We start from the raw sequence: 144,179 nt of genomic DNA, 5'->3' as shown, positions 1-144,179 counted from the left end.
ACATAGGACTCTGTTAACTGTGTGTGTGTGTGTGTGTGTGTGTGTGTGTGTGTGTGTGTGTGTGTGTGTTGTGCGTGTGTGTGTGTGTGTGTGTGTGTCTTACCCACGATATTCCAGTGAGCATAGAAAGCTTCCACTGAAACCTTCCAAACCCAATGGCCTCCACAGCATCCTCCACGGTGAAGGAATCTGTGAGGACAGATTAAGATTTAAGGAAGTGTTTTGGGTTTCATTTAAACTCAGTTTCTGAACTGAAAGCCCTTTATATCTCCTTGCAAGTTTAGAGATGACATTTCCAACACAAGGGGGCAGGCCATCCTTACAAAGAATGTAAATAAATCAAAGTTTGTAAGGCAAATATCTCTAACAGTTATATGGTAAACATGCTATAAAAGCAAATACAAACAAGATTTAGCTACCATATACCCATACATTCAACGGAAACAGACTTAACACAGCATACGTGGGTCAAACTAAACAACTATTTTAAACTATGTAGATACATCGACTTATTTCACTAATTTAAAAGAGCCCTTTTCAGGTGGTGAAATCTCAATTCATGCCATCAACTGAATTTGATTATATTATATTCTATCAATTTAATATCATTATTGGCAGAGCAGAGAGTAAATCATCCACTTACCCATTTCAAAATATCTGACCAAACCAACCCAAGATTAAGGGCTAATGACTATCAGCTGTGTGAAATGCCTGATCCTATTTTCCCAGTATCTCCTTAGTGATAGCTGGATTTTACCCATTTTAACGCACATTTCATATGCAGGTCTAAATATTCTTTCTTTTAATACAATATCAACCTGATGTTTTTAAAGGCTGGTGTCTCGGAACCATTGATACTGACATCTGAGGTAGTGAAATGGCCAATTTGATTGTTGACTCTTAATTTTAAAAGAACATTTGTAAAGGTAAATTATTGAGGCCTTGATGGCTCCCCTGCCAGAATCAGTCTACTTATAACCAACCATATAATAAATTATGAAACTAAATTTGTTAAAAAAGGTAGGCCATGACTGTCAGATAAATACTGCTGCCACCTACTGGATATTACAAAAAATGTCACCCCCTGCTTTTATAATGTTTAACCATCACTAACAAACACATTTACATTCCATGTGCAGTCAGCTTGTGATTGGGTTGATCATCAGTAGCAGCAGACCTTTAATTTTACATGTGTGGTAATGACAGACCATACCTGCTAAAGTTCAAAATTAATTCTTTACCTTCTTTGTCACATAACCCCGAGGTGAGCTCTCAAATAACGCTGTTGGGTGGTTTGGAGTTTGTTCTTGTTTTTGTTCACATTATTTTGTCCTAATTGGCTGTTGCTTACCAATTGTGTCATTGTCTTGTCTCCTGGTCACAGGTTGTCGTCCATCCCCGAGTTCTACCTGCTCCAGGACTGTCGGCACACCTTGAACATAAAGCTCGTCATCTCCACAATTTTCCTCTGTGGTGGAGGACAGCCTGCTTCTTCCAGGCCTAAATAGCACACTGAAACCATACCGTAGGAAACCTGTGACAACTGGATTCTTTTGGTTCTGAGAGCTTTCAGATCTTCTCACTGACACAAGCACAGATGTGCACACACAAACACAAAACACACACACAAATATATATATACATACATATATACATATATCTATCTATCTATTTATATCTATCTATCTATCTATCTATCTATCTATCTATTTATATATCTATATATATATGACTATGTGTATATATAATACACACACACAGAGACCATCACATTTTTCTATAACATAATGTCACACAGTGAACAGAGTGCCTAGCAGAAGTTGTTAGTCTTCTGCACTTCAGTGTCGCGTATGACACACTTTTATGCTGACAAAGCCTGACTTTAAATGTCATTAAAGGCTCTGTTAGAATGTACATGTAAGTATAACTTACAGTTGTATTTGTATCTAATATTTTTTTTGGAAGAGTACAAAAAAGAATCATCACTTAATTGCAAATGTCAAATTGAAATGCTATCTTATTGTTCTGTTTGTAGCTTGTTTTGGACATGTTCACAGGATTGTGTATGCACTAAGAATGGCACAAAGCAATGCTAGAACAACTATTGAATCAAAGAATGCATGTAGCATTGATGCTTAGGAATGCATGAAATGGTGACTTGACGTCAACCCTTGTATCCAGAGTAAGTGGCACTCCGTCTTAGTTCCATATGCCACTAATGGAGCAGGCTTCTAGCAACCAGTGTGAACGCGACAAAAAATCCAATCTTCCAAAAATCTTCCTTTTAAACTTTTACTGACAAAAACGTAACATACAAACAAAACATGAATTCTTTAGGTCTTAATAACAGTAAATCGATACATTGGTATTGTCGATCAGAAAAACTGTGTTGCTCCTTAACCTGACCATCTCAAACTAAACAAGCACAAGTTGGTCACATGACCACCGTTCTCTCCTGATTCTAAAACATTCTTTTAACCAATCAAGTTACTTTACAGCTATGAATTAACTAATATTTCTCCATACATGAAATTATGAATTTACAGATTTAAATAAACAATATTCTAAATAATAATATTTTTATACAACAAAAACTCTTCTTCAAATTGGCTCTTACATCCAGTATTAAAACAATGTGGCAGCCTGTTGTGGCAGCCTTACTCACATTACCACCCATCACCCAAAAGAAAAAGAAAAACCACAAGAGAAATCTCTGTCCAGGCATGCTGTGTCACGTTCCCCATTTTCAAGAAGAGGGTGGCCAACCACTGTTTTACCCAGTTCGCCAGAAGCAAAACATCATCAACGTACCTGTCTGTGTCTCTCCATCGCTGGTAGCCAATGTTTGAAGGGGTACCCCAGTCTGTCATTTCACTGCAGGCATGAGTGACCAGAAGTCCTAAAATAGTAGTAACAGTAAGTGGACTAGGTTAAGATTGGTTTGGACGCAGCAACAGGTTAAACCAGTTTGTCAAATGCTCTCCTGTTTCAGTAAGGAGGAAGTAAGTAACACAGTTGGCTGAGACTGCGTGGTGAGGAGAAGGAGGGTTCTCTGTTCCTGACACACCCCTACCTGTATCCTGGTGATTGTTTAAGTCTCCTGAGGGTGACACACCAAAGACACACATAAACGGGGACAGCTGTCGGTAGAGCACATGCCCATGCTGTGCATATCATTTTATCATATCAAATATAAAATGTAATATTTGATGCCTTGAAAAAGTCCCTGTATTAGTTTTCAAACAGCTAACAGGTCTAACAGGCCTACCACAGGCTGATGTAAAAATCAAGTGATATTAGGAATGCTTGTTCTTTTGTACCAAAGCAAAAAGAACACTTCTGCAAAGCTGTGAAGCCTGTCATCATTTGGCTCATCAAGCTGCCTATTTTGCGTACAGCTGTTCATGCATCCTGCAAGTTTGCATCAAAGTGTCGATTCCAGTTTCATTTTCACTCATCCAAGGCAGAAGCCCCACTTTACCCGCACCATCCTCATGATGACATCTTATTTGTAATCACATGCAACGACATTATTTTAGGTTTAAACTAAATCTCTTGGAGGAGTCACAACCGATACTCGTTATACTCGTTCATACCAGGTAAGATTTGTGGGTGATGCGAACCTGCTGTTTCTTAAGAGAGTACAGTCGAAATACAGCCCGAAGGAAACATAACGTTGTTATTTAAAATGTGGAGGGAAGGTAGCCAACCATTGCGTGTTTCAGTGGGACTTTTTGGATAGACCGTAGAACAAGACCCACTGTTTAGTATCAATCTTTATTTTGAAAGTGTAAGTAGTGAAAGTCCATGTCAGGGATCATCCAACATTGATTAAACTTTAGACACACAGAGGCCGTATGCTAAATTCAACAGGATTCACCTCGGTATTTGTTTTGCCTAACAATCAAATGCTATCACATTACAGTTACAACTAAATATAATCACTTGAGTCCAAGCTTGTTCATTGCTACTTTATTGCTCCCAGGCAACTGACTGTAATGTTGGATCTGACTCCAGAGCAACTTCTTCTCATAGAACAGAAACGCCAGGCAGCCTTGCAGAGGTTAGCGACACGCAATGTATTTGTACCCATCGGGGAGACCTGGCGACGAGAGATTGGTGCAGAATTTTCCAAACCGTATTTTACAAAGGTATCAGGCACTTTCTATTTAAGCCAATTAATGAAGTATTTCGTTTTAAATAGAAGATATTTAATCAATAATTTGTTTTACGAACAATGTAGGCCTAATCTAATCTCGGGGACTGTGTGGAGAAGGTCCACACCTTCAAATTCCTAGGAGCCAATTTATCAGATGACCTCTCATGGTCAGCGACTACACTTCCTGAGAGTACTCAGGAAAAACAACCTGGAGTGTAAACTGATGGTGGCCTTCTACCGCACCACTATCGAAAGTGTACTAACCTACTGCATCTCGCCGTGGTACTCCGGTTGCACTGCAGCAGACAAGAGAGCCCTCCAAAGGGTCATCAACACAGCACAAAAAATCACTGGCTGCTCACTGCCCTCCCTGGAATCCATTGCCCGCTCCCGCTAGCTTAGCAGGGCCAATAACATCTTAAAAGACTCCTCTCACCCAGGCCACCACCTGTTTAGTCTCCTGCCCTCAGGCAACGGTACAGATCCTTTAGAGCAAGGACCAGGCGTCTTAAGAACAGTTTTTTCCCGATGGCCATCAGAACTCTAAATACCGACATGCACTAAACACTAAGCACTTTATTGACTACAAGTCACATACCATCTCAGTCACCTTACATGTGCATAAACAAAGCTGTCTGTGTTTATTGTAAAGCACCTCAGGGAAGTACTGTTGATCTATTTATTGAAGTACTTTAGTCTATGCCACCGCACTTTGTTCTACTCTTAATGTATATATATATATATTTTTGGGCTGTTCCTACTGTTTTTGGATAGTTGTAGTATTGTTATGTTATATGTTGTTGTTGTGTTATATGTTGTCCCTCGTCACACCAACAGGAGAAGCACTCAAAATTTCGTTGTATAAATACAATGACAATAAAGGCTTTTCTATTCTATTCTATTTTCTAATTTATTTTCAAATTCCAGTTAGCATCGTTCATTGCGCAGGAGAGAGAACGTTTCACAGTGTATCCCGCGCCAGAGCAAGCCTTCTATTGGACCCATATGTGTGCCATTGAAGAGGTGAGTAACTTCTGAAAATTCCTCGTAGGCCTACAAAAGACTTCAATGCTGAAATGTGGATTTCCTTTCACGTTTATAGTGCTCAAAACACATATACGTATACACATATATACATGATGTGGCCCAGACAACTGCTGACTGCAAAAGATCTGGTGAGCTGACTCAGAGTTTGCTGCTAACTTAGATAGCAGATAGACAGCATTATGTCTCAGATGTATTTTGATGTCTTTAAGACCCACAGCACTTCACTGCATGTTTCATCCATGTTTGTTTTGTTGAAGGTGAAGGTTGTCATCTTTGGCTAGGACCCATACCACCACCCTGGTCAGGCCCATGGTCTATGCTTCAGTGTGGAAGAGCCCTGTCTGCCTCCTCCCAGGTATGGCTGATGTTAATCTGAGGGTGAATCTGCCTAGGTATTAATGAAGCGAGTATAGGAGTTATGTTATGGAGAAGCACATACATTATGTCTCACTTTGAAACAGGAGATGTCACTTTTTTGCTCACATTTTGACTTCAGCCTGGAGAATGTCTATGCAGAACTGGCCGCTGATATAGATGACTTCCAGCATCCTGGCCATGGTGACCTTACTGGATGGGCTGTCATGTGCTGATTTTCTTTAACATATCTGCCAGGAAAAAAGAGGTAGCTAATGAACGGGGTGAAATGATAAACGATTATGCAAGATTAGGTAAAATGCTAAAAGTGTCACAATCATTGTGTTGATTCCTAAGAAACACACTGAGTAGTAAGCCACATGCATTACCCATGCTATGACTTTCTTCCGTATAAAAGTATAATCCAATAATATACATATGAAAGTTAAAAGTATATAAGAGTTCACTTTAATTGACTAGTATCATTTATCATTTGACTATAGGGAATTCAGTATTTATAAACACTGACATGTCCATAGATGGCAACAGATACTTGCAATGATCAAGTCCAGATCAGCCCCAGATCTTTTCCATAGTAAGCTGCTCTATGTGTATCCAATCCAGTTTGACATGGTATGGAATGGTATAGTCAAATGCACCAGGTTAATCCAAAACTGACATGACCGAGTTTAATCCTATATACCTGCATAGCTCATTTAGGTCATTAAAGCCTATTTCCACTCAGGCAAAGTTTATGCTCCTGATCTTCCTGAGTCTAACTCTCAGTACAGGAGCTGATTTTTATTTCCACTAGTGGGTTCCCCTCACTAACGGATGAAATACTGCCCTCTCCTGGTACAGTTGGTACCTGCAGCTGCTTGTCAAGTTAATGCCTCACTTTTTTGACCTGTTACACACTGAAGAAGATCTGTGTCCAGAATGTGTTGATGTGTTTGGTCCATTCTGCATTAAGCAATGGTATCTGTTAATATCAAATATAAATAATATTAATTATATCTTTCAGAGAGGGCAGTTTTTTTCTCTTCTTTCTTCCTTTAATGCTGGCAGGTGTTCTGCTCCTAAATGCCGTGCTGACGGTGCACGCACACAAGCCCAGCTCTCATGCTGGGCAAGGCTGGGAGACCTTCACTGATGCAGTGGTGCACTGGCTCAGCAGGAGCCTCAGAGGCCTGGTGTTCCTGCTGTGGGGTGCCTACGCTCACAGGAAAGGCTCCATCATAGACAGGGTGAGTGAGTGAGTGAGTGAGTGACTGAGTGAGTGAGTCATTTTTAAAAATAAAGCACATTTAAAAGTAACAGAAGTAATTATATATAAAAAGTCTGGGTCATAACTTAACATACACAAAATATATATATAAAATATATATAATGTGTTTAAGTATTTTTTACAACAGTGGTGTAATATATATTTATGAGTAGGAAGGTAAAGTAATAATGCCGGACACATGGTTTCCAGTAAAGTGATTTTGAAACTGAGTAAGCGTGAAAAAGACCATACACATTCGAAAAACCTACCAGATTAACCAGATGGTAAAATAAGTCTCTATTGTGATATATTGAGTTCTGAAGATTGCACCTCTCTTCACGTTTCTGTCACATATACAATAGAATCATGAATGCCATATAAATACGTTTTGGTTCTTAGAGTGTAACCTCGCCCCCAGCCAAACTTCATGCATGCAAAATTTAGAAAAATGCCAAAAAGTAGGCAAGGTGTTGAGGAGTGGAATGTTGAGGGGGTGGTCTTAAACTTCTGTGAATGATGAGTCCCGATCAGCAAATGAAAATGAGACCCACACTCCTGGGTGGGGGCGGGAGGAGGTCAGCCCATTTCATGACCTAGATAAGCCCCAACCGGTTAACTCTTGGTCTGCATCGGCCCTGCAAGGTTCAGGATGATTTTAAACAGTAGGTGGCGTGTTGAGCCATTTTCAATCCACAAAAATGTGAATTAACAGTAAGTGCTGTTTTGTAGAGATACCATCATGTCCTCCAGACCTCCCATCCATCGCCATACTCTGCTGATCGTGGTTTCTTGGGATGCAAACACTTCTCCAAGACCAACACGCTGCTCAGGAGGTCAGGGAAGACACCTCTGGACTGGAGTGCTCTCTGAAACCCTGCTTAGAAATAAGAGTACCACCATTTCATAAAACTTTTATATTCCAAATTGTTTTATACTAGTGCTGTCAGTTTAACGCGTTATTAACGGCGTTAACGCAAACCCATTTTAACGCTGTTAATTTTCTTATCGCCGGATACATAATTTTTTTTTAGATTAACGTTCTTTTTGGCCTCGCAAACTGTGTGGTAGGCTAACGTTACGGTTTGAGTGAATGGTGAGCGCGATACGGCGAAATGGATGATAAAAAGCTTCTGAATGGAAAGTTTACTTTTAAAAGTTGTGTTGTGCAAAAGAAGCGAGCTTCACTGTTGTCTGAAAATGTCAACAGGCAGCTGGCTGAAAGCAAAGAAGTAGTAGGCTTACCTTTTATTGGTAACCTAACTGTTACAGTTCATTGTTTCTGAAATAAGAGGCCTGACTGCTATGTTCCCAGCAAACTTGAAAAAAAGAAAATCTTAAGCCATGGTTTAACTGCACTATAGGCTGTCCTTGTTTACCTGAAATGCGCACTTTATAATTTTATTTTGTACCGCCCTGTTTGGCAATGTTGGTTTTCAATAAAATAAAACATTTGCATAAAGCAAGCCAATCCACTTTTCCATGTTGATAAGGGCATTCAAATAAAATGATGGAAAAAATCAATAAACGAAGGGACATTTAGAATAGAAGAAAAATTGCGATTAATCGCAATTAATTTTGAGTTAACTATGACATAAATGCGATTAATCGCGATTAAATATTGTAATCGTTTGACAGCACTATTTTATACACATCTTGTTATAGAATAATGTAAGTATGTTAGGGAATATCATTCAAACTATAGCCTCAAATCGTGATGCATTGCGACAACATGTACAGTACATATTTTAAACATTGCTTGATGCTAAATAAGTCCCATCTAAGAGTAAATTAGACTGAATACTTACTGTGAAAGATAACTTGGAATTGCCAATAGAGGGAGCAGTTGTGACGTCTGCAATAACCATGATGAAAGCAATTGATGTGAGTCCATCAGATATGGTACATGGTTGGTGTCTTGTTACTGTAGACAGTTGCAGCATAGAGTATTATATCCTTGTTTTCGTTGTGTCTGGATTGAAGTTTAATTAAGTAAAATGTTCTTTCAGACAAACTTAGTAGCTTTCACAATCATTTCTGCAAATCTTGTATGACGTGTCTATTATCGTCGTCATCAGAGATCAGAGATAATCCAGACTATATTATCAGGTTTATTATGTATATCTATCTATCTATCAATCAATCTCTCTCTCTCTCTCTCTCTCTCTCTACATATTTAAATGTTAAATTATATGAGATTAGTTATTGACAGAAGATATTGGCAAGGTAAAACCAAAATCCATAGTTACAAATTCTGGGTGAATGTGACCAAAACTGTGTTGCAAAAGACATGTATCTATCTGTCAAATGGCTAGTGGAAGGAAGAAAGGACTTCAAAGCAGAAATTGTATTTAATTTGATATAAATTAAACCACAGATCCTGAAATATATATTGTTTAGATTTTAACAGATACGAAATTATATTATATAAAAAATATATCTAAAATGTTTTTTCTAAAATTGTAGCAAATCACATACTTTACAACCAAGTGGACAGTTGCTTTTGTATGGTAATCTAGAAGTATTTAATTACAAGCTTAAAGTTTCCTGGTCATATCCACAGAGCTCTCATGTTTCTTTTCATCGAGAGTGATAACTCAACTCATGTTACCCAGTCAGTGTGAGGTAAATACAGGTACAGGCCTGTAGTCTTTCCTTTTATCAGGGGCAGAGTCAACAAGTGTGCTTTGGTTCTTTCCAGGCCCAAACCGGTGATGAAACAGTTTGAAGCCAGGAAGTCATACTAGGCAGTTAAAGGTTAGGGTGGCGATTTGTGCAGAATATTGGCTCAACAGCCAATCAAATCACACCCCTCTCTTCCATGCTCCTGAGGCAACATTTTTATTGGCTGGAATTGTTTATGGCTCGGTACGAGCCACTATCTTTGTTTCCCATTCACAGAGTCAGGACTGTGTACGAACACCAGTGTTTGTTTTCGAGCGCACACACAAAAAAACGAGCAATTAGAGGACTGTGAAGAGCAATTAACTGAATTTGACTGTCACAGACTGCACCTTTAAATAGCCATGACCACGAGCCTGATATACTTTAACAGGTCCATGTATTACTCCTGCTCCTCCCTGACTAGCTTGCCTCAGTGTACACATCCCATGACACACATAGCTGTTCACTGGCTGAAGCAGTGCCGGGTGTGTTCTTGTAAGTGTTCTTGGGAAGAGGATGCCCTGCTTGTGTCCAAATTTGGTTCAAATGAAGCACAGAGGTGAAGGTTGGAGAGAGGCTGCTGGAGAAATGAAGACTGCTTGAATGAAAGGTCGAAGCGTGACATTGTGAGAGAGGAGACATTGAAGTTCTCAGGTTTAACTGTCTTGTCTCATTTCCCAAATTTCCTGTAAGTTTATTGGCAATAATTGAAAATAAGCTCATAATACATCAAAGAAAACATTGCAGGCTTCTATTACTACAATAACTTTATAATAACTGCATGTTTTCTGTCTGATTCTCCATGTAAGCTTATATCAACTAAAAGGTTTATTCATCCAGTCTGACTGAAACTAGCATGCACTCATTTCTTCTTCTGTCTGTCTTCACTTAAATGTTTGTAATTCAGATGTTGTTAGGTGTAGTCCGCTCTGCCTTAAGCATGCAAGAATGAGGCCAACGAGAGGAGGGAGGAACAGAGAGAGAGAGAGGGAGCAAGAAAGAGAGAGAGAGGGGAGAGTAATAGAGAGAGAGAGAGAGAGAAAGAGGTAGAGAAGGAGAGAGAGTGTATGCGAGGCTGAGCGAGAGGAAAAGAGAGAGAGAGAGAGAGAGAGAGAGTTGGTGGGTGAAGAAAATTAGGACACTATGACACCAATGCAACAGAGGCTATTGCATTGTGGGATACCCATAAATCCAGGTGATATAGGTAAAGTGAGTGCTGTCCCAGTTCAGCATTTTTAGGTCTGCTCTTCCTCTGCCTGGACTCACAGAGCCACCGCTACTCCCACAATCTTCTCTTTCTGCAACAAGGGTGACCCCCCGTCCTACAACTGCCACCACCCAGGAGTCCACCAGAACTGGATAATTCACAGCAGCCTGTCCACACGGCTAATGGGAAGATGAATTCGAAGGTAACTCACCGACTGGGCTGGACGATAAAATACATTTACAGGTTACACTTATCAAATGCCTTAGCCATCTGGCTACTTATAGCTGTTGCTGATGTGTAGTATCTGCCTAATCCACCTACTGCTCATGCTATGAATGACCTCTGACTATTCACCAAAGGCACTCTGACCCTGATTCACATATTTAGTTAATGATATTTGAGACCTCTGTGTAACTGATAAAATAATACAATCCAAAAGCTCTACGGTCCTGTTCCTGCTGTCTTGCAACACCACAGATAAACTCTGGTTGATAGCATGGTAGCACAGTCTTGCGGTGTCTGTAGGTGCTTGGCAGTTGTATCTATTTGCGTGCATAAATAAAGGATCAGTTGGATGTTGGTCTCTGTAAGGTTAAGTGGACTGCTGAATATTGATGTGGCTATCCTGTGAGTCTTTGGCCTCTGTGGCCTTCTGGCCAGCGACCTGGTTGTTGGTCAGGTCACGTTAGCCTTCACCCTCTTCAAGACTTTGTTGGGGGGCAGCAAAGCCAACTCTGAAGTGAACAGTATTGGGTGGTTGGCTGTAATGTACATTTACATTTAGATTCAGACATTTAAAAAAACTACTTTAAAATAACACACAGTGCAGTGAAAGCACACAGAGAAGGTCAAAATGTTTTTGGAATGTGAGTAGTTAGATGTGTGGCACTATGATTGTTTACCTGCAGGTTTCATCTCCATGTCTCTACTTGGCATGGTGTAAATCTCCTACTTGAATGGATAAATTAATCATTATTTAAATAGTTTTGACAAAGGAAAGTGATAATCATTTTGTATGTGAGTCATTACATTGTCTAGAATTTGTGGCTGCATTTACCTTTTCAACTGGAATTTTGAACGTTCATTTACTGGTTTTGCAGTCATTCATTTCCTGATCACACAGGCCAGGTCAGAGGACTCGCTATGCCCAGCCTTTGCTTCCTGTTGCTCTTGTCGTTAAAAGTCAAATTGACAGACCTAATTGGCAGACAGATGGACAGTCATACAGACAGACTGTTCTGTTGGAAAATGTAAGCAAAACGTAAAAGAGAGACAGCGACATCAAAGAGAGCTAAATAATGTCCACTTGTCCTTGCAACGTTACTCAGCATAAAGTTTATAATGGAAAACCAACCCCTGTGACTCCTGTGTAATTGGATTTGGTGGGCTCTGTGCTAAATCAGAGAGTAGAAGGAAATGCTGGGATAGTTAAGGCTGGACAAGACTCAGGTAGCTCTGAAAAAGAATGAATGTTGAAGTATTCACTCCATGGAACGTCGGAATGAACTTGAGGTGACCCACAAATATTCTGTCCCATGAAAAGACAACAAAGCTGCTAATTTGATCCTGTCTCATTTTTCTTGGCTAGTGTTGGTCTTGAGCATAATCAGTACCTTAGATTGGAATGTTTTGGAATAGTTTATAGTGATACATTGAAACAAAATTGTTTTGGTTATGCCACCACCATCACTTTTGCATTTTCACAAAATGTAATCTTCCTTCTGTAAGCTTTAGCCACCGTAAGGGGAAACCACCCCCTTTAAATGTGCTACACACAGACAATATAACTGGTGGACAGGGATGCCCATCTCTCCGGAACTGATTTATTAATACTCTTAACACTGATTTGACATGGCAGCAAGACTATATTGAAAATAAACACATTGTTTCACAGGGCATCCAGTTTTGCAATAGCTATCACATAGTAGTGTCAGTTCAGCTTAAAGTGTAAGTGCACCCTATAATGTAATTGTTTGAGCTGTAAACTAAATGATATGACTGAACTGTGATGAAACACATCAATACTGGTGTTAATATTGACAAATTCCCATTTCTATAAAAATCTGCATTTTATGGGTAGAAAATGGCTCAACACACCTCCCACACTCTCACCCATGAGTGTGAGTATGATTTTTATCTGATTTTCATCGAGACTCACCCATGAGTGTGAGCCTCATTTTCATTTGCTGATCGAGACTCATCATTCACAGGAGTTAACACCATCTACTTTTAATAGTCAAAAATAACATACCCAACACAGACTTTACTATCGTTTGTGTTTTATCATCCTATTCAGACTAAGAGGTGTCTCTCAACTCAGGTAAATAGAGGCACTCCTGTTATAATGCTGCCCCAAGGAAGGTGACTCACACAACAGTGACAGCGCATCACTCTCTTTCTGTTTAGTTTGGGTCAATGCAACTCAGTACTGTAGAGTGAGACATCAGTTTTAATGACAGCTTCCAGCGTGTCTAGAAATGTGCCATTTACAAACCCACCTCTCCATGCCATGAAGACTCTGAGTAACGTAACCACACATCCTTAATTTAGTGAGCTGATTCCAATTAAAAAGCAATGATCGTTAAAGACCCACAGGTTACCCCGAGGTTACAGGTTACCCCGACTGTGTCATTTGTGGCTAGGGGCATTCAGGCGTCATTGGAAATATGATCTTTGATGGTGTTTACAGGGTGCTCAGGTTTAACATTTAATAAGAGTAAATTGGTCAGATATGTTACATGCTAGAACCTGCTGCTCCACCGCAACTTAACCTAACTGAATTCTGCACCAGTGACAGCAATCTACTGCAGTCTCAACAGACTGAATTATCTAGCTGATAAAAAAACTAAAACATTGAGAACTCTACCTAATTCTATTAAAGACAATTTTTGTGATTGCCGTGCACTTCCTAACCTTAATATTTAACCATTAGAGCTCTACAACATTGTCAACCTTTGTGTCTGCCTGTATCCAGGATGATGCATATCAGATTGTCACAGGCAAGGGTGCTATTCCAGACAATGTGTAAATGACAGTACTACCACATGTTCTACTTTTACTACAATGACTATTACTGGTACCAGATACAGTGTTCAGACCCCTTCACTTTTTAAAATGTTTTTTTTTTTAATTTAAAAAAAAAAAAAATGTTTTTATGTTGCAGCCTTGCAGCTTCTTGAAACCATTTAAATTCATTTTTTCCTTTATCAATTTACACCCAGAACCCCATAATGACAAAGCGAAAAAGGGATTTTAGAATTCTTTGTACATTTATTAAAAAGGAAAAACTGAAAGTATTTAGACGGTTTACTCAGTACTTAGATGAAGAACTTTTTGGCAGCGATTACAGCCGTTTGGCTCAGTACTTAGATGAAGCATGATTTGGCAGTCTTCTTAGGTATGACAAGACAAGCTTTGCACATTTTGGCGATTTACTGCCATTCATCTCTGAAGATCCTCTCAAGCTCTGTCAAGCTGAAACGTAACAAAATGTTGAAAACATGAACGTGTCTGAATACTACCTGATGCACTCTACCTCTACTGCAATGAATGATAATGTGTTTGTACTGACACAGTGTATGCGGGTTGTGAACCTCCACGAGATGTGCAGCATCTGCAGGGCCCATTCAGGAATTGGAAATGAGCTGCCATCTGCATCAGGCATTGATGAGTGGTTAGTAATTAGCTGAAAACGAATCGGCCTAATCAAAGATCAGTAACTGGACTCCAGCCCTGCCTGTAATTTTGTGTATGCAGGAAGGAGAAGAGGGGGGTGCTGGTGGAGGGGTGAGGGAAAGACTCACGACAGGCGGAGGATAGGGTTTCAGGAGCCTTGTGTTACACGCGGTGGGGTTGCAATGGAAGTGGCGGAGGTGGTGGAGGTGGCTTAGGAGTTAATGCCGAATGGGGGATCTTTCCTGCCTGTCCCCCCGATAAATGATTCAGCAGGCTGGAGCGTAGAGCCAGAGTCATTAGGCTGAATGGGCCAGGCAGGGCAGGAAGCCACTGCCCGCACGAGAGGCACCACCTCTGGGCTACGGCCCTCTTAACGGGGTACCTCAGCGGAGGAGGCCAGTGGGAGAACTACAAGCAGAGAGCGACACGCAAACAGACCACGCGGGCAGTCGTAATTAGGGTTACCTCTACCCCGACAAACCCCCGATCAAAATCGAACCTTCAATCGTTTTTGGTCAATGCTCTAGTCATGGGTGCCAGCGAAAAGGTTAGTTGGAAATGGACCGCCAAGGCACACTAGCTGGATTGTTTGTTCACTGAATGAGACGAGACAAGGAAATGGATCTTCAGGTTCTCTGCTCTAAAGAGTATTGTAGTCTGTGTGAAGTGGCTCTGTGTGAGGCTGTTGTATTTCCATGTTAAATGTATGCAATTTTACTTCATCACTCAAGGCTGTCCTTTTGCATGCTGTCTGAAGATTTACCGCATGGTAGTACTGTATAGTCTATGATTTGCTATGGTCATAGTAAGAATTGAAAGAGAGATAAAAAAAAGTGTTGGAAAACTAAAGCATGGCCTGTACCATCAAGAGATCACTCTCACTTTGAACAAAATCCCACTTCTTCTGCTTTATGTCTGATGAATTAAACTTCTTTACTTCTTTTGGAGGATCTATCACCAGGTGGAGCAAAATTCTATGGCAACACATCATGGCGAATTTAATCACTCCCACAATACTATCAAGTGGTTAAAGCCGTTAGTCTCTCTCTGATAGGATAAAGAAGGTTCACACTGGACAAAACACTGTTAAAAAACGTTTCCAGACAGAACGCTCAGGTAACGGAATTACGTACAGCTAACCTTCTACCCTACCCCCCTGTGGTTTAATACATTTTTAAGCATGCTTGCATCGTGGATATTTAGCTGGGCAGTTGCAGACTCATTAGCGCACCACAGCTGGGTGATAGGTGACGGAAACAAAGCCGGACTCTTGAGTTTCTGCGGTAATATAGGCCATCGGGTGTTGCCCTAGGTGACTCTGTGTCAGTCACTGACCCTAAAAACGGACGTCGTGCCTTTCAGGAGCGGCCGGCCACTTTGAGCGAGGAGTAACCAGATCCGGCCCAGAGGCCAGTGGGGTGACAGAGACAATGGGCCGGCCTCTCTGGTGATGCCGAGAGATGGCCGCACAGCCTCTCCTGTTCCCTCTGATGGCGGCCATTATTTGGGTGTCTTGTTGCTCTCTAGCTCCCACTCTGTCCTCCTTGTCATGCTGTCATTCTCTCTTTCTCTCCGTCGCTGGATTCATCTCGGTCTGTCCATCTTTTCCCCTTAGTTACCCAATCATACAAATTTGGTACGTTTTGTTGAATCCAAATCCAATATAGAGCATTTGGCTCTGACATTTAAAACTGTTTTCACTTTGGCCAGTAACATTTACTACTCTTTCTCTTGTCTCTCCCTCTCTGTGTCCTTTCCTCCTTTGTTCTCTCTGCCTCTTTTTTCTGTGAATCTTGATTATACTAATTTGGAAAGTTGTAATGAATCCAACCTTGTGCCATTTGGGTTTGTGACACTCTTTCCATCTTAGCCAATAACATTTAGCCTTTTCTCTCTCTCTCTCTCACACTCTCTCACACACACACACACACACACACACACACACACACACACACACACACACACACACACACACACACACACACACACACACACACACACACACACACACACACACACACACACACACACACACACACACACACACACACACACACACACCCTCTTACCTCATCTCAGCCTTGGTGTCAGATTTTCATCCGTTGAGTGTTGTTGCCCCAGTCATGCACTTCCGTAATCTCTGCCTTGGCCTGTGAAGGCATGCCATCACAGGGTCATCAACATCCCATCACCTCAAAGTATCCCACATGGCCCTTTCGCTTTTACAGAGATGACTCTTTCTAGCCACATGAAACCTGTGAGATGGCCCTTTGATGTCTTTGTTTCTGTAGTTTTACAGGTCTCGTGGTTATAATTCATAGTTCCACAGTTCTCAGTTCTGTGGTTGTGAAGTTCTTCAACAAGCTATATATCAGGGACATTGCTGAGAAGCATGATTGCTGGACAGTGAGAGTTCCACTGGTGGTGTGAAGTTCAGGAACCATATATAAGTTAAAAACATCCACATCCTATTACTTCTAGTTACTCATATTACGTTGTACATAACAATCTAATTTCACTGTTCCAATGGCTGTTTATGACAAATTGAGACTGAAGTACTGGCAGTGCTTTATCTTGTGAAGGATCCTGTTTTTCAGGCATTATCAGATAGGACAGGAATTGTACCACTCCTCCCTGAACGACATAACAAACTCACACAGTCCAAAAATAACTTACTGTATTTCATCATAGGCCATTTGTTGATTAAGTCGATTATCTGTTTATGATGCCAAGATATATAAAAATGCAGAATGTAATGCTTCAAACTGTCACTCTCAAAATAGATTCAATGAATTAGTTTTTCTTTTTAACATAGTAAAAGTGGTTCACCCTGTCCCCCTTAGAATTTGATAAAATGGGGGTAATGAATGCCTTACAGCTTTTGGTCATCTCATTAGGTTAGGCCTATTGTGGAGAGTTAGCTCTAATCTTGCCAATGTTGCTGCGCCACCTGCTCTCTATCCATTAATATTTAAGATGGTACATGAAGAGAACACCTGTGTCTGCATGTGTATGTTTGCGCGGATGTTAAAGAGGACGTATGATGCTCATTTTCAATGTTTATCATTTTTATTTTTGGGGTCTACTAGAATAGATTCACATGCTTCAGTTCTCCAAAAACACATTCTTTTTCTCATACTGTATATCTCTATCCACCCTCTGTCTGGAACGGTCTTTAGAGAGTACCTTCCTAGTGAGCTCTGATTGGTCAGCTAGGTGGGCAATAAGGATTGTGTAACAAGATTGCATTATCTTGTAACAAAGGAAAAGGGCTGGAATTCCAACGATGTGTTTCAGGCAGCTGAGAAAAGTAGTTTCTGTGGTGTGTACTTTGTAATTTTTGACATAGCAGAGCGTTTACATGTACAAAATGTGATATAACACACTAAAGGGAAGGGAAAAAGTAGAAAAGCATAAAGGTCCTCTTTAATCTATGTGCATATACAGTGGCTCCCTGAAAGTCATCACTATTTTCACAATTATAAAAGCTACTTGCACATAATGAACCCCAAACAGCTTTTTTTATTGCACACAATAAGTTATTTGTCTGCTAACATTACAAATAAATACATGTAAAAATATATGAAAAGTATTAAAACTTGAGTTCCAGTTTAAGGCAGATGGCAAATGATTCATAAATGATACAGAGGTGCTACTTATTTGACCATTACTGATCATACTTACATACTAACTATGAGTGGTTAAAGTAAAGATCTCTTTCTGGATGTAAAAATTACAGCCTGAGGGTTATCAGCCAGGTTGTGAAATAACAGAGCGACTGAAGAATACTTAAATGAGGAAGACACCAAGAAAATATCTGTGTTCTGATTGGATCCATACGAATAAAGTGGAAGTTGCACACAGATGCTTTGTAGAAGAGGTTGTCCCCCAAACCAGGCATCCGAGGAAGATATTAACTGGTGAGGGAGGCCACCACAGTCCATACATCACCCCAAGAAATCTACAGAGCTCAGTGGCTGTAAGAGTCCACAAAATACCATCCATAATACTGAACACTGGAGGACTGCCATCCCATCAACCTAGATGTTCTACATAAATTCTCCCGAAAAGAATGAATAATCCTCACGATACAACATTGTGCAAAGCTGGTACAGTCTCACTTCAAAAGACTTAAGGCTCTTATTGCAGCAAAGGAGTTCTCTACCAAGTATTAATGTCTAGGGGTTGAAAACTTATACAAGTAAAATATTTTAGTTTTAAATGTATTTCGTTTTCATGTTAGTAGACAAATAACTTATTTAACCTTAAGAAATATATTACAGCATAAGTGTTCGCAATGACAATACTATTTGGAGAAATTTGTGTAAGTATCTTTGTAAACCAGAAAATGGAGATGACTTTCAGGGGGGTTGAATACTTTTGCAAGTCACTTTATGTACACTGTATAGGCTGCCTATTTGTGTGTGTGTGTGTGTGTGTGTGTGTGTGTGTGTGTGTGTGTGTGAGTGTGTGTGTGAGCACGGATGTAGTTCTATAGGGAGTGTATTTCCATGTGTTTGTCATATCTCTCATGGGAAACATGAAGATAATTGGGTTTATCAGGCTATGTTTTGCTCTGTGTGTGAAAGTGTGTGTGTGTGTATGTTTAGATATGTGTGTGTGTGTATGTGATTAATTATATGCATGTGTTTGGGTCTGTACATGCGAGTGCATGCGTGTGTGTGTGTGTGTGTCTGTGTGTGTGTGTGTGTGTGTGTGTGTGTGTGTGTGTGTGTGTGTGTGTGTGTGTGTGTGTGTACACACTTGTCCTATCTCTCTGAGGGAAACAGTACCAGGAAAGCAAGAGAGAACAATAAAGACATGATGAATTACTGCATGTGCTGATGCCCTTGGCCTATATTACACCCCATGACTGGGACCAGATGAGGTTTCCTGTGGTTTGGGACGAAAATAGCCTTGTTTTTCCCCCAAAATAACTTTCAGAAACGTACAAGTGATACAAGAAACATCTTTTCTAGTCCGTAGGATGTAGACTTAATCTTATTTATATCGCCTAATAATAATATTATGTGGACTGTTATTTTGTTTTTCTCCGAATAGGTGCACCTATGACAACAGTCACAAATGTCTACCACTGCTTCCTTTTCTGCTTACTTTAATATTATTAATGGGCCCCTATTGGTGGAAATCGTAGGAGTGTGTGAGTGGTGGAGGAGGTGGTGGGGTCAAGAGGTCACTATTTCCCGTCACTTTCCCCATTATATAATCCCTGATGTGCTATTGAAAAAGATATGGGAAGATACACACACTCATAACAATAGAGGATTCAATCTCATTCAAGGTAGGGACTGAGCTTTCACTATGTATGCAAGGCTAATTAAACATAGCAGTCACACTGCACCGGCATATACATTTTGAGTAAGCCTTCTGATACGTTTGCACATTTAATGAAAGTTTACTGTTCTAAAAGATTTTAGGCTATATTTAAAAAAAAAAATAGGTTATTAGTTTTATAACTGATTTGCTGTCTTGAGAATATGATGTTGTCTGTTTTTAAAATATGCAGTCTGAAAAAGTCTGCTCTCTAGCCTTAATCCAATGGTGTTTGCCTCCTCAAGATATTTAATTAATGGTGATGGTCATATAGTCAGTGGCTTCATATAGCTAATATATATAACAGTAATAAAAAAAATTCCTGGCTGTAAACGATAAATGTCAGTTGAGTTGATTATCAGAGCAATACTGTTTTTAAATGAAATGACAATCAAGTTAATCAAATCAGTTGACAATTATCACTCTAGTTTTCAATTCACGTACATTTTTACCCCTCTTTTTTCAATTCAGATGCATTTTCCTCATCTCTCATCAATACATTTGTGTTACTTCTACCCTTGAGGCTACTTTTCTTAAATGATAAATGGAAATTTGTTGTGAATGATGAATGATGAATGAAAATGATGGCTCTGTTTTTATCATATCATGGCCGATTTAGTTACATTACCTTTAAATTAATCAAATCATTTGATAATTTATCACTGTATTTTTCAATTCATTTTCACCACCTTCATTTTTGTTGATACCATCCACTCATTAGGACTTAATGGTTCTTAATTCTGTCACTTCTTCTTCTTCTTTCACTGAAGCATTTCTTTTGTCCCTTCAAATTAAATGCTTGAAATAATCTAATCAGAAGACACGCCACACATCATTCCTCGTACCGAAGGTGTATTTGTGGCACACGAGTCCAGTTCTCTGCGTGTCACGGTGGTTCCTCTAGTGCCTTGCATCCGCTGGTGATGACACTGTCGGGTGACGGATCACCCTGCTGAGACGGAAATCAGCCTGGAAGCAGATTAGATAGTTGCCCTCCCAAACGCAAATCTTTCACAGAGGGACAGATCCGTTCAAGGCCATTTCCTATTTTGTGTGGCGTCTGGACATCGAAAACCGGCGGACGAAAAAAAACACAGATGAGGAGAAGCTGAGCTGTCAGAGTCGGCACCTACAGTAGAAGCGTGACGTTTGCGATGGCCATATATGAGAATGTACTGACAGAGGGGCCTTACGATAAGAGTGCATAGCCGGAAGAGGATAGGAGGGATGTCCTTTGGCCAGGGCACAGCCTTGACTTGTAGAGGGGTGGTGGGGAGGTTGAGGAATTGACACCTGGCTAAACAGCAGACGGAAAAATATCCACTTATTACTTTTTTTCTTTTTTCACGATTTCTCTGAAATTCTTTATTTCTCTGAAGCAGTGCTGAAATGTTTCACAATGTATGTTCCTGTAGCTCAGCTGGGAAAGCAAAGTGCTAAGGTCAAAACCAAGGTCATAGATTAATTATAGGAAGACTACATACAGATGCTCGGATTATAAACAAACTATCTGTTGGAACTCTGTTAACTACATTTTATGGTTAAAGTTAGGGTTAGAAATTGGGGTTGGTTAAGGTGATGTTCAGTGAACAATTGGAAAGACTGAACTTTCAACAAACCATCTGTAAAGTCTCTGTAAGAAGACTATCCAAATATATCACGCTTTACATGGTTGGAAAGAGAATATCTTTCTAGTATCATTTTAGTAAGTGCTAAGCCCTTACTTCTTAACTAGACTTTAATTGAGTTTGAATGTCTAACAATTCCACCTAGGAAAGCATTCCCTAGAAGTCTGATATTTATTCATTAGGATTTTCGGTAGCACACATGATATATTTTTCCTGTGCTCTTTGAGAATTGAACCTATGACTTTGGGCTCTGCCTTGGCCATCTTCCATCCATTAAGCCACAAGGGCATCAAGTGTCATTTTTATGACCAGGTGAATCCATCTGAGACCAATTACTTCCTTTCCTCTTACTGGGTAGGCTACTGACTCTCTTTGACGCTGTGATTGGTTAAGATCATAAACTACTTCCCTCCTCTGCCTGGATTGGCTACTGTCTTTCATTGATGCTGTCATTGGCTTAGACCATAAACTTCTTCCCTTCCTGTGTCTGGATTGGCTACTGACTCTCATTGATGTGTGTGAATGAGAGCATAAACTCTCTACTCTCTACTGACTGTCATTGATACTGTGATTGGCTAAGAGCATAACCTACTTCCCATCCTCTCTCTGGGCTGGCGACTGACTCTCATTGATGCTGTGATTGGCCACAGAGCTTGGAGGAACGCTACGATCGCATCCTGCGGGACATGGAGGGCTCGCTGACGGCACGGGACCGGGTGGGCATCCAGGACTTTGTGCTACTGGACAACTACACCAGTGAGAGCGCCTTCCTCGACAACCTGAGGAAACGCTTCCACGAGAACCTAATTTATGTGAGTCTATGGGACAGAAATAGAGTACCTTGTCTAAGATAATCTGTAGGTCCACAGTATCTTTACAGTTTACAGTTTTGTGGGGAAAAAAGATTGCTGTTTTGTATGTTATACAAAAACAATCAGATGTACCCTTCCTGAGTGTTACAGTGAGAGAGTAAGTTAGTGAGTTTGGTGCCTAAAGACCTTACCTGGTATTGAGACAGTGTCTGTGTTAAAGGCTTGCATTCAATCAAGTGCTTTAGAATTGAAATGCCATTGCTGCAGACTGGCCACATTGCTTGATTAAATGTTCAATTTAAACCCCCTCCTGGTGCTCTCAAGCTGACGTTGCAATCGGGGCAGTAGAATAGTCTCTTAGGGTCAAGAAAGGCACTTCAAACATAGATCCTCAGGAACAGTACTTATGAGACGGCTAGCCTGGCAATGACTTGATTTCCTTTGATTGTGTTTTGCTTAACTGAACCAGTTTAATCTCACCACATTTACACATGCAGCAGTTTTTATTATGGTACAATCTCTCTTAAGCTGAATGAAGTGTTCTTGGTAATCTTTTATGGGAACATTTTCTCATGGGAATGGGGTGAAATTCCTATAAAAAAAAAAAAACGAAGTCATCTCATTCACTTGGATGTACAGTAGATCATACTGAACTCAATGTCAAGTTAACCAAAATGTGTTAAAAAAAATTGTAGGTCACACATACAGAGTCTGTTTACTTTCAGACTGCAATGTTTATTCTGCGTCTTCAAACTGTCAGGATATTGAACATTTCTTTCTTCATCGTCTTACCGCATTCTGTAAACGTACCTAATGTTGCAAAATAGAGTGGACGTCTGTAATTCCCTCTTCACCTACAGACCTACATTGGGACTCTCCTGGTGTCAGTCAACCCTTATAAAGAACTGGGCATCTACACGAAAAAGCAGATGGACTTGTACATGGGAGTTAACTTCTTTGAACTGCCACCACACATGTAAGTCTATACTAAACGTCTTGAAACATGGACTATATATGCGTCTGAGCATCTGTTCTTGGTGACATATTCAACATTCAAGGAAATATTCTGAGTCACGTACACATATACTGTCAGTGTGTCTGTGTTCGTTTGTCTTCATGTAGATGTTATTGTAAATTTGACCGTAACTACATTTTAGTACGACCCATGATTGTCATTTCAGCTTTGCACTAGCAGACAATGTTTACCGCACAATGCTCAGTGAGACGAACAACCACTTCATCCTGATCTCCGGGGAGAGTGGCGCTGGAAAGACAGAGGCCTGCAAAAAGGTCCTGCAGTTCTATGCTGTGAGCTGCCCCAGCACCAGGGTACTGGACGATGTTAGAGACAGACTCCTCCTCTCCAATCCTGTTTTAGAGGTAAGCGTCCTCGCTGCTTGAAACTGCTCAGGGATGTGTTTCCTGACAGTGTTGTTGGACAACTACCTTTGTTAAATGATAGCGAAACTATAATTTCGAAAACACTTTCTCTCTCTCTCTCGGTGCCAACGGGGTATCTCTACGATGCTTTTGACAAAGGAGTGGGCGATGATACTTTCTAGCAACTTTAAAACAGTAACATGTTAAGTGTTGTGATGAATTCGCTTTAGGTCAGATTGAAAGATACTCACATATGAGATGTTGCATAAGAATGTGTCAAAACATTTGTCTTTTAGGCTTTTGGAAATGCAAAAACACTGAAGAATGACAATTCAAGCCGCTTTGGGAAGTACATGGATATACAGTTTGATCACAAGGTAAAGGTCAAGCACAGGTTAAAAAATATTAATATAATAATAATTAATAACAGACTAGTGATTAGAAAAGGCTAGACAACTATACCGTTTACAACTGGCTAATGGAGATTTACAATGGCAGTATCTGATAGGAATGTTCTCTTCTTCAGAACAGAACTTACTCTGGCTCCATTAATGGTATCATAAGGAATTTGCTATGATGACTTATGTAATAACTCTGGGTAATTTGTATCTGCTACCTGTTGTATGAATTTTTTTTTTTACTTCTTGTATAGAGCAGACAGAGAGACAGACAGCCTCCTTCAAACCACCATGATAAATATGACTTTCAAATCCATAGGGGGGAGCCGTTGGGGGCCATATTCTCAGCTACCTGCTGGAGAAGTCCAGGGTTGTCCACCAGAACCATGGCGAGAGGAACTTCCACATATTTTACCAGCTGGTGGAAGGTGGTGAGGATGACCTGCTGAGGTGGCTAGGTCTGGAGAGAAACTGTCAGAAGTATAGTTGCCTCGTTCGGGTGAGAATCAGTGTTTGCAATGTATTTGTGGTCATATACAGTATGTAGTCAGTGTTTGCAATGTATTAGTAGTCATATTAGTAGTCAGTGTTTGCAATGTGTTAGTAGTCATATTAGTAGTTAGTTGAGGCCACTCAAAAGGGTGACAAGGGGTGACAGTTCTTGAAGCCTTCAGCTAAAATAGTTGGAGGGGGGTGTATATAAATGAATTAAATATATACAGCAAGATCAAATTATCAGCAGAGAATTGAAGTTTAAAAATGTATCAGATATTACATAGTTACCAGCAAAACTAAGAATGTAAAACATTAGACATTAGGTAATTAGATAATTTAGGTGGCAAATGTCTGCCTCTTGAAGATAAACATACATCACTGGATTCTTAGAAATACCACAACATAATACCATAACACCTGACTATTGATACCATAATAAGGCCATAATACCTTCCCTTTGTGCTTCATGCTTAGGGTGAATGTGCCAAGGTGAGCTCCATCAATGATAAGAGTGACTGGAAGACTGTCCAGAAAGCCTTCACTGTGATTGATTTCAGTGAGAGGGATGTGGAGGTGAGCCTAAAACTGTGTCCTCATTTTCTTTTTGTCTCCAATGACTCCTCTTCCCTTTCCTGGCGATTCCCAGTATGCTGGAATCAACATGTTCCCAATCTGTCTGTGGTTAAAAAAAAAAAAAAAAAACAGTGTACACTTGAGTGTGTGTGTGTGTGGGTACGTGTGTGTATGCATGTGAGTGTGAGTGTGTGTGTGCATTCGCGTCTGCCCCTGTGTATGCTGGTCGAGTTCTTCTGTTGACTGCATTTTCTCATGACATGCTGCAGCACCTGCTGGCGATCATTGCCAGTGTTCTTCATCTGGGAAATGTCCAGTTTGAGAAGAGTGTGAGAGGCTACGCCACTCTTAACAGCAGCCCTGAGGTGCACTGGCTTTCGAAGGTACATTTCAACCCCAAACACCCAAGCACATTCAACCGTACACAGTTGAATAGAGCCGTCAGTTAATGAGGAGAGTAGTCGTGAGGGCAGAACTTGAGAGCGTGCACCATCTGAGACTAACAATGAATATATTTTTGAGATTAATATCAAATATATTAATGGTGTTCCCAACAAAGGTCTGAGAGAGAGTTTTGAATGGGCGAAAAGCTGTCGCGCTTCCAGTCTCAATTTCCTAGAGACCCGGTCAAACATGCTTTTTGTGTTAGAATAATCCTTGTTGTTGTGAAACACTGGAAGTGAATAATCTCTGTCCTTCCCAGCTGCTTGGGATCCCGCCACAGATTCTGCAGCAGGGTTTAACTCACAGGAAGATTGAAGCCAAATCTGAAGAGGTATTTATAACAAGATGTTATGTATCTTTTGCATGCTGCTATTGATAATGCTGTATATGTTGTGGCTGTTTTAGCAAGGTTTTAACTCATGTGCTTTAATCTCTTTTTATAAATGGCTCTAAAGTGGTCAAAACATAGACCAAAACATAGAATATCTGTCAATACAAGTCTACTGGACAATGTGTGTTACTTGTGATAGCTCCCCAATTGACTTTATCTTCCTTGCTGTTAGGTTGTAGGAGATCTACTTCTAATTTGGTCTCTCTTACTCCAGGTTCTCAGTCCTTTCACCAAAGAACATGCGAAATACGCCAGGGACGCACTCGCCAAAGCCATCTATGGCCGCACATTCAACTGGCTGGTGGGCAAGATCAACGAGTCTTTGGTTAACAAGGTGCAGTTATGTGAAGTTAAGGCCCCTAAATATGTACCGTATGTCAGTAAACATCACAACATGAATATTAGTATCATAGGTAGTTAAGCATTAAGAAATAATAACTCCACACGACTTTCAGGTCCATGTTCTTTCCCTTATGTCTTTATGTCTCCATAGGATTCAACAAGGAAGACTGTCATTGGCTTGATTGACATCTATGGATTTGAAGTCTTCCAAGTGAACAGGTCTGAAGCCAGTAGGCTCTTGAGTTGATACTATCCACAACTCTTCCTCAATGTTCACAAAATGACTTATGCTCCTGTGGTGTGTAAGGACCAAATTTGATGAATTTTACAATGAGGCTAGCCGTAACCACTGCTTTCTGTTGTTGTTGTTGTTCTTGTTTAAAATGGTGGTGTACGCTGCAGTTTTGAACAGTTCTGCATAAACTACTGTAATGAGAAGCTACAGCAGCTCTTCATACAGCTGACACTGAAATCAGAGCAGGAAGAATATGAAACTGAGGGGATTGAGGTAAGTGGATGTCATAATTTTTTAAAGGTTCATCCATTATTCCAATGTTTAGTTCAATACATTAAAAGCCCATGCTTTGATCTATGATCTTTGATCTTTCGCCCTTATAGTCACATTTTGTAAGAAACATAAAAAGTGTCAAAGCATTTTCTGTGCACAGTTCGTTTTATGCTGATTGCATGAGTTAGAGAGTAGGTTCTGAGAAGTTAGAATGGTTAAACTCTGTTAGCTTAAAATAGACTTTTTTTGTTGTATTTGGCTGTGAAACACATTGAGGTGACGCTTTCATGCTCACCTGACTTGCTTGTTTCAGTGGGAACCAGTGCCATACTTCAACAACAAGATAATCTGCGACCTAGTGGAGGAGAAACACAGATGCATCATCTCTGTGCTGGTAAGAGCGAGGCATTTTCAGGCAGCTTGTCAAGATTATTGGAGTAATTCCTCTCAAACTCCTATTCACACACACTCACGCACCTCGACACACGTGGGGAATGGGGTGAAAAAAACGAGGACATTCCATATTTGTCAATTTAGCAAAAACCTGGAATAAGTCGTGTTCATTTTCTTAGCTTGTGCTATTTTTTCTAGTTTGTAAAAGAGTGCTTTTAGAAAAGCAAACAACGTGTCATTACCTGGTGTAACATGTGCAGGATGAGGAGTGCTTGCGCCCTGGCGAGGCCACAGATCTTACCTTCCTGGAGAAGCTGGAGGAAACGCTGAGTGGCCATCCTCACCTCATCACGTGAGTCTACTACAAATCAAAAGAAGTCTTTTGTTTACATCACATTTATATACACTTCATGTTCAGAGACTATACAAAACAACCCAATTATTTTCATGTTGTCAGTGTTATGGTTAAATAGTTATTGTCATATGCTACTTCACATAGTGTATTTTAATCCAACAGGCATAAACTGGCAGACCAAAAAACCAGGAAGACCCTTGATCGAGGAGACTTTCGTTTGATTCATTATGCTGGGGAGGTCACATACTCTGTCTCAGGTGAGGTGAATATAGCATATTTGTAACAAACGCATCTACATAGCTTTGGATCATGACACAGGGCAACTTTCTCTTTGTGTACCTTCACTTGGTGTGGTTTGCCAATAGACTGTACTTTTCATGCCCTGGCTAAATCTTTTAGTTTATTGTTAAATTAACTGGGTTGACTTTCTACAATACATGCAAGTTTTTTCCTCCCAGATAAAATATGTGTGTTAGTTGTCTATTGGGGAGAATCATTTGATTTACGGTAAGGGATGGGAGCCATGATGGAATTTAAATATTGTCACTTGAAGGTAAAGGGGATATTCCTAATGTAATGCAACATGTTCTCACAAGCGATTTCTTCTTCAGGATTTCTGGATAAGAACAATGATCTCCTGTACAGGAACATAAAAGAAGTAGGTACATTTGTTTCCTTAAAGCAACAATATTTGATTTTAAATACTATTTAATCCACTAGTAAATAAATGGAAATATTGGACTGGTGCGTATGTATACATGGAACAAATACATTCCTTCATGAATGTATATTTACACAATGTAATAATGAATAGTAGTTTATGCATCTATGTAATTAAACGTGACGTGTCTTTAAAATGTCAATTTCTGTCTTTAAAAAAAAGAAAAATACTATTGTAATGTATCAGAACTGACCTTTGAACTTTTGAGTTTTCATTCTATGATTCTATAACTTGGGGATAATTTGGTTCATTTCAGGTGATGCGTCAGTCCCAAAATAATATAATCAAACACTGCTTTCCAGCTAGTGAACCTGACAGCAAAAGGAGACCAGAAACGGTACATTTCTTGGTACATTTAGAAAGTATGTGACATATCAATCTCCCCTAATAGAGTGGCCATATTCAGAAGTAACGTTGTTTTTTCTGCTGTGACAACATGGTCTGGGTCATACAGACTTATATCATGAACTGGTAGTTAGATAGTCACACATTTGTTTGTCTTCCTAATGTGGACACTACAAGCTGAAAAAGACACCATGACTGTTGGGTTTTGATTCCACAGGTAGCCACACAGTTCAAGACTAGCCTGGCAGGCTTGGCGGAGATCCTGATGTCAAAGGAGCCCTGGTATGTGCGCTGCGTGAAACCCAACGATGGCAAACAGCCAGGTGAGCGATCGAGCAGGTTGGCCGATCAACTTGACTCGCCGCGCACACCAATCTCACAACGTATCTTGCTTCAATTACAGCCTGTAATTGTTCAGGAGTGTGATGTGTGTGTGTGGTGTGTGGCTACTTGGTCCTGAATGTTTTATGAAGTGGCCCGCCACTGCTTTGACCTCTCCCCCACTGCAGGACGATTCGATGATGTAATCGTTAGACACCAGGTGAAGTACCTAGGACTGATGGAACATCTCCGGGTCAGGCGGGCAGGGTTCGCTTACAGGAGGAGATATGAGGTTTTCCTACAGAGGTACACAAGCTGCATGTTTCAGGGCCATAACTTATAGCCTTTCTCCAACTCAGGAGGGCAGGGTTTACTTGCAGGAGGAGATAGGAGGTTTTGCTGAGGTACGCAACTTGCGTGGGTCAGAGCCTGGACACATCTATAGCCTTTCGTTTCAAGCAGAAAAATTAATTGACTAACACTTATTGTGAAAGTGCAGTACTACTGTCATATTAGTGTTGTTCAGCTATTTTTCTAACCTCAGACATACTGTGTAAGGACACAGATTTTATCATTGGGTGAAGGTTATTCATATAAATTCAAAGACTTTACAAACCCAAATGATCTGAAAACAGTAATAATATTACTGTTGCTTTTCTGGAAGTGTGATTATTTTGTTCATGTTCAAGGTATAAGCCCCTGTGTCCAGACACATGGCCAAACTGGAAAGGAACTGCAGCACAAGGCGTGGAAACGCTGGTTAAACACCTGGGATACAAGAGAGAGGAATACAAGATGGGCAGGTGAAACAGACGTCCACAATGAGACAGACCTTTGTTTTACATTATAAATGAAAATTAGTTTGGTAGTCTAATGAGGCCAGATTAATACAATTTCATTTTGGTTTACTAAAACACTGAAATGAACTGCCTAAAGCTAATTTTACTTTATATTGCATGCCTAAAGGACAAAAATCTTCATACGTCATCCGAAAACCTTATTTGCCACTGAAGATGCGTTTGATCTTTGCAAACACCAACTGGGTGAGAATTCATGACAGAGTTGATTTTATATTAATGCATACATTTTTCTTGTATGTATATTGCTCTTGGACCCATTTTCGATGGAATGGTTCTCACCCTGATCAGGGTACACTATTATTAGGGTATAAAGCTATAGTAAGTTTTAATCTTACAGTGCAACTGGTAGCCATTAAACATCAGTCACACAAGCTCTGTTTAACCAAAATAGATCATACTATGCCTGATCTTGTAACATAATAGTAATCATGCCAGAGAGACGTACAGAGTGAGATTTAACACAGTTCCAGCTTCATGGAGGGAGTAATTCAAATGTCCCAGAATCCTTTAGAGGAAAGTAAAGCACGTGAAGATTACAGCAGGGTCCCAGGTTTTAACAACCCCTGTCTTATTGTCGCCCTGATCTGTGAAGAGTCTAGTGCCAGCATGATAACTCTTTCCCCACTACATCTTTTCATATCTTTTCTACACAGCCACCAGGATCCAGGCGAAGTATAAAGGATATAGAGTGAAAGGGGACTTCCTCAGGCAGAAGGAAGCTGGTGAGTGGTGACCCAAAAACACTGGCTCCTTAGGCCTGCCGTGTGCCCCAGAATCTTTCAGCTGGAATATGGGGCAACACAGTTTTAGAGGAGTCGTCTAGAGATAGTTTATTGGACACCCCACCATGAGCTTCAAAACCCCTTCATATGAATTTGTTTAAAAGACTGTGTGTGTGTGTGTGTGTGTGTGTGTGTGTGTGGGTGTGGGTTTGTATTTGTTTCCTGATACTTGGATGGCAGAACATATAGGTATATTTTTGTATTTGTTTCCTCTGTCCAAATAGATATTCTTACTGACAGAACAAAGACAGATACTATTTAATGAATTACATTAATCTGGGAGGAAACAGCAATTGAATGTGAGGCTTGGGCGGTCAGCGGAAGGTTTCTGATAAGTGAGCAATAAAAGGAAACATTTGATCCTCAGCTGGCAATGAACACTGAAAGCTTTATAATTGATTCTGGTCACTAAACGGGAATTTCGTTGTCTGGTCTGTTTTTTGTCTTTGACACCGCTCTGCCTGGTGTACGTGTGCCAGCCACAAAGATAGAGACCTGCTGGAGGGGACTAATGGCTAGAAAGGAGAAGGAAAGGAGAGGCTGGGCTGTCAAAGTCATTAAGAAGTAAGCCACCTTATAACATTGTTTATGTTGTATAACGACATGGAGCATTATAGCATTGTTTAATATTAAAATGCTGTCTAGAAGTGAATGTGCCCATTTAAATGAAACTGCATGGGTAGTGAATTTAGACCCTTTCACGTCACTCACACAGTTCCCTTACAGCAGAAATAATTCATGTTTAAGGTTTATCAAAGGCTTCATGACCAGAAACCAGCCAGTGTGCAAGGACAACTCTGAGTACTTGGCCTTTGTGCGCCACAACTACCTCATGAGACTCAAAGACAATCTGCCCAAAAGTGTTCTGGATAGACACACCTGGCTCACCCCTCCCCCCATCATGAAGGAGGTAGTTGGCTGAAGGATGTCTGCTACAGCGAATGCTTTATCATTTAATATACAGCATGAATAATATGAAACGGTGTAATTGTGGATAGTGAAATGTCTGGATGTTATTGTTGTTATTGTTATGTTGTATTATTGACGATTACCACAGTAAATAACTTATAAAAAAAGTTGACAGTATAATGCCCATTTTAGTACACATTTACTCTAAATAAACTCAAAGAACTGTTTTTAACAGCAGTCAAGAAACATTAATTTGAGACCACAGAGAAAAAGTACATGTATACATATGTGACTGAGAACATAAGTGAGATGAGTTAGTGTGTTTTATAGTCTTGTTTCCCATTGGGATATTAGAGAAGAAGTGTTTTTTCTTCTCCAGGCCTCCCACTTACTACGCAAGCTCTATATTCGTCACATGGTGCAGAAGTATGTGAAAGGGATGACAGCGCAGAGGAAAGCACAGGTGATCCTTGACCTTTGTCACATGTTTGGCGTTATTATTCCCACCTCATCCTGTACACAACCAGTTAAGGCTCAATGGTGTATTCTGTGTACACTACAGTATATGGTACTGGCAAAAATTGTATTATGATTAATTTTACATCCAGGTTTGATACAATTTACAGGAATGTGCCGAAGACAACAAATGACCCACAGGATATCCCTACATGGATGATTCCTTCCCTTTTAGCAAAGATCCAGGGACCTCCAACCCTAATGCCTGCTGTTTACTAGTATTTCTTCTGTATTGACTTGCTAAATGTCATCCATGTACACATTCATTTTCAAATTGTATGGATTGTATGTGATTCTGTTTACAGCTTCAGCTGAAGGGATTGACCAGTGGCCTTTTCAGAGGCAAGAAAGAAAACTACCCCAGCAGCGTGGGACGCCCATTCGTTGACACCAGGATAAGTACGACTATTTGTGACTCTTTGTGAAATAAGTGAAATACAGCATTTATTTTGAAAACTACATATCACATGTCCTTTGTAATTTTTGTAACTTTAACTCAGAAATTCATATAGTATTCAAATAAACAAATTGCAGAACTGTGTCATTGTCTTGATGTCATTGTCTTGTATGCAGGTGAACAAGACCTCAACATCAAAGTCTTGCAGACACTTTGCCAGGAGGGTGTAAAGGTATAACACTCTCCATAAAGCGCTTAAGATTTTCTTATGTGTATTTACTGTTTCATTCAGAAATCTGATACAGGATCTAATGACTGCAGGAAAATGAACTTTGATAGTCTCTGTATAACACAAAATGTTACACTGAAATATCCTCTATTATGTTATTTGTCATATTCGAATTTTGTGACTGAGGACTGCAAATCCAACTTCGATAGTTATTACCAGTAAAACCTTTAATTAGGTTTATTTGTCACCGTAAGGTTGTGAACAACAGAATTAAGAACGTCTATCCTTCTCTATCAGCTGACAGTCTGGTGTTCAGGTCAGTAAAGGTACACTGGTCTTTGTTTATCTGCCCCCAGTACAGCGTTCCTGTCATCAAGTACGACCGCAACGGCTTCAGGCCCCGCTTCAGGCAGCTCATCTTCACACAGGTGGCTGCCTACCTGGTGGAGGAAGGCAAGGTCAAGCAAAGGATGGAGTACACCTCACTGAAAGGTTACTGCTGCAGTTATATCTAAGGCTACGCATTTATTAGGCTAGGGTTATTTATTTTATTTTAAAACTAGGGTGTCGGATACTGTCGGGATTAGAATTAGGGTGTTTATTATGAGATTAAACATTTAGAATAGTGTCCTGTTTTTAACTATATGGTTATCGTTAGAGTTTTGTTATATGATGGCTAGGAGATTATTAGTGTTTACTTGTATGTGTGTAAAAAACAAACAACAAACAAACAGCTGATCTATCTTTTCTCAGGTGTGTCTGTGAGCAACCTAAGTGACAACTTCCTGATTTTCCATGTCACGTGTGATTCCAAGCAGAAGGTAGGAGAAAATACAAACCCCCCCCAAAGACAAATTGAAGAGTCAAAACAAGAGAAAAAACAAACGAACAAACAAAACATATTTACAAACTGTTGCCACATTTAGTATTGCTACTCAAGTCAAGTTAAAATGATTTTTTCTTGTGTGACTATGTAGCGTGTCTGTTTGCAGGGGGATGTAGTTCTGCAGTGTGATTTCCTGTTTGAGGTCCTCACCAAACTGTGTGTATTAATGAATAGGAAAAGCATCATCAGCATCGTCCAGGGAAGGTGAGAAAAATCAATCTAAGCTACTATTAATTTCCGTCACCCTAGTTTATGGAAAAATACCTAATAAGCAAGTATATACTTACAACTAAATGCTATATGTTGCTTAAACTACTTGCAGTGTAAGATTTGATATCCATCATGGGAGAGAAGGCTTTGTGGACTTTAAGAGTGGTTCAGAGTCCATGGTATACCGGGCCAAGAATGGGCATCTAATGGTGGTGAGTATTCAAGTGTCTGGGAAATGGTGGCAGAGAAACAAAGAGCTCAAGTCATTGCAAACACTGAATACCACAAATTATTTCAATTTTTCCAGGAGTCAACAAAGACAAAATCCCGATGACCCTGAGTACTGGATATCATGGATAAATCCAGAAAGCACTTACAGTTTCCCCAAAACTCTGGTCATCTAATTTTAGACTGCAACCAAGTTATGAACTCTAAGATGGCTGCCTTGCCCTGTCCATCATGTAGACTTGGATTTTTTTTTAAACAAAAGAGTGGAAAAGGCCGTGATTTCATGATGCAAGATGCTCACAGGAAGAGCTCTATAGTTCCACAAAGAACAAATAAACCCACTGCTGTCATCATGTAATGATTAAAATACATGTTCCATAATGCAAGATTGTTGTTAAAGCCACATTCTGCTTGTTTAGAGGCATAAGACTGAGCAATGACCCCACACACTTCTGCATGCTATGTAGTTTCTTAGTGTATTCCGGCACAATCCACAATATCAGAGTAATGTTAAATCCAATAATAAGTTTTGTTCTGGCAGTCTGAAATCTGTCTTTCGGGTTTTTTTCTGCCTTAAGATTTGAAAGAATATGGTTAGTGAACATGCTGATGTAAATCTGTGTTTTAAGTGTATTTAAAAGTGTAATACTTTGTGTTGTATAGGTTTGGAGGATGCTATTTATCTGACTGCATAGCAATGTTCTATTTGTGTAGATGTACAGTAGCCTACATGGTAAACCAGTGTCACTTCTGCAAAAGCCACACGTTAGTCTGCTACAAGTCCTTCCATGTCACCAATTAAGAGGTATTATTGGCCAAATGCCATTGTAACATAGTAGCTAGTCTCACAAAGCCAGCCGTACATTGCAAATACATCTGGAGTCAACCAGGTAGGAATTTGGTCTGTTTTGGGTGCATTTGAAACTTTACAAACCGATTAGGCATGTTGTGACAGTGGTATGATGTGGAAGTGGTGCGGATTCAGAAAACAAAGGTTTTGGTGAGGACTTTAGGGGGAAACCAACCTTAAACCTGTCTGTTCGGGACATTATTTAACACCACAATTGCAATTACACTGTGGAATCTAAACACGTTTAGCCCTGCAGGACTAAACGATGGAATTGGACAGAATTCTTTACCGGCCTCGTCACAGAAAAGAGGACATGTTCATTTCCAAAAGATGTCAAAATACTGTACAGGTTGTAAGACATAACTATGTTATTTTGTGAACTAGCCATGTGTATCATAATTTTATACTTCCACCAAGAACCTGCTTTACAATAAAGACAAGACCAAAAGTCGCATGTGTAAACATCTTTAATGTATTTATTAACATACAAAATACAAACTAATTTTAGTTAATACAATCTTGTGCAAATACAAATCTCACATGAAATGATTGTTTTACTGCATAAATGTAACTAAAATATTTTTGTTCTTAATTTAAAACCACTTAGGAAAGGGAATGCCTCACAGTACAAATGAACCTCAATCTGTTCACTTCAATTCAGCATCATAGATAATCACAGGACTATGTCTCATTTTGGTTACTAGTTCCCTCAGATGTGATTCAACACATAGCATATATGGATTCAGGCACTAAGAAGGATCCTAATGGCTTGAACATTATGCCACTTGTGCTTCAATGACATTTGACATGTTTCCAAGACAACATCCTACCTGGCCCCTGCAAGTTGGGCCCAATTGTCTTTACTGTTACACTGTGACTACTTGTGCAAGTGTAACGAATTAAAACGTGATTCTGTGGCATTAGGCTACTTCACAGGCAGCACGCGTAGACAGCATTGATTTTCTGGTCACTGTGCCCTCTAGTGTATGTTGGGAATTTTTCAAAAAATGAAATATTTCAGTGCAAACTTTAATGGTAAGCCCATTAAGCTTAGTGCCTACAGAACTCAGGATTTAATTTGAGACAGACCCCAGGTCTTTGGTCAGAATTTACACTACATTCTATGTTCAACCGTTCCAAACTCCAACAGTAAAATATTGTCAGCAAACAGGATTTATGTCAGATTATGATCCTAGTCTTCCTTTAGCCCTTAATTAGAGAAATTGTCTCCAAGAGTCAATTCTCACATGGATAAGTGATACGCTATAACTAAACACCTACTACAATTAAACTTAAACAATTAATTTTATTTTAGTAAAAATTTTTTACTGATGGTAAAATGATGGGAAACGTTTTCACTTGTTTTAAATGAAAACTAGAGTCTTAAATATATAGTGATAATATTTAGAATACATGATTTAGGGTTGAACAAGATTGACTAATACAGGCTGTGTAACAAAATCTCTGCTGGCAAAAAATGCACATCAAGGAGTAAGGCACTAAATCTTCAATAAAGCTTTTTGTAATTCTAGCATATTCTTTCATACTTGGTTGCCGGGATTTTTTTGAGTCAATATAAAATGCAAATATGTTCAGACAGTGAAAGAAGATGGAGTCACATAGCAATGATTAGAACTGAAGGGAAGTTCTGACATAAACTGGGCGAGTGCAGCTGCTCAGAAAGTGATGTGCCTTCACAAAAACAAAAAAAGAAGAAAAAGAAAATAAGACTAACCTCAATATTCATCTTATATCCTGAAAGATCAGTGTTAAGTACTAGTTTTTTTTTTTCTCAAAATAGAATCCAGCATCTGAACAACTTGCTTGATTCCTAACCTTGGTCGAAGGGGTGTAGAACAGCCGACTTTAAATGTTCAGGTATGTAACTTGTGCACCACTGTAGCGCACACACACTTGGTTGAGCAAATGCTTTTCATATGACTAACGCAAGACCAAAGAGTTGCTGATCATGCCAATTGACAATTTAATACCAAATACCAAATTGAAATTCCATGGCATGAAAATTAGTGTCCATATATTTTGAGCACTTAAGCAGACTTAAGTTTAAAATAGCAGCTGAAATAGTGCTGAACCAAAAGGGAATATCAGACTCTTTCAAATATGGGATCTTAAGGATACTGGGCTGCATTTTCCAAAAGCATTATTGTGCTATGACCATGGTCACAAAGACTGTTTAAAATGTGTCTTTCCATTTGAACATGGTCGTAGCACAACACCACTTTTGGGGAACACACCTACTCATTTGTTCATGTAGAGCTCCTCTTTGGTCTAATTCTTCATAATAAGGACTCCTTCAATAACCATCTGGCCAGTAGTGAACTCTTTGCAACAGTTCAGTGTTAAAATAATGTAAAATCCTACATACAATCTTTATCCAAAAGGACTCCATGTGAAGGACCCTATGCTGGTATATAGGGTTGTAAATGAAACTTGGTAGTGAACGTGGATGTGAGGTAATTTGTGATTACAGATTTGACTGGCCGGTGATCTCACAGGTAAGTGTGTGTGACTGCCAGTGATCTCACAGGTAAGTGTGTGACAGCCAGTGATCTCACAGGTAAGTGTGTGTGACGGCCAGTGATCTCACAGGTAAGTGTGTGACAGCCAGTGATCTCACAGGTAAGTGTGTGTGACGGCCAGTGATCTCACAGGTAAGTGCGTGTGACTGTCAGTGGTGGTAGGCGTGGTGTGAGCTTAGACCTCATTTGCAGCAGTGAAGGTGTGGCGACCTCAGGTGACCTCACTGATGGTGGTGGGTGCGGTCGTCGGGACGCTTGATGTGGATCCGCCGGATCCTCTCGATGCGCTCCCGCTCCTCGTCCTCGTCCAGGTGGTGCGATCGCCCGGCTGCGCCACCCGTTGCCTCCAGCAGGGCGTTGTCGGGACCCCGGCCGTCTTGCGACTCGTACAGGAGGATGTTCAGGGTCTCCTCATAGATTCGGGCCTCGGGGAACTCAACCTGAGGAGACAGGAACAACCCTCCAAGTCTGTGTGCTTCAATACAATAACATCTCAGAACATTACAAGCTCCTTTAAATAAATGTACATTCAAAGTCTCAGTTTTAAAAACTGTGGTTATAGATTTGCAGAGAATGTAGTCATCACCTGCCCTACCTATGAGTTATTCAGGCAGTTTTCTATCCCTAAAGTGTTCAGTTTGCCATGGATCTGACATTATTATAAGAACATAGTGTTTATAACCTTCCCTGCCAATGCGCTAAATTGGTATTCTCTGGATATTTCTTTCAGTCAAGCTCAGTTTGTGTTTGTACGTGTATGTCAGTGGTATTGCATGGAAAGTACAAATAGTAACACTGTTTCAATATTTCTCAGAGTCCGTTCCTACCTTTGTCTGCTTCTTCTCAGTGGCGTAGACAATGGATGTGCAGCACACTTCTGCAATCTTACGGCCCTGGCCATAGAAAGACCAGCAGCAGATCTCATCGCCAATCACGTCCTTGATGAAGAGCACTCGGCCGTTGAACCGCAGTGACAGCTTGTCAAACAACTCTATGTTCTTCAGCAAGTTGTCATCAGAATTGCTACAGCAAACAGAACGAGGTTAGACGTTGTTGAGCTCTACAAATACCACCTTTGCACCACTTCACATTAATCAACATAACCTTACAGCTTTAGAAATAACACATCTTCCTTACCTGGTGTAGGAATATTTGTTGTTGCTTCTGTTGTATAAAAGTTTCACAGTGGGCTGGGGTAGAAAATAAAGGTAAAGCATTGTGAGCACATTCTAACAAAAGCTCTCTTCACAACACAAATGTTTTACTGACAAAATTAAACGTTAAGGTTTCCACAGGGAGCTACAAAGCAAACAAAAAGCTGGAAAAAAGGAGGAAATTACTTTTATGTATTACAATTATGAGGAACAAGCAAAATCATCTTTTTTACTTCTATTAATGGTTATTACAGGTTTCATAATAAAACACAAGTTTAATGTCTGACACGGCCTGTGAAATAATACACTTCTGAAATGGAAGACTAGTGTTAACTCCACTGTATCAAGACAATTAAACTAAGGCAGCATCCAACGTGTAACAGTAGCCAGGGGATACAGTGCTGTGCACTCCCAACACGAGATACATGCTAGTGACAGACCCTAGCAGCACCCATAGGTTTTAGGCTCCTTGCTGGCACACCCACGTCCAATGCTCGAGGTTGCGAGTTTGAGTCCTGTGTGGGACTGTGCTAACTCCAGGACTCAAGCTTACCTTGTTAGCAGTGGTAATTAGCCTCTGTTCCTCCTTGGATGAGGTCACCAGGGGGACTTTGCAGAATGGTTCATATGTGTCTTTGTTCTGAGAATGACAGATTGCTCTTGTGATGCGTTCAAAGGACTGAATGAAATACCTCAGTGACTGGCACACAGAAGCTAAACAGTTGAACAACCCTACACCTCCCAGATAGAGATAGTACAGTTCTTAAGGACTGACAACCCTCTATTGTAGAGACACATGCTTTGTAAATAGTGAGCAATATTCATATAAGGCTATGCACATCAGTTGGCGCACACTTGCCATACCATCAGTATCAGTTCACACATTAAAAAAAATCCATGCATTCACTGGAAATCACTTTGCACCTGATTACACACTGTGCACATTGTGTGTGTGTGTGTGTGTGTGTGTGTACATGTTTCTGCTTAAACCATACCTGTAGAGCAGCGAGACACTCATCCGCCAGCCCCTGAACCAGGTAGTACTTGGCCTCAGCCAGTAGCTCCTCTGTCTCTCGGCGACTGTCTGGAAGTGGGACGGCCCCGTCTCTGAGGTAGTTCAGGATAGTGCCAAAGTGCTTCCCACACCGGTCAATTAAGATCCAGCCTGGGGGAAGGAGAGATCCCTCCCTGTCAGTGAGCAACAACTGTGTCTACTGGTGTGTTGAGCTGGATATTTTCAGCAGCTGAAGTTTAATATACACATTTTTACCAAACTAATTACCCATTGTAATCATTTTCAGTTGCATTACTTGTAATGATTATCAATTTTAAAACACACAGGCAGGCTAGTTGACAAGAAACATTTCCACACCATCTGACATAGCAGCTTTTAGTTACCTTCACTGTCTGTAAGAACTTCCATCCTTCCACTGAACATGGCTTTGAGCATGGTGTCTTGCTTCGTTAGGGTCTGCATGGTAGTGTAGTACAGGGCGCCACCCACGTTCAGTTTCACATACTTGGAACCTGGACAGGAACCTTTGAAGGAGGTGGTGCGGGTGGTAGCCGCAGGCACTGCTGTGCTGACCGCACTCACTCCCGACATCTCTTCCTGTGAGGAAACGTAAAGATAAATGATGGCAATAATATGCAAAAATGACGCTTAAAAAACGCTTTTTTTTTTTTTTTTTAATTAGCAACTACTTTTGGCATCATCTTAAAATTTGTTTTGATTGAATATAGTCATAGGAAGGCCAGATAAACACACCTATCATTCCCACTAGCCGTCCAGACTATGCACTTCTGTGGTTCGTGTGGGAACACCCCACGAAAATGTGAGAAAAGCCTTCACAGCACGACATCGCCAAAAGAGGCCAGATAACATGTTCTCAAACTGTGCCAACTGGGCTGTTGGTGGTGTCTGCAAGGTGTTTGCATACTTTTAATTTAGGTGGCTTGCTAGTGCTAGATCAAAAATCCATCATGCTCCTTTACCATGTCAGCAACATTGTGACCACAGAAATAACTTCCTAACACCAGTTTTACAAGGGCGACTGGAAAACCATGGTCAGACAACTATTGCACAAGTTTGTTAAACTCACAACCTGATAAACTCACCTACAGCACACCAGCTAACGTCACCTGAAATGCTACGTTATCAAATTTCCGACTAAATTTGCCAACATTAACTGTTTTCGTTTTTTTGGACTAAAGAAAACAGGATATCGGTAATGACTTTAAGAATTTAGGGAATAATAGCTAGCTGCCAATCCTGTAAATTTCCCTAAGTTACCTAAGCATTTAAAGTACCGTTAGTGCACTTAGGATAGCGAGCTAAGGCTAACAAATTGACCAATAAGTGAATCAGTAAGTTTACATGCTTTTCTTATAGGTCAGTGTCATTAAATGATACATTTTAATGCTGATGGTCAGGCATTTGGATTAATATCTCCAAGTTACAGAATGAACATAAAGCACAATCGCACAAGTTCTTACCATAGAATCCCTGGACAATCCGTCCGTTCAAGTTAGCCAAGGGAAACAAATTTCGTGAGGAAAACAATTGTGTCACTCCTCCCTTCCTGTTTCCGGTTCAGCGATGACGTTATCTTATGGGAATTTCTACACGTAAGGGTTTTTCTCAGTTGCTTTTAACATTTCTTAAAATTGAATTGTAATGTTCTGTTTGCCTCCACATAATGACATCATAGACTATTAAGCCAGAGTATACGTGCAAGGCAAGCATGAGGGAAAATAGAGTAAGTGTGACACTTTTCTTTTTTGTGTATGCAGGAAAAGTTGCCAAATTCCTTTGGGAATGGGTTGGGGATTCCCACAGCAGCTAATCCTCTCACTGTCACATGTAAGTACTCATACCCAACAACCTAGCCTACGACCACAGGGTGCACTACAACCATAATTTCACCAAAACATTTCAAAGCCAAATTTGCAAATGAATATCTGTGTATAATGATGTTATCTTGTAATGGTGTTACTTGAAAGCATTTTCATTTATTTTTAATATAGCTAGCTAATGTTTCAAATAACTTTAGCTTAATTATCATGCATCATACTGCAGACCTATGTATTTTGATGATATTTAATTATTTTGAATTCATAATACATGTTATTCAGTTCAATCCAGTTTAGATGGTGTACATTACAAGTAGAATACACATTTTCTCGTAAATATCAACAGTTGAAAGTGACTGGTCAGTGTCCTTCAGCTAGTTTAGGGGTGGTGGTGGTGGGGTTCAGATGGTTTGCAGTCTATCCATAATAAGTTCAGTAGATGAAAAAAAACAAAACAAAACAAAACTGTTATGGTAATTACTGTTGTAAAGTACTGAGTAGTAGCGAACTCCAGTAACGTTAACGCAACAAGAAACTCAAACGCTTCATCACTGGAATTGAAGATTATTCCCTTCAACTATTCCCTTCAACTATTCCCTTTTAACATACAGTAGCTTTACTGTAAATAGTTTCTATTTCAACGCAAGTTCATAAAACCTAGAGAGATGAGAGAGAGAGATGAGAGAGATGAAAAGTACAGTATGAGGATGTGGAATTATATTTCATAATAAATTATATGCCAAGATCAAATCAATTTGATGTTTGGAAGGCACAACAATTGCATTGGCAATGAAGATTAGGTTAGAATGTATTACATTTGCCTGGTTTAACATGGCATCCGGTAGAATCCATGCCCACGTCCGGTCTTGTATCCGAATACCGATACAGGCACAGATAATTTTGTTGGTTGAACAGGAACAGATACAGGCACAGATCATTTTGTTGGTTCAACAGATACAGGTAATGACGTCCCTGTGCAACTCTCTAAAAGACCACGAGAAAAGGAATTGCATTTTGGTTGCACTGACATATTCAATGATGTAATCTTGTAATCAGCATTTTGAGTGAGAGTGAGTAATTCAACTGAGAAAATCTGTGGGCCTACTGATATGTTGTAAGACCAACCTCCATAGATATAATTCACCAATGATGCAATTGATCACAAGAATTGCAATTTACTTTAAGGCAAAGTTCTGGTTTTGTTTTCTTTATAATTGTTAATACTCTTATGATGAAAATGGAAGGTAAGCAATCACTATCACAGATGCTTGACATCAATATCAGATATCAGATTCTTGAAACTTCAAGATTCTGTTCCTTATGAAAGGTGTTAGGAGGCCCAGCCAACTATTGTCTTCACTGGTAATAAACAGCCAATAGCCTACTACAATCAAATCAGTAAGATGTAACCTTCAAAGGGAATTTTTGACAACGTAGTAACAGTAAAGAGCTTGCTGACCTCTGAATAAAATGTCAGTATCTGAGATGTGACAAAAAAAGAAAACCTTTTCTCTGTCACTCAGTGTCACCAGTGAGAAAGGCCCTCTCTGGTTCATGCGCTTTGCATATTAACCGTGACACTGCAGGCATGCAGCCTCCTTAGCCTACTTCTGTCTTCCACACACCAGTAAAACAGCATCGCATGAAAATGTAGAAGAAGTAGATCTTCCACCTTCAGCTGAACCTGGCCAAAACGGAACTGATGGTCTTTCCAGCCAAACAGGCCATCCACCACAACATCAGCATCAATATTGACTCCTTGTCTCTTGTTCCATCCAAAACAGCAAGAAACCTCGGGGTCATTATTGATGACCAACTGACTTTCACGGACCACATTGCCTCTGTCTCTAGGTCCTGCCGCTTTGCGCTATTCAACATCCGCAAAATCAGGCCGTACCTAACCCAGTATGCCACCCAGCTGCTGGTGCAAACCTTGGTGAATTCACGCCTTGATTACGGCAACGCCCTCCTAACGGGCCTGCCGGCTTGCGTGGTGAAACCACTACAAATGATCCAGAACGCGGCGGCGCGTCTGGTGTTCAACCAACCGAAGAGGGCACACGTCACCCCGCTACTCATTGAGCTCCACTGGCTGCCGGTAGCTGCTCGCACTAAGTTCAAGTCACTTATGCTTGCCTACAGAGTGCTTGATGGTTCTGCTCCCACCTACCTAAATGCTCTTGTAAGGGCAAATGTTACACCCAGGATGCTGCGCTCTTCTAGTGAGCGTCGTTTGGCACTGCCGTCTGTGCAAGTACGGCAGTCCAGACTATTCTCATTTGTAGTTCCACGTTGGTGGAATGAACTACCCAGCACTACCAGAGCAGGGGCGTCCCTCTCTACCTTTAAGAAGCTTTTGAAGACCCAACTCTTCAGAGAGCACTTCCCGTCCTAACTGGCACTTCGACTAGTGCGTAACTTGCAATTACAGCAGTTACACTTCTGCACTCTTTCTTTCTTTTTATTTCATTTTGTTATATTTCTAATGTAAAGTAGTATTTATTTATTGTTACACCAGGTTCTATTGCTCGTAGCTTGAATATTCTCTCCCTTGTACGTCGCTTTGGACAAAAGCGTCTGCTAAATGACTAAATGTAAATGTAAATGTAAATCTTGGCATTATGCCAGTTGTGGTGTATTTATAGCATTCCCATGGAATAGCAAGATTCCAGACTAAACTATGGTGCAAGAAAACTCACAGCAAAACTCTCAAATCATATCTCTTCCTTTCTCCCTCTCATAGTTTAAAAAAATATATTTTTTGAGGTAGCTTGATTTTACTTTGGTTTTACATTTCTCTGGAACGATTTTACATCAGCAATTTCTTTTTTTTAAATACACAACTTTTTCTCTTAACATTTGCATGTGTCTAGCTAGCTATGTACAAACACATCTTGTATTTTCAGTCTTTGTTGTGTTTTTCATGATCTAATTCTCATTCTTTGGCCAAGACAAGGGGGACATGTGTTGTGGTGTTTCTTAATTTGAACCACCATAAAAAAAAAAAAGTTTCCACAAAGGAATTCACAGAAGCATCAAGCTCATGGGACCTGTGTTATCAGAGAGACCTTTGTCGTTATTGAGCTATAAACAACAGAAGTACCTAAGGCAGAGGATTAAATATTTTACTGTTACTCGAACAGGACTACAACAACCTCAGACACATCACCTCAGGGACAGACTTTGAGCCTTTAGTGTAAGACTCGTCGTAAGAGTGTGCAGTGGTCACAGGCGGGGGCCTCTGAGGATATTGTGCACCCTAATGGAAAAAATACTCCGCTGTGGTTTGACAGCAGTGTTTTTGTTTTCATATTTTTATGGAATCACTGGTAAGTGGCCATTTTTTGTCACCATAAAATAATCAGCATTGGTTTAGCTATTGTTTTTCCCATTTAACAGCGTTACATTTGTCAATCAGAGATTTCATGCATTGAGCTTTTTCTATGGACTTTTTTTTTTCACTACATTTACTGTATAATGTAGATGAAGATGAAGATGATGAAGTAGGTGTAGTTTTGTACTTTAGATTTTCTGTCAATTTATACCAAAAGGCAATTTCAAGGGTACATTAAACACAAAGACAGTTCTAAAGGTGTACACTGTGGAATGAGACTTCAGACATTCATGGAATGAGATAATATAACATACAACAATGCATTGTCTTATGGTGCTATTTGAGAACTCAGATGCATGAAAATCTTTGATGCCTCTCTACTATTTTTCTTCCAAACAGGTCAAACATGTGAAGGACAGTGTGGCAAAAAACTCGACACATGTTCTTGCCATGTGACATGTATTTCCTTAGAAAACTGCTGTGACAACTTTAAGGAGTTCTGTGTTGATACCTTTCCATACTCTGGATCTATATTTGGAGGAACAGATTTTGTGATCCTCAATGCAACTTTCAATCAAAACTCCAGCGTAACCTGTCGGTACGATCTGATTAATCATTGCTTAAAGGCCAGTATTAGTTGTCTTTTGCATGCTATGCATTTTTATGTTGCCCTCATGAACTGATACATTCAGGGAATCCCAAGGACATTGATCTCCTATGACACAGAATTCCCTCTTTTAGTTTATTTGTGTAGATGTATATATTTCATAATGTGAATTTTATGACAATATACTTGGTGTGTATTATTATGTACTTTGTGTCTTTCCTTGTTTGTTAACTAATACGTAATGCTATTTTGGCACTGTAGAGTAGTCACACATCACAAGTTTTTGTGGTGGTTAATTAGTTCCAGCCTTTGTGAGTTTGTTTGTGTCTTCTTCCTGTAGGTTTAACAGAGGGATAGTAACTGAGGGCTATGTGGACGCAGAGAGTCGGGGCCACTGCATATCGCCTCTTCTTTATCAGACAGGATGGATTCTATTGGAGATTTCCACTGATGGAACAACGTACAACCGACAGGGATCCTGGCTGTCAGGTTTGTTGATTTCTTAATGTTTGAGTAACCAGTTTTGCACAGGACTTACTTAAACATTTGTATTTGAGAGTTAAGTGTAGTAGCCTCACACACAAAAATCACATTCTAGCCATTCTAGTCTAGTTAAGTCATATGTTCCATTAATTTACAAAAGGTTGAATCTTAATAAATTATATTATATTATAAATGCTATATCATGATGCAGTTTGTTTTTCATAGGCCATACAATATATATATCATATCATATTGTGGTTTGTGACCAATTCAGTAGATATTAAAGAGTTGTTTCAATGTTATATTATTTGTTCACCTCATTAGTTCATCCAGGAAAATTGGACCCACGCTTCAAGGTGACACTGGTGAATTCCACACAGTGGCAGTACTACGGTACTCCCAACGTAGGAGGAACCCTTCGCATGACGTGGAACACCTCACTGGTCAGGGCTGAAAATGTCAACTTGGAACTGTGGGGCTACAGAGAGGAAGGTTAGACTGACATCACACTAGTCTACACTTAGACAGCTAGTGATTCTGAAAGAGATCTTGCACAGATCCAGCCCAGATCTAGCACAGAGCCAGCCCAGATCTAACACAGTTCCAGACCAGATCTTACACAGAGCCAGACCAGATCTTACACAGTTCCAGACCAGATCTTACACAGAGTCAGACCTGTTCCAGAGTTTGCTGCTGTGTGGTAATACACAACAGGGTTCATAGCTGTGTGCAGTGGCGCCCCCACATGTCCACAACATACGCACTGCCGGCAGTTGTTTTGATTAACATATTGAATGGCAGTGAACGAAGCATAATTGGTGGTAAAAGTAAATACAAATAACAGTGAAATGTTTAAAATACATAAAAGAAAGCAATGTAGTTTAATTGAACAAACAAACAAACAAACAAAAAAGACAAGCAGGTGGTGGAGCCTAACTGAGTTAGCATAGTGATGCCCCAGTCTGGACTTGGCAGAGGTGGAGCTGAAACTTGAGCTGGCACAACACAACAATACTGCAAGGAACTGATTCTGATCTGTACACCATCCTAAGACAGACAGCGGACATATGCCCAAACATTCACAATATAATTTAAGCTTTGGCGAAAAGGTGGTTCAGCTGTTTGACATTTAAAGACATACCTGACATACTGCTTAAATCGATACAGAGAGAGTTTTGAGGGAGTTTGACACAACAATCATTGCAGGATTGGCTGAGTGTCATTCTTTTAATGAGATTGTGTAAAACTAGGGTTGGGTTACTGTTGGTGCATGCAATGAACTAGCGACCAAGAAACACATTTGCTTCAGTATTTATCTGATCAACGTTCATTCTTTCTTTCAAATGCATTTAAAATCTGTGGAAGCTAGCCAGGATAATATTGTTTGACTTAAATTATTCCAAATGAGTTACATTCAAGTGTGTTTTTCTAGGAGAGGCTTATTCAGAATCCTGGACAGCTGAATGGAAGTACCTGTACTCCCTGGTCAGAGGATACCCCAACAATGGCAACTTCACCTTTGTTCCCAGTGTGGCAGACAAGCCCTTCTTAGACTGGGAGCTGGGCTGCGTCCGGGTCAGCCCTAGTGCTTACCCTGATGGGAAACGGTATGCAGTCTATACTAATGACAAATTCCTGCTCAGCAATGCTAACAAACCTTTTGATGAATATCACCTCAGCAAAAAAAAAAATCCTAATTTAGCATTTCTGATAGATTATAACCAGCCCATGACCATAACATTTTAAACCATATTCAGTCAATTTTTTGACAGATTGAGACTTTCTGTAAGGAACTTGACTTCCAAAGTAACATTTTCACTGCTTCTCTATTACAATACCTTGAAGGATGACATGGATAAATAAGGATAAATACCTATTTTGTTGTAGTGATGTCCATGCTGTCTGGAGTGAAGACCATGCCCTGGCTTGGCACCTGGAGGAGAAGTTCAGAGAGAACTCTGCAGCGTGGGCGCTGGACAAATGCATACAGTGGGACCAGCTGGAGAAAAGCTTGCCCAGTTTCCTGGATGAGACCATTGACTGTCCGTGCACACTGGCACAAGCAAGAGCAGACACGGGCCGGTTTCATGTAAGGATGCCAAATACGGGCAAACAATCACATCCTCATGTCTTTATGCTAATAGCCCTGTATAATAACTCATTTGAAGAAATATTCATATTGACATTGTATGAAAGTAGTCTTTAGATTCTATTGGTTGTAAAATATCATATCAACATACCTCTTTTAAAATTGAAAGAAGAGGATGTACTGGCATGGCCATGATAGGGCAGTTAACATAAGAGGGATTGTGCTATTTGTGTATTTCATCCCCTTCTTTAGACTGACTACGGATGTGACATAGAGAAAGGGAGTGTGTGCACATATCATCCTGGGAGTGTCCACTGTGTGAGAGCCATACAGGCCAGGTAATGTGTGTCAAAATATGAAGGGTTGGACTAGAGAAAAGGATTCCTAGTCTATTGTGTAACTACCTATGCTAACAAACCGCACCCAAAGACAGAAACATGAGTGCCAGCTCAAGAGAGACTGGGATTGGGTGATATTTGTCAATGGAATAGATGCCCAGCTCAAACACAAATTATATATAAAATAAAAATTAAATATTAAATAAAAATTCAAATTAAATGTACCCTTTTCGATTTCAAGGGTTGATGGGTATATTGGCAGTGTAAATGCGGCCTAAGTACTCCAGATCTCCAACTAAGTACTCAGGATACTCAACTGCACCACTTCATTTTCCCTGGACAGACAGTTTAAGTACATAAGTTATAGGGTTGAAATAGGGGACGAGAGTATGTAGAGAGAAAGTATTGAGATTGAGTTGATGTACCTCTCATTCCGCTCTAATACTCCAACATCATTCAAAGGATGCCACTTCACACTATGTCATCTCACTACTTAAAGGTTAAAAGTGCATCCTCAGTGAGTATTTATGTAATGCATTTACCCATCACTCCAATTTCATGTCCAGGGACCGCTAAATGTAAGTGTCAAAGCTGTCTGCCAAATGTACCACTCTCTTACAAATGCTAAACAGCGGCACTATGGATGCTATGTTATGTAGCCCTCTTAGCAAGATTTATTAAATACATAACTGAGTGTAATGTGTCTGCCAAGAAAGTTATGTTACGTCTGTCTGAAAAAATACCAGGGATACAGCTAATTTTAATAACCAAGCGTTGTTCAAAGCTTCCAGCAAATAATTGGTTTTAAATTTCCAGTGGACGTGCTGTGGTGCCAAATCCCTGGCATAAATGTTGTGGTTCAAAATCCCTGGCATGAGCAATGGTGCTAAATCAGTGGCATAACTTTTGTGTTTACCTCATGTTGCCTGACTGCTTCACTCACAGCCCCAAGTATGCGGCGGGACAGCAATGTTGCTATGACAGCACGGGGGCCCAGGTTCTGACCTCGGATTCCATCGGGGGGAGCACCCCAGATCGGGGACATGATTGGGGATCACCCCCATACCGAAACCCCCCCAGGATTCCTGGAGCATCCCACTGGGTTTACGATGTGCTCAGCTTCTACTACTGCTGCCTGTGGTCAGACAACTGTCACTACTATTTCACACACCGGCCCTCCAGTGACTGCAGGACATACACGCCTCCGAAAGCAGGTTAGACCGTGTGGGTTTACCATGGCATCAGAGCCAGTAGACTACATCATCTCAAACAGTGGGTGGTGCAAATACAGAAAAATTGATTTTTTTAAATGCAGGTCGTCATCCTGACAGTGCTGATTTCTCATCCACTTTTATCATAAATGTAATCCATGCATAAGTATGCCAGGAGTATAGCTAGGGTGTCCAAATAATTCCACTAATTTTGAATTGAGTGGAACTCATTTTGTTGAGCTTATGAACTGTCACAGTACATAATGTTGTTCACAGCCCTGTAATTATGGATGTCTCGAATAATTAGTAGTAATCATTTCTGTGGCCCCTTAGGTGCAGTGTTTGGAGATCCCCACCTTATCACCTTTGATGGCACGAGATACACCTTCAATGGAAAGGGGGAGTATTCACTAGTTGTTTCTGAGGCAAAGCATTTTGTGGTTCAGGGAAGAACAGAGCAACTGACAGATCCACAGAGTGGTAAGTTTGGCATAATGGCAATCATTTATATTTACATTTATTTAGTTTTTATAGAAACGTATATCATTTATATGTAATAAATATACAAATACATTTTCATCAGTATGACTTGTAGTGCTGTAAACACCTTGCTCTAATAGTTGAGCTACAGGAATATCATCATCCAGACCCAACTGAACTGTTCTCTTACATTATGACAAAAAGCAATTTATGTCCTTTTTTATAACAGTCGTAACTAATTATGTCTGCCTACTTGAGCAGGAGCGTTGGTCAGTGCCACCAAGCTTTCCGCTGTTGCCATGAGAGAAGGGGAGTCTGATGTCATTGAGGTGCGACTCGACCAGCTGAAAGACAGTTTGCAGGTTCTCAGGAAACAGATGCCCCTCTCCTTCACAGAACAAACCTGGATGGACCTCAAAGGTGAGATCTATAGCCGGCCACTGTGTGACAACAATTACTTTAAAAATACATTTGAAACTACGTTTGTCAGTATTCACATGCACAAATTACATGGTTTTTTTTCTTTGTCACGGGTGTTCTTTTGTATTTGTAGTCTTTTTATGCTACATTCGCATATATTTAGTAGTACAGTGTACTATATCGTTTGAGCATTATTTGTGATGCGTCATAACTGCACTCGTGACCTTGCTGATGCTAACATCATGCCAGCGGAACCATAAATGCGAGGTGACTGATCAGACGATAAGATGAAAGGGGGGATTAGTGTTTAGGCGGCAGATTCAGAGATAAAAGACGAAGCTCGTAAAGTCACATGGCTATAACATTGGTGTGCTTTGCAATAAGTTGGCTAAACTCTCATTTTTTTCTGTACACTCATGTAGAATCAAGCGTACTAATGAAAAGTCTGAATCTAATATGATCTAATGAATGAATATGTCATTCATGTTCAGTCAATACACATTGCACTAATGAGTGCAATTTGGAATATCTGTAACATTAAATTGTTTTCCTTTTTTTTTCACAGGTGTCTTTGTATTCTCCCCAGTACCACACAACGTGACAGTCATGTTCCCCTCTGGGGCCGGGGTAGAGGTGCGGAGGAGAGAAGGAACTATGGCAGCCACAGTCCTGCTTCCTGAAGAGTTCAGAGACACTACCCAAGGGCTGCTTGGAAAGATGAATGATGATCCAAAGGATGACCTTGTCTCCAGCAGCGGGAACACTGTGCCAGATGCAAGCAATGCTGAGGAAGTGTACACATTTGGAGCAAGCTGTAAGTTATAGCCAGGTGATTTGTTTTCCCACAACATGAAAAATATGACAAATAGTTATGTCATCCCCTTGGTGAAAGTGTCTATAGTTTAGTTAATGTTTCACATTGGCAAACATTTAATTGAGAGTGCACCCATATGATCCACAAAATGCAATCAGAATATAGTCTAACTCTTTGTGATAGCACTGACCCATACAAGTTGGTTTTGTGTATGTGCATCCAAAAAACTTTGAATATGTGTATGCTCAAAGTGGTGAATGAAGGAACAAGGTAAGACATGGCATACAGTTGAATGTCCTGAGGTGGTTGAATCTCCTGAGCTGGACATTCAACTGTGTTGCTCCATACCTTGACGCTTCATAGCACTGACATGCTGAATGACACACGGCCATTATTGAGCGAGTTAGTTTGTAGCTATTATTTAACCATCAACGCGCATTATCAGCTGTGGCACTTGAAATGTGTCCTTGGCCAGTTCACTGTTTAAAGACTCTGTTTATCTTTCGTCTACTTGGTGTTTATCAGTTCATCTTTACCACTTTAACCTACTGCAAACTCTAAATTTGACCACATTTTTTTCAAATACCCTTTTCCCCATTGGCCAACAAGAAACTGGAATTCAATCAGTAAAGTTGGTATCAGACAGCCAGAGGGGGTTTTGTACAGTGGTATTAAAAAATGAGAAATCCTGCTTTATGGCTTTCCAAAGTAATGAACAAAGACTCCAATGCAGGAACATAGCTGGATTGCTGTATGATGATGAGACAATGTCCTCCTTAGGGGCGATCCTGAACGAGTCATCCCTCTTTACCTATGACTCCAAGTACCTGCTGGACTCATACCTGTTTGCCCCCAAGCACGATCCAGCTTTCTCTCCAGCGTTCGCTATCCCCGACAATCCAGACGACCCCCTGCTGAACGAGGCATCCAAGCTGTGCACTGGCGGCGGCTCTAAGTTCTGCAGATATGACACCCTGGTGGCACGCAGCCTCAGTGTGGGAAATGCCACCCGCGTGTCTTTCAATAGCCACGCTACTATTGCTGAGGACCTTAGCGCAGGTAGCATTATGATTCTCAGAGAGCATTGTGTTGAAGATTGCCATTGTACATTGCCATTGTAGTTTCACATTGCCATAATCATAATGTTTATGTAACATAATATATTTTCTGTTCCATTCAGTCCACCAGTTTAATTCCGTCTGCCAATTTTTGTATTTTCCTCAGTGGTGTCCTGTGGTTGGATTACTTCACCGAGTAATGGCGAGAAGGACGGCACAACATATTTGCAGGGATTCACAGTAAAGTTCACTTGCAATACTGGCTATGTCCTGCAGGGGCCAAAAGAGCGCACGTGTCAAAGCAATGGCCAGTGGACAGGGGAGCTCACGCAGTGCACTGCTGAGAGCGGTAAGCACTAGACATGATGAATGCACCAGACGCACACTCAAGCAATCAGAGTCAGAGTCTTGAAGGCGTTATCATGCCTTCATACTGCTATCATGTGCCCCATTTATATGGTTCACTGTGCATGTCATTTCTTCATGCACGTAATTTCTTTGCTGTTAAGCACTTTGAGCTGCATTGTTTCATATGAAAGGTGCTACACAAATAAAGTTTATTATTATTATTATTATTATTATTAATAATAATAAACTTAATCGAACAACTGACAAAGATAATCTGTTGTCACTCTTGAGTCTTTGATCGGTAAATGCATTGACTGAGTAGAGTTTGATAGGAAAGTCCTTACAAATAAATCACTATCTGGAGGGCTCAGAGGATTATATAATATATGTTGTGTTCCAAACTACCCTCTATGAATATCCACAGACTGGAGTTTCATGCAATCTACACGTAAGTAAATCCAATTGCTCTTTCAATGGATAAAATCTTCTGTCTATTTCAGGGGCAGGGAACAACACTCTTGGCATTGTTCTGGGCATCGTCATTGGGGCTATTGCTCTTGCGACCATATTGACTGTAATAATTCTCCACAGCAGGAAACACAAGAGGTACGTGATTTATAATATGATGTTATTGTTACACTAGGTCTCTATTGGTCGTAGCTTGATTGTTCTCTCCTTTGTACATCGCTTTGGAAAAAAGCATCTAATAAATGTAAATGTAAATGTTATGTGGAACTAATCATTTCAAATGACCCATTTAAAAAGCATACTATAAGATAAAATGAACAATTTAGGCAATGATATTAAAAAAGCATTTCTCCAACCTTTTATTTTCAGAGCAACCCAAAAACAGGAAGAAGATGAGGCTTTCTGATCCTAGTATCACACGATGGCACTTCAGATTCTGTGTGTCACTGATATTCTTTCATGATGTGAGTGTATCATGTCAGAAACTCACCAAATACAGTATACCATTAGGTGCATCAGAGACAACTCTTTCTATTTTACCCCAATTGTCAATCCCTATGTTAATAATAGGCCGTACTTTGTTTGTGAATATTTGTATGAAAATTACTGAATAGATTTTTGGCCTTTTTTGTATTTTCTGTGATATGTATACTTCAGCAAATAATAAAATCATGGCAATCAATGGCTTTAATTTTGCTTCTGAGCAATGAAATATAATGGAAAGTTATTTATTACCAGTAAAACATTTTGCAGCAAGTAAAGACATTCATTTCATTACTAATACCATAGTTTTTTGCATCACAAAAAGGGAGCTATTGAACTCAAACTATTAACAGTTCTGCATCACTAATGCCCTCTGTTTTGTGCCTCTCTGCCTTTTGGCCAAGATCAAGTGTACTAAGAATGTCCCCTGGTTTTGTTAGCATTGGTTGTTCCTGCTGGCTCAGGGAGGGTAGCGGAGGGTGGCCTGCCTTTGTGTGGTGTGACATGCCTCACTTTGATTTATGTTGCTGTGGTCTGACATGGCTGAATCAAAGGCCAAACTCATCTGGGTAAACACACGTTGTCCTGTAACACAAACAAAATGGCCTATGCAGTAGTAGTCATGTTCTATAGAATATTCTGGAAGAAGGAAAAACAAATACATATGTAATGAAATTACATCAATAACAATTTAAAAGACAGAACCGATAGTAAGTTTGTTGAAGACTGGGCACATCAGCCAGCTCTCCGTCTCAACTTCAAGTGCAGGAGACAATAGATGTCTTATCCAAAAGAATGTCAAACGTAATAGATGTTCCATTTTACATTAGTTGAAACACTAGGGGCACATTGTTTTCACACAAAGACCAATAGGTCAGTCTTTCCAGAGGCCTATAAACATTCTGTTCCAGCCCCCGTTCCATCCCCTACTGCTGAGGGGTGGTTACCATGGCGAGACAAAGAGCACTAGGATGTGACAGGACTGCAGAGGTCATCAACAAACAACACTGTCACTACTGTGACTGCAGTCACCCACCAACTATTTGCCATTTCCCCCTCAAGACTATTTATATAAATGATTAGCGTCATTTTGCCCGGGTAACAGTGAAGTGAAAGCTCTGCCTGAGCTGTAAGGGAATTGTCAGCTAATAATTCTTTTCTGCTTGATAAGCTCTGGAATGAACTGAGGCCCCTATAAAGGCTGTGCAAGCTGTATTGCAGTTGCATCAAGCTTTCATGCACTGAATACTTCTTATTATCAGTCTGGTGATGTGGCTTGTGTAAAGAAAATTTACCACCTTTGCTGGCTCTCTCAGACAGTTACCAGTAGTGCTATTTCAGCTCAAGACAGTGGGGAAAAACAAGGACACATTTCACTGTTTCACACCAAGTTGAGCTATGGATGAAGAAAACAAAATGATGCAGCGTCCTCTTTTTCAACGTGGGGACCCCTTCCATGACTGGGAGATGCCAAGTCGTCTTTTTAACAGAGAAATTGAGTTTCCAGCTTTCCTGGACGAGAGAGATGTAAACTGGCTTGACTGGGCAAGGAAGAGGCTGGCTGCTACCTCCTGGCCGGGGTACACACACGTTCCTGTTATCTCTCCTCTTGGATCGCAGGCAAGCCCTAGGGCCCATTCACAAGTCACTGAGGGAACATCAGAAGTGAGGTTTGGGCAAGGGAGCTGGAAGCTGTCTATGGACGTCAATCAGTTTACCCCTGAGGACATCACAGCCAGAACAAAGGAAGGCTACCTAGAAATAACAGGTACTGGAAATGTTCTGACAGTATGGGTAATGTTCTACATTCTGGACCTTTTTACTTACTTGTTCTTCACCTAATACAAACATTTGACTGATATTGAAGGTAAACACGAGGAGAGGCAAGATGCACATGGACTGGTCTCACGGAGCTTCACTAGGAAATACAGGTCAGAGTTGATTGTACCAGCTAACTTTTTATGATATCACAGAATTACTGGATTAGGTTTTTTTCAGTATTCACTTATGATACTTTTGACACAAATGATGTGACTGTAACAATGGCTCACTATGTTTGTGCAAGCTGATCAAGCATGGAGCAAGCAGTTGCGTGTGGAAAAAGCAATAGTATGTGTGTGTGTGTGTGTGTGTGTGTGTGTGTGTGTGTGTGTGTGTGTGTGTTATGTTTCCCACAACATTCATATAAAATATATTTTCCTTCCTTTGTTTAGCTAGATAGATAGGTAGACAGACAGACAGACAGACAGGCAGACAGGCAGACAGGCTCATGTGCATGAAACAAGGATGTAATAATACGTTATGTAAGGAACATTCAGCTTAATGACTGGTAGCACAGTATTGTTTCATATGCTCTTTCTGATGTATATTGTCAGAATGCCAGCAGAGGTGGACACAGAGCACATTGGCTGCTCCCTGTCAGCAGATGGCGTCCTCTCCGTGGAAGCACCACTGCCTGCCTCAGGCACCAGACGCACAGAAGAAATCGTCATTCCTATTCAGATTCAACAACAGCAATAGAGCACACATCTACATACACTCTCCCCCTGTCTCTCTCATTCACACACAGACACACACACCGCCTACCCCCCTGATACTACATTCACATAAAGTTTTATATGTGTAGTATTTTGAATAAATGCTTTGAATATCTCACTAAATGTCCATATTTTACAACAAAACTCTCACAGTTCAACTATGCCAACATTGGGATTCTGCTACCAGAATCGTTTTATGCAGTTTCTCCAAATGTTGACTTTAAACAGTTTTACAGTCAACAGTTATGGTAGCATTCTCCAAAAGTTTCCAGTATCTTGAATTTATACTAGAAGGTTTAGCCTAACAAGGGAAGAGTTTAATAGACAAGAAACTCATAGTGACTAAACCACTCACTCTGACTCACTAAGAACAACCATCACTGCTAAACACTAGTACACCAGGGGGCCCTAAAGGGCCAGGGAGAGACAGCTGATCAAGCCAATCTCACGCAGACACTCCTCACCAAAGCTTTGACCTGGGAGAAAAGGGTTGTGTGACCAAAGGGTGTCGGATTCTTCACACAAAAATAAATAAATAGAGCTGCTGAACACCTGCTGAGAAGAGAGAACAGTCCCTGAACTCCTGACCTACTCAGAAGAGTTGCACAGAAGGTGAGAGAGAGAGAGAGAGAGAGAGAGAGAGATAGGGTGAAAGGATGAAAGGGAGAGAGGGAGAGAGAGATCGAGGGAGAGATTTCTGCCAAGCCCAGTAGGGGGAGGTACGCAACCATGATTAAATGAATTCAGCAGTAAAGGTGCACAGCAACAGAAGCGTAACTAGCACTTGCTCTTACTTTTTATTATGTGGTTCTTTCACTGTCACTCACCAATGCAGTTATTTAATGCCACCAGAGGTGCACAATAAATCATTGAGTCTTCTTTACTTTTAGTAAACTATATCATTTATGCCCATGTATCTTACTTATTTTGTGTGGATACAGCTATGTTTACTTCACACCACAGAATACTAATATGTTCAGTGTTGAAACCTTTATAGACCCCCTCATAGTTTTTTAGCTTGTGCCCATAAAACAGGCATGTGAATTATGCACTAAAGCAAGTCTGAGTTTTTCATTTCCTCCTGCACTGTGGCATTGCAGACTCCATTGTGTGTGGAGTCAGCCCCTGTGCACAGGAACTGGTGTATATTTAGAGTCCTCTTCTGACCTCCAGCAGCTTCTCAGGACACACAGCGTCTCAGTCTAGTGTTTCAAATAGCAGACCACCAGTGTCGTGCTTAATGATTAGTGATTAAACAACTGATGGATAAATATGCTTTTCCTGTATTACAACACATACAATCAATAGCTTGTATTGATAAATGATTAATACGCGATTGTGACAAAGTTAAAACAATAAAAAGTGATAGTTCCAGCATGCAGGATATAATGTGATATTGTAGGCATTCACTGCGACAGACTAGGAGGAGGTGCGGCGGGCAACATTCTTGACAGCTGCGAGAAAAACAGATGGCAGACCTTACAAACAGCTCCGTACCAGATCAGGGCAGCTTGCATGCTGAAGGGTGTGGAAGGTTTACCTAATTAACGGATGAAACCACCAAGATACTTTACACGGGGACAAAAATAACTGACTGCTCCCGGATTCTGGTAGTAGCAGGCACAAAGATGGGAAAAACACATGCACAAAGTCTTGTGTATACCATTGATAGTGTTTTTGCTAAATATGACCAAAGCCACATACAGAAGGGTGTCCCAGGTTGCCTTTAGCTCATAACACATGAGCTGTTCATTGGTAACCATGTTTATACTCTGGAAAGGATATATTTTTTTTTATTTATGTAGTACATTTTAGACAGTAGAATTTTAACCTAAGTGCTTTCCAGTCAAGGTAAATACATTGACAAAAAAATAACATGACAAGGCAAAAGAGTTAACAGGACTAAAACATATAAAATAAGTAAAAGTGAAAGGTGAGCACGCAAAACCTAAAATAACAGTACTTTTAATGAAGGACTTACCCTGTCTAAAGTAGCATTTAGGCTACTGTCAGTAAAATCCAGGGAAGGCTGTTTTCAATAGATTACACCCGCCCTGTAGAAATAGAATGGTAACACTTTACTTAAGCTCAGTCTCCATAAAGCATTATAAACCTATCCATAACGAGTTATAAAATATTAATAAATCCTCACAATGATTGACATAGGTCTATCTAACTATTTATACATAGTAATGATTGCAACCCAAATTAGCTTTCCTTTTCACCGTATTTATTATTGATTTATTTGTTTAGGGAGGGTTGCTAGCCATCTGACATCTGCCAATATAGCGGGACACAACGCCCCCCCCCCCCTATTTTCTATCCCCCTGGCCTACAGTATCTTTTAGTGGCTCAGTGTTTCATCAATTAAGGCTTACAGTGTGGGTTGATATGAGAATACTTTCTAAATGTAGAATAATTTTACTGCTTCAGTAGAACACCACTCATAGACATTATAATTTCCAAGCTATCATGGCAGTTTACAGATTGCCTGACACAACCGATATTGGCTGATATTAAGTATTGCCAGTATTGAGTACTTAATAGACCTCCATGAAGGTGTTGTTTTTAACTGTGAATAGTGATAGGCTAACAGGGGCAGGTCTTGTAGTTACTCTCAGTAATATGGAAAGCACAGTGTGAACAATCTCTCTGGGATATCTGTTTTCCTCAAAAACATTGAATATTTACATTCCAAAACAGACTCTGAAGTGCCATTGGGATATTTGACCACAGTGATCCTGACAAAACGTTGAGGGTGAGAGACGGATTTACTAGCCAATCAAATGTTGTTGGTCATTTTTATATTCAGTTCAAAACGGGGATATACACCAAACAAAAATTTAAATGCAAAATGATCAATGTTTTGATCCCATGTTTCATGTACTGAAAGAAAATATTTTTTCATGCTCACAAAAAGCTTTCAAATTCTGTGTACAAATTCATAACCTGTGTATATGCACACTTTTCCATATAATCTGTAATTCAGTTAAATGTTTGAGATCCATATCAAGTAATATGTAGTATAATTGGTCGGGATAGTTTTTTTCTAGATCTTCTAGCACTATATTTTGCTCAAAAATGTAACTTGCTGTATTGCATCAATGGCAGTTATTAAGCAGAGGTCAGTCATAATAATGAGGATTTTATATGGTTAATATTATGTACAGAACATTCCAAGAAGGTGTCAGCTTAAGCTGATCTGATTTGACCACAGATGAACTGACTCAAGTTTCAAGGAAGAAATCTGACTCTATATTCAATTGCGCAACCAGTCTAATGTGACCATCTGGATTAATCCCTGTGATATTTCCAAAGGAGGCCAGTGACCTACCCAACTGCCGTGGAGGATTCCTGTGAAATGTACCCTGGCGGAGATCACTTGACAAATGCCAAGGCACATCTCAAGTCAAGAAGATGTCAAGCCGTAGACAAGTTTCCACCGCCAGTGAAACACAAGACCGACATGTTTCATGGCCATGTTTGAGTGTGAGATCCCCCAACCGCAGGGGCCTGCCCGTGGCACTGGGTGGCGTGTGCTGCTGAAATAGACAACTCGAGATTTACAGCACCTCCAATCCAACTCCAATAAACTTGTCAGCTGAGTATCGACTCATCAGTTAAACCAGAGGAGTATGTAACAGGAGCAGGTCTGACTGTGTTATCATGCACGACAAGGGTTTAAGTTGACTATTTTCAAACGTGACAAAGGTTAAGGTTTGCCTCTACTGTGCGGAAAATGTGGACATGACATGCCAGCTGATCAAAACAAATGCTCCTCAACATATCTGAAAGGCTTTAAAAAACAGTAGTCATTAATGTGCAGCACGTGCTGCTGTTTGCTGTTTACACTAAATAACATAACACAGCAACCTGTACTAAATAAATACAAGCTTTGAAAACAGGATTCAAATGTTTGAGACAATTAAACAAGGAAATGCTCAGGAGTATTCAGAAAAAGTGTCTTTCTAGCAGGATTTTATATTTTATATAAGACATGAGATTCTTGACAACTAAAACAGACTAGAAAAATGCTTAAATAATTAATTGAATGCATGGCAGTTGAGCTTATTTTACTGAGAACTGCTGTGTGCACTACAATTTCTCCAAGGTATTGCTGTAATCCCTTGACTCTGTCAATGCCCACCACTAGGGTGCACTGTTCAGCCTTTTTGGTCTTTTGAGGTCAGTGGGTAACAACTGTCAGAGCGCATAAGAGTCTCACTAAAATAGTCTCTCCAAACTGATATTCTGCTGAGTGCTCCAGCTATACAAACTTCCCAACATCTGACAGTAAAACAAGATTCAGGGACAAAAAAAACGTATGGAAACATTGTGATTCAATAAACCTAAAGGGCAAGCCAACAGAAACAGGGTGTGTGTTCCTTCCGCCTTCTGTTCCCACCATGTTTAGAGGACATGAGACGAGTTCTCAAAGGGCTACAGGCATAATAGAAATTTTAACATCCATTATGAACCTCCCACCATTCACGTGATCTACATCTTACCCAAAGTGCATAAACAGTTTACTAAGACTCCCCCTGGACGTCCAATAGTGTCTAGCAACAATTAATTGACTGAGCCTCTCTCCAAATACATTGATCACCATATCAGACCACTGGTGACGGATCTTCCCTCGTACATCAGAGACACAGGAGACCTCATCAGTCATCTCTGGCAACTCTCTGTGACAGGCAATGACATATTGTTGGCAACCATGGATGTGGTGTCTCTATACACCAATATTCCACACCAAAGTGGCCTGAGAAACGTAGCCATCAGTCTCCTCCTACACAGTTAATTGTGGACATGGCAGATATAGTTTTAAGCAAAGCTTATTTTCTATTTGGAAGTGACTTTTATCTACAAAACATGGGAGTGGCTATGGGTGCTGCCTTCGCCCCTGATTTTGCTAATCTTTTTCTAGGTATGTTAGAGGAAAGCTACATATACTCTAATAACCCTTTTGCTAACCATATTCTGTTATAAGCGGTACATTGATGATTGTCTTCTGGTATGGCGGGGCCCTGAACAGCTAGATTTAATAGACCTCCACTCCTGTTTTTTCTACTGTACATTAATTGTCTACATGAAACCATCAAGTTCAGCATGGAATGTGATCCTTTCAAGGTCAGGTTTTTAGATACCTGGGTCATACATGAAAATTATGCCATTCACACATCTCTTTATGTCAAACCCACTGATAAAAACAACATCTTGCATGCCTCCAGCTTCCATCCCACCTCTTTGAAACAGGGACTTCCGTACAGCCAATTCCTGAGAGTGACGAGAATCTGCAGTGATGACCAAGACTTCCGGATTGAGACAGACAAAATGTACAGATAATTCCTCGCAAGAGGCTACAGCAAGGACACACTGGACCGGGCCCTGTACAAGTTAAATTCGGCCCCGAGTGACACCCAAAATAATAAGAAAAAGAAAAAGGACCATTATGTGATCTGCTACACACCTCTGAGCAACCTGATTGAAAATATAATTAGGAAACATTGGGATGTCCTCCAGATCAAGCATGTTCAATCCTTTTTAGAGATCCGCCACACTTTGCACACTCCAGGGCCAGAAATATAAGAGACATCTTGGTGCATGCGGACACGTTTGACCGTTCCAAGACACCACGGGAATGACTAGATGATGCAAAAGGCTTTTTCCCCTGCCGGAATTGCACATCGTGCACCACTACAAGTATGAAGAGAACCCGTAAATTCAAATGCTCCAAGTCGGGTAAAGAATACACTATCAACAAATTCATAACTTGCAGCTCTGTGAATGTCATTTATTTACTAACATATCCTTGTGGATTACAATACATTGGCAAGACCAACAGGCAACTGAGAATCCGAATCAACAAGCACAGGAGTGCCATCCACAGGATGGACATCAAATCACCAGTGGCCAGACACTTCTCCATGGCTGAGCACAAGATTAGTGACTTGGAGGTAGTGGCAATTGAACGTATATCACCCAGCCGCAGAAACCGTGAGGTGGAAAGTAAATTATTACAATGTGAAGCGCGCTGGACCTTCTACATGGGCACATTGTCTCCTGGAGGACTCAACGAAGACTTTGACCTGACTTGTTTTCTGTAACCTTGGACATTCCTGTGTGACCTATATCAATGTTTCTCAACTGCCACATGCACTTGCAATGAAATGTAGTATGATACGGATGTGTGATGAAATGTTTGGGTCTGTGCTAGACGATTTAACATGCAGCTGATCTCTGGTGCTTGTTAATTGATTGCCAATTAACTGTTTGCGTAAATGCATTGCGATTGGTCTATTTGAATCCTGCTAATGAGGGCCTGTCCTATATATGCTGTGAACTTTTATTGCTTGTAATTTGCACTGAGGATGGGGTCACCCGAAACGTTTGCACTTGCACTTTAGTTTTCTTGTCTGGTGAAGCCAATAAACCACTTTTGGATGAAAGACTCGGTTTTTAAGGTACTTTTTTGAGAGCGATCTCCGTTTATTGATTTTAGTCAACATCCATTATGAAGACAAGTTGCAAGTACTACAGTCATGTAGTACACAACATTTTAATATAAATGTGCATGTACATTTTGACAATGCCAAGACTGAAAGAAAGCAATTCATCTTCTTTTTCTGTTGTAGTACTTGATACTGCTGCAGCATTAAATTTAACTGAAAGTCCACTAGCAATATGTGGAGTCAAGTGGAAATGGCCACATTTTGCATTTGAGGCAGCTACGTAGGCTCATGGTATTATTTTTGTTCAAGATGGCTGACCTAGATGATTTGACAGTAGTGGAGAACCGTAGAAAGCATCTGTGTTTTGTTCTTCAAAACAATTCTACCCCCAGCTTTTCAAAGATAACAATTCTAGCTGATATAAACTACAGTTAATTCACGCACAATAGCCATATGTAGCTAACGTAGCCATATGCCACTTTTCCACTGGAGGATACTGAAGGCCTCTTCTGGGTGGCTTGAACATTTGTGCACATTTCCACCACTGCCGGTCCTTGTTGAGGGCTGTTTTCTGGGGGGAAATGTTGTGCCCACTCCAAAGAAGCTACTTCTGTGTGGTCCTGAAACTTCTGGGTGGGGCTTGCAGTGATAGCTGACGTTACCCTATCAGTAACTGTTCCAATCACCTAAAACTTCCTTGCTTGGCGTAACCACGAGACACGATTCTCTTTAGTTTTGAGGGTTTAGTCTCAAATGTCCTTGCAGTGAAACTGGGCTCATTAGATCTAAAGTATCTCTGCCAAGTAGCACTGATCCAGTGGGTCAGCCAAACCCATTAAACCCAGTGAAGTTTTGAGAAATAACTGTGTGCATTCAATAACAATGAATCCGTATGTGGCATCAGTGCTAATTGCTTAGAATTTTAACTGCCTAACTGCCTGTAACCAATTACAAGCTCAATGAAGCTCTAAATGAAGGAGTGGACTTTCAGGATGTCAGTCAAACACGAGTGCTGGTGATTGTCCAGGCAGAGAAGGCAGCGGGAGGAGAAGGAGGCATAGTGAGGTTTTTGCATGGATCTCTGCATAATGCTACTGACACTTTGTTATAATGTTATAAGGGATCGAGAGCAGGATTTCTTCTGTTCTTTTCACACCTCAAGTTTGCAGAATATTGGGGGGTGAACTTCAATTTTATCATACCATTTAAATATAGTGCAAGACAGGTGTTATTCATTGGCTTCCACATTTCATCAGAGATTATGATAAAGGTGCTAATATAAATTCCTCAGAAAAGTGTACTGTAATTCAATCACTTAACTGACTGGCAGAACTTCATGTCTTCAAGTGAGTGTTGCCAACAAATGTGTCCACTATTCATTTGTGTCACCCAAATTTAGCTTAGTGGTGCCAGCCAACCTTATAGTTAACAGTATTAGTCTCTTGCCTGTGGGCTGACTCAGCCAAGGAACTCTAATTGATTTAGGGCGCATTTTCCCAGCAGAGTATTTTTAAAGTTACGCATCCAATACAAGTTACATACAGTATATGCACAATGAGACATTTTTCCAACCCAGTTATAAGTCATCATTCTCGACTAAGATGTATCAAATACAATCATAACAGCTCTCACATTTCAACTACGTTCTTGAATGTATTACCTCATCCAGATTGGTAATAACAATTAGGACAAGTTAATTTATATGATTCATTTAGCTTTGGGTGCTCTGCAGTTTTCGTTCTTTCTTTCTATGCTCATCAAAATTGCTGTTATCTTCTTACTAACTTGCTCTGAATTTCCACAGACAGTAAGCACTTTACAGAAAAAGTTGAATGGCGTTAGAAACTCTACACCAACAAATGTTCCTGTTGTTGTCACGTCTCAAATTAGACTCACAGATTTGCATTTCCATATTGGAAACTGTTAATATCCTGGAAATGGCGAAAGGCCTTAACTGAAAGTTGGCCGACGGACTTGCACTGTGAGGAAAATAAAAATGTATTTGTTTAGTATTTCACAAACCTTTCATATGTATATCTAAATGTATATGCTCTTAATTTTCAATATTTATGTATTACTTTTAAACCTTTATATTTACATACTGAAATATATATTTGAATTTGTCATTCCAACAGTTTAGTTATGGCAACCGCAGTGTTATGCTGTGGAGCTCTGCCCTACTGAATAAGATATCTGCCTATGTCTGCAGTAGCAATGCAGGCAGTGGTAGTAAAATATACTATAATGAAAATATATGGCTTGTTATCTAATGATGACAGGAGTTGGGAATACAGCAGTGTAGAGGTGGTCTTCCAAATGCCAAGCACGCAGACATAAATAACCAGCCCAGGATGAAAGGAAATCTTGAGGCGCTTAAGGCCTAAAGAGGTCCACGGCCGCTGTATTGACCTTTTAGTGTCGACACAAGGTATGATAACAATTTAAAATGACAGCCTATTGAAATGTTTTTCATCCTAAAATATTAATAAAAAATGTGATCACCATTTGAACTGGCTGAGGGATTCCTTCACTCATATTCATGCAATACATGACAAGTCACCTATTATCTAATTTGATTCTAATCTTTGTTTATCTGTTATCAAAATTGTGTAGATTTTTCCTCTCTCTCCAGCTGGTCATGCTTAGAGAGCGAGCATATTTTTGGGCCCCTTTCAAGTCTGCCAAAACCCATTAAAACTATTTTCAGCCTGCTCAGTTCTGGCAGCTGGCGGAGACATAAAACCATGAATGAAAATCCATTCATGAATGAGTCTGAAATGTATCGTTCTCTTAAGCCAAGTTGGAAGCTTGATCATTGACTGCCTCCACATCAATCATAAGGCCAATTACTTCAACCTGGAATCTCTCTGGCCCTCTTCAAGTAAGAGTCTGAGGTCCCAGTCTAAATTTGTTCCTCAGTCCCTGGCAGAGAAAGGTTGTTTCCTTGGCAGTTAAAGTACACAACTGTTTCCTCAAAATCAACTCATATTTTCATACCAAGGCATCAGATCACACTGTAACTCATTAGGCCCAGACCACGCCATGCTATCTGAACACTTACCATCGGGTGGCTGCCCAGTATGCAAGCTGGCATCAGGCACTTCTTGTTTGGCTCTTCACTGAGCTTGAACTTGGCATACTTCGCCTTGTCCTTGCCTCCTTCTCTGTCTCAGACTGCACCCTGAGGAAGCCACAGTTGGTTCACAGACTTCAGTTTCTCTGAGACTTTCTCTCTTATGACCAACAGCTGAGGTCTTAGAGAGAAAGAGCTTATCCACTTGTCCTCATCAAACAATCTTAAGAAAAAGCTATAAAATTGGGAAGCTAATGGACTAATAGGTTAGGAGTTGTTTGCCAGCCAGCCTTTCTTCATTTAAAAGACTGTGGAATTACGACAATATGAAAAATTATACAGTTCATACAAGAATTTATAAGTATTTTTAATGTAAAATTGCTGTTTTATCAGACACAGCTAATTAGTGAAAACCTAACATACTTTCCTTGCAAATTGCTAGTTAGCTTGCGATGATGTGATGTGTTGCGGCATTGTATTTGCTGAAATCATGCTACCAAAGCTATTCTTACATTTCAACTGATTTTCTGACCTGGAGCACCTGGGTGGCTAATGGGAATGACAGATGTGCTTATATCTGTTTCACATTTCCATATACTATCTATATAAAGTTGATGATAAAAACTAGCAATCTAAAAAAAAAACATACCAAACCATACCTGTTAAGGGAACATTAAACCTTGATGAAATAAAGCCTCAAGAACGTGTTTACAGATAGCTTTAACTAACACATGTCTAACACAAGTGTGGTTATGTGAATCGAATTTAGAGAAGTCTTTTTCTGGTGAGGTAACATTTCAAGTCCCCATGCCTAAACTAATGAGGTTAATAGGCTAACAACTGGTACAAATACCAGATAGTAATACACACTACATGGACACGAAAGAAGAGTCTATTTTAAATGCCCATGGCCATGACCATGTTATGGCTCCCTTTGATTTAGGGTTCCCATATTGTTCACTCAGACTACTGCTCTGTCCACTCTCCTTTCCTTTCTCTCTCTCACTCTGTACAGCCTATATGTATAAAACAATAAGAAAGGCATAATGTGCCTCTTATACATTTTCTTACTCTAGTACAATACACAGTATAAAAAAAGTACACATTTGGAAAAGAAATACGTTTCACAGCACAGTATAACAGTGCATGTACTGTACCATAAGTGAAAACCAGCATCAGCGTGAAAGGAAAAAATCAGTTTGCTCCATTTGGTTTTGACAAATCTACAGATATTTTGCATTTCAGTCCCCCTGACTACCTGCTATTTGCCACTTACTTCAGGATGTTCTGTTGGTGTTTGATCAGACGCGTCTCATAGTAATTAAGACAGAATGAGAATGAAAGATCAGCATGTATTTAACCAGTGAACGATATCCAATTCTGTGATTGTATTTCATGCTAGATGTCCTCCTGCAAAGGCCTTTGACATTTAGAGCACCCTTTATGCAGGTTTGACATAAGCATCCTATTTCACAGTTTGTGATGTCTTTGTCAGAAACTATTGGGATGTTTGTCCAAGCATAATTTAAAAAAGATTGAGGTGACTCTCAAAATGCGTACCTAGATTTCCTATGTCTGTGTGCACACATTTGAGATTTGTCAGACATATCATATGTCTGTGTACACGCATTTGAGATTTTTCAGGCTTTCAGCCACATTCTTAATACCCTTTAGCCAAAGCCTGATTTAGGGTTGTTGAACGTGACCTAATTTAAATGGTCAACTTACGTTATTTCATTCTTGCAAGGAGCTCTAGAAGACTGTTATGAAATGGCCAGGGGGGAGGCCTTACCACTTGTAGTGTAAGTATTACTGGTAACATCTCTTGCTTCCTGACTTTGTTCAGCCCCAGCTTAAGAGAAACAGGTGGCTTGAGGGTGGCCATTCTTTCTAATTTGTTAGACATGTGGGGGATCCCAGGGGTCATTTGGGCAGTACTGCAGCTGCCCACGTCAGTCATTCACAGATGAACTCAACTGTTTAAAGGCTATCTTTGAGGCCACTCTCCTTTATGTGATGCCATCAAAATTGTGCTACATCATGTTTCAAACTTCGATCACAATATAAGTTGCAGATCTGGGTGTCTTGTTTGAACATAGTAAATATACCAAATCTATGTTCAACATTGAATGAAGCAGTAGATGACTGGCATGCATTATTATTATGCATTGTGATTAGACAAGTATAACATTAAGTAGTTTATAAAATTCATAAAATGCCATTGGTTTAGATTTAGTGTCTACACGTAGCAATACCATTGTTTTTTTTTTAAATAACTTAAACAAACTATGACATTCAAAGATTTTAGTAGTGTTAATGATATATGACCTCATGAACGTAATACAATCTTAAGAGTTAGGTGTGAGGTGAGAATGCTGTCAGCATCATTTGGCTTTGTTTGAGCTAAGCCATTTAAAATAAGTATGTTGAGCAGAAGCCATTAATGAACATGTGCCATTAACATAGACTCGAGTGGCATGATGACATGATTTATCCCAGACTTTGACACGGGTCATTAAAACATCCCTGGGGCATGTTTTAAAAGTCAACACTTCAACCTGGGAAACAATAGGAAGGTCACCATACTTAAAATGTCTGAAGGTTGTAAAACCCCACTGGGGATAGGAAGTGTAAAACATAATTGATATTTCTTGTAATTCCTGCAATTAAACTCTTAAATAGTTGAAGGCGCAGACTCGGAGGTCACATAGCTCATTGGGCTGTTAGACTGCTAGCAATGTAAAGAGAAGAGTCCAAACAATGTGAAACTGTCTAAACAAATTACACATTGATGGAGCTGTAAAGGTGCCAGGTCACCTAGCCCTGGAATGATGTCGTGCTTTTACGAACTCTTCTTTCGCCAACTCTTAATACTTGTTTTGTGTGTTAGTGAGTGTGTGTGTGCGTACGTGTATCAATGTCTCTGTGTGTGTGTGTTTGTGTTTCCGTGCATGCCTTTCTTCCTCATTAGTCTTTCAATGGAGTACTTAGAAAGCTGACATATATTTATCATTATCCCCCTGTATTTCTATTAACAGGCAACTATAGCTTTCAATTGTGACACATTTAAGACAAGTCAAAACATTTTAAAACATATTAACAGAACATGCTGAACAGAGCACTGAAAATGTGAACCACACAAAAACAGAGGAAAGCTGATTGTGAGAGAGTGTACATGTGTTAATTATTCTTATGAGTGTGACTTAAAAGGAAGAACTATGAAAGGCAGTTGTAGTTACATTAGTTGTCAGTAGTGTATTTTGTTCCAATATGACAAAAGCTTTTAACCACCATTGAAAATCATGATCACTAAATGTTTGGAACTAAGAGCACTTATATGCCAAAAAATGCCTGTTTCACCTATTCTTCATTGTTGTTAGTTAAAGTGATCTCTCCAAATGTAAAACAAAAAGTCTGATATGCACACCAACACACAATATAAGCCAAAGACATCCCAGCACCAGTCAACGCATACTATAATAGTTGGTATTTGTACATTTAGATATACATTATCCCAAGAAGAGCATACTGGTTTAATGTATGTTTTCCGGACTTTTGTCAAACCACATTTAACTATTACACTCTTCATTAAATTATGTAAAAACAACTATTTTGATGAATAAATTAAATTGGCTTGAAATTGAAATATGGAACCCCCAAAATCTTTGACATGTGGGAAAGGCATGATGTGTGTGTGTGTTTATGTGTCTATTCACTTAGTGACGCCCTGAAATAGCATCGCATGTGGGTCTCCTGTGAATGTTTAAGGTATCCTTTAACGCGTCAAAACCATATAGGTGCCCTGCCTTAATTGGATTCTGCTTAGTGCTTAGTCTGCAGACTCAGATTAATATAAAGCCCTGATAAAACAGGGAGGACCAAGAACAGATCAGAGGAGTGCCCCCACAACGTAAGTTGTCTTCCTCGCTGGTCACCAGGTTGGATGGACTGGACCTTCTTGCATGGCTCAGACTGCTGTTAGGTTCTCAGCCATGACAGACAGTGGTCACTATGAAATATTCTTTTACATTTAAATTTGCGTGAATCTGAGTAAATGATCAAATAGTGTCATCCAAACTGGCTAAGAGAAATGATGTATAGACGTGTCCAGTAATGATCTAATTCTTTTTCTTAAAATGACTTCACTCAAATCACAGCTATTCACAATATTTAACTGTCTTTTTTTTCCTCAGGGGAGCTAACAATTCATCTGATCTTGGGGAGACAAGGTAAGATTCCTCACAGGATCTATATATATATCAGTATATAGGTATCTCTCTCTCTCTCTCTCTCTCTCTATATATATATATAATATTTAAGCCAATTTAATTTCTCTCTCTCTCTCTCTATATATATATATATATATATATATAGAGAGAGAGAGAGAGAGAGAGAGAAATTAAATTGGCTTAAATTGGCTTAAATGTCCTCTACAGGAGAAAATTAAATATGGAAACCCCAAAATCTTTGATATGTGGGAAAGGCATGATGTGTGTTTATGTGGCTATTCACTTAGTGACGCCCTGAAATAGCATCACTTGAGTGTTGAGTGCTCATTCAGATAAGTGATAGGAGAGTGTATTCCCCCCCTCTTAGTATGATGGCTGATGAGAGGAGGAGAAAGGCTGTATGAACCTCAGTGGGTTGGCAGGGGCAGGTTATATGATGCCACCAGTATAACTAATGTTGTAGGAGCTTGCATGCATGCATTATTACTGTGCATTGTGATTAGACAAGTATAACATTAAGTAGTTTATAAAATTCATAAAATGCCATTGGTTTAGATTTAGTGTCTACACATAGCAGATCCATTGTACACCACCACAACTAATGTTGTAAGAGCTTGCATGCATGCATTACTATTATGCATTGTGATTAGACTAGTTTAATGTCTTAACTCCTGATTGCTCTTTTGTGATGCTTTTTATGATGTTAAGCTATAGTACTGCTGTTTTTTTTATGTTGTTGTGTATCTATTTTATTCCCAACTGTTATGTATGGCATGTAGTGACACATTCCCTGTGATCATCACTTACATATCGATTTACATATCATTTAGATGAGACTCTCTATACCCTACTCTCGGTCACACTTTATTTGGATGGTCCCCTATAGACTATCTACAGATGCTCATATTATCAACAAACTGGCTGTTGAAACTCCGTTAACTACAATTTCTGGTTAAGGTTAGGGTTAGGGGTTGGGTTTGGTTAAGGTAATGTTCAGTGAACAATTGGAAACAATCCTCTGTAAAGTGTCTGTAGGCAGACTATCTGGTGTTACCCTGTTTGGTGATTGCCACCTCACAAACATGTGTATGGACAAAGGGTGGCGCACTCAAGAGTATATTTTTCAGTGCAGCATACACATCCTAAATCCTCACCAAATGCAAACATCCTCACCCAAGTCTGCTTATAGCCAAGTAGCACACAAAGCAACTATTTCAGTAAGTATATGAAAACGTGAAAGCAATTTTTAGAGCAATCATCATGTGGTTTGTTTATTGAATGGTGGTTGAAGAGGTTGCATAGCAAGTCGATTTAGTTTCTGTGGCTGAAGTGGGAGTCATTTTTTTTAAGCCTATTTGTTTGTATTTTAATATGCTTGTAATCCATATAGACACCTGTAACCATGGACGCGGACATGGCCACTTATGGCGCTGCTGCCATTTACCTCCGTAAGCCTGAGAAAGAGCGACTTGAGGCCCAAACCAAGCCCTTTGATGCAAAGTCAGCTTGTTATGTACCTGACAAGGAGGAGTTGTACCTGAAGGCTACAATCAAGAAGAAAGATGGGGCCAATGTCACCGTTGAACTGCTTGAATCCAAGGAGGTATGTTAGCAAGGCTCTTAGTTAAGAAAATGATTGACTATTTCCATTAAATAGAAAGTTTCTTCACTGTATCTCTCTATATTGTCCATTTGTTTTAGGAAAGAGTCGTTAAGGATGAGGATGTCCACCCCATGAATCCTCCCAAGTTTGACAAGATTGAGGACATGGCCATGATGACCCACCTCAATGAAGCCTCTGTCCTGTATAACCTCAAAGAGCGTTACGCAGCATGGATGATCTACGTAAGCTTTATGCTTTCTCACAGATGAAAAACTATGTTAAAAATAAAACAGCTGTAAAACCAATCCCCTTTATTTCCTCATTCTAGACCTACTCTGGACTTTTCTGTGCCACTGTGAACCCCTACAAGTGGCTCCCTGTGTATGACCAAGAAGTGGTGGAGGCCTACAGAGGCAAAAAGCGTATGGAGGCCCCACCCCACATTTTCTCTGTCTCTGACAATGCTTATCAGTTCATGCTCCAAGGTAAGCATTCAATTTAAAAGCCACTAAATAATAAGATTTAATTACATATTTGTTCAAAAACTAATTAAAAAAAGTTATTTATCTAAAATTGCATTTGTCCCGCAGACAGGGAGAACCAGTCTGTTCTGATTACGTAAGTGTCGATGCATGACTTAAAACTTTGCATTATCTTCTATGTTACCTTGTGGCACACACAATTCTTATCTGAAAAATTTCAATATCTTATGTTTAATCTAGCGGAGAATCTGGTGCTGGCAAGACTGTGAACACCAAACGTGTCATCCAGTACTTTGCAACAATTGCAGTCAGTGGTGGAAAAAAGGAGGCAGCGCCTGGAAAGATGCAGGTCAGACCCCTTACACATTTATGTGCTAATTAAAGCAACACAAACATTCTCTTCATAACAATATATTCCTTGAATGTTTCTTCCACTTGCAGGGCTCTCTTGAAGACCAGATCATTGCTGCCAACCCACTGTTGGAGGCTTATGGTAATGCCAAGACTGTGAGGAATGACAACTCTTCCCGTTTTGTAAGTTAACTTCTTATTTAAACTCTGGCCTCAGTTCTGTGGTTATTAATAAGATAAAATTACTTAGGATATAATTTTGTCCTAAAACAGGGAAAATTCATCAGAATTCACTTTGCCGCAACTGGAAAACTGGCTAAAGCTGATATTGAGACTTGTAAGTATAATTATCCTGTATATATAAAACATTTAAATTATTGCTGCCTTAATTTTTTCAAGTTAAAATATATTCTTCCCCACCTAAATAGACCTGCTGGAAAAGTCTAGAGTGACATTCCAGCTTCCTGATGAGAGAGGCTACCACATCTTCTTCCAGATGATGACTAACCACAAGCCTGAGATTATTGGTAGGGTTATTATTTTCAACCAACAATCAAAAAACATGTAATTATTAATTTGCAACAACAAATTATTGTTTTCCCCCTCTACAGAAATGTGCCTCATCACAAGCAACCCCTATGACTTTCCCATGTGCAGTCAGGGTCAGATCGCTGTGGCCAGCATTAATGACAAAGAAGAGTTGGACGCCACAGATGTGAGATATCCATGAGTTTTTTTTCTGGACAATGAATACAATGAGAATGACATTCTTAAAAACACTAATGATTAACAATAATGATGCGCTTAATTTGCATTTATGCATGTAATGGCAGGAAGCCATTGACATCCTGGGTTTCACTGCAGAGGAGAAAGTCACCATTTGGAAATTGACTGGTGCTGTGCTCCATCATGGCAACATGAAATTCAAGCAGAAGCAGCGTGAGGAGCAGGCTGAGCCTGATGGCACTGAGGGTAGGTTTAAAAACTCTACTGAACTTGGGTCAGTTCTAGTAATAACTACAAGGTAATCTTATTTATTGAAGTCATTTCATTAAAAGATAGATCAGCATGTATATTAACTTCAAGTTGTACTTTTCCTCTGATTATAGTTATTAATATATTATATTTATTACTTTATAATACTTTATAATTACTTTATATTTAAAGCACTTTGAGCTGCATTAAAGCACTTTGAGCTGCATTCTTTTGCATGAAAGGTGCTATATAAATAAAGTTTTATTATTATTATTATAATTATTACCTACAACAGAAGCCTGTAAATATATCTATAATGTCATTCATTAGATATTTTTTAGTGGCCTCTCAATTTAGGTTAAGAATGACTTTCCTGGGTAAAATATTGATATAAATAACACTCTTAAACGCTTTGTTGTTTTAAGATGCTGACAAAGTCGCTTACCTCCTGGGCCTGAACTCTGCTGATATGCTGAAGGGTCTGTGTAACCCAAGGGTGAAAGTCGGAACTGAGTTTGTCACCAAGAGTCAGACTGTGCCACAGGTATCTCACATACAAGGTTGACTAAAGACCACAAGGATTTTTACATTGTTTGACAAGAATATTACTGCTGGTATTTTCTTTCTTAGGGTTCACACCCGTTATCATTGACAACATTTCAAAACTTTTCAAGGACCTTTAATGAAATCTCCATGAATCTTCACAAGCTAATAAATGAACAGAATGATATACTTTACAGCACAAATTGGGCCTAAACTCTGAAAGAAAAGTAAATAACAACCTTTTCCATTACTTTTCTATTAGACAGGCTATGTCAATCCAAGTAGAGACTGCATCAGGCACAACAAAACCATTATCCATGGAAGAGTACAATACCATAATTCATTTTATACATACAACAAAATAATTATTTCTTGACTTTTCCAGAACTTTCAGTGACTTAACTGAATTCCATGACTTTCCTAAGCCTGGAAAATGGGATTTTAAACTCCTTAACTTTTCCAGTATTTCCATGACAGATGAAACCCTGCTTTCTCCTATCATAGTAAGTAAGTAGTAATTTTTACATATTGTTTTAGGTCAACAACTCAGTGGCAGCCTTGTGCAAGTCTATCTATGAGAGGATGTTCTTGTGGATGGTCGTTCGTATCAACCAGATGCTGGACACCAAGCAGTCAAGAGAGTTCTACATTGGTGTGCTGGACATTGCTGGATTTGAAATTTTCGATGTGAGGACAAAATTATAAGATTGTTAACAAACATTATTTATTTCTAGTGACTTAAGAGGGCCACTCTGATATACTGTTTAATATGTATTCAACACAGTACAACAGCATGGAGCAGCTGTGTATCAACTTTACCAATGAAAAACTGCAACAGTTCTTCAACCACACCATGTTTGTCCTGGAGCAAGAGGAGTACAAGAAAGAGGGCATTGTTTGGGCGTTCATTGACTTCGGCATGGATTTGGCCGCCTGCATTGAGCTGATTGAGAAGGTCAGTTTCAATCAATCCAACTAGCACAGTGTTAGATTTGTATAGTTTCATGATGTCCGCTTTTATAACTAAAAGTAGAAAAAAACGCACTCTCAAGCTTGTCTCATTGCTAATTTATTTTGACCAGTTTATCCACAGACGCGTTTCGGCCTGAGCCATAGTCAGTGTCTGTGGATAAACTGTTCAAAATAAATAAGCAATGAGACAAGCTTGAGAGTGCGTTTTTTTAAGTTAACAGTCTTTTTCACTCGCACCCAAAATCGCCTTTATTTTGGAAGTAGAGCGCGCCTATCCTTACAAACGCTTTTATAACTAAGCAATCTTATTTTTCAACAGCCCATGGGTATCTTTGCCATCCTTGAAGAGGAGTGCATTGTCCCCAAGGCCTCTGACACCACTTTCAAGGACAAGCTGTATGCCCAGCATCTTGGAAAGAACCAAGCCTTTGAGAAGCCCAAGCCTGCCAAAGGCAAAGCTGAAGCTCACTTCTCCCTGGTGCACTATGCCGGCACTGTGGACTACAATGTTACTGGATGGTTGGACAAGAACAAGGATCCACTGAACGATTCTGTTTTGCAGCTGTACCAGAAGTCGTCAGTCAAACTTTTGCCTGTCCTGTACCCAGCTGTTGTTGAGGGTAATAACCTGTTCAAGTCAAAAAGCTTATACACAAATAGTAATTATATTAGATTCTATGTATATAACTCAATTATCCGATTCATTATTTGTATGTCAACAGAGACTGGTGGTGCTAAGAAGGGTGGTAAGAAGAAGGGTGGTGCCATGCAGACTGTGTCCTCACAGTTCAGGGTATGTGTTTTAATATCAAGAAGAAAATGATCGATCAATAATTGTACCAGCACAATTAACTGTATGATTAAAATTGTATACATTCTTGCCTCAACAGGAGAACTTGGGTAAACTGATGACCAACCTGAGGGCCACCCATCCTCACTTTGTGCGTTGTCTGATTCCAAATGAAATTAAGAAACCAGGTAAAGGGCTTTTAGTAAATTATGTCCATTATTCAACACCTTGTATTTCCTTGAAAATTTTAAATCTCTGTATTTTCACAGGTTATATGCAGAACTTCCTGGTCATCCACCAGCTCAGGTGTAATGGTGTACTGGAGGGCATCAGAATCTGTAGAAAGGGTTTCCCAAGCAGAATCATGTATGCTGACTTCAAGCAGAGGTGAATAAAGAAAGCAAATAAAGTATTACAAATATTCAATACTGGATTAAGACAAGGAAAAATAATATATGTTTTTATTATGCCAGATACAAAGTGCTGAATGCCGGTGTTATCCCTGAAGGTCAGTTCATTGATAACAAGAAGGCTTCTGAGAAGCTCTTAGGATCCATCGATGTTGATCACACCCAGTATAAGTTTGGACACACTAAGGTAAAGAATTCTCAGATGGATTTGACATCATCAGAGATTAAAATTAAATGAAACACATGTAACAAGAGAAACATTCATGATGACCCTCCATGACCCCAAAGAGAGCATATGTAAATACATCATCATGTACTCTCTCAGGTGTTCTTCAAAGCTGGTCTGCTGGGTACCCTTGAGGAGCTGCGAGATGAGAAACTGGCTTCCCTGGTCACAGGAACTCAGGCTCTCTGCCGTGGTTATCTCATGAGGAGAGAGTTTGTGAAGATGACGAAAACGAGGTACATTTAATTTAGTGAAATAAAATTGTAAGATACTGAATAAGCTGTAGCGGCTTAAACTGACACAGCTTAGTCAGTGTAGGCCGCATGTTTAGTCAGTAACTATGTAACTATGCATGGCAGGAATTGAACCTAGGATAACAGCTTGGAAGACAGCAATACTAACTGCTGGAACACCAGTACACTTACTATAGCACATCACACCATTAAGCCACTATTGACACAGATCCGTAGCAATAATGTAAATCTTATTGCTTATCGCCAAATGGTTTATTTGTCAAAAAATGAATTATTTTGCAGGGATGCTGTCTACACCATCCAGTACAACGTGCGCTCATTCATGAATGTCAAACACTGGCCATGGATGAAGGTTTACTACAAGATCAAGCCTCTGCTTAAGAGTGCTGAAACTGAGAAGGAGCTGGCTAACATGAAGGAGGACTTTGTCAAATGCAAAGAGAATCTGGTAAAGGCTGAGGCCAAGAAGAAGGAACTTGAGGAAAAGATGGTGGCTCTGGTCCAAGAAAGGAATGACCTGCATATGCAAGTGTCATCTGTAAGTGTATCAATGTTAATGATAATATGGGTAATCATCACATCGCTAATTATTGGTGGTGGTACTATTTTACATCATTAGGTATCACATATTCACAAACAAGGTTCTGACTTTGACTTCTTACTCATCGTAGGGATCTGAGACTCTCACAGATGCTGAGGAGAGGTGTGAGGGTCTGATCAAGAGTAAGATCCAGCTTGAGGCCAAACTCAAGGAGACAACCGAGAGACTGGAAGATGAAGAGGAAATCAATGCTGAGCTGACTGCCAAGAAGAGGAAACTGGAGGATGAGTGCTCTGAGCTCAAGAAGGACATTGATGATCTGGAGCTGACCTTGGCCAAAGTGGAGAAGGAGAAACATGCCACTGAGAACAAGGTTTGGACACATTGCAACACAGGTCAAAAATATGCATACAGTGAGTAATTTTGATTTCACTAGATTTTGACATGTCAATTTAAATGTACAGGTTAAAAACCTGACTGAAGAGATGGCTGCTCAAGATGAGTCCATTGGTAAGTTGACAAAAGAGAAGAAAGCCCTCCAAGAGGCCCACCAGCAGACTCTTGATGATCTCCAGGCAGAGGAAGACAAAGTCAATTCTCTGACCAAAGCCAAGACTAAGCTTGAACAACAAGTGGATGATGTGAGTTAGAAATTGATAAAGTATAAAGGAATCACATCTGTATTGCTTCCTCATTACCTCTGGCATTACCTGCTTTGAATTACAAACTTTGAATTCACAGCTTGAGGGTTCCCTGGAGCAAGAAAAGAAGCTCCGCATGGACCTTGAGAGAGCCAAGAGAAAGCTTGAGGGTGACCTGAAACTGTCCCAGGAGAGTGTCATGGATCTGGAGAATGACAAGCAGCAGTCTGATGAGAAGCTGAAGAAGTAATGTTGAATTATATTAGCAACTAATGATTCATGCAAACATGTACTCCTTTTTTAGTCCTTTTTTGTATAAGCAGCCGTTAACAACTATTTTAATTTACAATTAAACAGGAAGGACTTTGAAACAAGCCAGCTCCTTAGCAAGATTGAGGATGAACAATCAATGGGTGCTCAGCTCCAGAAAAAGATCAAGGAGCTTCAGGTTTATTTCACATATTCAGTACCGAATACTGTTTATTATCATCGGCCTGTTCTTTCTTAGTATCACTTATTTCTTTTTAACAACCAATAGGCCCGCATTGAAGAATTGGAAGAAGAGATTGAGGCTGAGCGTGCAGCTCGTGCTAAGGTTGAGAAGCAGAGAGCTGATCTCTCCAGGGAACTTGAGGAGATCAGTGAGAGGCTTGAGGAGGCTGGTGGTGCCACTGCTGCTCAAATTGAGATGAACAAGAAGCGAGAGGCTGAGTTCCAGAAGCTGCGTCGTGACCTTGAAGAGACTACTCTGCAGCATGAAGCAACTGCTGCGGCTCTCCGCAAGAAGCAGGCTGATAGCGTGGCTGAGCTGGGAGAGCAGATTGACAACCTCCAGCGGGTCAAGCAGAAGCTTGAAAAGGAGAAGAGTGAATTCAAGATGGAGATTGATGATCTCTCCAGCAACATGGAGGCAGTTTCTAAAGCTAAGGTTTGTGACATGTATACCTTCGTGTTCTAGCTTACAAACAATATCTTATTGCAAACAATGATGCAAAATGTCTGAATGTACAAACTCTTGTAAACGTCTGGTTGATAACTGTTGTGATGTAAAATGGTAATAATTGCTTTAAACATTTATGACAGGTTGGCAGTATGCGCATATACAATCACATTTTTAATCAGATAGGACAGTGAAGGTTTTGGACAGGAAATGAAATGGAGAGTGGGATTGGGAAATGACCGTGGGCCAGATTCAAACCCATGTCCCCGTGGGCGTTCAAGCCCGTATATGGTCATGGGCCATGGCTGCTGCTTGCGCCACAGTGCCCCCCGTATACAATCACATATTTATCCACTTAATCATGTCATAAAGACAAAACCCATCTTAATACTCAAATTCTCCTCACTTAAACCAGCCCATGCTGCTGAAGCCAGATTAGTCAATGATACATCCTACAATCTATGTCTTGTTCCTTGTATCTATTACACTCACTGTATCCAGAAATTCATCGCGGTAACTACAACCTTAAACACACTTCTTCATTAACAGGGAAATCTGGAGAAGATGTGTCGCACCCTTGAGGACCAGCTCAGTGAGGTGAAGGGCAGGAGTGAGGAGGGTGCTCGCCAGCTCAATGACCTCAGTGTTCAGAGAGCAAGACTCCAGACTGAAAATGGTAAAACTTACAGAATGTCTTGCCATTTAAATTCTCCTTCTTGTTCATGTTATACTGTATGTATTGTATGTCAAGAACATATCTCAACTAGGTGAGCCAAGCCTGGAAATTATTAAAATAGATAGCATATTTCTCTAATCTTTCTATTGTTTTAATCTGTTTATTGCTCAGATATGCTAAAAACTTAATTCTTAAACTCTTCATCAGGTGAACTCGGCCGCCAGCTAGAGGAGAAAGATGCTCTTGTGTCTCAGCTGACCAGAAGCAAACAGGCTTTCACTCAGCAAATTGAGGAGCTGAAGAGGCTGAATGAAGAGGAAGTCAAGGTAATGAATCTGAACATTATACCACACAATTTACCATTAAGCCGAGGAAATTGGGCACGTCTATTTACTAACACAAATTATTTTCCACAAACAGGCCAAGAATGCCCTGGCCCATGCTGTTCAGTCTGCACGCCACGACTGCGACCTTCTGAGGGAGCAGTTTGAGGAGGAGCAGGAGGCAAAGGCTGAGCTGCAGCGTGGCATGTCCAAGGCCAACAGCGAGGTTGCTCAGTGGAGGACCAAGTATGAAACTGATGCCATCCAGCGCACTGAAGAGCTTGAGGAGTCCAAGTATGTACCAAACAGTCAAAGAAACACATAGAATGTTGGTGTGGAATGTAATGTTGTCTACTACATCCTCTGACTCAAATCTATTGCTTTATCAGGAAAAAGCTTGCTCAGCGTCTGCAGGAGGCTGAGGAGCAAATTGAGGCTGTCAACTCCAAGTGTGCCTCTCTGGAGAAGACCAAGCAGAGGCTCCAGGGTGAGGTTGAGGACCTCATGATTGATGTGGAGAGAGCCAATGGTCTGGCTGCCAACCTTGACAAGAAACAGAGGAACTTTGACAAGGTAATATTTTCAAACACAACATTTACAACATTAATGGTTGAATGTGAGGTTCACCTAAAACTGTTTTGAAAGGTCCTGGCAGAATGGAAGCAAAAGTACGAGGAGGGTCAGGCAGAGTTGGAGGGCACCCAGAAAGAGGCTCGCTCTCTCAGCACTGAGATGTTCAAGATGAAGAACTCCTATGAGGAGTCTCTTGACCAACTGGAGACAATGAAAAGGGAGAACAAGAACCTCCAACGTGAGTCAAAATAACCGAATGCAAAAAGAGCCTAATAGTATAACATATTATTGAATTTGAACATAATGTGCTAACTGTACTTCTACAGAGGAGATCTCAGACCTTAGTGAGCAACTTGGTGAGACTGGGAAGAGCATTCATGAGCTGGAGAAGGCCAAGAAGGCTGTTGAGTCTGAGAAGGCAGAAATCCAGAATGCCTTGGAAGAATCTGAGGTAAATAAAACAACAAAAAGTAAGCAAGATATGATTCAGTAATAAAAGGCTGGAAAATGCTTACGTATTTAATCGAAACAGGGAACTCTAGAACATGAAGAATCCAAGATTCTCCGTGTCCAGCTTGAGCTGAACCAGGTCAAGGGTGAGGTTGACAGGAAGCTTGCAGAGAAGGATGAGGAGATGGAGCAGATTAAGAGGAATAGCCAGAGGGTGATTGACTCCATGCAGAGCTCCCTGGACACTGAGGTCAGGAGCAGGAATGATGCCCTGAGAATCAAGAAGAAGATGGAGGGAGACCTCAACGAGATGGAGATTCAGCTGAGCCACGCTAACCGCCAGGCTGCTGAGTCCCAGAAACAACTGAGGACAATCCAGGGTCAGCTCAAGGTCAGTAATGAGAATAAAACCAATTTAATTTCATCATTGTTACTGTGATGCACCATGACACAATCCTGACATCTGCCCTCTTATAGGATGCCCAGCTGCACCTTGATGATGCTGTCAGAGGACAGGAAGACATGAGGGAGCAGGCTGCTATGGTGGAGCGCAGGAACACCCTGATGGTGGCAGAGATTGAGGAGCTGAGAGCTGCCCTGGAGCAGACAGAGAGAAGCCGCAAAGTGGCTGAGCAAGAGCTGGTTGATGCCAGTGAGCGTGTTGGGCTCCTGCACTCTCAGGTAGAGAGAAGTAAAGGTTCTTGGACTGCAATTACATCATCATTTTGACCACTTAATGTATAATAAGGATTTATACCTTAACCCCAGAACACAAGTCTGCTTAACACCAAGAAGAAGTTGGAGGTTGACCTGGTTCAGATCCAAAGCGAAGTTGAGGATACTGTCCTGGAGGCAAGGAATGCTGAAGAGAAGGCCAAGAAAGCCATCACTGATGTAAGCAATGTTGCACTTCTTTCCAAATGATAATTCTGTTCAAAGTTTGAGAATGTGTTAATTTCTAATATGAAAAACTGTGTCATCATCTAGGCTGCCATGATGGCAGAGGAGCTGAAGAAGGAGCAGGACACCAGTGCTCATCTGGAGAGGATGAAGAAGAACCTGGAGGTCACCGTGAAGGATCTGCAACACCGTCTGGATGAGGCTGAAAATCTGGCCATGAAGGGTGGCAAGAAACAACTCCAGAAACTGGAGGCCAGGGTATGCAACAAACAGGAGAGCTATATGTGGTATATTATGTATATATTTATGTGAAGGTTAAGGTCTGGTATTAAGTAGACACTTTTATCCAAAGAAACTAAGAAGGGCATACTGCAGTGTATCAAATCCGGGTCAAAGGTTGAGACACATATCACTGTACCACCAACATCCACAATATATATACATATATATAAAGATTTGCTATAGATAATACTAAAACACTGAAATGGAAAATATTTCCCACGTTAAGGTTCGTGAACTGGAAGGTGAGGTTGAGGGTGAACAGAGACGTGGTGTTGATGCTGTCAAGGGAGTCCGCAAATATGAGAGGAGGGTCAAGGAGCTCACCTACCAGGTAAATTATTAAGACGCCACATATTTTGCAATTGTGAAAATAATGTCACATTTGCAAGTTTCTATCTGTTAACTGTCACATTTATCCATAATTGTGATGCCCTATCCTGAAATTGGAACTTTTTTTTATACCCCGCTGCCGCATAGATTTCATATCCCACAGCTTGGCGTTTTAATTTTGCTAAAAGTTTGTGCCTCCACTTTCCTCCACATATGAGTGAGAAAATGTGGCAAGCTAGCAAGTCACAGTTCCAAGCTGTAACTCATAACATATACATTGCAATATGTAAACTAGATTACAAGATGAGATGTACACCTTGAATGATACACAAAGTGCAATACAAGCTATATCGTCATAAGAATGTGACGAGAACAGTCTTCCACAAAGAGAGGAGATTGCTTTTCAGACTTCTATATTTCCATTTTCCCTTCAGACTGAGGAGGACAAGAAGAATGTCAACAGACTGCAGGATCTGGTTGACAAGCTGCAGCTGAAAGTTAAGGCCTACAAGAGGCAGGCTGAGGAGGCTGTAAGTAGTCTTTTTTGTTTTCTTTTTTCATTTTGCTTAAGCAAAATGTTTTAGCCTACTCTAACGTTCATTATCAATATTAGTCATTCTGTTAACAGAAACATATTTGTACTGAGTTCTGTTCTTAAAAACTGAGTTTTTAATTTACACATAACAGAACTTTTAAGTTAAGAGTCTAAGTTAAGAGTCTAAGTTAGGAATTTAAGTTAAGAGTCTAAGTTAAGAATTTAGGTTAAGTCTTGTCTACTCACCACACCCATTTCCAAAGGAGGAACAGGCCAATGCCCACTTGTCCAAGGTCAGGAAGGTTCAGCATGAGCTGGAGGAGGCTGAGGAGCGTGCTGACATTGCTGAGTCCCAGGTCAACAAACTCAGGGCCAAGAGCCGCGATGGTGGAAAGGTAAAAATGTAATATTTTTTTCTGTAAGTTTTTCGGTAAATACCGCTAGTTGGCCCTGCTTAGTTGCCTGTTTAGTTAACGCATGCAAACATGATATGACGGAGAAGGTATATAGCCTAGCAATTGTTATTGTAGACATATGCCTAGAAGCAAACCTTTTTCATAATAGCTTCAACATAATAAACCAATACCTACACTTTAAGTTTGCATCTCTACCACATATGCCAAGGCTAATATAATTGACTTGTCCGTTCTCCATAAAGAAATGTGAAATTTTCTCACGCGTGTGAATTAACATTTAAGGAATACATTTTGACGGAATAAACCCAACAGTTTTATTATCGTCTAATTTCACAATTCTCTAATTCTCTAATCGACGGCTAAGCTTTCACAAACTGCATTAACATTTAAGGGAAATATATCGAGTAGTTCTCCTGCCCTTGCAACTGTGTACTAACTGAATGAATCAACCTGATATGTCGAGGTTTATTTTATTTCCACTCTCTTCTCTGAATGAACTCAGAATCAAATCACTAATAGACTAAAACGCATGGATGTCTCGACCTCCTTTTTACATGCTTGTGGAAAGATGAGAAAGTATCTACTGCAAATAGAAATAGAACATAGTTGCAAATAGAAATTGAACACAATTATCCTGTAAGGCTTGATCTATTATATGATATATTTATTCACATTTCTCTTTCTTTGTGTTCTGTCTTTCAAAGGGGAAAGAATCTGCAGAGTAATCCCTCTAGAACTTGAACTTGACACTGTCGACTTGTGACAGCACAAAGGCTACTACTGAATACTTAATAAATGCTTAACTTCTGGAGCAATAATCTGTTTATGTGTTTGTGACTTCATACATTCATTTTATTTCATTTTTGTGGAGTGAACAACAGCTATGCCTTGGTCTGCATCATAATTCGGAGGAAAATTAACAAGCATGAATAAAATAAGTTTTTCTTTAAATATGCTTACATAGCCAATTAAAAAAAATATCCCTTCCTGTGTAAACCAGACGATGCACAGCAGTAACAAGAAGTATCCAGATTTTTTTCCCAAAAGCAAGGCCATAGATATACCAATGGCACACATACAAGAATGATAAACACATACATGAATGATATATTGAATATTGATCGGCACGTTATTTCCTCCCGTCTGGGTCAAATATAATTTGGTTTCATTACTATTTTTAGGCTAGATTGCTATGGTTGTGCTATGTTCACCCTGAATGACAAATGAAAAACTGCAAAACAAATGCCGGCCATCAATGAAGGTCGGCTGCATTGAGTCATTACAGCAAATAAACAACACTCTGGCTATTAATGGAAGTTATATAAGTTATATAACGAATATATAATTTTTATAACTCAATATATAATTACTGCTTTTTATAAGCCGTCAGATGTAGCCTACGTGTTTTGACTTCAACAGGCCTTCAACAGCACTGCAGACAATATTTAGTTTGTTTAATATCCAACATATTCTAGAGGCTCAAGCTTAGTATACTGGCCGACATACATACATAAATCACATATACATACACATAGGGAGAACATATATACATACACATAGGGAGAACATTTTCACACAGAGTGTTTCCAGATACAGGAAACCCTATTGTAATGTGCAATGATTTTGACACAGACACTGTGTGTATAAGCTACTGGATGACCTAAATTTCCCTCGGGATTAATAAAGTATCCATCTATCTATCTATCTATCTATCAAAGTGTTTCTCCTCAATGTCTTGTGTCGCCAGGTTGCCCTGCAACAGTAGGGATATTCGTACTGACGCTTATGAGATTTACACATGAACCACTATCACCGTGCTGCTGTCATGACTCGTAGCGTGTGACTAAAATATCCATGAAAATGGCACTCCTTCCCAATAAGGCATGTTTTCTGGCAGTGGTCTTAAATATATAGGTGTGCAGGATTAACAGTAGCCATGGAATGAACATACCAGAGAGGATACCAGAGGCCTTCTGCCATCTCGCGGAGCATATCAGAGTAATCAGTGTTACAAATGTGGCATGCTAAGAGCATGAGTTGGAAGGAGAGTTGGCTCTCCATACTATTTATTTGTAAATAATCCATAGGACATTGATTCACCACCCCATCCAGAATTCACCAAAGGAGACACCAGATGAAAACCCACGTGGAAACTTCCACTCTCATTTGAAATATGCTACAGTGATAACTGGTCCACTTTAAGTAGCAGACAGAACATAATGTCATAATGTCATCGCGTCGAAGGAGAATTTACACTAGAGCAGTATGCCAGAAGTGTACACTCTTGATTCAGCAAGGACAGAGTCAGGAATTTCAGTTTATTAACTTCTCTTCTCACAGCCCATCAAAGTCACAGTTTACACGAAACATAACAGTCATGTGTAAGAGTGAATGATGACACTGAAATATGTCCAATGCCGTGTAAATATAATTTGTCATCTCAACACTCACAAGATACAAATGTCCTTTGAACACTCACTCACATGATGCACACTCACACAGCATTGACGAAGTGGAAAAAGGTGAAACCTACACATTTGGCATTCTCCAGACTTAGTGTTGCGGCTACACTGCCAATAAATCTGCCCCCCCCCCCCCCCCCCCCGCCCGCCTTCTGTTATGGAGATCTTATAACTAATTGTGCAGTCAACTTACTTTATTTGTTTACCGCACAATCTGTTGCAATTGTAATACAATTGCTTTCATTACAGGTATCTGTATTCTGATAGCTAAAATAACATTTTATCTTAAACGTCTAAATATCAATATGTGGAAAGAACAGCAACGCAAAACCCAAAATGAAAAATGAAAAAAACACTGATTCATCCACACAGTCATAAGTGACTGAATATACTGTACATGGATGCGTAAACTTTGAATAGGCTTGAGTTTCATTTGATATTCATATTTGAGTGTTTTTACTCTGATTATAAAAGAAAGTGGTTAATGAAAGAAAGAATTGGATTAAAGGGTCTCTTTTAGATGAAAATACTTCATTCCAGATTATGCCAAAACACTTTGTAGCACATTCTTTCTGAACTAAATCTACGCATACACACACACACACACACACACACACACACACACACACACACACACACACACACAAACACTGTAGGATAAAATACACCTTACATGGTCTAAGCCACACAGTGATATATAGATCTCTTTTTCAAGAATATTTACCAGAAAAGTACAATGTTGGCTTTGTTTCCGATATCAAGATATCATTCCAAGGTACGCCATTATGTCTTGCAATGGGATGTCATTTAGAATTATAATTACCTAAAGCAATGAATAGGTGACCAATACAGATAAATGCAAAAATCATGTCACCAATCAGACTGAAAGGAAATTAATCACCTATTTCAAACATGTTTCAGTAAACATGTGAAGTTGCCCTTTTATAACGTCATCAACGGGTAAGGCTCCATTTGTAATGTAATGTTTAAATATATCAAACCACAAGAATCTTTCCTTATTTGGATCCTGCTGGTGTAAGCCGTGACAATATAAAGGGCCTGGGGGATCAGAAGAGACTGCAGAGGAGACCAGTGGAGTTCCAGAGCACAGTAAGTAAGTTGATATCTGTTAGACTTATCAAGTCAAGTCAAGTCAAGTCAAATTTATTCATGAAGCACATTTAAAAACAGCTCACGCTGACCAAAGTGCTGTACAATTAAATCACAATAAAATAAAATATCAAAACAAATAGAAAACAGAAACAAAACAATTAGATCACAAAAAAAATAGAAAAAAATCAAATAGAAAAACAGAAGCAACACACTCAACTAAGCATCTGTATACACATCAAAAGAACAGAAACACCTCTAACAGAAAGCAAATATACAAATTATCAACTGAAATCAGGGGGATCCAAATGCTAAGGAATAAAAGTAGGTTTTGAGCCTGGACTTGAAGGAGTCAATAGAGGGGGCTGATCTTATAGAGAGGGGGATGCTGTTCCACAGTCTAGGGGCTGCAACAGCAAAAGCGCGGCCACCCCTGGATTTAGGTTTAGATTGGGGGACTGCCAGGAGCAGCCCTAAGTTAGACGACCTGAGGGGCCTGGTGGTAGAATAGGGGGTTAAGAGGTCTGTGATATAAGACGGAGCCTGCCCGCTAAGGGCTTTAAAAACGAACAGGAGCACCTTAAAATCAACCCTGAACCACACTGGAAGCCAGTGGAGAGAGGCCAGGATAGAGCTAATATGGTCTCTTTTCCGGGTACCAGTCAGGAGCCTTGAGCGGCGTTTTGGACTAGTTGTAGGCGGGACAGGGACGATTGGCTAATTCCCGTATACAAGGAATTGCAGTAGTCTAGCCGGGAGGATATGAAGGTGTGGATAACCTTCTCAAGAATTTTGGGTGACAGGAATGACTTGATTTTGGCAATGGTGCAGAGTTGGTAGAAGCTGGCTTTGACTACTGGATTGACCTGTTTGTCAAATTTAAAGGCCGAATCGAATACTATACCAAGGTTTTTGACTTGGGGGTTCGCCAGGGTAGACAGAATGCCTAGGCTGCTGGTGGTCAGTTTGATGTCAGGGGGGCCGAATAATATAACTTCAGAGTTATTCTCATTTAATTGTAGGACATTTTGTGCCATCCAACACTTGATGTCCTCAAGGCAGTCCAAGAGACTGTTTAGATTTTGCCGGTCGTTAGGTTTTAGGGTGAGCTAAAGCTGACCAAGGGGGAGCATGTAAATAGAAAACAGGATGGGACCTAGGATGGAACCCTGTGGGACCCTGCAGGAAAGACCAGCAGATGAGGAGGAAAAATGTTCTATTGCTGAGGTAGGATGAGAACCAGCTCAAGGCAGTACCACTAACTCCAACCCCGCACTGGAGACGGTCAATTAAAATGGTGTGATCCACTGTGTCAAAAGCTGCACTGAGGTCAAGAAGAATCAGAACAGCACAATAACCAGAGTCAACAGAGAGGAGCAGGTCATTAGATACTTTTAACAAGGCAGACTATGTGCTATGATGAGCCCCAAAACCAGACTGAAATCTTTCTAATATGTTATTTTGGTGTAAGTGGGGCATCAATTGGCAGAGAATGACCTTTTCAAGAACCTTAGACAGAAACGGGAGCTTAGAGATTGGTCGGTAGTTACTCGGGAGGGTGGGGTCTAACTTGGGTTTTTTGAGGAGGGGCTGGACCACTGCGTGCTTGAAGCAGGTTGGAACGGAACCAGTGGCCAGAGAGCTGTTGATTATAGAGAGAATGCTGGGACCGGCTACGTCAAAGACATCTTTCAGGAAAGCAGTGGGGATTATATCAAGAGGGCAGGTTGCAGATGTCATGGAAGAAACCATCTCTATGAGGGAGGGTAGTGTGATGGGTTGGAAACAGACCAAATCAGATGAACAGACCCAATGAGACAGCTAGGTCACGTGTGGAGGGGGAAATGTTCATTCTGATGTCCTCAACTTTGCTAATAAAATATTTTAAAAATTCTTCACATTTAGTTGGGGACATATCTAAGGTGGGACTGGGGACGGGACGAATAACAGAGTTAATAGACCTAAATAGAATTTTAGGATTATGAGAATTATTCGAGATGAGGTCAGAAAAGTATTTAGTTCTTGCAACTTTAACTGCGTCCTGGTAGTTGAGACGGGTTTATCATGTTTTAAGGCTCTGGTGGCGTCATTCAGCCAAGGTAAACCTTTAGGTTTGGGCCTTTTCCATTTAAGGGGGGGCAATAGAGTCTAAAATAGAAGAACAGATGGTGTAGAATAGGGAAGTTAGTTCTTCAGTGCTGAGATGGGGAGGAGAAGCTTCAATAGTGCATGCATTTGGGGCAGCGATGAGGGCCTGGGAGAACTTATGGGCAGTCGAAGAGTTAAGGTAGCGAGAGCAGCGTACAGGGATATGAGAATTAGTTGGTAAAAAAGACAGTAATGAGTAAAATAGAATAGCACTATGATCCGACAGACAGGTATCAATTACTTCCATGTTGCAGATTTGAAAACCACACGATAAGACTAGGTCGAGTGTATGGCCTAGCTTGTGTGTAGGGCCAGTGGTAAACTGAGTCAGATTAAAAGATTCAATTAGATGCATAAACTCACTCACAAGAGGCTTAGAGGGACAGCAAACATGAATATTAAAGTCCCCAAGGATTTAGATATGATCAAAGTTGGGCATGGTATTGGAAAGAAAGTCCGCAAATTCTGGAATAAAGTCTCTATTTATCTTTGGCTGACGATACACAAGGGCAATTAAAAGGGTGTTGACTGTGCCTCCTTTAATTAATTGCATCTCGAAACTGGAGAATTTGTCCGAATTTAGTAGGCGGCAATTAAACTGGTTCTTAAACACAATAGCTAGACCCCCACCACGACCAGAGGGTCTAGGTGTGCTAAAAAAGTTACAGTTTTCAGGACAGAGTTCAATAAGTGGAACAAGCTCACCAACGCTAAGGTTTCTTATTATGTCTATGCAACCAGGAATGGTGGGTTAGTTGAGTTTCAGCAGTTCTGACGTGGAGTATCTCAGCGCCATGCCAGCCAGAGGAGAAACACCAGTCCAGCGCCGTTTAAACTCGGCAACCCAGCGTCGTTAACCAGCACGAATGGGACGGCAGGGAGGCAATCCGGATGATGTCCCTCGGTAGCAACGGGTGAAAAAACAGCAGAAGAGATACACAGATCAACAGATGTAAATATGGGTCAGATTCAACAGCAGTAAAGCCTCCAACATTACCTACATCGAAAGTGTCGTTGACGTTGCCGACAGCTGGCCCAGCTGGTATCAGCAGGTAGACCCCTCAGAAGGAGAAACGGTACAAATAAAAACACCAGCGTCCCCTCCTCGTTCGAAAATTCGAGTATAAGTCTCCGTTATAATATTAGGAAGCCAGACTAACGAAAAGCCTTTTTAATGTTTTTAAACAACGCCAACGTCCTCTCCTCGTCCGAAAAATCAAGTGTAAACAATTCTCCAGAATGATGTTAGGTATCCGAAAAGCCTTATAAAGTTTTTAAACAGAGATAAAAAGTACTGCAAACAATGTCTATGTTCAGCGATTAAACTTAACTACAATATTGAATACAAAAGAAGAACTAAAATGTATATTAAATTAGGAATATGTAAAAAAAATCAAACGAAAACTATGCCAGGCAGAGCGGCGTTAAACTCGCCAGCGTCCCCGTTACCTAGCAAACTCAGACCACACAGAGAGGTGTCATACAACTGGATTTACTTCATTGCACACACTGGATGTATCACAGTCAAAAATTATTATAATTTTTTTTTTTAAGTGAAGAGGGTTCACATTTTGATTAACACTTTAACCTAGTAATGTCAGTGATGACTTTTTATTGACCTGTTTTTAGATTGTTTTGATGGTTGTCGAACATTCACCAGTTCTTGGGAGCAACAGGTATGACCAGGGGCGACTCGTCCATAAGGGCGCTGCCAACGGGAAAAGGAGATATTTTTTTCTGTCGGATTCTACCACTAGACCGTCTGATCTGTCTGATCTGTCTCTTAGTTTAACGATAACCGTACTGAGCAGTCCTTTACGGTGCCAGTATGGTTAGTACGTCATTTCCTGCTTATTTATCTGTGAAAAATCTGTGTGCCTGGGGTCTAGATGTGCTAAAAAAGTGTTTGTAACCCACCCCAGCAGCTGTCTCTTAGTTTGACGATAACCGTGCTGAGCAGTCCTTTACGATGCCAGTATGGTTAGTATGTCATTTCCTGTTTATTTATCTCTGACAGTCAGGCAACATTCAGGCAAAAGTCGTGCTTCAAATGGCCCCGCCCCTTTTTGGGGCAATTTGGGGCGAAATGGAAATTGCCCCAGACCTCTCTCACAGGCTATGTCTTAAATCGAGTACTTTACGAAATACACTGCAATACAGTGCGTAGTGCACACTATGCACTTACATCTGTAGTGCGTTCAGTCGCTGATTAGTGTTGTCTCAAATGGAATACTGACGGACGCAAATGTGCCAGCCTTTTACCCATAAATCTGTGCGCCAGCTCCCTCCTGCCAACTGGAAATTTTAAACAAAGATGGCAGACCAAACTCCGCTGATGGCCGTGTTTTGTATGTAAATGTGATTTTTTTTGGCGTTTTCTTGCTTAGATTTTTCAAAAGTTACGGAGAAATAGACACTGTACTATCAAATAACACAGTTATTGTAACCAGCAATAATGGTTGAAGTGATTTGCGAGGCGTCAGTCAGCCAACTTTCCAAACTGAAAAGCTTCCTCTTCTGCTACGTAGCCAAGATGGCGCCCGTTTAGGGCGAGAAGTGTCCATTGTTTCACACTGCATTTTTTGACCGTTTGCAGTGCGCAATCCGGATACTTTCAGTGCCCTGAATTCTGTTGGTTCTGTCAGTGTGAACGCCCTACTTACTGAAAGTCAGTTTTTGAAGTGCGCAAGTACCCGGTTTGAGACATGGCCATTGACTCTCATGTTAAATCCATTTTTTTTTCACAAAACAGGGCTCTCAATGGATTCTCTATGGCTTCTGGGAAGGCTCGCCCCTCCATGCTTTCGTCATACGTAATAGGACGTATAAGGACGTCATACGGCTTTGGTCAAGGCATATTCTGTCAAGATGGCTAACGTTCAGTGCAATAACTCGATTCGCGCTTTGAAAGAAACTCCTTTAAGACGGCATACTAATGAAGATAAATTGACAACAAAACAACTAGGATTTCGTCGACCAAATTAATCCATTCAACAGGTTTTCTACAAAGGGGGAGAAGTCCTGCATCCAAGAATTGGTACGAAAGAAAATCTTGGATAGCAGGCTGTGAAGTGGCTAAGGCGGTCTGTATTTCTATATACCACTGTCACTTTTCATAGGTTTCACAGTGTGAATGTTCGCTTCTTGCACTAACACTGAGTTATTTTCTATGTGATGACTTATTTTGCTTTTGTAAGCCAATACTTTCAAGATCAGTCAATAAATATTGTTGGTTTTGACTGATATGTTGCCCCCTTCTTTATGTTGTTACTGGACATATCATGTGTCCTGTTAAGCTATGTTACATCATACAACATTTGAGACGTGTGAAAAATGAAAAAGTGGGATAATAATCATTTTTGCTTATGACCTGGATGCAACTTTCTTCTATAGCTTTCCACCTGTAACTAGCTACTCTTATGTAGCTAGAAGGGAAAATCTTTCTGTTGTGTGCTGCCATCTAGTGGACAAAAAGGTACTGCTGTATGAGTTAATCAGCTAACAACAAATTGATACAATTATCTTGCTTAATGTACCTACTGAATGGGTTGCCTTAATCATTATCAAAAAATTGCCCCTCCTGAGAATGTTTTCAGGAGCCGCCACTGGTGAAAAAAGATGTGTAAAACAGATAAGCCCTTTGCTTAGTGATGTGAAATACTTTATTGTTTTGATTTGTATATTATTATTTAGTGAAGCACATTGAAAATGCAAGCTTCTAAGCAAGTAATGTTCTAATGTTATACTAGTGGTTACTGTGATGTTTTTCTATCATCTCAATGTAATCTGAGTTCACCCAGGTAATGGTTACACATATAGAAAATAAGTTAATGAGATGTCATGTAAGAAATAGAATAAAAAAACAGACACTGATTATTCTGCACTTTGTGTAGATTGTTTTTTTATGCATACTAGAAGAATCTGAATCCTGTAAATCTGAATGCTGAGATGGCGAGCTAAGCCCAGATTGTGGATGCGGTGTGGCGTACCGTATGATCCAGAACGAACCTGATTCGCTTATCAAGAAGACATCAGACCCCAGTCCTGCCCGTCAGGTAGACACAGTGCCGCTGCTAGCCATTTTGGTGCCCTAAGCATAACTCCTTTATGATGCCCCCCCCTCCCCCGAGAAAAAAACGTTTGTTTCTGCCAGTTTAACATTTCGCCAACAGCTGACCAACAATAATGGAAATCGCAAGGTTTCATTAGCCATACCATAAACCTATTCATTTCAGTGTAATTTTGGCAAACCACTACTGAACTGACTTGGATGTATTGTTCATAGTAATAGTCAAGAGAATTATTACAAGATTCTCTCAAATTTCATGTTGTTTCATGTTTTCTTGAAATAGCATTAGACCAAGGCTGCCCAATTTGGGGCCCGCGCTCTATTTTTTTCGGCCCGAGCTCCGGTCAGAATCAGAGTCAGAACGTAATTCGTTAAACAGCATTTTAACCCATTTCGAACAGGGCCTCTGCCTCAACGTCCTATGTAACTCATACTGGTTGCAGTTCACTGCCTGGCCACAGTTTTAACATTGTTTTAGATGGGTCAAGGGGGGGGGGCGCTATTTACCTCTTGTCAATATAGATCCATAACTTTGCAGCTAAAGTTGTGATTCCTGGTTGCTATGGTTATCTAGGTGCTATGCTAGCTAGCTAGCTAGCTAAGGAAACTTTTAATAACCTTAAACGATTTAAATGGAAGATTTCCGTTTGCATGAAATGATAGCTAGTTATCTAGCTAATGTTATAGTCTCCTCGATTTAACTTCTACAATTATAATGGGTGCCTGTTACACTTCGTATGAACGAGTTCATATTCACATATATTAACACCAGTTCATCATGTGTAACGAATGCTGATATAAAATATGAAAACAACCAGTAATCAATGTGCAAGCTTCCAATTTAATCGTTATTTAAGATACTCTATTTATGTTGGGGCAGTCTGTCCTTCAGTCGAGGCATGATGATCTCTCGTTTCACCTGTTCGTGTTGGCGTAACAAATGCTTGCAGTCAAGTGCAGTTGAGAGGCGCTTGTCTCCAGGTGACAGATTACACTTAACTGTTATATTTTTCTCTTTTCACGGATACAAATAAAAAAGGCTGTGATTATAATACGGGACTGGAGCTCAAAATCACCCAAAATTCGGGATGTCCCAGACAATTCGGGACTGTTGGCAAACCTACTTGCACCTAAGTTATAACAGTGTGCTAACATTAGCAATAACGTCAGCTAGTTCGAGGTGTATGCATACCATTAAATTAGCAGCACATTTCCCGTATTTAACAATGATTAAACATGGACTTGCCTGCAAGTGATGCACAGTCATCATCTCGCAGTTTCTTTCTATTTCTCTTTTTCTTTTTTCCCTTGACTCCTGTTGTCTTTTTGAGGCCATTTTCGAAAAGTTGACCTAGCCTACTGTCAAAGTTCGTCAGGCCACTGAGATAGGAAAGGGCACCCACAGCGAGCTTGGGAAGTTGAGTTTGTTTTTTTAGGGGGGAGGGGGGGGCACCATCGTAACTTTTTTTGAGCAATTAAATATATCTCTTGTTCTGCCTGTTTTGTAATATACATGCCTAAAAGGTGCCTAATATTTCTATACTGAAATAATATCGGCATTATAATTATTATAACTATGATGATTTTTCAGTTGCCTATTTTTTTGGTGCCCCCTCAGGACTTGGTGCGTAGTGCGCGTTATGGGAGCGGCGGCACTGGCAGGTAGTAAGGTAGTTTAGAGATACAGTACACATAAAGACCCGGACCAGAACGGAACTCGTGGAACCTTCAAGCACACACTATTCATGGACTGAACAGACTATATCCTGGGAACTGTACATATACACACACTGAAAGGACTGAAAGGAGTTATTTTACAATCTACTCTTCCTTTTTTATTTGACACTATTTTATATTGTGGTTGTTGCATGACCGATTGTGAAGCAATAAACCGGTCATTTGTTCAACTTGTTCTTTGATATGTTATATGTTACATGTTATTTTTTATCTTGTATTGCCCGTCTACTGCGTAGATGTTGCCTGCCAGGTCATAAGAATTTCACTGCTCTGATGACGCCATGACCAAAGTTATTTGGTGCAAGTGACAATAAACACTTTGACTTTGACTTTGACTTGACTTTGTCTTAGGCCTGCCTCTCCTTCGAATCTAGGTGTTTAGTGCTTTTTCTAATACTGGCCCGAGACAGCTGCTACAATAACATTTATACAAATGGTGTGGATAGCAGTGGGCAGTGGGTTAAATATGAATAGTGTGAATAGCAAGAATATAATATAACACATTGAACAGGTGCCATTCACCACTGCAGAGTAAATTAAATGTAACAACACTGTACACATCATGATGTGATTTATTAAAATATTTCAAGAGCTCAGATGGAAGCACAAACTTGTGCTACACATCATAAACAACATGAGGCTGTGAGTGTCAATTGAAGGTGTTTTTCTCTTAAATAAATGTAAGCTTAAGATTTTTTTCTTTGAGGGACAACCCAAAAGTGTGGATAAGTATACAAGATTTGATGGAGATTATAACTCACATGTCACAGTACACCACCAGTGCACAATCTCCATCATCGGAATGAAATCTAGTTGCTCTGCCCCTGCCAAAAAAGGCTTTGTCAAACACACTACGTATGTGTGTGTGTGGAATAAAAAGTTGTAAGGGTAATTCTTGTATCCTTTTTTTTATTAAAGATTATGCAGGCCTACATAAATGGATTGTGTCCTTTTCGATTACCAATCAAAACAGCAGTGAAACCACTGACTGACAACAATGTATTACATTAACAAATGAAAACTAGTACAGAGTTAAAGTGCATCTGTAAAGTATTTTTTTTTCTTTCTTTTTCTTACTGTTGAAGATAGTGATGAGTAAAAGCATCATGTTACTTGAGCTGTATATGTTTAACTGAAAAGGGCCAATGTAATATTGACTAAATTGCAGAAATGCTAATCAACAACTACAATATACATCGGAGTTTCCCTAATTGCTTGATATAATGCACTCAGGGAATTTTCACTCCTAAAAATTGTCAGATTTTAATGCAGAACGATATTTATATAATATATTTAATACTATTAATAAATAGGTCAATACCATAAATGGACCAGATAAGGTATCATTACCACATCCCGTAAATGAAGTATGCTTATTTCATAACAAGTATTAGTAAACTTGTTAGTTTGTCAATGTGTTTATGTGATGGCATGCTTGACGGCATGTTTAAATATACAAAACCATTCCAAGCCTTCCTTATTTGGATCCTGCTTAGTTTGCAGATGGGCACAATATAAGGACCTGGAGGAACCGAGAGGTCCACAGAGACTAGGGGGTTCCAGTGCACAGTAAGTTGTCATGCTGTGACTAGATGGTAAACTCTGATGTTCTCTGAAACATGGGAGAGCTGGATTGGCTTAGTAGTGAAATCTGTTGAGTTTTTACTATTTGCATTTTTGTATAATATATTTTCTGACCTCTTCCTCCTATCATTTTAGACTATTTTACGCTTGTGGAAATTTCATCTGGTCCTGGGAAGAACAAGTAAGTTTATCTGCTTTTTAACAGACTATCAATTAATTAACTTAAATTATCTTTTTAAATAATAGCAAGCAAATCGGCTACCAAAGAGAAGATATGCCTATAACAAAAGTTCATAACATCTTTTCCAGTTCAGTCAAAACAGTCTTTTTCAATCAAATGGGGTTGCATAGGTATACATATTTTCCAGATTTGGTTGTTAAATACACAATTCTGGGCTGTACATACAGTCTTTGGCTGGGCAGTTATCACCTATTCTGGCTTTGTAGCTACTTTTATTCAAATGCAAAGGTTATATCTCCTTTGACCAGGCTTAGGTGAGGTTCTATGAAGACATAACTTCAAACATAAAAAGTACTGTAAGACAAGAGACAATGAACTCAGCTTAAAAAATTGACACCTACTTTCAGATCTGCTTATGTCTTTTTGCCTTTTTTGAACTTTGTGGAAAAGATTCTTTAAAAAAAAGAATCTCATCCAGACAAATATCACTAATTTGTATTTACATGACTGCACTCCATACACAATGATGAAAGACAAAGACAACATTTTAAATCCACTAAATAATAATCCAACACACTTTTATTTATTTATTTAATGCATTACCCAATGCATGTAGGGTACATTTTGAACCCAATTTCTACATTGACTGTTTTAGCAAGATACCCATAGATTAATATGATAACCCACCAATATGTTTCCCACAATAGATAAAATGTAAATATTTACTGTGTCTCTTGACTGCCTCATACACAGTCACTACAAAAACATCCAGTTGTTGTTTCGTTTACTTTTTTCAGATATGCTACGTTTCAAGGATGAATTATGTTTCTTATGGTTGTAATCTTTCTTATTACAAAATTACATGTTCATGCCTCTTCTTCCAACAGTCAACCTCAAACATGGGGGACAGTGACATGGCCACTTATGGCGCGGCTGCCATTTACCTCCGTAAGCCTGAGAGGGAGCGACTTGAGGCCCAAACCAAGCCCTTTGATGCAAAGTCAGCTTGTTATGTACCTGACAAGGAGGAGTTGTACCTGAAGGCTAAAGTCCTGAAGAGAGATGGTGCCAACGTCACTGTTGAACTGATTGAAAAAAAGGAGGTATGTTAGCAAGGCTCTTAGTTAAGAAAATGATTGAGTATTTCCATTACATACAAAGTTTCTGCCTTTATCTCTTTATATTGTCCATTTGTTTTAGGAAAGAGTCGTTAAGGCGGATGATGTCCACCCCATGAATCCTCCCAAGTATGACAAGATTGAGGACATGGCCATGATGACCCACCTCAATGAAGCCTCTGTCCTGTATAACCTCAAAGAGCGTTACGCAGCATGGATGATCTACGTAAGCTTTATGCTTTCTCACAGATGAAAAACTATGTTAAAAATAAAACAGCTGTAAAACCAATCCCCTTTATTTCCTCATGCTAGACCTACTCTGGACTTTTCTGTGCCACTGTGAACCCCTACAAGTGGCTCCCTGTGTATGACCAAGCAGTGGTGGAGGCCTACAGAGGCAAAAAGCGTATGGAGGCCCCACCCCACATTTTCTCTGTCTCTGACAATGCTTATCAGTTCATGCTCCAAGGTAAGCATTCATTTTAAAAGCCACTAAATAATAATATTTAATTGCATATTTGTTCATGAACTAATTAAAAAAAGTGATTTATCTAAAAATGCATTTGTCCCACAGACAGGGAGAACCAGTCTGTTCTGATTACGTAAGTGTCAATGCATGACTTAAAACTTTGCATTATCTTCTATGTTACCTTGTGGCACACACAATTCTTATCTGAAAAATGTCAATATCTTATGTTAAATCTAGCGGAGAATCTGGTGCTGGCAAGACTGTGAACACCAAACGTGTCATCCAGTACTTTGCAACAATTGCAGTCAGTGGTGGAAAAAAGGAGGCAGCGCCTGGAAAGATGAAGGTCAGACCCCTTACACATTTATGTGCTAATTATCATAAAGCAACACAAACATTCTCTTCATAACAACATATTCCTTGAATGTTTCTTCCCCTTGCAGGGCTCTCTTGAAGACCAGATTATTGCTGCCAACCCACTGTTGGAGGCTTATGGTAATGCCAAGACTGTGAGGAATGACAACTCTTCCCGTTTTGTAAGTTCATTTCTTATTTAAACTCTGGCCTCAGTTCTGTGGTTATTAATAAGATAAAATGACTTAGGATAACATTTTGTCTAAAACAGGGAAAATTCATCAGAATTCACTTTGCCGCAACTGGAAAACTGGCTAAGCTGATATTGAGACTTGTAAGTATAATTATCCTGTATATATATAAAAAAACAAATTATTGCTGCCTTAATTTTTCAAGTTAAAATATATTCTTCCCCACCTAAATAGACCTGCTGGAAAAGTCTAGAGTGACATTCCAGCTTCCTGATGAGAGAGGCTACCACATCTTCTTTCCAGATGATGACCAACCACAAGCCTGAGATTATTGGTAGGGTTATTATTTTCAACCAACAATCAAAAAACATTACATGTAATTATTAATTTTGCAACAACAATTATTGTTTTCCCCCTCTACAGAAATGTGCCTCATCACAAGCAACCCCTATGACTTTCCCATGTGCAGTCAGGGTCAGATCACTGTGGCCAGCATTAATGACAAAGAAGAATTGGATGCCACAGATGTGAGATATCCATGAGTTTTTCTTCTGGACAATGAATACAATGAGAATGACATTCTTAAAAACACTAATGATTAACAAAAATGATGCGCTTAATTTGCATTTATGCATGTAATGGCAGGAGGCCATTGACATCCTGGGTTTCACTGCAGAGGAGAAAGTCACCATTTGGAAACTGACTGGTGCTGTGCTCCATCATGGCAATTTGAAATTCAAGCAGAAGCAGCGTGAGGAGCAGGCTGAGCCTGATGGCACTGAGGGTAGGTTTAAAAACTCTACTGATTTTGGGTAAGTTCTAGTAATAACTACAAGGTAGTCTTATTTATTGAAGTAATTTCATTAAAAGATTGATCAGCATGTATATTAACTTCAAGTTGTACTTTTCCTCTGATTATAGCTATTAATATATTACATGTATTACCTACAACAGAAGCCTGTAAATATATCCACAGTGTCATTCAATTACATAATTTTTGAGTAGCCTCTAAATTTAGGATACGCATTACTTTTCCTGGGTAAAATATTGATATAAATAACTCACTTAAACTCTTTATTGTTTTAAGATGCTGACAAAGTCGCTTACCTCCTGGGCCTGAACTCTGCTGATATGCTGAAGGGGTCTTTGTAACCCAAGGGTGAAAGTCGGAACTGAGTTTGTCACCAAAGAGTCAGACTGTGCCACAGGTATCTCACATACTACACAGGTTGACTAAAGACCACAAGGATTTTGACATTGTTTGACAAGAATATTACTGCTGGTATTTTCTTTCTCAGGGTTCACACCCGTTATCATTGACGACATTTCAAAACTTTTCAAGGACTTTATGAAATCTCCCTGATCTTCACAAGCTAATAAATAAACAGAATGATATACTTTACAGCACAGATTGGGGCCTAAACTCTGAAAGAAAAGTAAATAACAACCTTTTCCTTTCTATTAGACAGGCTATGTCAATTCAAAGTAGAGACTGCATCAGGCACAAACAAAAACCATTATCCATGGAAGAGTACAATAAACAAAATTAATTTCTATTAGACCTACATTCCAACAAAATAATTATTTCTTGACTTTTTCCAGAACTTTCAGTGACTTGACTGAATTCCATTGACTTTCCCTAGCCCATGGAAAATGGGATTTTAAAACTCCATGACTTTTCCAGGATTTCCATGCGTGGAAATCCTGCCTTTTTCTATCATAGTAAGTAAGTAGTATTCTAACATATTGTTTTAGGTCAACAACTCAGTGGCAGCCTTGTGCAAGTCTATCTATGAGAGGATGTTCTTGTGGATGGTCATTCGTATCAACCAGATGCTGGACACCAAACAGTCAAGAGAGTTCTACATTGGTGTGCTGGACATTGCTGGATTTGAAATTTTCGATGTGAGGGACAAAATTATAAGATTGTTAACTAACATTATTTTTCTAGTGACTTAAGAGGGCCACTCTGATATAATGTTTAATATGTATTCAACACAGTACAACAGCATGGAGCAGCTGTGTATCACTTCACCAATGAAAAACTGCAACAGTTCTTCAACCACACCATGTTTGTCCTGGAGCAAGAGGAGTACAAGAAAGAGGGCATTGTTTGGGCGTTCATTGACTTTGGCATGGACTTGGCTGCCTGCATTGAGCTGATTGAAAGGGTCAGTTTCAATCAATCCAACTAGCACAGTGTTAGATTTGTATAGTTTCATTGATGTCCACTTTTATAACTAAGCAATCTTATTTTTTCAACAGCCCATGGGTATCTTTGCCATCCTTGAAGAGGAGTGCATTGTCCCCAAGGCCTCTGACACCACTTTCAAGGACAAGCTGTATGCCCAGCATCTTGGCAAGAACCAAGCCTTTGAGAAGCCCAAGCCTGCCAAAGGCAAAGCTGAGGCTCACTTCTCCCTGGTGCACTATGCTGGCACTGTGGACTACAATGTTACTGGATGGTTGGACAAGAACAAGGATCCACTGAATGACACTGTTTTGCAGCTGTACCAGAAGTCATCAATCAAACTTTTGCCTGTCCTGTACCCAGCTGTTGTTGAGGGTAATAATCTGTTCAAGTCAAAAAGCTAATACACAAATAGTAATTATATTAGATTCTATGTATATAACTCAATTATCCGATTCATTATTTGTATGCCTACAGAGACTGGTGGTGCTAAGAAGGGTGGTAAGAAGAAGGGTGGCTCCATGCAGACCGTGTCCTCACAGTTCAGGGTATGTGTTTTAATATCAAGAAGAAAATGATCAATCAATCAATAATTGTCCCAGCACAATTAACTGTATGATTCAAATTGTATACATTCTTGCCTCAACAGGAGAACTTGGGTAAACTGATGACCAACCTGAGGGCCACCCATCCTCACTTTGTGCGTTGTCTGATTCCAAATGAAATTAAGAAACCAGGTAAAGGGCTTTTAGTAAATTAAGACATGTGCATTATTCAACACCTTGTATTTGCTTGAAAATTTACATCTCTGTATTTTCACAGGTTATATGCAGAACTTCCTGGTCATCCACCAGCTCAGGTGTAATGGTGTACTGGAGGGCATCAGAATCTGTAGAAAGGGTTTCCCAAGCAGAATCATGTATGCTGACTTCAAGCAGAGGTAAACATACAACAATATACAACAATAACTTATAATACACACTTCATATATGTTTTAAATGGGGAAGATAATGTTTTTTTTAAATTATTGACAACAGATACAAAGTACTCAATGCCAGTGTTATTCCTGAGGGTCAGTTCATTGATAACAAGAAGGCTGCTGAGAAGCTCTTGGGATCCATCGATGTTGATCACGATGAGTACAAGTTTGGACACACTAAGGTGGAGAATGTTTATATCTTAAATTTTTAATCGTGGATAAATATTGAATTACATACAGTATGTCCATTTCTGCTGCCAATCACTCATGTCATAATTTTTTGGTGTTCTTAATCTTTTAGGTGTTCTTCAAAGCTGGTCTGCTGGGTACCCTTGAGGAGATGCGAGATGAGAAACTGGCTTCCCTGGTCGGAGGAACTCAGGCTCTCTGCCGTGGTTATCTTATGAGGAGAGAGTTTGTGAAGATGACAGCACAGAGGTAATGTGTGATGTATTTGGTGGAATCACACTCAATCCAAAATGATTTGACCTGAAATAGGGCATGAATAGATGAAAAGACGGATTCCGCACACCGCACATTCCGAGGTTGACGTTAAAAAGATTATTTAGTGTATTGAACAACAAAAATGAATGAATTTACTATAGAAATTATATGTTGTTTGTAAGAGAGAATCCTTCAATGAGATCCATATGCTTCAACATTTACTTTGCAACACTTTTCCAGAGATGCTGTCTACACCATCCAGTACAATGTCCGCTCATTCATGAATGTCAAGCACTGGCCATGGATGAAGGTTTACTACAAGATCAAGCCTCTTTTAAAGAGCGCTGAGACAGAGAAAGAGCTGGCCAATATGAAGGAGGACTTTGTCAAATGCAAAGAAAATCTGGCAAAAGCTGAAGCCAGGAAGAAGGAACTTGAGGAAAAGATGGTGGCTCTGGTCCAAGAAAGGAATGACCTACATATGCGAGTGTCATCTGTAAGTGTAGCAATGTTAATAATAATATGGGTAATCATCACATCATTGCACTTTTCACATCACTAACCTGTCTGAGAATTATATTTTCAATACAAATCAGATTTCATCCTTTCATCTTGTATTTACTGTAGAGCTCTGAGACTCTCAATGATGCTGAGGAGAGGTGTGAGGGTCTGATCAAGAGTAAGATCCAGCTTGAGGCCAAACTCAAGGAGACATCCGAGAGACTAGAGGATGAAGAGGAAATCAATGCTGAGCTGACTGCCAAGAAGAGGAAACTGGAGGATGAGTGCTCTGAGCTCAAGAAGGACATTGATGATCTGGAGCTGACCTTGGCCAAAGTGGAGAAGGAGAAACATGCCACTGAGAACAAGGTTTAGATTCTTAAAAAAAAAAAAAAAAACATAACACATTTTATTTCCGAGAAGTCTTTATGAAGTTTACCGGATATTGATATAGAACATTCTATGTGTAGGTCAAGAACCTGACAGAGGAGATGGCCTCTCAGGATGAGTCCATTGGTAAGTTGACAAAGGAGAAGAAAGCCCTCCAAGAGGCCCACCAGCAGACTCTTGATGATCTCCAGGCAGAGGAAGACAAAGTCAACTCTCTGACCAAAGCCAAGACTAAGCTTGAACAGCAAGTGGATGATGTGAGTTAAGGGCCTGTCAGTGTAAAGAAAAGCACATAGTATATCATTGTGTTACTTAATGACTTCATGCTTTGTATCTGCAGCTTGAGGGTTCCCTGGAGCAAGAAAAGAAGCTTCGCATGGACCTTGAGAGAGCCAAGAGAAAGCTTGAGGGTGACCTAAAACTATCCCAGGAGAATGTCATGGATCTGGAGAATGACAAGCAGCAGTCTGATGAGAAGCTGAAGAAGTAATGTGGAATTATATTAGCAACTAATGATTCCTGCAAACATGTACTCCTTTTTTAGTCCTACTTTCTATAAGGCAGCCATTAACAACTATTTAAATTTACAATGAAACAGGAAGGACTTTGAAACAAGCCAGCTCCTTAGCAAGATTGAGGATGAACAATCTTTGGGTACTCAGCTCCAGAAGAAGATCAAGGAGCTTCAGGTTTGTTTCACATCTTCAGTGCTGAATAGTGTTTATTATCATCTGCCTGTTCTTTCTTAGTATCACTTATTTCTTTTTAACAACCAATAGGCCCGCATTGAAGAACTTGAAGAAGAGATTGAGGCTGAGCGTGCAGCTCGTGCCAAGGTTGAGAAGCAGAGAGCTGATCTCTCCAGGGAACTTGAAGAGATCAGTGAGAGGCTTGAGGAGGCTGGTGGTGCCACTGCTGCTCAAATTGAGATGAACAAGAAGCGTGAGGCTGAGTTCCAGAAGCTGCGTCGTGACCTTGAAGAGTCCACTCTGCAGCATGAAGCCACTGCTGCAGCTCTCCGTAAGAAGCAGGCTGATAGCGTGGCTGAGCTGGGAGAACAGATCGACAACCTTCAGCGTGTCAAGCAGAAGCTTGAGAAGGAGAAGAGTGAATACAAGATGGAGATTGATGATCTCTCCAGCAACATGGAGGGAGTTTCTAAAACTAAGGTTTGTGACATGTAAACCTTAATGCTCTAACTAACTCTAACTACAAACAATATCATACTGCAAACAATGGGCCTCATTCTCGAACGCAGTTAAGAAGAATTTAAGAGGAATTTAAGAGGAATTTAAGAGGAATTGGATTTAGGACAACATTTGGCATTCATGAAAGTTTTCTCATCTGGGATTTGCTCTGAACTTCAGAAGACTTTCCGAACTCGAAATAGCAGTCGTAACTCGGCCAGAGTTTTCTCAAATGCGATTCCTTAAAAAACCACAAGATGGCCCCGTGGGCCATCTTGTGGTTTTTTGAGGAATCGCATTTAAGAAAACTCTCCGTGTTAATGAATTTGTGAGAAATCGTTGGTGATTGCGTTCACATCAACTCTACAGATCCTCGGATTAAAGTATCATTAACAATTACGTTTCACATGTAGGCCTATAGTCATGATTCTACGAGGCACCGTGATGTCATAAAATAAATAAAAGGACTACACCGGAATGCTGCGCTCGTCTAGTGAGCGTCGTTTGGCACTGCCGTCTGTGCAAGTACGGCAATCCAGAATTTTCAAGTAGTTCCACGTTGGTGGAACGAACTGCCTAGCACTACCAGAGCAGGCGCGTCCCTCTCTACCTTTAAGAAGCTTTTGAAGACCCAACTCTTCAGAGAGCACCTCCCTTCCTAACTGGTACTTCGACTAGTGCTTAACTTGCACTTATAGCAGTTACATTCCTGCACTTCGTTTTTATTTCCTATTTTGTTTTTCTATTTCTTATGTAAAGTAGTATTTATTGTTACACTAGGTCTCTATTGCTCGTAGCTTGACTGTTCTATCCCTTGTACGTCGCTTTGGGACAAAAGTGTCTGCTAAATGACTAAATGTAATGTACACGAACACTGCAAATGTAAGTGAATAAATAAATAAGCACTAAACTCAATCACGTTGATATAAGCTATAGTGGAATAGAATGGACACATCTACATCCTGCAACAGTCCATCTCTGCACAGTTCAAGTCATAGACATATATAGTTGAAGTTAGATCTGCGTTTACTCGACGGTGATGCTTTCCGCTTTGACATGACTCGTTTACGAGTTGCTTTCGTGTAGATTCGGTCGATTCCGACTGCACACGTCACTACGGTTGCGTGCCCTTATAAGGAGCTGGCAGGGCGTGTATGTATGCAAATTCAGGAGCACGAGAACGCGCTTTCAATTTAAGAAAACTCTTCCGGGGGAGCACAGCCCAGAAAACTTCTGCTGCGTAGGAACACATTTTCAAGCGTGCATGAATTTGGCGGATGTCTTTTGCTTACGTTGTTTTTCCGAAGCCCGTAAGAAACATTTCAGAAGAAACTTCAGAAAATGTTCGAGAATGAGGGCCAATGATACCAAACGTACATATTCTTGTACGTTTTGTATTAAATGTTGTCAAGTACAATGGTAATAATTGCCATAAACATTTCTGACTTTTGTGTTGCTTATTAATTTTACTTTCACAAACAGGGAAATCTTGAGAAGATGTGCCGTACCCTTGAAGACCAACTCAGTGAAATCAAGGCCAAGAGCGATGAGGGTGCGCGCCAGGTCAACGACCTCAGTGCTCAGAGAGCAAGACTTCAGTCTGAAACTGGTGAGCTTGGCCGCCAGGTTGAGGAAAAAGATGCTCTAGTGTCTCAGCTGAGTAGAAGCAAACAGGCTTTCACTCAGCAAATTGAAGAGCTGAAGAGGCTAAATGAAGAGGAAGTCAAGGTAATGAATCTGAACACAATACCACACCACTTATCATTATACCGAGAGCATTGGGCATAGGGACATCTATTTACTAACACAAATTTTTTTCCACAAACAGGCCAAGAACGCCCTGGCCCATGCTGTTCAGTCTGCGCGCCATGACTGCGACCTTCTGAGGGAGCAGTTTGAGGAAGAGCAGGAGGCAAAGGCTGAGCTGCAGCGTGGCATGTCCAAGGCCAACAGCGAGGTTGCTCAGTGGAGGACCAAGTATGAAACTGATGCCATCCAGCGCACTGAAGAGCTTGAGGAGTCCAAGTAAGTAACACTCACTCAAACATATGCATTTAATATGTAGAACTATGTTGAACAAATCAATAATTTTATTATCAGAAAAAAGCTTGCCCAGCGTCTACAGGAGGCTGAGGAGCAAATTGAGGCTGGCAACTCCAAGTGTGCCTCTCTGGAGAAGACCAAGCAGAGACTCCAGGGTGAGGTTGAGGACCTCATGGTTGATGTGGAGAGAGCCAATGGTCTGGCTGCCAACCTTGACAAGAAGCAGAGGAACTTTGACAAGGTTATACCTCACTTGTATTGTAGGACAAAGTAAATCTCTTAATATTTATTTTGGACATATGGAGTATCGGTAGCAATGTCTTGTATGCGAAATTTACCCAAGACACAACCTGCTTTTCAAAGGTCTTGGCAGAATGGAAGCAGAAGTATGAGGAGGGTCAGGCAGAGTTAGAGGCTGCCCAGAAAGAGGCTCGCTCTCTCAGCACTGAGCTGTTTAAGATGAAAAACTCCTATGAGGAGGCTCTTGACCAGCTGGAGACTCTTAAGAGGGAGAACAAGAACCTCCAACGTGAGTCAAGATGGCCTTAAAATACTTTCAAATTAAAGCTTGTTAAGAGAAGCTATAACACAAAGTGTTTTATTCTGGAACGAAAATCAATAGAACATTGGTAGATGCTGACTTTGTGTTAAGTGTTTTAAATGTATTTTTGCAGAGGAAATCTCTGACCTGACTGAGCAACTTGGTGAGACTGGAAAGAGCATTCATGAGCTGGAGAAGGCCAAGAAGACTGTTGAGACTGAGAAGGTCGAGATCCAGACTGCCCTGGAAGAGGCTGAGGTACAAATACAAAATCCAACAGGATGGAGTGGAGAGATTCAATAGGGCATCTTAATAAATTAAGCAATTGGTCATATCTTAAAATTCAGTTTTACACTCTATTTAAAAATAGGGAACTCTTGAGCATGAGGAGTCCAAGATTCTCCGTGTCCAGCTTGAGCTGAACCAGGTCAAAGGTGAGGTTGACCGGAAGCTTGCAGAGAAGGATGAGGAGATGGAGCAGATCAAGAGGAACAGCCAGAGGGTGACTGACTCCATGCAGAGCACCCTGGACTCTGAGGTCAGGAGCAGGAATGATGCCCTGAGAATCAAGAAGAAGATGGAGGGAGACCTCAATGAGATGGAAGTTCAGTTGAGCCATGCCAACCGCCAGGCTGCTGAGTCCCAGAAAAATCTGAGGACCGTCCAGGGTCAGCTCAAGGTCAGCAGTATAAATATTCAGTGTATTGTTTTTTACACTGATTACACCAATGCAGTATAGCAAACACCACACATTTCTCTGTCAACCAGGATGCTCAACTGCACCTTGATGATGCTGTCAGAGGACAGGAAGACATGAAGGAGCAGGCTGCCATGGTGGAGCGCAGGAACGGCCTTATGTTGGCTGAGATTGAGGAGCTGAGAGCTGCCCTGGAGCAGACAGAGAGAGGCCGCAAAGTGGCTGAGCAGGAGCTGGTTGACGCCAGTGAGCGTGTTGGCCTCCTGCATTCCCAGGTAGAGAAAAAATGGTTGTTTTAACTGATACATTAAAGAAACAATTCCAGCATTCCAGCAAAATATAACTGAGGTTGTTTCTTTCTCCACACTAGAACACAAGTCTGCTGAACACAAAGAAGAAGCTTGAGGCCGACTTTGTTCAGGTCCAAGGTGAAGTTGATGACATTGTCCAGGAGGCAAGAAATGCTGAGGACAAGGCCAAGAAAGCCATCACTGATGTAAGGTTTCTTTTTCTGAAACTGAGCATTATATTTAAAAGTATTTTTACTTGTATTATTTAAAAAAACACTATTTTGTCATCTAGGCTGCCATGATGGCAGAGGAGCTGAAGAAGGAGCAGGACACCAGTTCTCATCTAGAGAGGATGAAGAAGAACCTGGAAGTCACTGTCAAGGATCTGCAGCACCGCCTGGATGAGGCTGAGAATCTGGCCATGAAGGGTGGCAAGAAACAGCTCCAGAAACTGGAGTCCAGGGTAGGTAACAAAATATGACTGAATGAATATGTTTAACTCATCATACCAAAACAGGTGTCAGTATCTGAAATGGAAATATTTTTTTATGTTAAGGTTCGTGAACTGGAAGGTGAGGTTGAGGGTGAACAGAGACGTGGTGTTGATGCTGTCAAGGGAGTCCGCAAATACGAGAGGAGGGTGAAGGAGCTCACCTACCAGGTAAGAAAGCTCTCCTCTTTACTTTAGAACTGCACGCAAAATCTGAGAGGGGAGGACCTTTCTTGACAAACTTTTTCTCTTTAGACTGAGGAGGACAAGAAGAATGTCACCAGACTGCAGGATCTGGTTGACAAGCTGCAGCTGAAGGTCAAGGCCTACAAGAGGCAGGCTGAGGAAGCAGTGAGTATTTCTCTACCTTTGCTATACAGGAAAAAAATCTGCATTGACACTCTTGTTTTGTTTTTCTGTATTAATTGCACTCAATTTCATATACAACAGGAGGAACAGGCCAATACTCACCTGTCCAAGTGCAGGAAGGTTCAGCATGAGCTGGAGGAGGCTGAGGAGCGTGCCGACATTGCTGAGTCCCAAGTCAACAAGCTCAGGTCCAAGACCCGCGATGCCGGAAAGGTAAGATAATGTTTTCTGAACAAATATTAGTGTTATTGATTTGTATTTGTCATATAGTAAATTCATTTTCTTTGTTCTTTTTTAAAGGGCAAAGAGGCTGCAGAGTAAACTCTCGGAATCCATGTCACTTTCATCTGGATTAAAAATCCTGGTTAATGAGACTGTTCTGTAACAATGCATACTGCCTAATAAATATTTATTTATCTGAATATTGTTGTTTGACTTTTATTAATGACTCATTCATTAGATCATTCGTAACATGGATGAAGGTTTACTACAAGATCAAGCCTCGTGCTTAAAGTGAAAAAGAACTTGCCACTTTGAAGGAGGAGCATGCAAAACTCAAATAGAACTATGCAAAAGCTGAGGCCAAGAAGAAGGAACTTGAGGAAAAGATGGTGGCTCTGGTTCAAGAAAGGAATGACCTGCAGCTGCGATTGTCATCTGTATGTTTTTCTAATTATTGGTGGAGGAACTATTCTACATAATTACGTATCACATATTCTAAACAAGGTTCTGACTCTGACTTCTTACCCATTGTACGGGTCTGAGAATCTCAGATGCTGAGGAGAGGTGTGAGGGTCTGATCAAGAGTAAGATCCAGCTTGAGGCTAAACTCAAGGAGACAACCGAGAGAATGGAGGATGAAGAGGAAATCAATGCTGAGCTGACTGCCAAGAAGAGGAAACTGGAGGATGGTACAAATACTTGAAAAGAGACAGAAATAAGTAAATAAATAAATGTTTCATAAATGTTAAATACATTTTACAGTGAGTGATAAGCGAGATCAAAGAGGTATGTCTTAAGTGCATGTTTAAAGGTTTCAACCGTTTCAGCCATTCTTAGGTATTCTGGCAGAGTGTTCCAAAGGTTGGGGGCATAGAAACTAAAAGCTGCTTCCCCATGTCTCTTTGTCCTGGCTTTTGGAACTGTTAGAAGTTCAGTGCCGGAGGACCTCAGGGATCTACTGGGTGTACCTTGAGAGCATGTCTGTTATATATTCAGGTGCATGACTATGGAGTGATTTATAGACTAGTAGGAGAACTTTGAAATCTATTCTAAAACTAACAGGTAGCCAGTGCAGTGATTTTAATACTGGTGTGATGTGCGCTCTCCGTCTTGTTTTAGTGAGGACTCGCGCTGCTGCATTCTGTATTGTTTGTAGTTGACTAATGGCTTTTTTTGGTAGACCAGACAAAAGCGAGTTACAGTAGTCTAGCCTGCTCGTGATAAATGCGTGCATCAGTCTTTCGGTGTCAGCCTGAGCGAGAAACGGTTGCACCTTAGCAATGTTTCTTAAGTGATAAAAAGATGTTTTAATTATATTTTTGATATGGGTTTCAAAATTGAGATCTGAGTCAAGTATGACGCCAGTATGACGCCAGGTTTCTGGCTTGGTGCTTGGTGTTAAGTGCTAGTGTTTTTTAGTGTGCAGATAGTTTCTCTCTTTCGTTTTTTTCACCAATGACTAATACCTCTGTTTTATCTTGGTTTAGCTGGAGAAAGTTTTGTGACATCCATACATTTATATCAGAAATGCAATTTACCAAACAATCAATAGAGCTGTAGTTGTTGGGTGTTACAGAAATATAGAGCTGGGTGTCATCTGCATAGCTATGATCAGAGGTGTAAAAAGTACTGAAATGTTGTACTCAAGTAAAAGTACAATTACTTTGATGAAATTTTACTTAAGTACAAGTAAAATTACCCATCTAAAAATCTACTCAAGTAAAAGTAAAAAGTAGTTCATTTAAAATGTACTTTAAGTAAAAGTTACTTAGTTACTTTCAACAACTTGATGGGGGCCGCTCCTATATAGTGCAAAAAAGGACAAGGGGTCATAAATCCAATACAAAAACTAGTTATTTTTTATTAAAGGAGAATCTTTAGAAATATAAGTGCAATGACATTAAACATGTCAAACATTAAACATGTCAACACAACATTTAAGAACTTTTGGGAGGACATGTCAAGACATGACAGCTAAAATAAAAAGTTAAAATACCGCTGCCCCACTTAAACTTTGGTTACTTTACTTGTGTCCACCTTTAGAGCATTAGTCTACAAACTTCTTGTTGAGTTTGAGCAGCAGCTGATTTTCAAGATGAGTAGAGTTCATCCGGGCTAGCTTTGCATTGAACAGCAATCCAGCACAGCTGAAGAGTCGCTCGCAGGCGGCCGAGGCAGGTAGGCCAGTATTGAGTTTCAGGGACAGTTTTTTGATATTCTGAAAGGCGTTCAGCAGATCCATATTGACTGAGACACAGGCTAGGTACCCTTCTAACTCCCCTGTACCTTCTGACCTTCTGGACTTCATTGAGGAAAATATTGTCCAACTTGCTCCAGCCTCCAACATCCGGTCAAGGTGTTGTCTGACATAGACTAGACCTGTAGAATGACAAACAACATTTCTGACAATTAAGTATTGAGCTGCCATCAAGAGTGCATCATAACACAGAAATAGCTATAAATAGCTACTTGAGATGACAGACCTACAGTATACAGAATTATAGCATTATTTTCTATTTCTACATGCATCACAATTCATAATCCTCAATTCTTGCTAACCGGGACCCCTTAACATGAACATGAAAGACGTGCACGTTGCAAAGCCACCACTTATCGTTATCAATATCTGACTAAACATCGTGATAAATTGCAGATAACGACATACACATTGACTTGTCCAACTGTCTGAAAACGATGGTGTGCGCATTCACATTGTTCTGTTTCAAGGCATGGGAGGCAGCCAAATGATTAGCCTAATATCAGTTTATGTGGTGTATTTCATTGCTGATGACTGATCTGCAGTTTTTAACACAATATGAGAGACTGAACATAATAATTCTATGACCTGAAACGAATGGAAGACAGGAATGGTATTATTAGTCGATTGGATGACCACTGTCGACGTTAGCATACTCAGGTCGGTTGCAAGTGCTAGCCAAAATTAGGCTACTACCTATTTTGCTTAATGGAGCAAAGCTAACAAAATGACAAAAACGCTGTCTGAACTACTAATGGAAAGGGACAAATACTGTACTTACCAACACATGCTTGCGCAGATTTGAAATGAATTTGTATAAGCAGAAAGTTCTGACTGGCGAATTAGGCACAGTTTACACAGCATATAGCTGTTGCCTCTTTTACGTTGGAAGGCAAACTGCTTGCTGAGATGTGGCCACGGGTTTTCTTCATCTTCTTTAATTTCAACTGGCGGAAAGTTCGGTGCTTCAGCTTGTTGGTGGTCCGCAGCTTGTTGGTAGTCCGCACTATCATCTTCCTCCAGATCTATCTCTTGTGACTCGGCACCGTACCGGCGCCTTGCATGACTCCATCATATACTCTATGCAGCATCCACCATTGCAGTGAGAATTGTGGTGCGCGATTCCCGCCTTGAACTATGTTTTTTTTTTTTACTCAGTAACGGATGTAATTTCCAATGTAGCGAAGTACAATACTTCAGTCAAAATCTACTTAAGTAAAAGTAAAATTACCGATTTCAAAAACTACTTAAAAATTACAAAGTACACAAAAAAACTACTCAATTACAGTAACGTGAGTAAAAGTAATTCGTTACTTTACACCTCTGGCTATGATAGTCGATGTTGTGCCTCCTAATTACACTATCAAGGGGTAGCATGTATAGACTGAAAAGTAAGGGCCCTAAAATGGAACCTTGAGGGACCCCACAGGTCATACAAATGTTTTTTGAGCTGTGGTCTCCGAGGGCGACAAAGTATTCCCGGCCAGTTAGATAGGTCCTAAACCAGTTTAGGACCGGACAAGTGAGGCCAACCCAATTTTCAAGTCTATCAATAAGGATATTGTGATCAACAGTATCAAAGGCTGTGCTCAGATCCAGAAGGGCCAAGACAGATAGTTTTTTGGAGTCAGCATTAATCCTGAGATCATTTACAACCTTGACTAATGCCGTTTCTGTGCTATGATTGGAACGAAAACCAGATTGTAAGGTGTCAAATGCACAGTTAGCATCTAGGAAATTATTTAACTGTTTAAAGACAATTTTTCCCAGGATTTTGCTTAGAAAGGGAAGGTTAGAGATGGGTCTAAAATTATTTAGAACTGAAGAGTCTAAATTGCTTTTCTTCAGGAGGGGTCTCACCAGGGCAGTTTTAAGTTCTGATGGGAAAATACCTGTAAGCAGGGAACAGTTTATAATGGCTAGAATGTCCTTAGACACAGAGTCAAAGATGGTCTTAAAAAATTTGGTGGGAAGGGGATCAAGAGGGCATGTAGACGGCTTCAGTTGTGACACTACTTTGCTCAGCATTTCTATATCAGCCAGTGCAAAAAAGCTCATACTGTTACAGCATTGTGGAAGGGGATCAGAAAACAAGACTTTTGGAATTTCTTGAGCAATATTCTTTCTAATGTTCGTTATCTTATCTCTGAAAAATGCTGCAAATTACTCACATTTGGAGGTGGAAAAGAGACTATCATCTACTTTGGGTGCAGGATTTATAAGGCTGTCTATTGTTGAAAAGAGGACCCTGGAATTGTTAGAATTTGTAGATATCAAATAAGAGAAATGATCCTTAGTTGTACTAACTATAAGTATACTATAAGTTGTACCTACACATAGGTCGATAAGAGGAACATAAACAAACACAATAAAGTAAACAAACTATGAGCGGCACCAATGCATCAAACACACGTAAAAAGAGAACAGCAACTAGCACCCCTGTGTAGCTGTGAGGGTCTACAACACTGTAAGCATATAAAACAAACACAGGTAAGAATGGTTGCTGTTACTTTACCATAGTGCAAAATAGCAATCAAAAGACTAATCAGCTGTGCTAATCCCACAGCCTTAAAAGCAGCACACATGAAAAAGGCAATGGCAGAACACTAATTATAAACAGCAATACATGGCAATGTGTTAGCCAGCCTACATTACAGTGTCATCGATTGTCAGTGATAAAATGAATGGCCGTTATGGCTTGCTGGTACGCAACACAGAACACGTATCAGGTTTAACACATACCTGTTAAAGTAGGCTATGAACACTGTGGCTGATGGCTTCTGGAGAACAAATCCCCTCACTGCTACGGTAACAGTGCCCAGGAGACACTTGCCTCGCACAACACCAATACAGCATCACTCCCCCACACGCACATCAAGCCCATCAACATACAGCTGATCTGCCAACGACTGCCCTCCTGTAGATTTCACCTTGCACCCGTGATGCTGCTACACAGCTTCAGAACCAGTGGTGTTGACAACGAGCTACCGGCTTTAGGCCCCTGGGTGTCTATACATAAGCCTGTTGGTAATACGTCAGGCAGCTTAATCAATGGCCATCCCATTCCCCAATTAGTGACGTAGTGCTGTGTGACAGGAAGAGAGACAGAGAGAGAGAGAGAGACTAACTGCGCAAACTGGAGAGGGAGGGGGCACCAAACTATTATTACTGGCCCACGGATATATTTATATTGTAATAACAAAAATGTTCCTAACATTGACATTGACAGGTTAAAAATTCCTGCGAGGCCTGGGGGCTGCGGGGGTAATCTCTACGGGTCTGGTAGTAACAGATACAAGAATGGTAGGGAGTGTGCAATGGGCTAGTATAGCCAGTTAAGGGATAGACAGTGGGTTGCCAAGATGGGGATCTTCCCCGCATTGATGTATAAAAACTGTGTTATAACTAATTTATAATGGCTTATTAATGATTTACAAAGTGTTTACAACCTAATTAATGACCTAATTATAAACCATTTATAAACCTTTATAAATGGAGCCTGATTGTAAAGTGGTAACCAATTTTTTTTAAACAGGGACTTTGGAACAAGCCAACTTCTCAGCAAGATTGAGGATGAACAGTCACTTAGTGCTCAGCTTCAGAAGAAGATCCAAGAGATTCAGGTCTGTTTAACCTCATCCATAGCAAAAGCTGTCTCTGTATTTACACTTTGCTTATTACTATTTTCTTTATTTCCAATAGGCCCGCATTGAGGAACTGGAGGAAGAGATTGAGGCTGAGCGTCAAATTGAGATGAACAAGAAGCGTGAGGCTGAGTTCCAGAAGCTGCGTCGTGACCTTGAAGAGTCCACTCTGCAGCATGAAGCCACTGCTGCAGCTCTCCGTAAGAAGCAGGCTGACAGCGTGGCCGAGCTGGGAGAGCAGATCGACAACCTCCAGCGTGTCAAGCAGAAGCTTGAGAAGGAGAAGAGTGAATACAAGATGGAGATTGATGAGCTCTCCAGCAACATGGAGGGAGTTGCTAAAGCTAAGGTAAAGAACATGTTTACCGTAAAGTAACACAATAAAACAATTTGCCATATTTTGAGGTATGTTTTATGAACAACTACTTTCGATGTCATCTTTACATTTTTTTGATGGCTTGTGGTCATGTGAAGGACAGATTAACACACATGTCATTCCCACCAGCCTTCCAGAGTGTGCACTTTGTAGTTTTGTTGTTCGGGTTTGAACACTCTGCGAAGATATAAGAAAAGCCTTCACAGCACGACATTGCCAATAACATCACCAAAAGTCACTAGTAAACATGTTAGCAAGCTTTTATCAGTGCCTACTGGGCTGTTGGTGGTGTTTACAAGGCTTTTATGCTTTAAAGTTTTAGACCAGAAAACTCCTTAATGTTGCTTTAATTTTTTAATGTGCCCAAACCAATGTTTAGTATGTGCAAATATACTGTACTTTCTTAATGAGCATATTTCACACAGCCAATTGTCATTTAATAGCAAGTCATTTCAACGAATGAGGCCACATGGCTATGTTACTTTCTGAACCCAGGTATGTTTTACCCACCTAGCATATTCACTAACAGGGAAATCTGGAGAAGATGTGCCGGATCCTCGAGGACCAGCTCAGTGAGGTGAAGGGCAAGAGTGAGGAGGGTGCTCGCCAGATCAATGACCTCAGTGTTCAGAGAGCAAGACTACAGACTGAAAACGGCAAAACTTTCAGAATGTCTTGCCATTTAAATCTCTCCTTCTTGTTCATGTTATACTGTATGTATTATATGTTAAGAACATATCTGAACTAGGTGAGCCAAGCCTGAAAATGGTTAAAATAGAGAGCATATTTACTAAATTATGTTTTATTTTGTATTACTGTTGTGTCCATGCCTGGTTGTTACATTTTCTGCTTGCCCAAAAAAGTCACACTAAATACGTAATTCCCTACAAGATGAGCTTGGCCGTCAGCTGGACGAGAAAGATGCATTTATGTTTCAGCTGACCAGAAACAAACAGGCTTTCACTCAGCAAATTGAGGAGCTGAAGAGGCTCAACGAAGAGGAGGTCAAGGTACTGATACCTGTGAATGACATGATGACAAAATTGTTATGAATCTAAACACAATACCACACCACTTACCATTATACCGAGGGCATTGGGCACATTTAGTATTTACTAACAAAAATGATTTTAAACAAACAGGCCAAGAACACCGTGGCCCATACTGTTCCGTCTGCACGCCATGACTGCGACCTTCTGAGGGAGCAATTTGAGGAAGAGCATGAGGCAAAGGCTGAGCTGCAGCATGGTATGTCCAAGGCCAATGGCGAGGTTGCCATCCAGCGCACTGAAGAGCTTGAAGATGCCAAGTAAGTAACACTCACTCGAACAGACGATATGTAGAACTATGTTGACTTCTGAAACAAATCAATCATTTTATCATCCGAAAAAAGCTTGCCCAGCGTCTACAGGAAGCTGAGGAACAAATTGAGGCTATCAACTCCAAGTGTGCTTCTCTGGATAAAACCAAGCAGAGACTCCAGGCTGAGGTTGAAGACCTCATGGTTGATGTGGAGAGCCAATGGTCTGGCTGCCAACCTTGACAAGAAGCAGAGGAACTTTGACAAGGTAATATTTTCCAACACAACATTTACAACATTTACAGACTGCACACGTTACTACAGTTGCATGCCCTTATAAGGAGCTGACGAGGCGTGTATGTGTGCAAATCCAGGTGCACCAGAACGCGCTTTCAATTTAAGAATCCTCATTCGGAGGGAACACGGCTGAGAACACTTTGGCTGCGTAAGAACACATTTTCAGGCGTTCATGAATCTGGCGATCTTTTTCCGAAGTCCGTAAGAAACATTTCAGAAGAAACTTCAGAAAATGTTCGAGAATGAGGCCCATTGTTCCTGGGCACAGTAAATTGTACAAAATTCAACACATTCTGGCAAAAGTCGGTCGCAGTGAATGGTCAGCAGATGACGTTCAAGTTGGACACAGGCGCAGTGACAGCTATCCCGGCACATTTGTACTCTCAAAGGCGACATGGAAAGCTGCTACCGACAAAGAAAAGACTGTGTGGACCAAGTAACACTGTGACGAAGTGAAATATTCACCGTCACTTTAAATAGCGCAGAAAGACGTTGGGGAAATTGTTTGGGTTTTATGTGAGTGCTTGATGAACGGTTTGACCAGGGTGAGACGGAATCGCGGGTGGAGCGGCATGGCGCCATGCTGTGAGCCAGTGATCTGAATCACTCCTGGATACAAACAATATCACGGAAACAATGGAAGCTTACCTGCAGCATAACCAGCGCTGGCCAAAGGCGAGTGTTTGTGAACAGGACTTCCTTATTCTGGCAGGAGCGCCAAACAATGGACTGTTCCATTTAGACAGGGGTGTTTTTGTTTAGATATGTTTGTGCATGTGGTGATGCGAGATGTAAATTGTTGTATGTTTCATACATGTTTAATATGTTAAAGTATTGTCTGTTTAGATAATTGATTTGTGATTGATGGTTAACTCCCGGAAGGAGGAGTTAAGGAAATATAACCTGCATCCAGGGAATGGCAGGGAGGTGAGTTTGGACCTCTGACTTGAGAGGATACCAAAGTTGAGTTAGGACCTCTGACGTGAGAGGATACCTGTTGCTCTTGAGAATGAGGCTATAACTGCTAGTCAGTATCATCAGTACCTTTTTGTTTGTTTTGACAAAGTTTAAGTTAAATGTTAAATGTTAAATGTTCGTATTGTCTGTCACCTGCCGGCAACTTTAATAAATCTGCACCTTTTGGACTACTTGAACACATTCTCCTGGTTACTGCCTCTGCCGCGCAACCCGCTACTTCACAAACACTCCCATAGAGGTGAAGGGACTTTTTACCGCGGATATTAGCCACAATGGAACTGTAGCGAAGCAGCAGGTGTATGTTGTGCCAGGCTTAGTGACACCTTTGCTTGGCTTACCAGCGATACAGGACCTCTGCCTGCTCAGCCCAGTGTAAGCCATCACCATAGCTGAGGTAAGCTACAAAGAACAATATCATAGAGTTTTCAGTGGCTTAGGAAAGCTAGAGGGAGAGTACAAAATTAAATTAAAAAAAAATGCCACTCCATTTGCCCTCGCTGTGCCACGCCATGTACCATTGCCCTTAAGGGGAAAAGTTCAAGAAGAGTTAAAAAGGATGGAGGAAATGGGTGTTATTTCTCCCATAGAGGAAGCTACAGAGTGGTGCTCTGAAATGGTCGTAGTATCAAAATCTAATGGGAAAATTAGAATATGTGTCGACCTAACCCGCCTGAACGAAAATGTGTGCAGGGAGCGACATATTCTTCCAGCTGTTGTCGAGACACTAGCTAAGCTAGCTGGAGCTAGGATTTTTTACCAAACTGGATGCCACTGCGGGTTTTTGGCAGGTGCCTTTGCACAAAGACTCAGCTCCACTCACCACCTTCATCACACCGATAGGCCGTTATTGTTTTAATCGGCTTCCCTTTGGAATATCATCCGGACCAGAACACTTTCAGAAGCGATTGACACAGATGCCGGCCTGGAGGGAACTTTGTGTCATGCAGATGACATCCTGGTGTTCCGTGCCATGCCCAGAGGGCATGATGACAGAGTGCATCAAGTATTACAAAGACTGCAGCAGCGAGGCTTAACTCTGAATGACAAATGTCAGTTCGCAGTAAAGCAGGTTCAAATTTCTCGGACACATTGTCAGTTCAGAGGGCATACGAGCAGATCCCGAGAAGATCAGGGCGATTAGAGAGATGCCGCCACGAAAAAATGTGGCCGACATAAACCTCTTCATGGTGATGGTCAACTATGTGGGAAAATTCTCCCCTAATATAACCTCGCAGAGCTCACAGGGCCAATCAGAGACCTCCTGAAAGCTGAAAACATGTGGATGTGGGGAGCAGCGCAGAAGTGTGCCTTTGAAAAGGTGAAAAACGAGCTCAGCTCATCTACTGCCCTTGCCCAGTACAGTCCAGAGAAACAGACCAGGGTTTCAGCAGATGCATCCTCTTATAGATTAGGAGGAGGTCTTGTCTCAGCTTCAAGAATCTGGAGACTGGAAGCCAGTGGCTTTCATATCTCGCCTGCATGACTGAAACAGAGCGCAGATATGCCCAAATGGAAAAGGGGGCCTTTGCTGTCGAAAGATTTCAGACCTACCTCCTGGGCCTACACTTTGTGATCCGAACCGACCACAAACCATTAATCAGTCTGGATGACATCCCTCCTCGTATTATGCGCTTCAGATTGAGACTTCTGCGTTTTTCCTACTCAATCGTACATGTACCAGGGACAAATCTTATTACAGCTGACGCTCTATCAAGAGCTCCACTCCTGCGTACTGCAACAGAGGAAGACCTTGCGCTCCAGAATGACGTGACAGCTCAAATCAATGAGGTCATTCAGCAACTCCCAGCCTCACCTGAGAAAATGCTACAAATAAGAAGAGGACAAGAAGAAGATCCAGTGTGTAAGCAGCTGTCCGACCTGATCCACACAGGGTGGGAAAGAAACAGTTCTGCGCCACAGTTAAAGCCCTTTTGGCAATACAGAAACAACCTGTTGATGGTGGATGGCCTGTTGATGAAAGGAAGGAGAATACTGATTCCAGCTAGTTACACAATAGCAACAGCTTCATTATATAAATGTTCTTAATAAGTTATTTAGTAAAACATACCAAGAGATGTTGAATTGTAGCCTCTCTGCTCAACACTCAACACAGTCACGTCAAAAGCTGAGGAGTCTGTCGCTATGTGGTAAAAACATTAGGCTACATCACACCAGGTTGAACACCATGCAAACATGCTAGCTACTATGGGTGTAGTGAGAGTTGCCGGCCTACCTGAAGTACACAGAGCTAATGCCTAAAGCATTCGGTAAACCTCGCAGCAAACAATTGCCTCCATTACAACACGGCAACTTGAACTATCGCGGGCCTCATAAAGGTAACGGCACGTCAGCCATGGGCTGCCTAAAAGCTCCTGGGTCCTAAAGCTAAAAGAAGTAGCCTGTCAGCCATGGGCTGACTAAAAACTCCTGGGTCCTAAAGCTACCCCGTTACACCAGCATGGCCAGTCTTGAGAGCTTTTGAGTTGAAAGACCAGGAGCTTAAGAGACAACAGGCTGAATGAAGGATACAACCGACGACACAGAGCACGGGAGACACCACCACTCCAGCCAGGTCAGAGAGTTTGGATACGGAATGTACCACACACAGGAGTCGTCTCTGGCTCAGCAGGGCCACCACGTTCATACGTGATTCAAACCTCAACAGGCAGTCTCCGAAGAAACCATTCTCATTTGAAAGTGGTGCCTTCACCGTCTGGAAGGCAGCCACACTCTGGCCTACACACCAGGGTTGGCACAGAAGTCAAGCCTGTGAAAAGACTACATTTGTAGTTTAGTGTTGTGAGTATAAACGGAGCAGAATAACCTCCATACCACAACATAGAGGATCAGGCAGTACACCCTCCCTCTCAGTTAAGTTATGTACTGTGTACATATGTTCATATGTAAAAAAAAAAAAAAAAAAGAAAGGAAAATGAAATGTGGAATGTATGTCTAGATATGTGTTGTGAAATGTGTGTCTAGATATGAGATATGAAAATATGAAGTTAATTTAACTAGTTTACCTATGCTCATGTTTACAGAGATGTTAAAGATGCCAACTATTCCCTGCCTTGTTGGTAAAATCAGCATTAGGCTTTATTAACATATGATTTAAGTAAAGATTCTGTTAAGTAAAGATTCTGTAAATATCCTGAAAATATCAGTTTAAAAGGGGGAGATGTAGTGAGCAGGTTTTGCTATGTAATGAGTGCGCATGCGCGAGTGTTCAGACTTTAAGATATGCCTAGTAAATGGTCAACCATATGCCTTGGTCCCTGGCCCATTCCTTATTAATAGAAGTACTATAAACTACAAGACAGGGTAAACCTATGCATTCCTGATACTAAATAACTAATACAAAAGTTTATCTACAGAAAGTAAACGAAGCAACATTGTTTCCAAACAAAGAACTGTTCTATTTACCCGACTGCAACATGCACACATAGTGGCGGATACAGTTGACAGGTCCCCTCTTAAACTGTAGCCAATGTCCAGGTCATGAGGCTGGACCTACTTGGGTTGTTGAGCATGATCATAATGAAAGAGGGCTGTTATGTACCCTTTGCTCAAGAACAGCCTCTTTTTCACTGTGCAGCTACTGACTGTGGTGCAGGTCTTTGTGTGATGCTCAATAGCAAAAGCAAGTAGTCATTTGAATCTCTAAATAAAATAAAATGGATTTGCCTCTAAATGTTTAACACTGAGCCCCACTCTTGCAAGAACCTGCACATTTCCATGGCATTCAACTTGGTTGCCTCCTTGGCACGTGAATAAAACAACATATGGAATCTATAGGGTCCAATTCCAGAAGATTCTTCCAGCCACAGTAGATGAGTCACGCTGAGGTGAACTATCTCCTAAAATATCACACAATGTAGGCTACATGTATGCAAGTGGGATTGGGAATGACAGCATTACCCTTAGCCATTGATGAACTTTGACCTACAGTGGATTGCTATGGATCTATGAGGCTTGATGAAAGCCAGAAAAATGCCATAAATTAGTCTAGAAACAGCCTTTTAAATTCAGCTTTAACTGTGAAGGTCCACAACACAATATCACAGTGCTTGAAACGTCTGGTGATAGCCTTCTCAGTGGTGTGTCAGCTGAAGGTACCTTCACAAACATGACTGACTCTCTCAGTAGCATGTGAGTACATTACACTTGTGGATGCACAGAGGAGTGTGAAGTACATGGCTGCAAATTCAGCAGTCACACCTCCCCCACCGAATTCTCAGATTCACCTCATGGTTGCAGAGAAACAAGACAGACCTGAGGAGGGACAGCCCTCTGGAAGTCCCTGTCTACCTTTCTGGTGTCTGAAAATAAATGTATTGTGTTGTACACTGGATGCTGGATAATTGCCAATTTACAACCAGTTACTTTGCATTGTGTGAAAAGGTGAAGTCCCTCCCCCTTCTCACTGTGGTCCAGGAGGGAAGAAGGACTGGACTCCCCTACCTAAATGGTTGGGTCTGGATTCCCCCACCCCTTTGGAGGGGTCCAATTACCTTTTAATTGGACCCAGGTGGCCTTACTTAAGGTGCACCTTATTGTTTCATGGAGGAGAAGGACAGACTGAACATGCTGGATGGAGCTTGGACCAGGTACTAGACAAAACCTGAATGCTCAGAGGTGTACCTGGTCTAGTATAGGCTTTAGTGTGTTCAGTTTGTGTTTGTATGTTTTGGGGTTTTACAAAAACCCTGTTGTAAATAAATATAGCTATTTTTATGGAAGTCAAGTCAAAGTCAAAGTCAAAGTAGCTTTATTGTCAATTACTTTGCATGTTAAGACATACAAAGGAATCGAAACGGTGAAACATATAAGTGCACACGCACAACAACAGATAAGACAAGACATATAGATATACATATACATATAGTTATACACATACAGATACCTGTACAGCAGCATAAGTTTACTTTAAAGTGACAGGTAGTGCAAAAAAAGGCAGCAAAAAGACATCCTGTGAGATGTATGTAACACATTGGCAGTGCAAGTATAACAGTAAGTGGTAAAGTGATAAAAGTGCAAGGGACAGTTTTGTTGCAGAGTCCTGAGTTATTGTAGGGGGGGGGGGAGGATTTCAGCCTCCTATCAGACTGACGGATATGGCTGGGGGGAGTGAGGGGAGAGAATTTAGCTTCCTGACAGCTTGGTGTATAAAGCTATTTCTGAGTCTGGTGGTTGCAGTGCTTTCCTGCTGTGTGCAGTACAGCTACTGCCCCACACAGTGATGCAGCTGGACAGGATGCTTTCAATGGTGCCCCGGTAGAATGCGTTCAGGATGGGTATGGGAGCTTTCACTCGCTTGAGCTTGCGGAGGAAGTAGAGGCGCCGCTGGGCTTTCTTCGCCAGTGATGCAGAGTTGGTGGCCCAGGAGAGGTCCTCACTGATGTGCACCCCCAGGAATTTGGTGCTGCTCACACGCTCCACAGCAGCACCATCGATGGTCAGTGGTGGGTGTTCAGTGTGGGTTCAGTGTGGTTCAGTGTGGAAGCATGCCCGTATTAAGACTTCATGGTGCCCCTGGGCAACAGTGACTCTCTGGTGCCCACCTACCCCCACCCCGCAGAACACAAACCATACCTATCCACCTATTGGTCCTTGAGTAGAAATACTTTCTTACTGTACTCAAGTATTATTTCTGAGTATCTGTACTTTACTTGATTGTTTTTTTATACATACTTTTTGCTTAATACTGCTCCACTACATTTTCCATACATTGATGTAACCTATGTAAGGAATAATGCACTGGGAGCAAGTCAGTTATAAGAAAATAACCGTTCGACATGGGGATGCTACCGTTTACCCCCCTGAAGTGCGGTTATTTTCCATAACTCACTTGCTCCCAGTGCATTATCCCGCTTATATCACAGCAAACTTGCCAAAGTAATTAATGCATATGCTGTAAATTATGTTTAATGTGAACTTATGTTATTAGAAATCATAACTTAATACAGTGCAGAACTATTGTTTTATCTTTTGTTGACCTTAATGAAATGAAATGAAAAACAGGTATATTATTCGTCTGAATCATAAGAAAGTTTATACTTTTACTTTTGGTACTTAAGTAGGATATACAGACTTAAATCTGCTACAATCTACACAGAAAAGGAGAACATGAGCACATGTACAAACAAATCAAGCTTTATTTATTTAATCGAACTTGCCCAAAAACAAGTCAGAAGCCTGCCAAGTAGCCTACGTCTTTCAACCAGTACATGGCGACATTAATAGCACTTTCTTAACAATGCATAGTATAGTTATCAATCTTCATTGCAATTAGGTAGCACACCAAACAATGAAATCTGACATTACAAAAAGCAATCCAACGTTAGTTGGATTAAGTTATCATTAAACCAACTCACAGCACCGCAAATAAGCATTGCAGTTCACAAAGCTTTCCAAAACTTAAATAGCTAACAAGAAGTGATGACGGCTATCATAAACATCGGCGAGGTTATGCATTTAGTGACACACACGTACACTGTTCAAACCTTTGCAAGCGCAGTGAGTCTACTAACGAACTATCATTTCAGAACCATTGGGAGCAGACAGCACGCACACACACACTTTGCCTTCTGAAAAACACAGATTTACACTGTTCAAACCTTTGCAAACGCATTTTTTTTTTAAGTGGCCGCATTTCTACACTCTTTATCTTTTTTCAACTGTCGTTCTGCATTACCGCTAAGTTGCTGCCGATTCATCTTGATCGTTCTGTTGGTGCGTCTTTCGCTGAGTTTGTGCATTGTGTTTGGAACGTCAAATTGTGAAAAAGAATGAAAAAAAAAATAATTAAATAAAAAATACATCGGTTGCTTGGTGCCCCTGGAGTCTTGGTGCCCCTGGGCAGTTGCCCAGTTGCCCATATGGTTAATCCGGCCATGTGTGGAAGCCACTGTCTCCTGCGTCGTGTGTTCCTGCCTGCAACCCCATTCTACCAGGCTACATCCCACATGGTGAGATGGCCGGCGCGAGCGGTCTTTCACACATTGTTTTTTAGTTTTTTTGTAAAACTGTGTCATTTCCACAATTGTACTGATTGACTAAAGCAGATCTCAGACACACTTATTCACTAAGTTCTTCTGTGGTATTTACTTTGCTTTTGGTTTGAAGGCAGATCATTCAAAGTTCTCCCTTTCAGTTTGTCTCTCACTCCAGTAGAGTTGAGGCAGGGTCAGGATATCTTAAAGTGCAGTGATATCCATTTTCTCCTATATTTAGACAGCTGGCTGCTATGCTACAGAGACCTGCTATGTTTAAGAGGGGAAAACGTTTTTCAACTTGAAATTTGATTACTTTCTAGACATTTTTAACCCTTAGAAGGGGAGAACACCGAATGTTAAGACTACATAAAGTAATGCTGGATTTACAGATTGGGATTGATAGACTGGGATTTACAGTTAGCTGTGAGAAGTCATCGCCTCTTGGTGCACATGATCCAGTTTAAATTATATTCCTTTATGTAGCTCCAGTACGAGACAGTCTCAAGATATTTTAAACAGAGGCTGTGACCTAAGCCTTTAACAACAAACATAAAAGTAGTGGTGGTAAATAAAAACGAGCCCCTTTTAAGTGGGAAAAATCCAGCTAAGAGGGATGGGGTGGCATCTGCCTGAGGCTGGTCCTAGAAAGAGACAGCATGTGAGGGCAATGTAGCATTTGGGAACCATCTGTATGGTCAGGGAATAGAGTATTCCACACCTGCTTATGCTAGTGCACAAAGGCGGACTCATGCTTTATGAAATTCTGATACCAACAGCAGATTTGTCAGGTACTGATAAAAAAAAAAAGTACAAAAAACAATTATAAAATAAAATAAATATTAATATTTCTCTACTGATCTGTGTTATAAATGTAATTTCTGCAGGATTCCAATCAAAATCGCTGAATTTGCGCATGTCCTGTTCAAACAGACAGGAGACAGCGAGACGGTGAGCGCATGCGTAGACCCTATTTAGTCTTGTTGATCTGAGATAAAACCGCATTGAAAAAGCACGGAGGTGAGGCACACAGTACCTCTGCCTCAATGAAGGGGGCGTGCGAGAGCCCACCGGTCGGATTTATGCTGGTTCTGCCGTTGCTCTTCTTCTGCACTTATATTTGACCCTGACTTCGAAAATGAAAGATTCTATTGCTAAGCTAAAACATTTCGTGAAGTGATCAATAATGGGAGACCAATGCCAGAGCTAAAAGGTATGCTTTAAATGACGGGACAGAAGATAACTCGATCGACTTCTCACATTCAAAGACAAATTGCTTTGAAAATGTTGGAACCTCAAGAATAAATTTGGTTTTGGACGTACAGCGGCAGCTCTGTTGATTTCCCATTATTGCTCTTAGGATTGTTTAATGTCTATGTGCAGCCATTTAACATCACACAAGTGGTTGTGATCACTTTGAACCCAAGACTGCTTTTTATTGGTGAGCTGATTTTGAGAAATTAAATTGCAGCTAAAGTTGTGTTTCCTGGTTGCCATGGTTATCCAGTTGCTACACTAGCTAATTACCTAGCTAAGGAAACTTAAAGTGGCATTATTCAGTAATTGTACTTCAGGGTTAGGGTTAGGATAAGCAGTTTTACCTTAAAATAACAGCTTAAAAAAAATTGGGGCGCTACAATGACTTTTAATATGGAGAATCGCTTCCGTGCCATTGCCATACCAGGGTCCGTAGGCATATTACTGCGTTATGTAGGTTTGCCTGAAGCCGCCCGGTTTCTACTGTCTGCGGAACTAGTAAGTAGCTTATTTGCCGTCTTGCTTTGTCTTGTGTTGCACTTGCTTGATGTTTGACTGTGTTAGGACAGTTGTTGACTAACTAGTTTGTCATAGTGTCAAAGTAAGCACATTTCAAGAGGTTTCGCCAGTTTCAGTCGCTAGCATCTCGTTAGCAATTAGCAATTATTCCGTTATGCTGCTTTAATAACCTTAAACGATTTAATTGGAAGAGTTCAATTTGCATGAAATGATAGCTGGTTATCTAGCTGATGTTACATTCTCCTCGATTTAACTCTTAAAATTATAATGGGAAAAGGAAGAAACCCTCAGTGTGCTTGTGCAACTTCGTATGAAAGAGTTCCTATTCACAAGTTCCTATTCATGAGTGCATATTCACACATATAAACACGAGTTCATCACAAACTAGCAGCTGCCAACTGTATGTACCTTACCTATACCTGTGTAAAGAATGCTGATATGAAAAACAACCAGTAGTCAATGTGCAAGCTGCCAATTGAATGGTGATTTAAGATACTCTATTGGGTTTATGTGTTTGTAAATCTGACTCTGAAAGAGTCAGGGCCTCACCAGCCACGAACCTCACCGCACGTCACTGCTACACTGTTACGACTGGCTCATGAGATTGCAACATTAAAAGGAGGAGGCAGACAACTAGGTCAATGGTGACGTACATTTGATTAGTAGACCCAAAAGGTATATTTAACGAAAAAGTCTAAGGGATTCAAAGGTAAATGGATGTGTGATGTGAGCCGAGGTGTCGGGGCCCGTAGCCGGGCCCAAAGGTATACATACATCTCTTGGCGGGCCCCTCCAGGACTGCGTAACATTTTTGCTGCTCAGATATGCTTGTGTTCAAGATCCAACTGGAATTACATTGTAGGCAGTGTCTAATGCTATATATGCTCTTGAAAAGGCAAACTTATCTCCGTCATGGTTTTTATCATTTTTGGGGGAAAATAGTAGCAATTTATAACAAAATCATATGCTTATCCTAAATACACTATATAAACTATGGAAAGGAACAAGTACATTGATACATCTGTACAGAAAGCAGGCATTCCTGGTTTCTCTGGCTGCCTGGAACATACTAGTATGATTTGGCACCAGATCCAAACAGCTAAGAAGGACAAGAGAGACCTCTATGTCATCTTCCTCGACCTGGCCAATGCCTTTGGCTCAGTTCCCCATGAACTCCTCTGGGAATCCTTCAACTTTTTCCACGTACCAAAACCCATCACTACACTGGTAAAGGCCTATTTCCAAGACCTGCAATTGTGTTTCACAACACCTGACTTCACAACAACATGGCAGCGCTTGGAAGTAGGCATAATGGCAGGCTGTACAATTTCGCCTCTGGCCTTCACTATGGCCATGGAAGTCATCATCAGGGCATCGAGATGGGTGGTCGGCGGTGAGAGAACTAAGGAAGGGCTCCGTCTCCCACCTATCCGAGCATACATGGATGACATGACTACACAGACCACCACCGCAGCATGCACCAGGCGGCTACTTGCAAAACTGCAGGATAACATCAAGTGGGCCCGGATGAAAATCAAGCCAAGCAAATCTCGAAGCATCTCCATAGTCAAGGGACAGTGAAGGGACCGACATTTGATAATCAGTTTAATAGATATATCCCATAGGCAATAATTCAATATATCTGACCTACTGGTCATTGTAGTATTATTATTCTAAGTTTCTCATGTGTATTCTGTTCCCGGCCTACATGAGGTGTGAGAGAGCCTTCACAGCTCCCCCCCCCCCTGACTAGAAACAGATACTAATTAGCATTTAGGTATCCACCCATCCTTTGCTTTCCCAGAAGTTTAAAAGACTGTGATTTTCAAGAGACAGTCAGTGAAAGAGATTTAGGTGGAACACACTCAGTGAAATCTATCTCTCTGTCCTCCTCTGGTGCGCGCCATTGAAAGAATAAACCTGGACTTGGTTTTTCATCACAATCTGACTGAGTCTCCGATACATTTGGGATATAGAAATAATTCCTATCAATTGGAGGTCCCACCGAGATATTAATTCTTGGAATTTTGCTGAGATTTCAGTTCTGCTGTAAAGATCCTCTGTACCCCGTTTGATACAACACTTTGGTAAGTAAACGTACTTAATCTTGGGAAAATATGTGCCGTAGATCGTAGTAACAGTCTTGAGATTGGAATTCTCAGACGGAATTGAGTCTTTGCACTAGCAAGTTCACCGTGGGCAAGCTAAAGCTTAATTCGAGTGTGTGAGCCTTCAGCTCCATATTCACATCAGAGTGTTGAGTAATTCTCCCTTGGGAGAAACTACACTCTTGAGCCTGCTCTGTTTAGAGAGTAGCAGACATCTGATTCAGCACAGTCTGAGCTGTGGGTTGGATCATTTGTGAAAATCTAGTTTCTGCCACGCTCAGATATTGTTCCCAAGAGGATATAGGCCTAAGTGTTGTGGTCATAAACGGGTGTTTGGAAAGGGATCTACAGCATTTTAATATTTGAATTTAGAAATTGTTCTAAGTTAATTTGTAAATTATTTTACATTACATTGTGCAGATTCAGTCTTTTTGAGATGGAAAACAAAGATTCAAGACGTATGGTCCCTTTGAGTGTTCAGATTGCAATGGCCAGTGTGGGAAATGATATAAAACATGAGAAAGTTAAAATTGAGATGATAAAAGATGGTTTTCAGCTAATTTGGGGAGTCAGGAAAGCGAGTGAATGGGTTTTAGACATTAAGTCTGAAAAGAAAAGACAGATCTCATGAGCAGATGGACACAGCGTTCACAGGGTTTCTTGGTGGAATCAGACGGCCAGCCAGCGACCCTTCCTAGACTGCGTGAAAGTATGAAACAGAATGCTGACAAACTTCAGGAAATTGTAAAAAATGTACTGGGAAAAATCCCATCTACTGATGTAAAGGATCCTAAAGGCATTGCAGATTATGCCAAGCTAATAACTGAACTGGTGGCCAGTGTGGGTAAAGCCGTTTCACAGGTAGAGGAGAGATCATTTCAAATTGCCGCTGTAACAGAGACTAATGTGCCTACAGCCCCTCCCCCGCCTGCAGATTTGAGGCCACAGGTAAACTTATATTCCACTGCTCCGTTTTTTTTACAGAATGTGTTATCTCAGATACCTCAGATGGCTCCCATTAGACCTGTGACACCAGCAGATGTTCGGGATAATGGGGTCGAGGGTGTTAATGTTACTTATAAAGGGCCTGGACTACGAGGTGACTTGGGAATGGTTACTCCAATTACACCTGGAGCGCTTAGCCATATTTTGCAGCCTCTGCCACCACTTAAAACACAAGATCCAAATGTTGATTTTTGGGTAAAGTTGAAAGATGCCGTGATTACCTTTTCTCTTGAATATAGTGAGGTAGCTACTATCATTAAAGCCAAAGCCCCTTTGGGCTATGCCTCACACTTAGCTGATGCACAGTGGCCTCGGCTTATGCCAGATAATGATGTGGCCTGGGAAGTGCATCTTGTACAGTGTGAAAATATAACTCAGGCAATCCTAGGTAGAGGATATCAGTCATTTACTTCTCTGTCAACCTGTATCCAGGGACCAACAGAGAGTTTTAAATGCTGGATCAACCGTTTCACAGAGAAACACAGGACCCTGGCTGCCTGTCGTACAGACACTCCCACTCTCGGGTCAAGTTTTATAATTGATACAGCTTCTAGAAACATGAATGAAAGGTACCAGCAGATGTGGACTTTAGGTCTGCCAGTAATCCGAGACTGGGGAGAATTCTTGATTTGGGGACAGAGAGCTGAGGCTAGCGTAGCTCAACTGAATGAGAATAAGATCAAGATAGCTGCAGTGCAGGATGTATCATCTCACAATAGATATCAGGAAAGAAGACAGGATACACCCACACATTCAAATTGTCACAGATGTGGGAAATCAGGCCATTGGTCTAGACATTGTAAAAATAAACAGAGAAACTCAGATAAACCTGTGTTCTCTCAGCAGAGGGGAATGGACTCTGACACAAACTCTGAGATTTTAAAACTTCTCAGAACTTTGGCAAAATCTAACATCACTGACCCATAGCGCCAGGTGGCCTCCCTGGCTGGATCATATTCAGACATTCGCCCTTTCGTTTGCGCAACTCTTGGAGGCCGGGATTGCATTATGCTTTTAGACACAGGCGCGTCTGTCTCAATAACTGACCTTGCTTTACCAATCACAAATAAGACTAACACATTTGAAGGCTTAGGTGGTTGTGTCACCTTTCATTTGTCTGAGCCCATTCCATTGACTTTTCCTCCTCTAACTAAAGTTTTCTGGGTTCAAATTTGGGTGGGTCCTTCTAATTTAGGTAGTATACTAGGAATGGACTTAATGAGTATGCTGGAATGTTCAATCCTCCTCCCTAACCAGGTGATGGAGGGTTCTCAGTTTTCCACTCCTATTCCCATTATGTCAGGATCACACAAAGGGATAGCAGCTCTGACAGAGACCAACACAGTACTTAAGCTACTCATGTCTCTTTTTCCCAACTTGTGGTCCACTGATAAACTGGCAGTAGGTCACATACCCATAGAGCCAGTACGTGTCTCTGGCCCCATGCATAACCCAGTCAGACAGTATCCTTTAAAAAGAACGGCTGAAAAGGGTGCAAAGGAAATTGTTGATCAGTTAGAAGTACAGGGTGTCATTAAGAAATGTGTCTCTCCTACAAATTCACCCATGTGGCCTGTGCCAAAGCCGGACGGCTCATGGCGCCTAACAATTGATTATACGGCTTTGAACAAGGTTACAACTCCCAGACATGCAATAGTTGCTAATCCAACTACCTTGTTATCACAACTGAACCCCTCATTTACTATCTTTTCTGCCTTGGATGTCAGTAATGGTTTCTTCTCCGTGCCTATTGACCAGAGAGATCAAGTCCGATTTGCATTTACTTGTGATGGTCAGCAATACACATTTACCAGACTACCACAGGGATATCTTGATTCACCCACCATTTTCCACCAAGCATTAGCTCAGGTGTTAAGGCCGGTGCAGTCTGGTCTCTCCTCCTCATCCATTATCCTTCAGTATTGTGACGACATTCTCCTTGCTAGTAACTCTCCTGAGGAACATCTGTGTGTCCTAACCCAGTTATGTGAAGCTTTGCAGGAAAATGGTCTGCTGCTGAATGCCAAAAAGGCCCAGTGTGCTGTTTCGGAAGTCACATATATGGGACAGAGAGTCGGGAGATCTGGTAGACGGATCATCCCCGAGAGAGTCAAGGCAGTCTTGGCTCTCCCCCGCCCCACTACAATTACAGGTGTACGAGAAGTAATGGGTATGTTTAACTACATCCGTGTACACATTCCAGATTTTGCTGACATCTCACGCCCCCTTGTACATTTAATGAAGGGGGGCTTGCCATGTAGCGCTAAGATTGAGTGGTCAACAGAAGCTGATGAAGCATTCATGTTGTTGAAACAGGCTATGGCTTCCTCCCCTGTGTTAGCACACCCTGACCCTGACCAGCCTTTCCACTTGTGGGCATATCCATCTAATACCCAATACTCATCAATCTTATGCCAACTGTCAGCCCGACACCAAAAGCCTTACAGACCCATAGGGTATTTCTCTTGCAAAACACCTCCTGCTCTCCAAGGGCAGCCTACATGCATACAAACTCTTGATTGTTTTGATTGGGCTCTTAAAGCATCTGAGCCATACACAGGTTTTGGCACAGTGGTCTTGCATACGCAGCACCGTTTTGTCAAACTGTTGGGTGAAAGCACCATTCAAACCATTTCACCACAACGAAGGGGTAGATGGGAAACAAGTCTGTTTGACCCACGCGTCTCTATAACCACTGACGATGCCCTGCTATTTAAAAATGCACTAACCCCCACTGATGGTGAGCAACATGACTGTGATCACGAAATGATAGACAATGCAGAGATCTTTGTGGGAACGGAGCCCATTCCAGACGGCCGAGCTGTGTTTGTTGATGGCAGTTCATTCATGAGAGATGGTGAGAGATTGACTGGATGGGCTGCTGTGGGGGATGGAAAAGTTTTGCGGGCGGGAAAGCTCTACAAAGGGGGAGCCCAGGTGGCAGAACTCGTTGCTGTAACAAATGCCTTGCAACTCGCTTTACATTCTAATGTGCCTGTCAATATCTTCACAGATAGTGCTTACGCATACCATTCCACTCACACTTGGGGTCCTGTATGGAAAAGCCGTAACTTCACAACTGCGGCTGGAGCCCCCATTGCTCATAAAGCTGAGATTATCACACTCTCTGAAACACTGACCCACCTAACACCTTCTAAGTGTTCTGTCATTAAAATCACAGGACACAGTGAACAAACAAAGGACGCCTTGGCTCAAGGTAATGATCTTGCGGACAAAGCTGCTAAAAAAGCAGCAGAACAGACAGGACACTCAAGAGGTGTCATGGGAAATAAGTCAACGCAACACATAGCTGCATTTTCTTGCACAGAACTTATCAGTTTGCATGATTTACAAAAAGCGTATCCCACTACTAATGACTATTTTGATAAAATGATGACTACAGAATGTGCTTTTTCAAAAACAGGCTTATGGATAATGGACGAAAAGGTGGTGATGCCAACTCCACTTGTACCAATACTACTACGAGACTACCACCAATTGGCCCACACAGGGGTGTCCACCACATGTTCTTTGGTGAAGGTACACTGGTATGTTTTTGACTTAGTGACTGAAATGGAACAGGTTGTAAAAACTTGTATCCACTGTGCCAAGACATATACTCACAAAAACAAAATCATTATGGGACATGATGAAAGACCAACTAGACCATTTACCCATTTACAAATAGATTTTGTGGGACCACTGCCCAAGTCTGAGGGATATGAATACTTGCTTGTGTGTATTGACAGATTTAGTCGGTGGGTGGAAGGATTTCCATGCCGGAGAGCTACTGCAGATGCTGTGGCAAAGGCTTTATACACACACATCTTGCCCCGATGGGGATTTCCTCTCCAGATAGACAGTGACCAAGGCTCACATTTTACAGGACGAGTGTTGAAAACCATTTTGAAAAATATGGGAATACACCAAAAACTACATATCCCTTACCGACCTCAAAGCTCAGGGTATGTTGAAAGTCATAACAGAGTTCTCAAAACAGGCCTAAAAGCCCGATTAGAACAACACGGAGGGAAATGGACAGCACATTTGCCTGTTGTGTTACTAATGCAGCATAACACACCCAACAGAACGACAGGGCTTAGCCCGGCTGAACTCCTTTTTGGGAGAAATCTGATTCTACCAAATGACCCTATACTTACTGATGAAGTTGGTCTGGACAGTCACAGAGTAGTCTTAGAGGCCTACTGCCAGACCCTTTCTAAAGTATTACGTGACAAACAATTATTGGCAAGAATTAGACAAGATAAAAAAGATCACACGGAAGTTGCCACAGGGCGCAGGGTGTATCAAGAAGGACAAAAGGTAATGCTAAAAAAATTTGGCACCCAAGCGCCACTGCAGTCTGCATGGAAGGGACCTTATGTGTTAATTATGTTAACAGAAACTTCGTGCTTCCTGTTATTAGGAAATGGTCGACATCGTTGGGCTCATCTATCTCAAATTAAACCTTTTGCATAAGATTAATTGTTTTGTTAAGATCTCTTTCAGAATCAAAACAGCTGACGGTCACCTGGAGGTTCTTCCTCCGGACCTCACACTTCGAAAGACAAAACTGATAGAACTCGCCACGTTGTCGAAAGGGGGTGGAGCACGACCGTTTGAAAACCAGACAGCGCTAATTCAATCACCATCAACTCCATCGACACCTTTCAACTCTACGGGACCTCTGCAATTTCTGGAATAATTGCCACATCCTCCCAACGAGCCTGGATATTAACACTTCAATCAAACGGAATACTATAGCAGGAGCAAATCTTGCGACGGGCATAATAAACCCCAAAACGCAAGATTTCCAAGGTTCAGGAAGTCGACCCTGTCCCTTTGTAGCATAGGAAAACACACACACACACGCACACACACTCAACATTGTGGGAAGGATCCTACAGAGAACGGCCGCATCACAACAACACTAAAAAGACTGTACCAGCTACATTTCCACATTCCTGTTACATGTTCATGTTATACTTGGTATCCAGAAAAGGAAAATTTGTCAAAATGTTGTTGATCCATGTTATAATGTTGTCTGTCGTGACTAAACTAGCCTCCCAGCAGCCCATATTGCCTTCCATCAACCCTCAGGATAGTGAGAACCTGGCTCTGGTAATGTCTAAAAATGTAGCGTTAAAAATGAACAAATCAGACTGCTATGTTTGTCATCTGATGCCTGTAGACGGACGTGGATGGCCAATGCTTGCTACCCCTTATGGGATGGACGATTGGTTATCTTTTAAAAATTGTGCTCGAAATTTTTTTACTGAGACAGTAGATATGGGTGCAATCGCAGCGGTGGGAAATTTCTCTTGGAGCCCTATATGTTCAAACCAAAGTCTTCGTCTGGATTTAGTAACTGATAGACCTAGTATGGTACGAGCTGTTAGTGCTAGTAAAGCTTTAGAATTGCTTTGTAGACATAACAAAACCTTGCCATGTCAGTGGACTCGAGACAAGATTCGATTAACTGAATGGACACATAGATACCACCTAGACTACAAAGGGAACGATTACTTTGGTGTGTTCATCTATAACACACCAACCGGACCTTGGCAATGCGATTGGCAAACACAGGAAGCTATTAAACCCACAGGGGAACGTGACGTTCAGCTCATTAGCCAAAAGTGTGGGGGAAAATGCGTTAATCCTAGCCAAACTGTGTGTCCGAGAGAGAACGACCCCCGTGTTGTGGTACCCATGCCTGCAGTCACAGTGAATTCGCTAGTCTGCCTGTCTTTTCTAGGAACCGGAACAAAGCTCGGGACTTCACATTGCAATAATACGGTAACTGTCAGAGTAACAAGCACACCCCTTGTGGCACCTAAGTGGTCTGCTTTTGCATGCGGCAAGTCTGCGTACACTGTCATTCCAGTTAATGCCTCAGGGATATGTTATCTAGCTCATTTGATCCCTCCTTCACGTGTAGTAGACAAAATCACTATTCACGATATTCTCCAATCTCAAACGTCCACACACCACCATCGTAAGCGAGAGGTCGGAGAGGTAGAACAGTGGATTGGGGTTATTCTCGCTCCCCTGGGTATAAGAAATTTACAAAAAGACGCAGCAGCCCTTAGGCAAGCTTTCGAACAAACATCTAATCAAACCCTCAAAACGATTCAGGCTATACAAACGGAATTAACAGCCACTCGCGAATTAGCACTACAAAATTGTATGGCTTTAGATCTCCTGTTCGCTTCACAGGGTGGTACTTGTAAAATAATTGGCAAAGAATGCTGTATTTATATATCTGATGCGACCAGTTCCGTCGACGATTTGGACCAAATTGTGAAACAAGCCAACAAAAACATCCATGCAAATCAGGGACTACTTTCCAATTCATTTCAACAGGGTGTTGAAAACTTTATGAATTCTCTGGGAGGCTGGACTCGTTAAATTTTTCTGTCTTTAGGAGCAATTGCCATCATAATAATGGCCATCTTTGCCCTCATGTATTGTTGCTGTTATTGCTCGCCTATGATCTGTCATCTCATGCATCAATCTACAAAGCCTGCACGAACACAGCAGGAGAGTTTAGAATACGTTTCTGAAAAACTTGATAAGACGATTGTGTAATCCGAGTTATTTCATTTTGTTTGAGTTCATCTTCATGTATAGCTAATTTTGTTCTGTGTTCCCACTGTTTGTAACTTCATGTTTCCGAATGGGTACCCTGTACTGTACATGTAATGGTTTCTCTGCTTACATTTGTCGGCTCTCGCGGCTGGAGAGGGCGGTCATTTTGAAATGACGTCGGTAAGGAATTTCCCCTTAAAAACATCAGGGGGGCCCACCAAAAATTGGCAAACAGGTGTGAGGCACCCTGATGAGAAAAGGTTTCGCCTTACCTCGCGAGAGAATGCGCACCTTTGGGAGAGAGAGAGAGAGAGAGAGAGAGAAGGAAAACTGACTGTGTTCACCCAAAACTTAAGCAAGCGTTTACTCTGATCTTACAAACAAAGATTTATGTTCAAGACCTTAAGTCTTGAAAAGGGGGAATGAAGGGACCGACATTTGATAATCAGTTTAATAGATATATCCCATAGGCAATAATTCAATATATCTGACCTACTGGTCATTGTAGTATTATTATTCTAAGTTTCTCATGTGTATTCTGTTCCCGGCCTACATGAGGTGTGAGAGAGCCTTCACAGCTTTCCCCCCCCCTGACAGATAGAAACAGATACTAATTAGCATTTAGGTATCCACCCATCCTTTGCTTTCCCAGAAGTTTAAAAGACTGTGATTTTCAAGAGACAGTCAGTGAAAGAGATTTAGGTGGAACACACTCAGTGAAATCTATCTCTCTGTCCTCCTCTGGTGCGCGCCATTGAAAGAATAAACCTGGACTTGGTTTTTCATCACAATCTGACTGAGTCTCCGATACATTTGGGATATAGAAATAATTCCTATCAACAGCTTAAAGATGTGAGGTTCTGCATTGGAGATGACCCGATATCAATGGTGTCTGAGCAACCCGTCAAGAGCCTGGGTAGATGGTACAACGAAAGCCTCCGGGATAAAGATCAAGTGCAGCAAATAAGGCAGGACATCGCCGACGGTCTTGAGAACATCAACAAGACCCTACTGCCTGGGAAGCTCAAGCTTTGGTGCCTACATTTTGGACTTCTCCCCCGGGTAATGTGGCCACTCACCGTCTATGAGGTCCCAATAACAACAGTGGAGAAGATGGAGCGAACCGTTACCTCATACGTGAAGAAATGGCTGGGCGTCCCACGATGTCTGAGTAACATCGGCCTCTATGGCAAAGGGGTCCTTGAACTACCTCTTACAAGTGTAACGGAGGAGTACAAGTGCTCTAAAGTAAGACTTCAGATGACATTGAAGGACTCCAAAGACCAGACCATTAGCAAGGCTGCACCTCCCCTACAAACTGGACGGAAATGGACATCATCCAAGGCTGTGCAGCAAGCAACATCAGCCCTGAGACACCAAGACATTGTGGGGAATATCCAGCATGGAAGAGGAGGCTTTGGCCTGGCAGCAAGCAAACCAACATTCCATAAGGCAACAATATCTGAACACAGGAAGCTGGTGGTCGAGGAGGTGCGCAGACAGGAGGAGACTGCAAGAAGTGCAAAGGCTGTCTCTCTTGCTAAACAAGGGCAATGGACGTGGTGGGAAGGCCTGGAGAGGAGAAAGATCAACTGGAGTGAGCTTTGGCAAATGGAGGCAAGCAACATCAGCTTCATCATAAGAGCTGTTTATGATGTGCTTCCATCACCAAAAAACCTTCATCAATGGTATGGCGAGGACCTGACCTGCCCCCTCTGCCCAGCTCCAGCGACTCTCAGGCATATAATGACAGGTTGCAAGACCAGCCTCTCACAAGGCCGCTACACCTGGAGGCACAATCAGGTCCTCAAGAGCTTGGCTGCAGCGCTTGAGATCAAGAGGAATGCAACCAATTCATTACCTCCAAAAACAAGCAATCCCGTTAAAATAACAACATTCATCCGGGAGGGACAGAAAGGGCCCAAGCATCCTCTTACGAAGCCAGAAACTGGACACCTAGCCATGGCCCGGGACTGGAAGATGCTTGTCGATATTGGCCAGCAACTCATTTTTCCACCTGAGATTGCTTCTACCAACCTTAGGCCAGACGGTACTCTGATGGTACTCTGGTCCCCGTCACGGAAGGCTGTGTACATCATAGAGCTCACAGTCCCGTGGGAAAACTCTGTTGAAGAGGCCTACGAGCGTAAAAAACTGCGTTACACAGAGTTGGCTGCAGACGCAACTCAGCGTGGGTGGAATGCAAAAGTCTGGCCAGTTGAAGTGGGATGCAGAGGATTCGTGGCTTCTTCCACCATCAGGTTGCTAAAAAAGCTTGGAATCCATGGACAGGCTCTGCGGCAGACCGTCAGAGCAGTGTCTCAAGCAGCTGAAAGAGGCAGCCAGTGGATCTGGATCAAACGGAAGGACCCTTGCTGGGCTATAACTTCATGACCCCCCACCCCCACCTGAGAACCCAATTCAGATCCCTCCAACTTGAGGAGGGCATATGAGGTATGCGGTCAGCTGTAGGGCTGGCTCAGGGAAGAGGACGCCCCTGCCTTGCATAGTCCCGTGGGAAATCTTAATTGGGCATGGGACACAAGCTAAGGCTTGATCACCCTTTAGCTGGCCACCTTTGATGAGGGTGTTTAGTGATTAAAGGCCGAAACACCCACTGATTCGAAGGCACACTACTGAGGATGGGTCCCAAAATTTACATCTTAACCCAGTCTAAGAATTAAACCTCCCATGCCACTCTTTCAACATCACGGTAATTCTCATGCGAGTGCATACCATCTATTGGCACAATGGACAGTTTTAACATCTCGTCCCGTGTTTTATGATTCTATCAAAAAACTATTCAATGAAATTAATAAGTTCTTATTTTCTTTGGTATTTGTGTGATTAGCAATGGTGATTGCTGGGTAATATGTATGTTGTTGTCCAATGTCAAGTCTCTATTTGATCATGTGATGATACAATACGCTATAGTTAAACCAATTTGAAGGTCACGACAACCTAGTTAATTGAGCACAGCACAACATTACTCGTAACAATGCCTTTTAAGCATAAGAGTGGAAGTAGAAAAAGGCAAGAGAGAAAAGAACAGGAGGAGAAGGTGGCAAAGCTGCCTAAATTAGATTATTTTGGCTTTTTAACTAGCCCATCAACTACTCGCCAGCCCACGTAGTCCCCCTGTTAGCAGCAGTGCAGCAGTTCAGCTGGGATCAGCATCGCTGCCCTCAGTGGTGTGTCAGCAACCATGCAACAGGTTACCTACATTGTGTACACAACCGTCGCTTCTGAAATATGTAAGGTTGATTAATTAAACACTATTTATATAACAAACAAACATCTTTGCTTAGCGTTTGCGGAAGTAGGGAACGCAACGATAGTAACTAGCGTTCACTAGGGGGGCCCGTCATAATATCTTGCAACTAGGCCCGTCGTGACTACGTTACGCCACTGGTTGCTACACACCAACCAGAGACTTGAGAAGGCTAATTCATGCCCGAACAGGAAGTCTTGTGAAATTGGCCTCAATTGTCTTGGACTGAAAGTAGAGTCAGGCCACAAGAAGTTGTGTATTGTGTAGGATTGTGTCTGATCTTCACAGAACGAAGGTCTCTGTTGCATTGTAATAGTGTAGTCTGGAAATAATCAGGGCCTTCACAAGAAGTTGTGTAGCATATTGTGTGAAAAAGGGTCTGATCTTCCCAAAACTAACATCTCAGTTAAGATGTGAGTGTGTGGCCAAAGATAATAAACGTAAGCACTACATGTTCTGCAAATCAGCCCTCCCATGTCAGGAGTCAGGGATTGAGCCCAAGCAGCTGGATTGCTACACCAGTGTGTATCATGCTGAGCAAACATACAGTCTAAGTGCAGATATTAATGGGGAACAATTTTGTCTTTTAATTTCAAAAATTAAGCATACATCGAAAAGCACAGAAGATCCAGACAAAAAAAAAGATATTTTATAGAAAAAACAGGACGGAAAATCCAGGGGGATTCTAGACCCAGTACAAGTCCAAAAAACAGCTCAAGCATCTAACGGCTAACAAGTAAAGACCAAACTCAGAACGTCCAAAAAACAGGTAAGACAAAGAGGTAACTCCAGTGTGGTGAACCACTAGTACACAGAAAAACCAAGACTCGATCAAGAGATTGCCAAATGGCCAGGTATAAGTACCTAGGGTGATTAGTCATGTGACTGTCTAAGTACCAGGTGAGTACAGAAAGTGGCAGGAAACACAAACAAAGGCAGCAAGTAAACACAAAAGGGTAAGAGGTCAGGGGTGTATTCGTCGTAAGGGATTAAGTTAAGTCGATCAATTGTCCTATTACCCCGTTTGAATTACCGAGATGATTGAGAACAGGATATATCGGGTCGTCGACGGCTTATCCACGTCGTTAATTTGAACCAGGCTAAACTTATCAGGGCAAGAGCGCGTGCCCGTCCTACTTCAAAAGGGGGAAGGGTCGATCACCAAAACCATTATTTTTTTAACAGTACAATGGTACTAAACTCAAAGAAAAATACTTTTTTTCTCCGCTGGCGAGCAGGATATGATCATGAACGCTTATGAAGAATACAAGACCATAATAATGGCAGAATCCAACACCGCCACCGCTGCGAGAGCAAGACAAGAAGCTGTGTATGGGGCTGTGTCTGGGGGATATCTATGTATGTATAAGTTATGGCAAGTGTCATCTGGTACAGTAAGTAGCGCTGTCGGTTAGTAGATGCAAGGTTGCTAGTTTGATTCCCCTCACCTCCTTATAAAGTGTAGTTTTACATTTTCTTGTAAGTCGCTTAGAATAAAAGCATCTGTTAAATGACTAAATGTAAATGTATTAATAAGAAATGCAATAAATTGAAGCAGTGAAAAGAAATTGTGTGTATTTCACTCTATTCTTATCATGAGTCCACCTTAATCATTTTCTACAATAATGATATGCTTTGGTTTACTAATAACACTGTCATATAATTATGAGTGCTTGGTTCTCCGCATCGCCGACACTACAAAAATGTACCACTCGCAAAAAAGCGCAAGACAGTCAATGTTCGGCTGTGGTGTTTGCAATAAATGCCTGAGAAGGTCTTGTAAATAAATTATTCCTTGTCGGCTGAATCGGTAGCGCTCATACAAGAATTCATCATGATGGTATAATGGATCTTGGCGATCGCGTAGAACTCTCTCACTATGAAGCGCCAATCTAACTAATATCGGATCTCTCCTTTTTCCGGGGGTGTGGCAAGCTTATCCACTTCACTTAAATTAGCCTGCGCTGGAGCAGGTTAGAGCTAATTGATGTGTTGCTATGGTGATTTATCGAAAGTTGCTTCCACGAACCCGAAAGGAGGGACTTATATTATCTCATCCTGAAAATGATCTTGGTAACTTGCTTAACGAGCTACGACGAATAGGGCCCAGGAGATAACAAACACAGAGCACATGGTGATAACAAAACAGGTAGAGGGCCAACAAATGTCCCAACTCGTGACATCTTATCCATCACATTCCGCATTTTGAGAACATTGAAAAAGTACTACTGACCAATGCGGTGCTGGTATCTGGCCGATCTGACAGTGTAAAGTGGGTGGGACAAATTCAATGAAAATATGGTGGAAGAAGAGAGCTAATCAGCATCAATTCAATTCAATTCAATTTTATTTATATAGCGCCATAACAATACATTTGTCTCAAGGCGCTTTACAGAGCCCAGAGCCTGAACCCCCTTAGTGCAAGCACAACGGCAACAGGGGCAAGAAAAAACTCCCTGTTAGTCAGGAAGGAATCTTAAGCAGAACCACGGCACATAAGGGGGACCCATCTGCTTGAGGTTGGCCGGGTGGAGATAGGAATGGGGGGATGGGGGAGGGTTGTGTGGCAGATGGGGAAGGGAAACAACAAGTATTGTGCACAGCCTGCATTTGGTAGATGTACATAATATATATACAGACATCCGGTGGTAAATACATGATACAAACAAGACCAGTTTAGTGGGTATACACTGTGCTCATAGGGTTACTGTTACAGGGGTAAGGGGGGTAGGGACAGAGAAACATGTCTGTGGTGGCAATAATATATATTGTATATAAATGTTAGCATAGGGTATGGGGTAGAGTAAGTGTACGGCAGTCCGGTGGCGGTGGGTGCAATTTGCTGAGGGTTTCTACGGGTGGATCGGGTGAAGAGACTACAGCAGCGTCCCATAGCGAAGATAGTCTAGATTAGGAGAGAAAGAAAAGAACAGAGTGAGTGGGTAGAGTTTGGCTGTCCATATGCGTAGATGAGGAGTAGTGGCGGTGAGGAGCAATGTTTCCACATCCATCAGCAATTGGAACATGCTATAAGGGAGAGAGAACATTTTTGTTAGTAGACATTCATTTCAGAAACAGATAAGGAGATACCTTTGGGTAGTAGATTTATATGGCCATTTTATCAGTATTATTATAAGCATTAGCAATGTGATGAAAGGAGAGGGAGAGAGAGAGGGAGAGAGAGAGAGAGAGGCTGCCTGTCTAGGTGTATGGGAATATTATTTAGTGTATTATTTAGATTTTAGTCATAAGCTTTGTAAGGGTGCACAACCAGGGATGGATTAACCAACGGGCCTACCGGGCCCAGGCCCAGGGGCCCATGAGCTCAGGGGGCCCCTAAGCCAGAGCCTCTGCGTGAAGTCGCTGTTATGTATCTCTTATTTGTGGTTGAAAAAGGTGTATTTTATTCATTTGCTAATGGCTTTAATTGAGTGTACCTGTGCTGTGTTAGAAAATGTGCATGTGCGCCAGGGGCGTAACTATAGATAATGCAGCCAGCGTGGAAGGTTCGTAGGCAAAGCAGACACTGCTTTCTAAATTTTTCCGAACATTTGGAGGTCAAAGAGTCGCTAGTTTAATGCGACAGTGATCAAGGATAATTATTTTTTTGGGCTAACAAAAATCCCTTATGCAATATATTCCCTCAAAATGGCAAACTTCTCTCTGTCATGGTTTCTATAATCATTAGGGGGAAATCGTCAGTAGCAATCTACAACACAATTATATGCTTATCGTGCATACACTATAGAAACTATTAAAAAGCCGATTCAATTAAATGAATAATCTCTTATTTAATTCGTTATTTTTGTCACATACAGATATGCAATGATGATTGCTGGGTAATATGTATCTTGTTCGCCAATGTCAAGTCTCTATTTGATCATGTGACGAGACGATACGATATAGCTCGTTTTGGCGCAGAATCTGAACGTCAAGACCTACAAGCTGACTGAGCACAGTACGGTACACTTGCCGAACGACGCCTTTCAAACATAAAAGTGGTAATGCATGATTTGCTCTTTCAATGGGCAGGATAGCCAGCCCATTCAGCCTCTCCTGCCCCATGCTGCTCAGGTAGGTCTTAATCAGTTTCAATTTGGAAAAGAATCACTCGGCTGTTGCCCTGTCACATGTAATGTCAGAAACAATAGCAGGGCAGTGCACCGAAGGTGGATGTTACGGAGTAAACTTTGACCTGTTTACTTTCCCAATACAATAGCCAAAGTATCTAATTCGACCGTTAAATCCAACACATTGTTGGTAAAATATATATATACGCCTAATGGTGTTTGTGTGTGTGTGTGTGCGTGTTTTGCGAGCGCACAATTCTTTTTTTCGCAAAGGGGGGGGGCCTTTAACATGTCCAGTTCCCAGGGGCCCGTGGTTTCTTAATCCGTCCATGTGCACAAGTGCCCAATTTTCTGGTGACAGTCGCAAGACACGCCGTATGCTGTACCCGGGATCTGTCGCACTCCTTCACGGTACAACATACGCTGTCTGTAGCCCAGTTTTGTTGAATAGGGGGGTATTGCATGTGTTTAGATATGTTTAGTTTATGTAATAGGGTAAAATATTTAGTTGCATATGTTTTTTGAGTCTGCTAGCAGTTGCTATTTCGGGCGAAATTCGGTTTTCGGTTGGCTAATCTGTGGATCCACCAAGTGGCCCATGGAAAAGCATCACATGAGTGAGAGACGAGAGGCGCGCCACCAAATCACAGCATGTACACTGAAATGTCCACTGTCTGTGATCAGGAAGCAAGTCAATGTTGACAAGGGCTTGCAGAGAAAGAGCCCAGTGGTATGCATTAAACTAGAAGTATTTTGGTCCTGTGCATCACTGACAAAAGTTATTGGGTGGTGATTATCTATGAAGGCGAAATGTTTTGGAGTGAATTGCCATTTTTGCCAGATCGTTCTTCGGACAGTGTCTCACTGCTGTGAATTGTGAAGGACATTA

At 40.9% G+C, this 144,179-nt stretch overlaps 9 protein-coding genes and 1 pseudogene across 13 annotated transcripts in view; 8 read left to right on the top strand and 2 right to left on the bottom strand.

Moving 5' to 3' along the window:
* Positions 1-3,010, bottom strand: part of LOC105892222 (synaptic vesicle 2-related protein-like) — an 11,974-nt gene extending 8,964 nt beyond the window's left edge. The window contains exons 1-3 of one of the 4 annotated variants that reach the window (XM_031578205.2): positions 2,812-3,010; positions 1,352-1,512; positions 104-189 (exon numbers count right to left, since the gene is read on the bottom strand). In XM_031578205.2, the coding sequence (XP_031434065.1) occupies positions 104-189; positions 1,352-1,512; positions 2,812-2,870 (306 nt within the window). In that variant the 5' untranslated portion in view covers positions 2,871-3,010. Of the gene's footprint in view, positions 1-103; positions 190-419; positions 602-643; positions 843-1,351; positions 1,513-2,811 lie in introns of those variants that run through there. The other 3 variants (XM_031578206.2, XM_031578207.2, XM_031578208.2) reach the window with 3 other exon arrangements.
* A 988-nt stretch (positions 3,011-3,998) lies between these two features.
* ungb (uracil DNA glycosylase b) lies at positions 3,999-7,869 on the top strand. The gene is given in 6 exon segments (XM_042709426.1): positions 3,999-4,151; positions 5,087-5,182; positions 5,464-5,561; positions 5,703-5,791; positions 6,629-6,807; positions 7,557-7,869. Coding segments are annotated over 6 exon segments (756 nt in total). The 3' UTR covers positions 7,698-7,869.
* Positions 7,870-10,659: 2,790 nt separating this feature from the next.
* myo1hb (myosin IHb) lies at positions 10,660-35,023 on the top strand. Of its 2 annotated transcripts, XM_031577373.2 has the most exons (31): positions 10,660-10,897; positions 21,983-22,144; positions 23,005-23,120; positions 23,326-23,524; positions 23,821-23,901; positions 24,242-24,421; positions 24,892-24,990; positions 25,260-25,373; positions 25,694-25,765; positions 26,040-26,159; positions 26,319-26,386; positions 26,570-26,675; positions 26,989-27,069; positions 27,329-27,420; positions 27,586-27,680; positions 28,035-28,081; positions 28,401-28,481; positions 28,707-28,812; positions 28,999-29,116; positions 29,500-29,613; positions 29,777-29,853; positions 30,324-30,392; positions 30,932-31,016; positions 31,200-31,362; positions 31,741-31,824; positions 32,183-32,276; positions 32,451-32,506; positions 32,860-32,995; positions 33,257-33,324; positions 33,496-33,593; positions 33,712-35,023. In XM_031577373.2, exons 1-31 carry the CDS (start codon positions 10,886-10,888, stop codon positions 34,001-34,003), a joined length of 3,285 nt encoding a protein of 1,094 aa, XP_031433233.1. In that variant the 5' UTR covers positions 10,660-10,885; the 3' UTR covers positions 34,004-35,023. The 2 variants fall into 2 exon arrangements, 1 of the variants encoding a protein (XP_031433233.1); XR_006152695.1 differs by having other exon boundaries at positions 10,661-10,897; positions 33,257-33,811; positions 33,907-33,990.
* A 103-nt stretch (positions 35,024-35,126) lies between these two features.
* LOC105892229 (BTB/POZ domain-containing adapter for CUL3-mediated RhoA degradation protein 3-like) lies at positions 35,127-40,973 on the bottom strand. Its single transcript, XM_012818472.2, has 7 exons — positions 40,868-40,973; positions 39,770-39,983; positions 39,367-39,536; positions 38,925-39,011; positions 38,355-38,407; positions 38,045-38,240; positions 35,127-37,657 (listed from the first exon to the last, which is right to left on the bottom strand). The coding sequence occupies exons 1-7, from the start codon at positions 40,868-40,870 to the stop codon at positions 37,439-37,441; spliced, it is 942 nt and encodes a 313-aa protein (XP_012673926.1). The 5' UTR covers positions 40,871-40,973; the 3' UTR covers positions 35,127-37,438.
* A 3,363-nt stretch (positions 40,974-44,336) lies between these two features.
* LOC105892225 (sushi domain-containing protein 2-like) lies at positions 44,337-53,556 on the top strand. The gene is made up of 15 exons (XM_031577375.2): positions 44,337-44,553; positions 44,958-45,156; positions 45,506-45,654; positions 45,973-46,140; positions 47,081-47,255; positions 47,536-47,737; positions 47,990-48,075; positions 49,021-49,289; positions 49,620-49,766; positions 50,028-50,186; positions 50,752-51,000; positions 51,781-52,059; positions 52,225-52,407; positions 52,907-53,012; positions 53,244-53,556. The coding sequence occupies exons 1-15, from the start codon at positions 44,487-44,489 to the stop codon at positions 53,278-53,280; spliced, it is 2,475 nt and encodes an 824-aa protein (XP_031433235.1). The 5' UTR covers positions 44,337-44,486; the 3' UTR covers positions 53,281-53,556.
* An 897-nt stretch (positions 53,557-54,453) lies between these two features.
* LOC105892226 (heat shock protein beta-1-like) lies at positions 54,454-56,012 on the top strand. The gene is made up of 3 exons (XM_012818469.2): positions 54,454-55,125; positions 55,225-55,288; positions 55,733-56,012. The coding sequence occupies exons 1-3, from the start codon at positions 54,756-54,758 to the stop codon at positions 55,875-55,877; spliced, it is 579 nt and encodes a 192-aa protein (XP_012673923.2). The 5' UTR covers positions 54,454-54,755; the 3' UTR covers positions 55,878-56,012.
* A 15,038-nt stretch (positions 56,013-71,050) lies between these two features.
* LOC105892234 lies at positions 71,051-108,628 on the top strand (annotated as a pseudogene).
* Positions 97,064-98,427, top strand: LOC105900795 (myosin-8-like). Its single transcript, XM_042709328.1, has 6 exons — positions 97,064-97,255; positions 97,353-97,496; positions 97,583-97,739; positions 97,845-97,872; positions 97,977-98,275; positions 98,365-98,427. Exons 1-5 carry the CDS (start codon positions 97,067-97,069, stop codon positions 98,146-98,148), a joined length of 690 nt encoding a protein of 229 aa, XP_042565262.1. The 5' UTR covers positions 97,064-97,066; the 3' UTR covers positions 98,149-98,275; positions 98,365-98,427.
* A 4,950-nt stretch (positions 108,629-113,578) lies between the features above and the next one.
* LOC105894482 (myosin heavy chain, fast skeletal muscle-like) lies at positions 113,579-116,942 on the top strand. Its single transcript, XM_042709425.1, has 8 exons — positions 113,579-113,589; positions 114,421-114,508; positions 114,588-114,878; positions 115,435-115,561; positions 115,797-115,915; positions 116,048-116,214; positions 116,299-116,473; positions 116,892-116,942. Exons 1-8 carry the CDS (start codon positions 113,579-113,581, stop codon positions 116,940-116,942), a joined length of 1,029 nt encoding a protein of 342 aa, XP_042565359.1.
* A 15,185-nt stretch (positions 116,943-132,127) lies between these two features.
* On the top strand, positions 132,128-133,938 carry LOC116222884 (ribonuclease H-like). The gene is made up of 2 exons (XM_031577962.1): positions 132,128-132,578; positions 133,871-133,938. The coding sequence occupies exons 1-2, from the start codon at positions 132,128-132,130 to the stop codon at positions 133,936-133,938; spliced, it is 519 nt and encodes a 172-aa protein (XP_031433822.1).
* Positions 133,939-144,179: the final 10,241 nt, after the last annotated feature.

Source organism: Clupea harengus, chromosome 12, assembly GCF_900700415.2.
Source record: "Clupea harengus chromosome 12, Ch_v2.0.2, whole genome shotgun sequence".
Taxonomy (NCBI): Eukaryota; Metazoa; Chordata; class Actinopteri; order Clupeiformes; family Clupeidae; genus Clupea; species Clupea harengus.
This window is presented reverse-complemented; position numbering and strand designations above follow the sequence as displayed.

Excerpts from the sequence above, each read along its gene's own strand:
- LOC105892229 (XM_012818472.2), bottom strand. Across the intron at positions 38,408-38,924 it reads TAATTACCACTGCTAACAAG|CCCACTGTGAAACTTTTATA; the intron begins GTAAGCTTGAGT and ends TTTCTACCCCAG. Across the intron at positions 38,241-38,354 it reads AACAAATATTCCTACACCAG|CAATTCTGATGACAACTTGC; the intron begins GTAAGGAAGATG and ends TGTTTGCTGTAG.
- LOC105894482 (XM_042709425.1), top strand. Across the intron at positions 115,916-116,047 it reads TCAACGAAGAGGAGGTCAAG|GCCAAGAACACCGTGGCCCA; the intron begins GTACTGATACCT and ends TTAAACAAACAG. Across the intron at positions 116,215-116,298 it reads GAAGAGCTTGAAGATGCCAA|CTTGCCCAGCGTCTACAGGA; the intron begins GTAAGTAACACT and ends ATCCGAAAAAAG.
- LOC105900795 (XM_042709328.1), top strand. The coding sequence starts at position 97,067 with ATGGCCACTTATGGCGCGGCTGCCATTTACCTCCGTAAGCCTGAGAGG. Across the intron at positions 97,497-97,582 it reads ACGCAGCATGGATGATCTAC|ACCTACTCTGGACTTTTCTG; the intron begins GTAAGCTTTATG and ends TCCTCATGCTAG. Across the intron at positions 97,740-97,844 it reads TTATCAGTTCATGCTCCAAG|ACAGGGAGAACCAGTCTGTT; the intron begins GTAAGCATTCAT and ends TTTGTCCCACAG.
- myo1hb (XM_031577373.2), top strand. Across the intron at positions 33,325-33,495 it reads CGTGTGATTCCAAGCAGAAG|GGGGATGTAGTTCTGCAGTG; the intron begins GTAGGAGAAAAT and ends GTCTGTTTGCAG. Across the intron at positions 33,594-33,711 it reads ATCAGCATCGTCCAGGGAAG|TGTAAGATTTGATATCCATC; the intron begins GTGAGAAAAATC and ends AACTACTTGCAG.
- LOC105892226 (XM_012818469.2), top strand. The coding sequence starts at position 54,756 with ATGGATGAAGAAAACAAAATGATGCAGCGTCCTCTTTTTCAACGTGGG. Across the intron at positions 55,126-55,224 it reads AGGCTACCTAGAAATAACAG|GTAAACACGAGGAGAGGCAA; the intron begins GTACTGGAAATG and ends CTGATATTGAAG. Across the intron at positions 55,289-55,732 it reads AGCTTCACTAGGAAATACAG|AATGCCAGCAGAGGTGGACA; the intron begins GTCAGAGTTGAT and ends GTATATTGTCAG.
- LOC116222884 (XM_031577962.1), top strand. The coding sequence starts at position 132,128 with ATGATAGACAATGCAGAGATCTTTGTGGGAACGGAGCCCATTCCAGAC. Across the intron at positions 132,579-133,870 it reads AAAGGACGCCTTGGCTCAAG|AATCAAAACAGCTGACGGTC; the intron begins GTAATGATCTTG and ends GATCTCTTTCAG.
- LOC105892225 (XM_031577375.2), top strand. The coding sequence starts at position 44,487 with ATGGAAAAAATACTCCGCTGTGGTTTGACAGCAGTGTTTTTGTTTTCA. Across the intron at positions 51,001-51,780 it reads GTACACATTTGGAGCAAGCT|GGGCGATCCTGAACGAGTCA; the intron begins GTAAGTTATAGC and ends TGTCCTCCTTAG. Across the intron at positions 53,013-53,243 it reads CACAGCAGGAAACACAAGAG|AGCAACCCAAAAACAGGAAG; the intron begins GTACGTGATTTA and ends TTTTATTTTCAG.